Here is a 144,179-nt window from a genome sequence, read left to right on the forward strand (position 1 = left end):
GCGTGTTCCTGCCTTCTTCCCAGCAGCATACCTGCCAGGACTCGACCCCCAAGGCCCCGCCCAGATCCCCACACGGGGCCGGCCACCCCCAAACCCCGAGCCCCCAGGCCCCCAACCAGACCCGCCTAGGGGCATTGCAGCCGCCAGGAAGTGACCCATGGCCGCCGCCAATATCCCCAAGGGGCCCCACTCACAACCGCCAGCAGTCCACCCCCGAGGCAACCCAAGCACCTCCAGAGGGGGGCAACGGCCCCCCAGTCCCAGACACCCCCAGTGAACCCACCTCCAGGGAACATCCGGATACTCCAAACTCAGACCCCACACCCCCCCACCCATACCATCCCGCAGGACAACATCAACGGCCCCCCACCTTCGCTATGTGATGGAACCGATCAAAGGACCCCAGAGAGATTCATCTGAAGTGGAAGCAGAGGCTATATCAAGTGCAATATGATCTAAGAAAAGATTTCTATACTGGTTAATGCAGAGAGTTTCTTTATTTTTCCAATTCAAGAGGATAGTTTTCTTAGCGATGCATATGGCAGTCAGAACCATGTGAACCAAAGATGTTTCAATCGGGACATCGTCCAGGTTTCCCAGTAAACAAAGAGAGGGGGAAGTTGGGATATGACATTTCAGACATTTTGACAGATCCTCACATACTCTACCCCAAAATTCCTGGACAGGTGGGCAGGACCACAGTGCATGAATGTAATTGTCAGGAATGTTGTTTGTGCAGTGTGTACAAGTGTCAGACGACACATTCTGTGTTGGGTGTTTTTACGGATCCGCCAGTCAGCTCGTGACAAAAACGGCAAAAAATCGCCATTTCAACCCAAAATGGCTGACTTTCTGTTTGATATTGACCATGGTTGCAAGAGACTTTTCTGTGCGGACTGTTGAGTACTACAAGAGTACCAAATTTCATAACTGTACGGTAAACTAAGCTTTATTGGGAGGGGTATTTTTCACCTTCTGGGGGTGCTGTTCAGCCATTTTCTTAGAGGTTTTTTTGGGACCTTTAAAATATCAAATTTTTCAAAAGGCCTGACAAGTTTGCAAAATATTGTGAGTTTTGGGGTATGTTAAGGTCCTCAAAAAGCCATTCAAAACAGGGCACGGAATAATAAATAATAATTAAAGCTGCAAGCTGCGTCGTTCGGCCCTCGCAGCTCCGCGCCGCTCCGGCCTGGCCGGCAGCCCGGGGCACCAGGGCACGTCTGGCAGAACAGAAACGTCAACCGCCCCGACACCAGAAACCGCAAATGGCCTCCTAGTCCGCACCTCACCCTGACTCAGCATCCCCTTTGAGCTCACCATTAAATTGAATTGTAAGGTCACGGCGTCACGCAAGAATTTGCCATGGCATCAAAGCCCCTCCCTATCTGGAAAAATATCAGATCTGAATGGTCATTGCATCATCATTAAGACAGTGCTTGACCTTAGTGTCATGTTCATTAAATTAGAGGGGACAAATTTGGGCATTTCACCATAAAACAATAGACTTCCTGTTGTCAGGGGGCGGGGCTTAGGTGATGTCTGCTGTCAACATTGTCATTGTTTTCACATGTGGTCAGTGATCACACAGACAACATTTGATATAGATCTGATCATGCACATGGGAGTTATTAAGTCAAGTAAAGTAATGTCAAAAGGTCAAAGTTTGAGGCTTAGCCACACCCACACCTTTCAACTTTTGAAAAATCCGACGGTTGAATTTTTTCCCCTACGTCTTAAGAATATATTGCAGAAGTTTGAAGGTGATTGGTGAAAAGGGCGACGGAGCATCACTCTCCAAACAATGTGTGCGAAAACCACTAAATCACGTACTTGCACCAAAATGGCCGACTTCCTGTGCGACTTTACGCATGGCTCCAAGAGACTTTTTTGTAGGTCCTGAGACCCCACATTAGTGTACCAAATTTCGTAATCCTCAGTCAAAGCATGGCTTGGGGCTATTAGTTTAAATGGTACTAGGGGGCGCTATTTAAAAAATTAGGCGACGCCCACAAATTTCAGCTGTGTATATCTCTTGGGGGTCAGACTAGGATCACTCACAAGAAGTTTCGTAGCGATATCACAATAATTAAAGAAATGAGAGGCAAACGTATTTCCATGGCGTGATGGTGATTTTCGCCATGCTGCCAAAGCCCCGCCTTTACTCTAAACCTGCCAGTACTGGATACCAAGTGACCTTCTGTTGTCTACTGCTATTTGCCATAGATTATTGGTGATTGGGTAAAAGGAGTTCAATAGGAAGCTGTGAAAAAAAGAGTGGTGTGGCGAAAGGTCAAAGTTTGAGGCTTAGCCACGCCCACACCTTTCAACTTTTGAAAAATCCGACGGTTGAATTTTTCCCCCTATGTCTTAAGAGTATATAGCAGAAGTTTGAAGGTGATTAGTGAAAAGGGCGACGGAGCATCACTCTCCAAACAACGTGTGCGAAAACCACTAATTTGAGTACTTGGACCAAAATGGCCGACTTCCTGTGCGACTTTGTGCTTGGCTCCAAGAGACTTTTTTGTAGGTCCTGAGACACCACATTAGTGTACCAAATTTCGTAATCCTCAGTCAAAGCATGGCTTGGGGCTGACAGTTTTAATGGCTCTAGGGGGCGCTATTTCAGAAAATAAGCCACGCCCACAAACTTCAGCCTTCTATTTCTCTTGGGGGTCGGACTAGGATTACTCACCAGACGTTTCGTAGCGATATCACGATAACTGAAGAAATGAGAGGCAAACGTATTTCTATGGCGTGATGGGGATTTTCGCCATGCTCCCGAAGCCCCGCCTTCTTTCGAAACCTGCCAGTACTGGAGACCAAGTAACCTTAACTTGTCTACTGCTGTTTGCCACAGAATCCTGGTGATTGGGTAAAAGGAGTCCAGTAGGGAGCTGTGAAAAAAAGAGTGGTGTGGCAACAGGTCAAAGTTTGAGGCTTAGCCACGCCCACACCTTTCAACTTTTGAAAAATCCGACAGTTGAATTTTTTCCCCTATGTCTTAAGAGTATATAGCAGAAGTTTGAAGGAGATTGGTGAAAAGGACGATGGAGCATCACTCTCCAAACAACGTGTGCGAAAACCACTAAATCGAGTACTTGGACCAAAATGGCCGACTTCCTGTGCGACTTTGTGCTTGGCTCCAAGAGACTTTTTTGTAGGTCCTGAGACACCACATTAGTGTACCAAATTTCGTAATCCTCAGTCAAAGCATGGCTTGGGGCTGACAGTTTTAATGGCTCTAGGGGGCGCTATTTCAGAAAATAAGCCACGCCCACAAACTTCAGCCTTCTATTTCTCTTGGGGGTCGGACTAGGATTACTCACCAGACGTTTCGTAGCGATATCACGATAACTGAAGAAATGAGAGGCAAACGTATTTCTATGGCGTGATGGGGATTTTCGCCATGCTCCCGAAGCCCCGCCTTCTTTCGAAACCTGCCAGTACTGGAGACCAAGTAACCTCAACTTGTCTACTGCTGTTTGCCACAGAATCCTGGTGATTGGGTAAAAGGAGTCCAGTAGGGAGCTGTGAAAAAAAGAGTGGTGTGGCAACAGGTCAAAGTTTGAGGCTTAGCCACGCCCACACCTTTCAACTTTTGAAAAATCCGACAGTTGAATTTTTTCCCCTATGTCTTAAGAGTATATAGCAGAAGTTTGAAGGAGATTGGTGAAAAGGACGATGGAGCATCACTCTCCAAACAACGTGTGCGAAAACCACTAAATCGAGTACTTGGACCAAAATGGCCGACTTCCTGTGCGACTTTGCACTTGGGTCCAAGAGACTTTTTTGTAGGTCCTGAGACAGCACATTAGTGTACCAAATTTTGTAATCCTCTGTCAAAGCATGGCTTGGGGCTGCCAGTTTTAATGGTCCTAGGGGGCGCTATTTCAGACAATAGGCCACGCCCACTGGATGTTCACATTAGATTGTTTGAGGGGCCGGACTGGGATCACTCACAAGAAGTTTTGTGATGATATCTTTAGAAATGACGAAATGGGAGGCAAACGTAAGGCCACGGCGGTACACCTGACTTCGCCGCGCCGCCACAGCCCCGCCCTCTGCCGAAAACTCCCTTAAATTGACACCAAGCAACCCCAACTTGTCTTGAGTTAACAGCTACAAATTTGTGGTGATTAAGTGAAATGGGGCAATTTGGGACCTTTCACAGTAAAACTTGACCTTTTTTGTCCTGAGGGGGTGGGGCTTCAGTGATGTCATCATCCGACTATTCATTTTACTTTGTGGGTGGATGACAAAAGACCACAGATAGTTTGGTAACTCTATTCCATTCAGGCATGAAGTTATAGCAATTTAAATTTTTTTGGCGAGTCGTCAAACTTCGAGGCCTGGCCCCGCCCCTTCAACATATACGAAAAGTCAGAATCCTTGTCTGATTTTTTTCGCCCATCCCTTCTGAGCAATTTTACACAATTTGTGAGTCGATCGTGCGAAAAATGATCGAGCAATCCAATCAGAAACGGACCCTAAAAACGGCAAAAACGGCTAAAAATCGCCAAATCAACCCAAAATGGCCGACTTCCTGTTTGATATTGACCATGCTTGCAAGAGACTTTTCTGTGCGGACTGTTGAGTACTACGAGTGTACCAAATGTCATAACTGTAGGATAAACTAAGCTTTATGGAGAGGGTTTTTTTTTTCACTTTGTAGGGGGCGCTGTTCAGCCATTTTCTTTGCGATTTTTTTGGGACCTTTAAAATATCAAATTTTTCACCAGGCCTGACAAGTGTGCAAAATATTGTGAGTTTTGGGGTATGTTAAGGTCCCCAAAAAGCCATTCAAAGCGGACACGGATTAATATAAAATAATAATAATTAAAGCTGCAAGCAGCGTCGTTCGGCCCTCGCAGCTCTGCGCCGCTCCGGCCTGGCCAGCAGCCCGGGGCACCAGGGCACGTCTGGCAGAACAGAATCGTCAACCACCCCGACGCCAGAATCCGCAAATGGCCTCCTAGTCCGCACCTCACCCTGACTCAGCATCCCCTCTGAGCTCACCATTAAATTGAATTGTAAGGTTACGGCGTTACGCCAGAATTCGCCATGGCATAAAAGCCCCTCCCTTTCTGGAAAGCTATCAGATCTGAATGGTCATTACAACATCATGAAGACAGTGTATGACCTTAGTGTCATGTTCACTAAATTAGAGGGGACAAATATGGGTATTTCAGCATAAAAATAGACTTCCTGTAGTCAGGGGGCGGGGCTTAGGTGATGTCAGCTGTCCACATTGTCATTTTTTACAGATATGGTCAATGATCACACAGACAAAGTTTGAAAAAGATCTGATCATGCACATGGGAGTTATTAAGTCAAGTAAAGTAATGGCGAAAGGTCAAAGTTTGAGGCTTAGCCACGCCCACACCTTTCAACTTTTGAAAAATCCGACGGTTGAATTTTTTCCCCTACGTCGTAGGAGTATACAGCAGAAGTTTGAAAGTGATTGGTGAAAAGGGCGACGGAGCATCACTCTCCAAACAACGTGTGCGAAAACCACTAAATCGCGTACTTGGACCAAAATGGCCGACTTCCTGTGCGACTTTGTCCTTGGCTCCAAGAGACTTTTTTGTAGGTCCTGAGACACCACATTAGTGTACCAAATTTCGTAATCCTCAGTCAAAGCTTGGCTTGGGGCTATTAGTTTAAATGGTCCTAGGGGGCGCTATTTAAGAGAATAGGCCACGCCCACAAACTTCAGCTGTCTATTTCTCTTGGGGGTCAGACTAGGATCACTCACCAGAAGTTTCGTAGCGATATCACGATAACTGAAGAAATGAGAGGCAAACGTATTTCCATGGCGTGATGGCGATTTTCGCCATGCTCCCAAAGCCCCGCCTTTTTTCAAAACCTGCCAGTACTGGAGACTAAGTAACCTCAAGTTGTCTACTGCTGTTTCCCACAGAATCCTGGTGATTGGGTAAAAGGAGTCCAGTAGGGAGCTGTGAAAAAAAGAGTGGCGTGGCGACAGGTCAAAGTTTGAGGCTTAGCCACGCCCACACCTTTCAACTTTTGAAAAATCCGACGGTTGAATTTTTTCCCCTATGTCTTAAGAGTATATAGCAGAAGTTTGAAGGAGATTGGTGAAAAGGGCGACGGAGCATCACTCTCCAAACAACGTGTGCGAAAACCACTAAATCGCGTACTTGGACCAAAATGGCCGACTTCCTGTGCGACTTTGCACTTGGCTCCAAGAGACTTTTTTGTAGGTCCTGAGACACCACATTAGTGTACCAAATTTCGCAATCCTCAGTCAAAGCTTGGCTTGGGGCTATTAGTTTAAATGGTCCTAGGGGGCGCTATTTAAGAGAATAGGCCACGCCCACAAACTTCAGCTGTCTATTTCTCTTGGGGGTCAGACTAGGATCACTCACCAGAAGTGTCGGAGCGATATCACGATAACTGAAGAAATGAGAGGCAAACGTATTTCCATGGCGTGATGGCGATTTTCGCCATGCTCCCAAAGCCCCGCCTTTTTTCAAAACCTGCCAGTACTGGAGACCAAGTAACCTCAAGTTGTCTACTGCTGTTTCCCACAGAATCCTGGTGATTGGGTAAAAGGAGTCCAGTAGGGAGCTGTGAAAAAAAGAGTGGCGTGGCGGCAGGTCAAAGTTTGAGGCTTAGCCACGCCCACACCTTTCAACTTTTGAAAAATCCGACGGTTGAATTTTTTTCCCTATGTCTTACGAGTACATAGCAGAAGTTTGAAGGAGAATGGTGAAAAGGGCGACGGAGCATCACTCTCCAAACAACGTGTGCGAAAACCACTAAATCGCGTACTTGGACCAAAATGGCCGACTTCCTGTGCGACTTTGCACTAGGCTCCAAAAGACTTTTTTGTAGGTCCTGAGACACCACATTAGTGTACCAAATTTCGTAATCCTCAGTCAAAGCATGGCTTGGGGCTGACAGTTTTAATGGTCCTAGGGGGCGCTATTTCAGAAAATAGGCCACGCCCACCGGATGTTGACATCAGATTGTTTGAGGGGCCAGACTAGGATTACTCACAAAAAGTTTCGTGACGATATCTTAAGAAATGACGAAATGGGAGGCAAACGTAAGGCCACGGCGGTACGTCTGACTTCGCCGCGCCGCCACAGCCCCGCCCTCTGCCGAAAACTCCCATAAAGTGACGCCAAGCAACCCCCACTTGTCTTGAGTTACCAGCTACAAATTTGTGGTGATTAAGTGAAATGGGGCAATTTGGGACCTTTCACAGTAAAACTTGACCTTTTTGGTCCTGAGCGGGCGGGGCTTGTGTGATGTCATCATCCAACCATTCATATTACTTTGTGGGTGGATGATGAATGACCACAGAAAGTTTGGTAACTTTATTCTATTCAGTTATGAAGTTATAGCAATTAAAAAAAAATTGGCGAGTAGTCAAACTTCAAGGCCTGGCCCCGCCCCTTCAACATATACGAAAACTCAGAATCCTCATCTCATTTTGTTTGCCCATCCCTTCTGAGCATTTTTACACAATCTTTGAGACGATCGTGCGAAAAATGATCGAGCAATCCAATCAGAAACGGACCCTAAAAACTGCAAAAACGGCTAAAAATCGCCATTTCAACCCAAAATGGCTGACTTCCTGTTTGATATTGACCATGCTTGCAAGAGACTTTTCTGTGCGGACTGTTGAGTACTACAAGTGTACCAAATTTCATAACTGTACGATAAACTAAGCTTTATGGAGAGGGTTTTTTTTCACATTGTAGGGGGCGCTGTTCAGCCATTTTCTTTGCGATTTTTTTGGGACCTTTAAAATATCAAATTTTTCACCAGGCCTGACAAGTTTGCAAAATATTGTGAGTTTTGGGGTATGTTAAGGTCCCCAAAAAGCCATTCAAAGGGGGCACGGAATAACAAAAAAAGAAAGAATTAAAGCTGCAAGCAGCGTCGTTCGGCCCTCGCAGCTCCGCGCCGCTCCGGCCTGGCCGGCAGCCCGGGGCACCAGGGCACGTCTGGCAGAACAGAAACGTCAACCACCCCGACACCAGAAACCGCAAATGGCCTCCTCGTCCGCACCTCACCCTGACTCAGCATCCCCTCTGAGCTCACCATTAAATTGAATTGTAAGGTTACGGCGTTACGCCAGAATTCGCCATGGCATCAAAGCCCCTCCCTATCTGGAAAGCTATCAGATCTGAATGGTCATTACAGCATCATGAAGACCGTGCATGACCTTAGTGTCATGTTGACTAAATTAGAGGGGACAAATATGGGCATTTCAGCATAAAACAATAGACTTCCTGTATTCAGGGGGCGGGGCTTAGGTGATGTCAGCTGTCCACATTGTCATTGTTTAAAGATATGGTCAATGATCACACAGACAAAGTTCGAAAAAGATCTGATCATGCACATGGGAGTTATTAAGTCAAGTAAAGTAATGGCGAAAGGTCAAAGTTTGAGACTTAGCCACGCCCACACCTTTCAACTTTTGAAAAATCCGACGGTTGAATTTTTTCTCCTATGTCTTAAGAGTAAATAGCAGAAGTTTGAAGGCGATTGGTGAAAAGGGCAACGGAGCATCACTCTCCAAACAACGTGTGCCAAAACAACTAAATCGCGTACTTGGACCAAAATGCCCGACTTCCTGTGCGACTTTGCACTTGGCTCCAAGAGACTTTTTTGTAGGTCCGGAGACACCTCATTAGTGTACCAAATTTCGTAATCCTCAGTCAAAGAATGGCTAGGGGCTGACAGTTTTAATGGTCCTAGGGGGCGCTATTTCAGAAAAATGGCCACGCCCACAAATTTTAGCTGTCCATTTCTATTGGGGGTCAGACTAGGATCACTCACAACAAATTTCGAGGTGATATCTCGATAACTTAAGAAATGAGAGGCAAACGTATTTCCATGGCGTGATGGCGATTTTCGCCATGCTCCCAAAGCCCCGCCTTTTTTCAAAACCTGCCAGTACTGGAGACAAAGTAACCTCAACTTGTCTACTGCTGTTTGCCACAGAATCCTGGTGTTTGGGTAAAAGGAGTCCAGTAAGGAGCTGTGAAAAAAAGAGTGGCGTGGCGACAGGTCAAAGTTTGAGGCTTAGCCACGCCCACATCTTTCAACTTTTGAAAAATCCGACGGTTGAATTTTTTCCCCTATGTCTTAAGAGTATATAGCAGAAGTTTGAAGGAGATTGGTGAAAAGGGCGACGGAGCATCACTCTCCAAACAACGTGTGCGAAAACCACTAAATCGCGCACTTGGACCAAAATGGCCGACTTCCTGTGCGACTTTGCGCTTGGCTCCAAGAGACTTTTTTGTAGGTCCTGAGACACCACATTAGTGTACCAAATTTCGTAATCCTCAGTCAAAGCATAGCTTGGGGCTATTAGTTTAAATGGTCCTAGGGGGCGCTATTTAAGAAAATAGGCCACGCCCACTAAATTCAGATATCTATGTCGCTTGGGGGTCAGACTAGGATCACGCACCAGAAGTTTCGTAGCAATATCACGATAACTGAAGAAATGAGAGGCAAACATACTTCCATGGCGTGATGGCGATTTTCGCCATGCTCCTGAAGCCCCGCCTTTTTTTGAAACCTGCCAGTACTGGATACCAAGTGACCTCAAGTTGTCTACTGCTGTTTGCCAGAGATTCCTGCTGATTGGGTAAAAGGAGTCCAGTAGGGAGCTGTGAAAAAATGAGTGGCGTGGCGACAGGTCAAAGTTTGAGGCTTAGCCACGCCCACACCGTTAAACTTTTGAAAAATCCGACGGTTGAATTTTTTCCTCTTTGTCTTAAGAGTATATAGCAGACGTTTCAAGGAGATTGGTGAAAAGGGTGACGGAGCATCACTCTCCAAACAAGGTGTGCGAAAACCAGTAAATCGCGTACTTGGACCAAAATGGCCGACTTCCTGTGCGACTTTGCACTTGGGTCCAAGAGACTTTTTTGTAGGTCCTGAGACACCACATTAGTGTACCAAATTTCGTAATCTTCAGTCAAAGCATGGCTTGGGGCTGACAGTTTTAATGGTCCTAGGGGGCGCTATTTCAGAAAGTGGGGCGGGGCTTAGGTGATGTCAGCTGTCCACATTGTCATTGTTTAAAGATATGGTCAATGATCACACAGACAAAGTTCGAAAAAGATCTGATCATGCACATGGGAGTTATTAAGTCAAGTAAAGTAATGGCGAAAGGTCAAAGTTTGAGACTTAGCCACGCCCACACCTTTCAACTTTTGAAAAATCCGACGGTTGAATTTTTTCTCCTATGTCTTAAGAGTAAATAGCAGAAGTTTGAAGGCGATTGGTGAAAAGGGCAACGGAGCATCACTCTCCAAACAACGTGTGCCAAAACAACTAAATCGCGTACTTGGACCAAAATGCCCGACTTCCTGTGCGACTTTGCACTTGGCTCCAAGAGACTTTTTTGTAGGTCCGGAGACACCTCATTAGTGTACCAAATTTCGTAATCCTCAGTCAAAGAATGGCTAGGGGCTGACAGTTTTAATGGTCCTAGGGGGCGCTATTTCAGAAAAATGGCCACGCCCACAAATTTTAGCTGTCCATTTCTATTGGGGGTCAGACTAGGATCACTCACAACAAATTTCGAGGTGATATCTCGATAACTTAAGAAATGAGAGGCAAACGTATTTCCATGGCGTGATGGCGATTTTCGCCATGCTCCCAAAGCCCCGCCTTTTTTCAAAACCTGCCAGTACTGGAGACAAAGTAACCTCAACTTGTCTACTGCTGTTTGCCACAGAATCCTGGTGTTTGGGTAAAAGGAGTCCAGTAAGGAGCTGTGAAAAAAAGAGTGGCGTGGCGACAGGTCAAAGTTTGAGGCTTAGCCACGCCCACATCTTTCAACTTTTGAAAAATCCGACGGTTGAATTTTTTCCCCTATGTCTTAAGAGTATATAGCAGAAGTTTGAAGGAGATTGGTGAAAAGGGCGACGGAGCATCACTCTCCAAACAACGTGTGCGAAAACCACTAAATCGCGCACTTGGACCAAAATGGCCGACTTCCTGTGCGACTTTGCGCTTGGCTCCAAGAGACTTTTTTGTAGGTCCTGAGACACCACATTAGTGTACCAAATTTCGTAATCCTCAGTCAAAGCATAGCTTGGGGCTATTAGTTTAAATGGTCCTAGGGGGCGCTATTTAAGAAAATAGGCCACGCCCACTAAATTCAGATATCTATGTCGCTTGGGGGTCAGACTAGGATCACGCACCAGAAGTTTCGTAGCAATATCACGATAACTGAAGAAATGAGAGGCAAACATACTTCCATGGCGTGATGGCGATTTTCGCCATGCTCCTGAAGCCCCGCCTTTTTTTGAAACCTGCCAGTACTGGATACCAAGTGACCTCAAGTTGTCTACTGCTGTTTGCCAGAGATTCCTGCTGATTGGGTAAAAGGAGTCCAGTAGGGAGCTGTGAAAAAATGAGTGGCGTGGCGACAGGTCAAAGTTTGAGGCTTAGCCACGCCCACACCGTTAAACTTTTGAAAAATCCGACGGTTGAATTTTTTCCTCTTTGTCTTAAGAGTATATAGCAGACGTTTCAAGGAGATTGGTGAAAAGGGTGACGGAGCATCACTCTCCAAACAAGGTGTGCGAAAACCAGTAAATCGCGTACTTGGACCAAAATGGCCGACTTCCTGTGCGACTTTGCACTTGGGTCCAAGAGACTTTTTTGTAGGTCCTGAGACACCACATTAGTGTACCAAATTTCGTAATCTTCAGTCAAAGCATGGCTTGGGGCTGACAGTTTTAATGGTCCTAGGGGGCGCTATTTCAGAAAGTAGGCCACGCCCACCGGATGTTCACATCAGATCTTTTGGGGGGCCAGACTAGGATCACTCACAAGAAGTTTCGTGATGATATCTTTAGAAATGACGAAATGGGAGGCAAACGTAAGGCCACGGCGGTACGCCTGACTTCGCCGCGCCGCCACAGCCCCGCCCTCTGCCGAAAACTCACATAATGTGACACCAATTAACCCCCACTTGTCTTGAGTTACCATCTACAAATTTGTGGTGATTTAGTGAAATGGGGCAATTTGGGACCTTTCACAGTAAAACTTAACCTTTTTGGTCCTGAGGGGGCGGGGCTTGTGTGATGTCATCATGCGACCATTCAATTTACTTTGTGAGGTGATGACGAATGACCACAGAAAGTTTGGTAACTCTATTCCATTCAGTTATGAAGTTATAGCAATTTAAAAATTTTTGGCGAGTAGTCAAACTTCGAGGCCTGGCCCCGCCCCTTCAGTATTTACGAAAAGTCAATTTTATTGTCTCATTTTGTTCGCCCATCTCTTCTGAGCAATTTTACAGAATTTTTGAGATGATCGTGCAAAAAATGATCGAGCAATCCAATCAGAAACGGACCCTAAAAACGGCCAAAACGGCAAAAAATCGCCATTTCAACCCAAAATGGCCGACTTCCTGTTTGATATTGACCATGCTTGCAAGAGACTTTTCTGTGCGGACTATTGAGTACTATAAGTGTACCAAATTTCATAACGGTACGATAAACTAAGCTTTATGGAGAGGGTTTTTTTTCATTTTCTAGGGGGCGCTGTTCAGCCAATTTCTTTGCGATTTTTTTGGGACCTTTAAAATATCAAATTTTTCACCAGGCCTGACAAGTATGCAAAATATTGTGAGTTTTGGGGTATGTTAAGGTCCCCAAAAAGCCATTCAAAGCGGCACCGGAATAATAAATAAAAATAATAATAAACAGAGCAAAAACAAGAGGCCTTCGCAGCGCTTTCGCTGCTCGGGCCTAATTAAAGCTGCAAGCAGCGTCGTTCGGCCCTCGCAGCTCCGCGCCGCTCCGGCCTGGCCGGCAGCCCGGGGCACCAGGGCATGTCTGGCAGAACAGAAACGTCAATCATCCCGTCACCGGAAACAGCAAATGGCCTCCTAGTCCGCACCTCACCCTGACTAAGCATCCCCTCTGAGCTCACCATTAAATTGAATTGTAAGGTTACGGCATACGCAAGAATTCGCCATGGCATCAAAGCCCCTCCCTTTCTGGAAAGCTATCAGATTTGAATGGCCATTACAGCATCATGAAGACAGTGCATGACCTAGGTGTCATGTTGACTAAATTAGAGGGGACAAATATGGGCATTTCAGCATAAAATAATAACTTCCTTTAGTCAGGGGGCGGGGCTTAGATGATGTCAGCTGTCCACATTGTCATTGTTTACAGATATGGTCAATGATCACACAGACAAAGTTCGAAAAAGATCTGATCATGCACATGGGAGTTATTAAGTCAAGTAATGGCGAAAGGTCAAAGTTTGAGGCTTAGCCACGCCCACACCTTTCAACTTTTGAAAAATCCGACGGTTGAATTTTTTCCCCTATGCCTTAAGAGTATATAGCAGAAGTTTGAAGGCGATTGGTGAAAAGGGCGACGGAGCATCACTCTCCAAACAACGTGTGCGAAAACCACTAAATCGCGTACTTGGACCAAAATGGCCGACTTCCTGTGCAATTTTGTGCTTGGCTCCAAGAGACTTTTTTGTAGGTCCTGGGACACCACATTAGTGTACCAAATTTCGTAATCCTCAGTGAAAGCATGGCTTGGGGCTATTAGTTTAAATGGTCCTAGGGGGCGCTATTTCAGAAATTAGGCCACGCCCACATATTTCAGCTGTCTATGTCTCTTTGGGGTCAGACTAGGATCACTCACCAGAAGTTTCGTAACGATATCACGATAAATGAAGAAATGAGAGGCAAACGTATTTCCATGGCGTGATGGCGATTTTCGCCATGCTCCCAAAGCCCCGCCTTTTTTTGAAACCTTCCAGTACTGGATACCAAGTGACCTCAAGTTGTCTACTGCTATTTGCCAGAGACTCCTGCTGATTGGGTAAAAGGAGTCCAGTAGGGAGCTGTGAAAAAAAGAGTGGCGCGGCGACAGGTCAAAGTTTGAGGCTTAGCCACGCCCACACCTTTCAACTTTTGAAAAATCCGACGGTTGAATTTTTTCCCCTATGCCTTAAGAGTATATAGCAGAAGTTTGAAGGCGATTGGTGAAAAGGGCGACGGAGCATCACTCTCCAAACAACGTGTGCGAAAACCACTAAATCGCGTACTTGGACCAAAATGGCCGACTTCCTGTGCAATTTTGTGCTTGGCTCCAAGAGACTTTTTTGTAGGCCCTGGGACACCACATTAGTGTACCAAATTTCGTAATCCTCAGTCAAAGCATGGCTTGGGGCTATTAGTTTAAATGGTCCTAGGGGGCGCTATTTCAGAAATTAGGCCACGCCCACATATTTCAGCTGTCTATGTCTCTTTGGGGTCAGACTAGGATCACTCACCAGAAGTTTCGTAATGATATCACGATAAATGAAGAAATGAGAGGCAAACGTATTTCCATGGCGTGATGGCGATTTTCGCCATGCTCCCAAAGCCCTGCCTTTTTTTGAAACCTTCCAGTACTGGAGACCAAGTGACCTCAAGTTGTCTACTGCTATTTGCCAGAGACTCCTGCTGATTGGGTAAAAGGAGTCCAGTAGGGAGCTGTGAAAAAAAGAGTGGCGCGGCGACAGGTCAAAGTTTGAGGCTTAGCCACGCCCACACCTTTCAACTTTTGAAAAATCCGACGGTTGAATTTTTTTCTCTATGTCTTAAGAGCAGATGGCAGAAGTTTGAAGGAGATTGGTGAAAATGGCGACGGAGCATCACTCTCCAAACAACGTGTGCGAAAACCACTAAATTGCGTACTTGGACCAAAATGGCCGACTTCCTGTGCAACTTTGCACTTGGCTCCAAGAGACTTTTTTGTAGGTCCTGAGACACCACATTAGTGTACCAAATTTCGTACTCCTCAGTCAAAGCATGGCTTGGGGCTGACAGTTTTAATGGTCCTAGGGGGCGCTATTTCAGAAAATAGGCCACGCCCACCGGATGTTCACATCAGATCTTTTGAGGGGCCGGACTAGGATCACTCACAACAAGTTTCGTGACGATATCTTTAGAAATGACGAAATGGAAGGCAAACGTAAGGCCATGGCGGTACGCCTGACTTCGCCGCGCCGCCACAGCCCCACCTTCTGCCGAAAACTCCCATAAAGTGACGCCAAGCAACCTCCACTTGTCTTGAGTTAACAGCTACAAGTTTGTGGTGATTAAGTGAAATGGGGCAATTTGGGACCTTTCACAGTAAAACTTGACCTTTTTGGTCCTGAGGGGGCGGGGCTTGTGTGATGTCATCATCCGACCATTCAATTTACTTTGTGGCTGGATGACGAATGACCACAGAAAGTTTGGTAATTCTATTCCTTTCAGTTATGAAGTTATAGCAATTTAAAAATTTTTGGCGAGTAGTCAAACTTTGAGGCCTGGCCCCGCCCCTTCAACATGTACGAAAAGTCAGAATCTTTGTCTCATTTTGTTCGCCCATCCCTTCTGAGCAATTTTACACAATTTTTGAGACGATCGTGCAAAAAATGATCGAGCAATCCAATCAGAAACGGACCCTAAAAAGGGCCAAAACGGCAAAAAATCGCCATTTCAACCCAAAATGGCCGACTTCCTGTTTGATATTGACCATGCATGCAAGAGACTTTTCTGTGCGGACTGTTTAGTACTATAAATGTACCAAATTTCATAACTGTACGATAAACTAAGCTTTATGGAGAGGGGTTTTTTTCACTTTGTAGGGGGCGCTGTTCAGCCATTTTCTTTGCGATTTTTTTGTGACCTTTAAAATATCAAATTTTTCACCAGGCCTGACAAGTTTGCAAAATATTGTGAGTTTTGGGGTATGTTAAGGTCCCCAAAAAGCTGTTCAAAGGGGGCACGGAATAACAAAAAATAATCAGAGCAAAAACAAGAGGCCTTCGCAGCGCTTTCGCTGCTCGGGCCTAATTAAAGCTGCAAGCAGCGTCGTTCGGCCCTCGCAGCTCCGCGCCGCTCCGGCCTGGCCGGCAGCCCGGGGCACCAGGCTACGTCTGCGAAACAGAAACATCGACCACCCCGACACCCGAAACTGCTAACGGCCACCTCGTCCGCACCTCACCCTGACTCAGCATCCCCTTTGAGCCCACCATTATATTTTATGTCTCACCACTAGGGAATCCTCTATCTTAACCACACTGGTGATTTGATGACAGTGACCAACTTTAATGCTATTCTGACCATGTTTTTTAAAGTTATTGAAGGATAACGTTATCTAGGGGGCGCTGTGACCAACTACAGAAAAGTCCCATTGAGGTCAGCTTTGGTGACATTATATAACATTCACCAACTGTTTGTGCCTCATTGGCTAAAGGGCATGATTGTTCATTGCCATGTTCAGTCTCGGGCAAATCGGAGGCCGTTTGTGGAAGTTACAGTCAAATATACGGTCATGGCGTCATGCCAGCATTCACCATGGCATCAAATCCCCTCCCTTTCTGGAAAGCTATCAGATCTGAATGGTCATTACAACATCATGAAGACAGTGTATGACCTTAGTGTCATGTTCACTAAATTAGATGGGACAAATATGGGTATTTCACCATAAAACAATATACTTCCTGTTGTCAGGGGGCGTGGCTTAGGTGATGTCAGCTGTCCACATTGTCGTTGTCTTGAGATGTGGTCAGTGATCGCACAGACAAAGTTTGAAATAGATCTGATCATGCACTTGGGAGTTATTAAGTCATGTAATGTAATGGCGAAAGGTTAAAGTTTGAGGCTTAGCCACGCCCACACCTTTCAACTTTTGAAAAATCCGACGGTTGAATTTTTTCCTCTATGTCTTAAGAGTATATAGCAGAAATTTGAAGGAGATTGGTGAAAAGGACGATGGAGCATCACTGTCCATACAATGTGTGAGAAAACCACTAAATCGAGTATTTGGACCAAAATGGCCGACTTCCTGTGCGACTTTGCGCTTGGCTCCAAGAGACTTTTTTGTAGGTCCTGAGACACCACATTAGTGTACCAAATTTCGTAATCCTCAGTCAAAGCTTGGCTTGGGGCTGACAGTTTTAATGGCTCTAGTGGGCGCTATTTGAGAAAATAGGCCACGCCCACAAATTTCAGCTGTGAATTTCTCTTGGGGGTCAGAATAGGATCACTCACCAGAAGTTTAGTAGCAATATCACGATAACTGAAGAAATGAGAGGCAAACGTATTGCCATGGCGTGATGGCGATTTTCGCCATGCTCCCAAAGCCCCGCCTTTTTTCGAAACCTGCCAGTACTGCATACCAAGTGATCTCAAGTGGTCTACTGCTATTTGCCTGAGATTCCTGGTGATTGGGTAAAAGGAGTCCAATAGGGAGCTGTGAAAATAAGAGTGGCATGGCGAAAGGTCAAAGTTTGAGGCTGAGCCACGCCCACACCTTTCAACTTTTGAAAAATCAGACGGTTGAATTTTTTCCCCTACGTCTTAAGAGTATATAGCAGAAGTTTGAAGGCGATTGGTGAAAAGGGCGACGGAGCATCACTCTCCAAACAACATGTGCAAAAACCACTAAATCACGTACTTGAACCAAAATGGCCGACTTCCTGTGCGACTTTGCACTTGGCTCCAAGAGACTTTTTTGTAGGTCCTGAGACACCACATTAGTGTACCAAATTTCGTAATCCTCAGTCAAAGCATGGCTTGGAGCTATTGGTTTAAATGGTCCTAGGGGGCGCTATTTAAGAGAATAGGCCACGCCCACAAATTTCAGCTGTCTATTTCTCTTGGGGGTCAGACTAGGATCACTCACCAGAAGTTTCAGAGCAATATCACGATAACTGAAGAAATGAGAGGCAAACGTATTTCCATGGCGTGATGGCTATTTTCGCCATGCTCCCAAAGCCCCGCCTTTTTTCAAAACCTGCCAGTACTGGAGACCAAGTAACCTCAAGTTGTCTACTGCTGTTTCCCACAGAATCCTGGTGATTGGTTAAAAGGAGTCCCGTAGGGAGCTGTGAAAAAAAGAGTGGTGTGGCGACAGTTCAAAGTTTGAGGCTTAGCCACGCCCACACCTTTCAACTTTTGAAAAATCCGACGGTTGAATTTTTCCCCCTATGACTTAAGAGTATATAGCAGAAGTTTGAAGGAGATTGGTGAAAAGGGCGACGGAGCATCACTCTCCAAACAACGTGTGCGAAAACCACTAAATCGCGCACTTGGACCAAAATGGCCGACTTCCTGTGCGTTTTTGCCCTTGGCTCCAAGAGACTTTTTTGTAGGTCCTGAGACACCACATTAGTGTACCAAATTTCGTAATCCTCAGTCAAAGCATGGCTTGGGGCTGACAGTTTTAATGGTCCTAGGGGGTGCTATTTCAGAAAATTGGCCACGCCCACAAATTTTAGCTCTCCAATTCTATTGGGGGTCAGACTAGGATCACTCACAACAAATTTCGAGGTGATATCTCGATAACTTAAGAAATGAGAGGCAAACGTATTTCCATGGCGTGATGGCGATTTTCGCCATGCTCCCAAAGCCCCGCCTTTTTTCGAAACCTGCCAGTACTGGAGACCAAGACACCTCAAGTTGTCTACTGCTATTTGCCAGAGATTCCTGCTGATTGGGTAAAATGAGTCTAGTAGGGAGCTGTGAAAAAAAGCGTGGCGTGGCGACAGGTCAAAATTTAAGGCTTAGCCACGCCCACACCTTTCAACTTTTGAAAAATCCGACGGTTGAATTTTTTCCCCTATGTCTTAAGAGTATATAGCAGAAGTTTGAAGGCGATTGGTGAAAAGGGCGACGGAGCATCACTCTCCAAACTACGTGTGCGAAAACCACTAAATCGCTTACTTGGACCAAAATGGCCGACTTCCTGTGCGACTTCGGACTTGGCTCCAAGAGGCTTTTTTGTAGGTCCTGAGACACCACATTAGTTTACCAAGTTTCGTAATCCTCAATCAAAGCGTGGCTTGGGGCTGACAGTTTTAATGGTCCTAGGGGGCGCTATTTCAGAAAATAGGCCACGCCCACCGGATGTTCGCATCAGATATTTTGGGGGGCCGGACTAGGATCACTCACAAGAAGTTTCGTGACGATATCTTTAGAAATGACGAAATGGGAGGCAAACGTAAGGCCATGGCGGTACGCCTGACTTCGCCGCGCCGCCACAGCCCCGCCCTCTGCCGAAAACTCCCATAAAGTGACAACAAGCAACCCCCACTTGTCTTGAGTTACCAGCTACAAATTTGTGGTGATTAAGTGAAATGGGGCAATTTGGGACCTTTCACAGTAAAACTTGACCTTTTTGCTCCTGAGGGGGCGGGGCTTGTGTGATGTCATCATCCGACCACTCAATTTCCTTTGTCGGCCAATGACGAATGACCACAGCACTTTTTGTAACTCTGTTACATTCAGTTATGAAGTTATAACAATTTATATTTTTTTGGCGAGTAGTCAAACTTTGAGGCCTGGCCCCGCCCCTTCAACATATATGAAAAGTCAGAATCCTTGTCTCATTTTGTTTGCCCATCCCTTCTGAGCAATTTTACACAAGTTTTGAGTCGATCGTGCGAAAAATGATCGAGCAATCCAATCAGAAACGGACCCTAAAAACGGCAAAAACGGCTAAAAATCGCCATTTCAACCCAAAATGGCCGACTTCCTGTTTGATATTGACCATGCTTGCAAGAGACTTTTCTGTGCGGACTGTTGAGTACTACAAGTGTACCAAATTTCATAACTGTACGATAAACTAAGCTTTATGGAGAGGGTTTTTTTTCACTTTCTAGGGGGCGCTGTTCAGCCATTTTCTTTGCGATTTTTTTGGAACCTTTAAAATATCAAATTTTTCACCAGGCCTGACAAGTTTGCAAAATATTGTGAGTTTTGGGGTATGATAAGGTCCCCAAAAAGCCGTTCAAAGGGGGCACGGAATAACAAAAAAAGAATTAAAGCTGCAAGCAGCGTCGTTCGGCCCTCGCAGCTCCGCGCCGCTCCGGCCTGGCCGGCAGCCCGGGGCACCAGGCTACATCTGCGAAACAGAAACGTCGACCACCCCGACACCAGAAACTGCTAACGGTCACCTCTGCCTCACCTCACCCTGACTCAGCATCCCCTTTGAGCCCACCATTATATTTTATGTCTCACCACTAGGGAATCCTCTATTTTTACCACATGTGTGGTGTGATGACAGTGACCAACTTTAATGCTATTCTGACCATGTTTTTTAAAGTTATCGGAGGATAACTATCTAGGGGGCGCTGTGACCAACTACAGAAAAGTCCCATTGAGGTCAGCTTTGGTGACATTATATAACATTCACCAACCGTTTGTGCCTCCTTGGCTAAAGGGCATGATTTTCATTGCCATGTTCAGTTTCGGGCAAATCGGAGGCCGTTTCTGGAAGTTACAGTCAAATGAAAGGTCATGGCATCACGCCAGCATTGACCATGGCATCAAAGCCCCTCCCTTTCTGGAAAGCTATCAGATCTGAATGGTCATTACAACATCATGAAGTCAGTGTATGACCTTAGTGTGATGTTCACTAAATTAGAGGGGACGAATATGGGCATTTCAGCATAAAACAATAGACTTCCTGTATTCAGGGGGCGGGGCTTAGGTGATGTCAGCTGTCCACATTATCATTGTGTTGAGATGCGGTCAGTGATCACACAGACAAAGTTAGATGTAGATCTGATAATGCACATGGGAGTTATTAAGTCAAGTAATGTATTGGCGAAAGGTCAAAGTTTGAGGCTTAGCCACGCCCACACCTTTATACTTATTTAAAATCCGACGGTTGAATTTTTTCCCCTTTGTCTTAAGAGTACATAGCAGAAATTTAAGGCAATTGGTGAAAAGGGCGACGGAGCATCACTCTCCAAACAACGTGTGCGAAAACCACTAAATCGAGTACTTGGACCAAAATGGCCGACTTCCTGTGCGACTTTGCACTTGGCTCCAAGAGACTTTTTTGTAGGTCCTGAGACACCACATTAGTGTACCAAATTTCGTAATCCTCAGTCAAAGCATAGCTTGGGGCTGACAGTTTAAAATGTCCTAGGTAGCGCTATTTCAGAATGTAGGCCACGCCCACAAACGTCAGCTATCTATTTCTATCGGTGGTCAGACTAGGATCACTCACAACGAATTTCGAGGTGATATCACGAAAAATGAAGAAATGAGAGGCAAACGTATTTCCATGGCGTGATGGCGAAATTCGCCATGCTACCAAAGCCCCGCCTTTTTTCAAAACCTGCCAGTACTGGAGACCAAGTGACCTCAACTTGTGTGCTGATATTTGCCAGAGATTCCTGGTGATTGGGTAAAAGGAGTCCAATAGGGAGCTGTGAAATTAAGAGTGGCGTGGCGACAGGTCAAAGTTTGAGGCTTAGCCACGCCCACACCTTTATACTTATTTGAAATCCGACGGTTGAATTTTTTCCCCTTTGTCTTAAGAGTACATAGCAGAAGTTTTAAGGCGATTGGTGAAAAGGGCGACAGAGCATCACTCTCCAAACAACGTGTGCGAAAACCACTAAATCGAGTACTTGGACCAAAATGGCCGACTTCCTGTGCGACTTTGCACCTTGCTCCAAGTGACTTTTTTGTAGGTCCTGAGACACCACATTGGTGTACCAAATTACGTAATCCTCAGTCAAAGCATGGCTTGGGGCTGACAGTTTTAATGGTCCTAGGGGGCGCTATTTCAGAAAATAGGCCACGCCCACCTGATGTTCACATCAAATCTTTTGGGGGGCCGGACTAGGATCACTCACAAGAAGTTTCGTGACGATATCTTTAGAAATGACAAAATGGGAGGCAAACGTAAGGCCACGGCGGTACGCCTGACTTCGCCGCGCCGCCACAGCCCCGCCCTCTGCCGAAAACTCCCATAAAGTGACGCCAAGCAACCCCCACTTGTCTTGAGTTAGCAGCTGTACGACCTCGTCTGTAGGAGTTATTACAGTTTTAATGTTGTGTAGGGGGTGCTGTGGTGTTATTATACGAATTTCACCAACCATTTGTGTCTCATTGGCTAAAGGGCATGATTGTTGATTGCCATGTTCAGTCTCGTGCAGATGGGAGGCTGTTTGTGGAAGTTACGATCACACGTAAGGTCATGGCGTCATGCCAGAAATCGCCATGGCATCAAAGCCCCTCCCTATCTGGAAAGCTATCAGATCTGAATGGTCATTGCAACATCATGAAGACAGTGCCTGACCTTAGTGTCATGTTGACTAAATTAGAGAGGACAAATATGGGCATTTCACCATAAAACAATAGACTTCCTGTTGTCAGGGGGCGGGGCTTAGGTGATGTCACCTGTCCACAATGACATTGTCTTGAGATGTGGTCATTGATCACACGGACAAAGTTTGATATAGATCTGATCATGCACATTGGAGTTGTTAAGTCAAGTAATGTAATGGCGAAAGGTCAAAGTTTGAGGCTTAGCCACGCCCACACCATTATACTTATTTAAAATCCGACGGTTGAATTTTTTCCCCTTTGTCTTAAGAAAATATAACAGAAGTTTGAAGGTGATCGGTGAAAAGGGCGACGGGGTATCATTGTCCAAACAACGTGTGCGAAAACCACTAAATCGAGAACTTGGACCAAAATGGCCGACTTCCTGTGCGACTTTGCACTTGGCTCCCAGAGACTTTTTTGTAGGTCCTGAGACACCACATTAGTGTACCAAATTTTGCAACCCTCAGTCAAAGCATGGCTTGGGGCTGACAGTTTTAATGGTCATAGGGGGCGCTATTTCAGAAAATAGGCCACGCTCACAAACTTCAGCCATCCATTTCTATTGGGGGTCAGACTAGGATCACTCACAACAAGTTTCGAGGTGATATCACGATAAATGAAGAAATGAGAGGCAAACGTATTTCCATGGCGTGATGGCGAATTTCGCCATGCTCCCAAAGCCCCGCCTTTTCTCAAAACCTTCCAGTACTGGAGACCAAGTGACCTCAACTTGTCTGCTGCTATTTACCAGAGATTACTGGTGATTGGGTAAAATGGGTCCAATAGGGAGCTGTGAAAAAAAGAGTGGCGTGGCGAAAGGTCAAAGTTTGAGGCTTAGCCACGCCCACACCTTTATACTTATTTAAAATCCGACGGTTGAATTTTTTCCTCTATGTCTTAAAAGTATATAGCAGAAGTTTGAGGGCGATTGGTGGAAAGGGCGACGGAGCATCACTCTCCAAACAACGTGTGTGAAAACCACTAAATCGCGCACTTGGACCAAAATGGCCGACTTCCTGTGCGACTTTGCACTTGGCTCCAAGAGACTTTTTTGTAGGTCCTTAGACACCACATTAGTGTACCAAATTTCGTAATCCTCAGTCAAAGCATGGCTTGGGGCTGACAGTTTTAATCGTCCTAGGGGGCGCTATTTCAGAAAATAGGCCACGCCCACCAGATTTGCACATCAGATCTTTTGGGGGGCCGGACTAGGATCACTCACAAGAAGTTTCGTGACAATATCTTTAGAAATGACGAAATGGGAGGCAAACGTAAGGCCACGGCGGTACGCCTGACTTCGCCGCGCCGCCACAGCCCCGCCCTCTACCGAAAACTCCCATAAAGTGACGCCAAGCAACCCCCACTTGTCTTGAGTTACCAGCTACAAATTCGTGGTGATTAAGTGAAATGGGGCAATTTGGGACCTTTCACAGTAAAACTTGATCTTTTTGGTCCTGAGGGGGCGGGGCTTGTGTGATGTCATCATCCGACCATTCAATTTACTTTGTGGGTGGATGACGAATGACCACAGAAAGTTTGGTAACTCTATTCCATTCGGTTATGAAGTTATAGCAATTTAAATTTTTTTGGCGAGTAGTCAAATTTTGAGGTCTGGCCCCGCCCCTTCAACATATACGAAAACTCAGAATCCTCATCTCATTTTGTTCGCCCATCCCTTCTGAGCAATTTGACACAATTTTTGAGATGATGGTGCGAAAATTTGTCGAGCAATCCAATCAGAAACGGACCCTAAAAACGGCAAAAACGGCTAAAAATCGCGATTTCAACCCAAAATGGCCGACTTCCTGTTTGATATTGACCATGCTTGCCAGAGACTTTTCTGTGCGGACTGGTGAGTACTACAAGTGTACCAAATTTCATAACTGTACGATAAACTAAGCTTTATGGAGAGGGGTTTTTTTCACTTTCTAGGGGGCGCTGTTCAGCCATTTTCTTTGCAATTTTTTTGGGACCATTAAAATATCAAATTTTTCACCAGGCCTGACATCTTTGCAAAATATTGTGAGTTTTGGGGTATGATAAGGTCCCCAAAAAGCCATTCAAAGCGGGCTAAGAATAATAAATAAAAATTAAAGCTGCAAGCAGCGTCGTTCGGCCCTCGCAGCTCCGCGCCGCTCCGGCCTGGCCGGCAGCCCGGGGCACCAGGGCACGTCTGGCAGAACAGAAACGTCAACCACCCCGACACCAGAAACCGCAAATGGCCTCCTCGTCCGCACCTCACCCTGACTCAGCATCCCCTCTGAGCTCACCATTAAATTGAATTGTAAGGTTACGGCGTTACGCCAGAATTCGCCATGGCATCAAAGCCCCTCCCTATCTGGAAAGCTATCAGATCTGAATGGTCATTACAGCATCATGAAGACCGTGCATGACCTTAGTGTCATGTTGACTAAATTAGAGGGGACAAATATGGGCATTTCAGCATAAAACAATAGACTTCCTGTATTCAGGGGGCGGGGCTTAGGTGATGTCAGCTGTCCACATTGTCATTGTTTAAAGATATGGTCAATGATCACACAGACAAAGTTCGAAAAAGATCTGATCATGCACATGGGAGTTATTAAGTCAAGTAAAGTAATGGCGAAAGGTCAAAGTTTGAGACTTAGCCACGCCCACACCTTTCAACTTTTGAAAAATCCGACGGTTGAATTTTTTCTCCTATGTCTTAAGAGTAAATAGCAGAAGTTTGAAGGTGATTGGTGAAAAGGGCAACGGAGCATCACTCTCCAAACAACGTGTGCCAAAACAACTAAATCGCGTACTTGGACCAAAATGCCCGACTTCCTGTGCGACTTTGCACTTGGCTCCAAGAGACTTTTTTGTAGGTCCGGAGACACCTCATTAGTGTACCAAATTTCGTAATCCTCAGTCAAAGAATGGCTAGGGGCTGACAGTTTTAATGGTCCTAGGGGGCGCTATTTCAGAAAAATGGCCACGCCCACAAATTTTAGCTGTCCATTTCTATTGGGGGTCAGACTAGGATCACTCACAACAAATTTCGAGGTGATATCTCGATAACTTAAGAAATGAGAGGCAAACGTATTTCCATGGCGTGATGGCGATTTTCGCCATGCTCCCAAAGCCCCGCCTTTTTTCAAAACCTTCCAGTACTGAAGACAAAGTAACCTCAACTTGTCTACTGCTGTTTGCCACAGAATCCTGGTGTTTGGGTAAAAGGAGTCCAGTAGGGAGCTGTGAAAAAAAGAGTGGCGTGGCGACAGGTCAAAGTTTGAGGCTTAGCCACGCCCACATCTTTCAACTTTTGAAAAATCCGACGGTTGAATTTTTTCCCCTATGTCTTAAGAGTATATAGCAGAAGTTTGAAGGAGATTGGTGAAAAGGGCGACGGAGCATCACTCTCCAAACAACGTGTGCGAAAACCACTAAATCGCGCACTTGGACCAAAATGGCCGACTTCCTGTGCGACTTTGCGCTTGGCTCCAAGAGACTTTTTTGTAGGTCCTGAGACACCACATTAGTGTACCAAATTTCGTAATCCTCAGTCAAAGCATAGCTTGGGGCTATTAGTTTAAATGGTCCTAGGGGGCGCTATTTAAGAAAATAGGCCACGCCCACTAAATTCAGATATCTATGTCGCTTGGGGGTCAGACTAGGATCACGCACCAGAAGTTTCGTAGCAATATCACGATAACTGAAGAAATGAGAGGCAAACATACTTCCACGGCGTGATGGCGATTTTCGCCATGCTCCTGAAGCCCCGCCTTTTTTTGAAACCTGCCAGTACTGGATACCAAGTGACCTCAAGTTGTCTACTGCTGTTTGCCAGAGATTCCTGCTGATTGGGTAAAAGGAGTCCAGTAGGGAGCTGTGAAAAAATGAGTGGCGTGGCGACAGGTCAAAGTTTGAGGCTTAGCCACGCCCACACCGTTAAACTTTTGAAAAATCCGACGGTTGAATTTTTTCCTCTTTGTCTTAAGAGTATATAGCAGACGTTTCAAGGAGATTGGTGAAAAGGGCGACGGAGCATCACTCTCCAAACAAGGTGTGCGAAAACCAGTAAATCGCGTACTTGGACCAAAATGGCCGACTTCCTGTGCGACTTTGCACTTGGGTCCAAGAGACTTTTTTGTAGGTCCTGAGACACCACATTAGTGTACCAAATTTCGTAATCTTCAGTCAAAGCATGGCTTGGGGCTGACAGTTTTAATGGTCCTAGGGGGCGCTATTTCAGAAAATAGGCCACGCCCACCGGATGTTCACATCAGATCTTTTGGGGGGCCAGACTAGGATCACTCACAAGAAGTTTCGTGATGATATCTTTAGAAATGACGAAATGGGAGGCAAACGTAAGGCCACGGCGGTACGCCTGACTTCGCCGCGCCGCCACAGCCCCGCCCTCTGCCGAAAACTCACATAATGTGACACCAAGCAACCCCCACTTGTCTTGAGTTACCAGCTACAAATTTGTGGTGATTTAGTGAAATGGGGCAATTTGGGACCTTTCACAGTAAAACTTAACCTTTTTGGTCCTGAGGGGGCGGGGCTTGTGTGATGTCATCATGCGACCATTCAATTTACTTTGTGAGGTGATGACGAATGACCACAGAAAGTTTGGTAACTCTATTCCATTCAGTTATGAAGTTATAGCAATTTAAACATTTTTGGCGAGTAGTCAAACTTCGAGGCCTGGCCCCGCCCCTTCAGTATTTACGAAAAGTCAATTTTATTGTCTCATTTTGTTCGCCCATCTCTTCTGAGCAATTTTACAGAATTTTTGAGATGATCGTGCAAAAAATGATCGAGCAATCCAATCAGAAACGGACCCTAAAAACGGCCAAAACGGCAAAAAATCGCCATTTCAACCCAAAATGGCCAACTTCCTGTTTGATATTGACCATGCTTGCAAGAGACTTTTCTGTGCGGACTATTGAGTACTATAAGTGTACCAAATTTCATAACGGTACGATAAACTAAGCTTTATGGAGAGGGTTTTTTTTTCATTTTCTAGGGGGCGCTGTTCAGCCAATTTCTTTGCGATTTTTTTGGGACCTTTAAAATATCAAATTTTTCACCAGGCCTGACAAGTATGCAAAATATTGTGAGTTTTGGGGTATGTTAAGGTCCCCAAAAAGCCATTCAAAGCGGCACCGGAATAATAAATAAAAATAATAATAAACAGAGCAAAAACAAGAGGCCTTCGCAGCGCTTTCGCTGCTCGGGCCTAATTAAAGCTGCAAGCAGCGTCGTTCGGCCCTCGCAGCTCCGCGCCGCTCCGGCCTGGCCGGCAGCCCGGGGCACCAGGGCACGTCTGGCAGAACAGAAACGTCAACCACCCCGACACCAGAAACCGCAAATGGCCTCCTCGTCCGCACCTCACCCTGACTCAGCATCCCCTCTGAGCTCACCATTAAATTGAATTGTAAGGTTACGGCGTTACGCCAGAATTCGCCATGGCATCAAAGCCCCTCCCTATCTGGAAAGCTATCAGATCTGAATGGTCATTACAGCATCATGAAGACCGTGCATGACCTTAGTGTCATGTTGACTAAATTAGAGGGGACAAATATGGGCATTTCAGCATAAAACAATAGACTTCCTGTATTCAGGGGGCGGGGCTTAGGTGATGTCAGCTGTCCACATTGTCATTGTTTAAAGATATGGTCAATGATCACACAGACAAAGTTCGAAAAAGATCTGATCATGCACATGGGAGTTATTAAGTCAAGTAAAGTAATGGCGAAAGGTCAAAGTTTGAGACTTAGCCACGCCCACACCTTTCAACTTTTGAAAAATCCGACGGTTGAATTTTTTCTCCTATGTCTTAAGAGTAAATAGCAGAAGTTTGAAGGCGATTGGTGAAAAGGGCAACGGAGCATCACTCTCCAAACAACGTGTGCCAAAACAACTAAATCGCGTACTTGGACCAAAATGCCCGACTTCCTGTGCGACTTTGCACTTGGCTCCAAGAGACTTTTTTGTAGGTCCGGAGACACCTCATTAGTGTACCAAATTTCGTAATCCTCAGTCAAAGAATGGCTAGGGGCTGACAGTTTTAATGGTCCTAGGGGGCGCTATTTCAGAAAAATGGCCACGCCCACAAATTTTAGCTGTCCATTTCTATTGGGGGTCAGACTAGGATCACTCACAACAAATTTCGAGGTGATATCTCGATAACTTAAGAAATGAGAGGCAAACGTATTTCCATGGCGTGATGGCGATTTTCGCCATGCTCCCAAAGCCCCGCCTTTTTTCAAAACCTGCCAGTACTGGAGACAAAGTAACCTCAACTTGTCTACTGCTGTTTGCCACAGAATCCTGGTGTTTGGGTAAAAGGAGTCCAGTAGGGAGCTGTGAAAAAAAGAGTGGCGTGGCGACAGGTCAAAGTTTGAGGCTTAGCCACGCCCACATCTTTCAACTTTTGAAAAATCCGACGGTTGAATTTTTTCCCCTATGTCTTAAGAGTATATAGCAGAAGTTTGAAGGAGATTGGTGAAAAGGGCGACGGAGCATCACTCTCCAAACAACGTGTGCGAAAACCACTAAATCGCGCACTTGGACCAAAATGGCCGACTTCCTGTGCGACATTGCGCTTGGCTCCAAAAGACTTTTTTGTAGGTCCTGAGACACCACATTAGTGTACCAAATTTCGTAATCCTCAGTCAAAGCATAGCTTGGGGCTATTAGTTTAAATGGTCCTAGGGGGCGCTATTTAAGAAAATAGGCCACGCCCACTAAATTCAGATATCTATGTCGCTTGGGGGTCAGACTAGGATCACGCACCAGAAGTTTCGTAGCAATATCACGATAACTGAAGAAATGAGAGGCAAACATACTTCCATGGCGTGATGGCGATTTTCGCCATGCTCCTGAAGCCCCGCCTTTTTTTGAAACCTGCCAGTACTGGATACCAAGTGACCTCAAGTTGTCTACTGCTGTTTGCCAGAGATTCCTGCTGATTGGGTAAAAGGAGTCCAGTAGGGAGCTGTGAAAAAATGAGTGGCGTGGCGACAGGTCAAAGTTTGAGGCTTAGCCACGCCCACACCGTTAAACTTTTGAAAAATCCGACGGTTGAATTTTTTCCTCTTTGTCTTAAGAGTATATAGCAGACGTTTCAAGGAGATTGGTGAAAAGGGTGACGGAGCATCACTCTCCAAACAAGGTGTGCGAAAACCAGTAAATCGCGTACTTGGACCAAAATGGCCGACTTCCTGTGCGACTTTGCACTTGGGTCCAAGAGACTTTTTTGTAGGTCCTGAGACACCACATTAGTGTACCAAATTTCGTAATCTTCAGTCAAAGCATGGCTTGGGGCTGACAGTTTTAATGGTCCTAGGGGGCGCTATTTCAGAAAATAGGCCACGCCCACCGGATGTTCACATCAGATCTTTTGGGGGGCCAGACTAGGATCACTCACAAGAAGTTTCGTGATGATATCTTTAGAAATGACGAAATGGGAGGCAAACGTAAGGCCACGGCGGTACGCCTGACTTCGCCGCGCCGCCACAGCCCCGCCCTCTGCCGAAAACTCACATAATGTGACACCAAGCAACCCCCACTTGTCTTGAGTTACCAGCTACAAATTTGTGGTGATTTAGTGAAATGGGGCAATTTGGGACCTTTCACAGTAAAACTTAACCTTTTTGGTCCTGAGGGGGCGGGGCTTGTGTGATGTCATCATGCGACCATTCAATTTACTTTGTGAGGTGATGACGAATGACCACAGAAAGTTTGGTAACTCTATTCCATTCAGTTATGAAGTTATAGCAATTTAAAAATTTTTGGCGAGTAGTCAAACTTCGAGGCCTGGCCCCGCCCCTTCATTATTTACGAAAAGTCAATTTTATTGTCTCATTTTGTTCGCCCATCTCTTCTGAGCAATTTTACAGAATTTTTGAGATGATCGTGCAAAAAATGATCGAGCAATCCAATCAGAAACGGACCCTAAAAACGGCCAAAACGGCAAAAAATCGCCATTTCAACCCAAAATGGCCGACTTCCTGTTTGATATTGACCATGCTTGCAAGAGACTTTTCTGTGCGGACTATTGAGTACTATAAGTGTACCAAATTTCATAACGGTACGATAAACTAAGCTTTATGGAGAGGGTTTTTTTTTTCATTTTCTAGGGGGCGCTGTTCAGCCAATTTCTTTGCGATTTTTTTGGGACCTTTAAAATATCAAATTTTTCACCAGGCCTGACAAGTATGCAAAATATTGTGAGTTTTGGGGTATGTTAAGGTCCCCAAAAAGCCATTCAAAGCGGCACCGGAATAATAAATAAAAAAAAAAAAAATAAACAGAGCAAAAACAAGAGGCCTTCGCAGCGCTTTCGCTGCTCGGGCCTAATTAAAGCTGCAAGCAGCGTCGTTCGGCCCTCGCAGCTCCGCGCCGCTCCGGCCTGGCCGGCAGCCAGGGGCACCAGGGCACGTCCCCGGAACAGAAACGTCGACCACCCCGACACATGAAACCGCTAACGGTCACCTCGTCTGCACCTCACCCTGACTCAGCATCCCCTCTGAGCCCACCATTATATTACACGTCTCACCACTAGGGCATACCCCATCTTTGCCACACTGGTGGTGTGATGACAGTGACCAACTTTAATGCTATTTTGACCATGTTTTTTAAAGTTACCGAAGGTTAAAGTTAACTAGGCGGCGCTGTGACCAACTACAGAAAAGTCCCATTGAGGTCAGCTTTGGTGACATTATATAACATTCACCAACCGTTTGTGCCTCACTGGCTAAAGGGCATGATTGTTCATTGCCATGTTCAGTCTCGGGCAAATTGGAGGCTGTTTGTGGAAGTTACAGTCAAACGTAAGGTCATGGCGTCATGGCAGCATTCGCCATTGCATCAAAGCCCCTCCCTTTCTGGAAATCTTTCAAGTCTGAATGGTAATTACAACATTATGAAGACAGTGTATGACCTTAGTGTCATGTTCACTAAGTTACAGGTGACAAATATGGGCATTTCACCATAAAACAATAGACTTCCTGTTGTCAGGGGGCGGGGCTTAGGTGATGTCAGCTGTCCACAATAATGTTGCCTTGAGATGTGGTCAGTGATCACACAGACAAAGTTTGAAATAGATCTGATTGTGCACATGGGAGTTATTAAGTCAAGTAATGTAATGGCGAAAGGTCAAACTTTGAGGCTTAGCCACGCCCACATCTTTCAACTTTTGAAAAATCCGACGGTTGAAATTTTTCCCCTATGTCTTAAGAGTATATAGAAGTTTGAAGGCGATTGGTGAAAAGGGCGACGGAGCATCACTCTCCAAACAACGTGTGCGAAAACCACTAAATCGCGTACTTGGACCAAAATGGCCGACTTCCTGTGCAATGTTGTGCTTGGCTCCAAGAGACTTTTTTGTAGGTCCTGAGACACCACATTAGTGTACCAAATTTCGTAATCCTCAGTCAAAGCATGGCTTGGGGCTGATAGTTTAAATGGTCCTAGAGGCGCTATTTAAGACAATAGGCCACGCCCACAAACTTCAGCTATGGATATCTCTTGGGGGTCAGGCTAGGATCACTTACAAGAAGTTTCGTAGCGCTATCACAATAACTGAAGAAATGAGAGGCAAACGTATTTCCATGGCGTGATGGCGATTTTCGCCATGCTGCCAAAGCCCCGCCTTTACTCGAAACCTGCCAGTACTGGATACCAAGTGACCTCAAGTTGTCTACTGCTATTTGCCAGAGATTATGGGTGATTGGGTAAAAGGAGTCCAATAGGAAGCTGTGGAAAAAAAGAGTGGCGTGGCGAAAGGTCAAAGTTTGAGGCTTAGCCACGCCCACACCTTTCAACTTTTGAAAAATCCGATGGTTGAATTTTTTCCCCTACGTCTTAAGAGTACATGGCAGAAGTTTGAAGGCGATTGGTGAAAAGGGCGACGGAGCATCACTCTCCAAACAACGTGTGCGAAAACCACTAATTCGAGTACTTGGACAAAAATGGCCGACTTCCTGTGCGACTTTGTTCTTGGCTCCAAGAGACTTTTTTGTAGGTCCTGAGACACCACATTAGTGTACCAAATTTCGTAATCCTCAGTCAAAGCATGGCTTGGGGCTGACAGTTTTAATGGCTCTAGGGGGCGCTATTTAAGAAAATAGGCCACGCCCACAAACTTCAGCTGTCTATTTCTCTTGGGGCTCAGACTAGGATCACTCACCAGAAGTTTCGTAGCGATATCACGAAAACTGAAGAAATGAGAGGCAAACGTATTTCCTTGGTGTGATGGCGATTTTCGCCATGCTCCCAAAGCCCCGCCTTTTTTCGAAACCTAACTGTACTGGATACCAAGTGACCGCAACTTGTCTACTGCTATTTGCCAGAGATTCCCATTGATTGGGTAAAAGGAGTCCAATAGGGAGATGTGAAAAAAAGAGTGGCGTGGCGAAAGGTCAAAGTTTGAGGCTTAGCCACGCCCACACCTTTCAACTTTTGAAAAATCCGACGGTTGAATTTTTTCCCCTTCGTCTTAAGAGTATATAGCAGAAGTGTGAAAGTGATTGGTGAAAAGAGCAACGGAGCATCACTCTCCAAACAACGTGTGCGAAAACCACTAAATTGCGTACTTGGACCAAAATGGCCGACTTCCTGTGCGACTTTGCGCTTGGCTCCAAGAGACTTTTTTGTAGGTCCTGAGACACCACATTAGTGTACCAAATTTCGTAATCCTCAGTCAAAGCATAGCTTGGGGCTATTAGTTTAAATGGTCCTAGGGGGCGCTATTTAAGAAAATAGGCCACGCCCACAAATTTCAGATGTCTATGTCGCTTGGGGGTCAGACTAGGATCACGCACCAGAAGTTTCGTAGCGATATCACGATAACTGAAGAAATGAGAGGCAAACATACTTCCATGGCGTGATGGCGATTTTCGCCATGCTCCTGAAGCCCCGCCTTTTTTTGAAACCTGCCAGTACTGGATACCAAGTGACCTCAAGTTGTCTACTGCTGTTTGCTAGAGATTCCTGCTGATTGGGTAAAAGGAGTCCAGTAGGGAGCTGTGAAAAAATGAGTGGCGTGGCGACAGGTCAAAGTTTGAGGCTTAGCCACGCCCACACCGTTAGACTTTTGAAAAATCCGACGGTTGAATTTTTTCCTCTTTGTCTTAAGAGTATATAGCAGACGTTTCAAGGAGATTGGTGAAAAGGGCGACGGAGCATCACTCTCCAAACAAGGTGTGCGAAAACCAGTAAATCGCGTACTTGGACCAAAATGGCCGACTTCCTGTGCGACTTTGCACTTGGGTCCAAGAGACTTTTGTGTAGGTCCTGAGACACCACATTAGTGTACCAAATTTCGTAATCCTCAGTCAAAGCATGGCTTGGGGCTGACAGTTTTAATGGTCCTAGGGGGCGCTATTTCAGAAAATAGGCCACGCCCACCGGATGTTCACATCAGATCTTTTGGGGAGCCAGACTAGGATCACTCACAAGAAGTTTCGTGATGATATCTTTAGAAATGACGAAATGGGAGGCAAACGTAAGGCCACGGCGGTACGCCTGACTTCGCCGCGCCGCCACAGCCCCGCCCTCTGCCGAAAACTCACATAATGTGACGCCAAGCAACCCCCACTTGTCTTGAGTTACCAGCTACAAATTTGTGGTGATTTAGTGAAATGGGGCAATTTGGGACCTTTCACAGTAAAACTTAACCTTTTTGGTCCTTAGGGGGCGGGGCTTGTGTGATGTCATCATGCAACCATTCAATTTACTTTGGGAGGTGATGCCGAATGACCACAGAAAGTTTGGTATTTCTATTCCATTCAGTTATGAAGTTATAGCAATTTAAAAAATTTTGGCGAGTAGTCAAACTTCGAGGCCTGGCCCCGCCCCTTCAGTATTTACGAAAAGTCAATTTTATTGTCTCATTTTTTTCGCCCATCTCTTCTGAGCAATTTTACACAATTTTTGAGATGATCGTGCAAAAAATGATCGAGCAATCCAATCAGAAACGGACCCTAAAAACGGCCAAAACTGCAAAAAATCGCCATTTCAACCCAAAATGGCCGACTTCCTGTTTGATATTGACCATGCTTGCAAGAGACTTTTCTGTGCGGACTATTGAGTACTATAAGTGTACCAAATTTCATAACGGTACGATAAACTAAGCTTTATGGAGAGGGTTTTTTTTTCATTTTCTAGGGGGCGCTGTTCAGCCATTTTCTTTGCGATTTTTTTGGGACCTTTAAAATATCAAATTTTTCACCAGGCCTGACAAGTGTGCAAAATATTGTGAGTTTTGGGGTATGTTAAGATCCCCAAAAAGCCATTCAAAGCGGCACCGGAATAATAAATAAAAAAAAATAATAATAAACGGAGCAAAAACAAGAGGCCTTCGCAGCGCTTTCGCTGCTCGGGCCTAATTAAAGCTGCAAGCAGCGTCGTTCGGCCCTCGCAGCTCCGCGCCGCTCCGGCCTGGCCGGCAGCCCGGGGCACCAGGGCACGTCCGCAGAACACAAACGTCGACCACCCCAACACCAGAAACTGCTAACGGCCACCTTGTCCGCAACTCACCCTGACTCAGCATCCCCTTTGAGCCCACCATTATATTTTATGTCTCAACACTAGAGAATCCTCTATCTTTACCACACTGGTGGTGTGATGACAGTGACCAACTTTAATGCTATTCTGACCATGTTTTTTAAAGTTATCGAAGGATAACGTTATCTAGGTGGCGCTGTGACCAACTACAGAAAAGTCCCATTGAGGTCAGCTTTGGTGACATTATATAACATTCACCAACCGCTTGTGCCTCATTGGCTAAAGGGCATGATTGTTCATTGCCATATTCAGTTTCGGGCAAATCGGAGGCCGTTTGTGGAAGTTACAGTCAAATGTAAGGTCATGGCGTCACGCCAGCATTCACCATGGCATCAAAGCCCCTCCCTTTCTGGAAAGCTATCAGATCTGAATGGTCTTTAAAACATCATGAAGACACTGTATGACCTGAGTGTCATTTTCACTAAATTAGAGGGGACAAATATGGGCATTTCACCATAAAACAATAGACTTCCTGTTGTCAGGGGCGGGGCTTAGGTGATGTCAGCTGTCCACATTGTTGTTGTCTTGAGATGTGGTCAGTGATCACACAGACAAAGTTTGAATTAGATCTGATCATGCACATGGGAGTTAAGTCAAGTAATGTCATGGCGAAAGGTCAAAGTTTGAGGCTTAGCCACGCCCACACCTTTATACTTATTTAAAATCCGACGGTTGAATTTTTTCCCCTTTGACTTAAAAGTACATAGCATAAGTTTGAAGGTGATCGGTGTAAAGGGCAACGGGCCATCAATGTCCAAACAACGTGTGCGAAAACCACTAAATCGAGTACTTGGACCAAAATGGCCGACCTCCTGTGCGAAATTGCGCTTGGCTCCAGGAGACTTTTTTGTAGGTCCAGAGACCCTACATGAGTGTACCAATTTTCGTAATCCTCAGTCAAACCTTGTCTTGGGGCTGACAGTTTTAATGGTCCTAGGGGGCGCTATTTCAGAATATAGGCCACGCCCACAAATCTCAGATGCCCATTTCTATTGGGGTTCAGACTAGGATCACTCACCAGACATTTTGTGGCGATGTCACGATAATTGAAGAAATGAGAGGCAAACGTATTGCCATGGCGTGATGGCGAATTTCGCCATGCTCCCAAAGCCCCGCCTTTTTTCAAAACCTGCCAGTACTGTAGACCAAGTGACCTCAACTTGTCAGCTGCTATTTACCAGAGATTCCAGGTGATTGGGTAAAAGGAGTCCAATAGGGAGCTGTGAAAAAAAGAGTGGCGTGGCGAAAGGTCAAAGTTTGAGGCTTAGCCACGCCCACACCTTTATACTTATTTAAAATCCGACGGTTGAATTTTTTCCTCTATGTCTTAAGAGGATATAGCAGAAGTTTGAAGGTGATTGGTGAAAAGGGCGATGGAGCATCACTCTCCAAACAACGTGTGCGAAAACCACTAAATCGAGTACTTGGACCAAAATGGCCGACTTCCTGTGCGACTTTGCACTTGGCTCCAAGAGACTTTTTTGTAGGTCCTGAGACACCACATTAGTGGACCAAATTTCGTAATCCTCAGTCAAAGCATGGCTTGGGGCTGACAGTTTTAATGGTCCTAGGGGGCGCTAATTCAGAAAATAGGCCACGCCCACAAACTTAAACTGACCATTTCTATTGGGGGTCAGACTAGGATCACTCACAACAAATTTTGAGGTGATATCACGATAAATGAAGAAATGAGAGGCAAACGTATTTCCATGGCGTGATGGCGAATTTCGCTATGCTCCCAAAGCCCCGCCTTTTTTCAAAACCTTCCAGTACTGGAGTCCAAGTGACCTCAACTTGCCTGCTGCTATTTACCAGAGATTCCTGGTGATTGGGTAAAAGGAGTCCAATAGGGAGCTGTGAAAAAAAGAGTGGCGTGGCGAAAGGTCAAAGTTTGAGGCTTAGCCACACCCACACCTTTATACTTATTTAAAATCCGACGGTTGAATTTTTTCCTCTATGTCTTAAGAGTAAATAGCAGAAGCTCGAAGGCGATTGGTGAAAAGGGCGACGGAGCATCACTCTCCAAACAACGTGTGTGAAAACCACTAAATCGCGCACTTGGACCAAAATGGCCGACTTCCTGTGCGACTTTGCACTTGGCTCCAAGAGACTTTTTTGTAGGTCCTGAGACACCACATTATTGTACCAAATTTCGTAATCCTCAGTCAAAGCATGGCTTGGGGCTGACAGTTTTAATGGTCCTAGGGGGCGCTAATACAGAAAATAGGCCACGCCCACAAACTTAAGCTGACCTTTTCTATTGGGGGTCAGACTAGGATCACTCACAACAATGGTCGAGGTGATATCACGATAAATGAAGAAATGAGAGGCAAACGTATATCCATGGCGTGATGGCGAATTTCGCCATGCTCCCAAAGCCCCGCCTTTTTTCAAAACCTTCCAGTACTGGAGACCAAGTGACCTCAACTTGCCTGCTGCTATTTACCAGAGATTCCTGGTGATTGGGTAAAAGGAGTCCAATAAGGAGCTGTGAAAAAAAGAGTGGCGTGGCGAAAGGTCAAAGTTTGAGGCTTAGCCACGCCCACACCTTTATACTTATTTAAAATCCGACGGTTGAATTTTTTCCTCTATGTCTTAAGACTATATAGCAGAAGTTTGAAAGTGATTGGTGAAAAGGGCGACGGAGTATCACTCTCCAAACAACGTGTGTGAAAACCACTAAATCGCGCACTTGGACCAAAATGGCCGACTTCCTGTGCGACTTTGCACTTGGCTCCAAGAGACTTTTTTGTAGGTCCTGAGACACCACATTAGTGTACCAAATTTCGTAATCCTCAGTCAAAGCATGGCTTGGGGCTGACAGTTTTAATGGTCCTAGGGGGCGCTATTTCAGAAAATTGGCCACGCCCACCGGATGTTCACGTCAGATTTTTTGGGGGGCCAGACTAGGATCACTCACAAGAAGTTTCGTGACGACATCTTTAGAAATAAAGAAATGGGAGGCAAACGTAAGGCCACGGCGGTACGCCTTACTTCGCCGCGCCGCCACAGCCCCGCCCTCTGCCGAAAACTCCCATAAAGTGACGCCAAGCAACCCCCACTTGCCTTGAATTACCAGCTCCAAATTTGTGGTGATTAAGTGAAATGGGGCAATTTGGGATCTTTCACAGTAAAACTTGACCTTTTTGGTCCTGAGGGGGCGGGGCTTGTGTGATGTCATCAACCGACCATTCAATTTACTTTGTGGGTCGATGACAAATGACCACAGAAAGTTTGGTAACTCTATTCCATTCAATTATGAAGTTATAGCAATTTAAATTTTTTTGGCGAGTAGTCAAACTTTGAGGCCTGGCTCCGCCCCTTCAACATATACGAAAACTCAGAATCCTTATCTCATTTTGTTCGCCCATCCCTTCTGAGCAATTTTACACAATTTTTGAGACGATCGTGCGAAAAATGATCGAGCAATCCAATCAGAGACGGACCCTAAAAACGGCAAAAACGGCAAAAAATTGCCATTTCAACCCAAAATGGCCGACTTCCTGTTTGATATTGACCATGGTTGCAAGAGACTTTTCTGTGCGGACTGTTGAGTACTACAAGTGTACCAAATTTCATAACTGTACGATAAACTAAGCTTTATGGAGAGGGTTTTTTTTCACTTTGTAGGGGGCGCTGTTCAGCCATTTTCTTTGCGATTTTTTTGGGAACTTTAAAATATCAAATTTTTCACCAGGCCTGACAAGTGTGCAAAATATTGTGAGTTTTGGGGTATGTTAAGGTCCCCAAAAAGCTGTTCAAAGGGGGCACGGAATAACAAAAAATAATAATAATTAAAGCTGCAAGCAGCGTCGTTCGGCCCTCGCAGCTCCGCGCCGCTCCGGCCTGGCCGGCAGCCCGGGGCAATAGGGCACGTCCACGGAACAGAAACGTCGACCACCCCGACACCAGAAACCGCAAACGATCACCTCGTCCGCACCTCACCCTGACTCAGCATCCCCTCTGAGGACACCATTATATTACACGTCTCACAACTAGGGCATACTCTACCTTTACGACTCTCGTGGATCTGATGACACAGACCAACTGTAATGCTTTTCTGACCACGTTGTTTGAAGTTATTGTAGGTTAAACTTATCTAGGGCCGCTGGAAAGCTTTCAGATCATGACAAATATGGGCATTTCACCATAAAACAATAGACTTCCTGTAGTAGAGGGCGGGACTTAGGGGATGTCAGCTGTCCACATTGGCATTGTCTTCAGATGTGGTCAGTGATCACACAGACAAAGTTTGATATAGATTAGATCATGCACATGGGAGTTATTAAGCCAAGAAATGTAATGGCGAAAGGTCAAAGTTTGAGGGTTAGCCACGCCCACACCTTTCAACTTTTGAAAAATCCGACGGTTGAATTTTTTCCCCTATGTCTTAAGAGGATATAGCAGGAGTTTGAAGGCAATTGGTGAAAAGGACGATGGGGCATAATACTCCAAACAATGTCTGCGAAAACCACTAAATTGAGTACTTGGACCAAAATGGCCGACTTCCTGTACGATTTTGCACTTGGCTCCAAGAGACTTTTTTTCCTGAGACAACACATTAGTGTACCAAATTTCGTAATCCTCAGTCAAAGCATGGCTTGGGGCTATTAGTTTAAAAGGTCCTAGGGGGCGCTATTTAAGGAAATAGGCCACGCCCACAAACTTCAGCTGTCTATTTCTCTTGGGGTCAGACTAGGATCACTCACCAGAAGTTTCGTAGTGATATCACGATAACTGAAGAAATGAGAGGCAAACGTATTTCCATGGCGTGATGGCGATTTTCGCCATGCTCCCAAAGCCCCGCCTTTTTTTGAAACCTGCCAGTACTGGAGACCAAGTGACCTCACGTTGTCTACTGCTATTTGCCAGAGATTCCTGCTGATTGGGTAAAAGGAGTCCAGTAGGGAGCTGTGAAAAAAGAGTGGCGTGGCGACAGGTCAAAGTTTGAGGCTTAGCCACGCCCACACCTTTCAACTTTTGAAAAATCCGACGGTTGAATTTTTTCCCCTACGTCTTAAGAGTATATAGCAGAAGTGTGAAAGCGATTGGTGAAAAAAGCAACGGAGCATCACTCTCCAAACAACGTGTACCAAAACAACTAAATCGCGTACTTGTACCAAAATGGCCGACTTCCTGTGCGACTTTGGACTTGGCTCCAAGAGACTTTTTTGTAGGTCCTGAGACTCCACATTAGTTTACCAAATTTCGTAATCCTCAGTCAAAGCATGGCTAGGGGCTGGCAGTTTTAATGGTCCTAGAGGGCGCTACTTCAGAAAATTGGCCACGCCCACAAATTTTAGCTGTCCATTTCTATTGGGGGTCAGACTAGGATCACTCACAACAAATTTCGAGGTGATATCTCGATAACTTAAGGAATGAGAGGCAAACGTATTTCCATGGCGTGATGGTGATTTTCGCCATGCTCCCAAAGCCCCGCCTTTTTTCAAAACCTGCCAGTACTGGAGACCAAGTAACCTCAAGTTGTCTACTGCTGTTTGCCACAGAATCCTGGTGTTTGGGTAAAAGGAGTCCAGTAGGGAGCTGTGAAAAAAAGAGTGGCGTGGCGACAGTTCAAAGTTTGAGGCTTAGCCACGCCCACACCTTTCAACTTTTGAAAAATCCGACGGTTGAATTTTTTCCTCTATGTCTTAAGAGTATATAGCAGAAGTTTGAAGGAGATTGGTGAAAAGGGCGACGGAGCATCACTCTCCAAACAACGTGTGCGAAAACAACTAAATCGCGCACTTGGACCAAAATGGCCGACTTCCTGTGCGACTTTGCACTTGGCTCCAAGAGACTTTTTTGTAGGTCCTGAGACACCACATTAGTGTACCAAATTTCGTAATCCTCAGTCAAAGCATGGCTTGGGGCTGACAGTTTTAATGGTCCTAGGGGGCGCTATTTCAGAAAATTGGCCACGCCCACCGGATTTTCACGTCAGATTTTTTGGGGGGCCAGACTAGGATCACTCACAAGAAGTTTCGTGACGACATCTTTAGAAATAAAGAAATGGGAGGCAAACGTAAGGCCACGGCGGTACGCCTTACTTCGCCGCGCCGCCACAGCCCCGCCCTCTGCCGAAAACTCCCATAAAGTGACGCCAAGCAACCCCCACTTGTCTTGAGTTACCAGCTCCAAATTTGTGGTGATTAAGTGAAATGGGGCAATTTGGGACCTTTCACAGTAAAACTTGACCTTTTTGGTCCTGAGGGGGCGGGGCTTGTGTGATGTCATCAACCGACCATTCAATTTACTTTGTGGGTCGATGACAAATGACCACAGAAAGTTTGGTAACGCTATTCCATTCAATTATGAAGTTATAGCAATTTAAATTTTTTTGGCGAGTAGTCAAACTTTGAGGCCTGGCTCCGCCCCTTCAACATATACGAAAACTCAGAATCCTTATCTCATTTTGTTCGCCCATCCCTTCTGAGCAATTTTACACAATTTTTGAGACGATCGTGCGAAAAATGATCGAGCAATCCAATCAGAGACGGACCCTAAAAACGGCAAAAACGGCAAAAAATCGCCATTTCAACCCAAAATGGCCGACTTCCTGTTTGATATTGACCATGGTTGCAAGAGACTTTTCTGTGCGGACTGTTGAGTACTACAAGTGTACCAAATTTCATAACTGTACGATAAACTAAGCTTTATGGAGAGGGTTTTTTTTCACTTTGTAGGGGGCGCTGTTCAGCCATTTTCTTTGCGATTTTTTTGGGACCTTTAAAATATCAAATTTTTCACCAGGCCTGACAAGTGTGCAAAATATTGTGAGTTTTGGGGTATGTTAAGGTCCCCAAAAAGCTGTTCAAAGGGGGCACGGAATAACAAAAAATAATAATAATCAGAGCAAAAACAAGAGGCCTTCGCAGCGCTTTCGCTGCTCGGGCCTAATTAAAGCTGCAAGCAGCGTCGTTCGGCCCTCGCAGCTCTGCGCCGCTCCGGCCTGGCCAGCAGCCCGGGGCACCAGGGCACGTCTGGCAGAACAGAATCGTCAACCACCCCGACGCCAGAATCTGCAAATGGCTTCCTAGTCCGCACCTCACCCTGACTCAGCATCCCCTCTGAGCTCACCATTAAATTGAATTGTAAGGTTACGGCGTTACGCCAGAATTCGCCATGGCATAAAAGCCCCTCCCTTTCTGGAAAGCAATCAGATCTGAATGGTCATTACAACATCATGAAGACAGTGTATGACCTTAGTGTCATGTTCACTAAATTAGAGGGGACAAATATGGGTATTTCAGAATAAAAAATAGACTTCCTGTAGTCAGGGGGCGGGGCTTAGGTGATGTCAGCTGTCCACATTGTCATTTTTTACAGATATGGTCAATGATCACACAGACAAAGTTTGAAAAAGATCTGATCATGCACATGGGAGTTATTAAGTCAAGTAAAGTAATGGCGAAAGGTCAAAGTTTGAGGCTTAGCCACGCCCACACCTTTCAACTTTTGAAAAATCCGACGGTTGAATTTTTTCCCCTACGTCGTATGAGTATACAGCAGAAGTTTGAAAGTGATTGGTGAAAAGGGCGACAGAGCATCACTCTCCAAACAACGTGTGCGAAAACCACTAAATCGCGTACTTGGACCAAAATGGCCGACTTCCTGTGCGACTTTGTCCTGGCTCCAAGAGACTTTTTTGTAGGTCCTGAGACACCACATTAGTGTACCAAATTTCGTAATCCTCAGTCAAAGCATGGCTTGGGGCTATTAGTTTAAATGGTCCTAGGGGGCGCTATTTAAGAGAATAGGCCACGCCCACAAACTTCAGCTGTCTATTTCTCTTGGGGGTCAGACTAGGATCACTCACCAGAAGTTTCGTAGCGATATCACGATAACTGAAGAAATGAGAGGCAAACGTATTTCCATGGCGTGATGGCGATTTTCGCCATGCTCCCAAAGCCCCGCCTTTTTTCAAAACCTGCCAGTACTGGAGACTAAGTAACCTCAAGTTGTCTACTGCTGTTTCCCACAGAATCCTGGTGATTGGGTAAAAGGAGTCCAGTAGGGAGCTGTGAAAAAAAGAGTGGCGTGGCGACAGGTCAAAGTTTGAGGCTTAGCCACGCCCACACCTTTCAACTTTTGAAAAATCCGACGGTTGAATTTTTTCCCCTATGTCTTAAGAGTATATAGCAGAAGTTTGAAGGAGATTGGTGAAAAGGGCGACGGAGCATCACTCTCCAAACAACGTGTGCGAAAACCACTAAATCGCGTACTTGGACCAAAATGGCCGACTTCCTGTGCGACTTTGCACTTGGCTCCAAGAGACTTTTTTGTAGGTCCTGAGACACCACATTAGTGTACCAAATTTCGCAATCCTCAGTCAAAGCTTGGCTTGGGGCTATTAGTTTAAATGGACCTAGGGGGCGCTATTTAAGAGAATAGGCCACGCCCACAAACTTCAGCTGTCTACTTCTCTTGGGGGTCAGACTAGGATCACTCACCAGAAGTGTCGGAGCGATATCACGATAACTGAAGAAATGAGAGGCAAACGTATTTCCATGGCGTGATGGCGATTTTCGCCATGCTCCCAAAGCCCCGCCTTTTTTCAAAACCTGCCAGTACTGGAGACCAAGTAACCTCAAGTTGTCTACTGCTGTTTCCCACAGAATCCTGGTGATTGGGTAAAAGGAGTCCAGTAGGGAGCTGTGAAAAAAAGAGTGGCGTGGCGGCAGGTCAAAGTTTGAGGCTTAGCCACGCCCACACCTTTCAACTTTTGAAAAATCCGACGGTTGAATTTTTTTCCCTATGTCTTACGAGTACATAGCAGAAGTTTGAAGGAGAATGGTGAAAAGGGCGACGGAGCATCACTCTCCAAACAACGTGTGCGAAAACCACTAAATCGCGTACTTGGACCAAAATGGCCGACTTCCTGTGCGACTTTGCACTTGGCTCCAAGAGACTTTTTTGTAGGTCCTGAGACAGCACATTAGTGTACCATATTTCGTAATCCTCAGTCAAAGCATGGCTTGGGGCTGACAGTTTTAATGGTCCTAGGGGGCGCTATTTCAGAAAATAGGCCACGCCCACCGGATGTTCACATCAGATCTTTTGATGGGCCGGACTAGGATCACTCACAAGAAGTTTCGTGACGATATCTTTGGAAATGACGAAATGGGAGGCAAACGTAAGGCCAAGGCGGTACGCCTGAATTCGCCGCGCCGCCACAGCCCCGCCCTCTGCCGAAAACTCCCATAAAGTGACGCCAAGCAACCCCCACTTGTCTTGAGTTACCAGCTACAAATTTGTGGTGATTAAGTGAAATGGGGCAATTTGGGACCTTTCACAGTAAAACTTGATCTTTTTGGTCCTGAGGGGGCGGGGCTTGTGTGATGTCATCATCCGACCATTCAATTTACTTTGTGGGTGGATGACGAATGACCACAGAAAGTTTGGTAACTCTATTCCATTCAGTTATGAAGTTATAGCAATTTAAATATTTTTGGCGAGTAGTCAAACTTCGAGGCCTGGCTCCGCCCCTTCAACATATACGAAAACTCAGAATCCTTATCTCATTTTGTTCGCCCATCCCTTCTGAGCAATTTTACACAATTTTTGAGACGATCGTGCGAAAAATGATCGAGCAATCCAATCAGAAACGGACCCTAAAAACGGCAAAAACGGCAAAAAATCGCCATTTCAACCCAAAATGGCCGACTTCCTGTTTGATATTGACCATGGTTGCAAGAGACTTTTCTGTGCGGACTGTTGAGTACTACAAGTGTACCAAATTTCATAACTGTACGATAAACTAAGCTTTATGGAGAGGGTTTTTTTTCACTTTGTAGGGGGCGCTGTTCAGCCATTTTCTTTGCGATTTTTTCGGGACCTTTAAAATATCAAATTTTTCACCAGGCCTGACAAGTGTGCAAAATATTGTGAGTTTTGGGGTATGTTAAGGTCCCCAAAAAGCTGTTCAAAGGGGGCACGGAATAACAAAAAATAATAATAATCAGAGCAAAAACAAGAGGCCTTCGCAGCGCTTTCGCTGCTCGGGCCTAATCAGAGCAAAAACAAGAGGCCTTCTTAGCGCTTTCGCTGCTCGGGCCTAATTAAAGCTGCAAGCAGCGTCGTTCGGCCCTCGCAGCTCCGCGCCGCTCCGGCCTGGCCGGCAGCCCGAGGCACCAGGTTACGTCCGTGGAACAAAAATTTTGACCACCCCGACACCAGAAACAGCTAACGGTCACCTCGTCCGCACCTCACCCTGACTGAGCATCCCCTCTGAGCACATCAAGTTTGGTGCAGTTACGACCTCGTCTGTAGGAGTTATCACAGTTTTAATGTTGTGTAGGGGGTGCTGTGGTGTTATTATACGAATTTCACCAACCATTTGTGTCTCATTGGCTAAAGGGCATGATTGTTTATTGCCATGTTCAGTCTCGTGCAGATGGGAGGCTGTTTGTGGAAGTTACGATCAAACGTAAGGTCATGGCGTCATGCCAGAAATCGCCATGGCATCAAAGCCCCTCCCTATCTGGAAAGCTATCAGATCTGAATGGTCATTGCAACATCATGAAGACAGTGCCTGACCTTAGTGTCATGTTGACTAAATTAGAGAGGACAAATATGGGCATTTCACCATAAAACAATAGACTTCCTGTTGTCAGGGGGCGGGGCTTAGGTGATGTCACCTGTCCACAATGACGTTGTCTTGAGATTTGGTCATTGATCACACGGACAAAGTTTGATATAGATCTGATCATGCACATTGGAGTTGTTAAGTCAAGTAATGTAATGGCGAAAGGTCAAAGTTTGAGGCTTAGCCACGCCCACACCATTATACTTATTTAAAATCCGACGGTTGAATTTTTTCCCCTTTGTCTTAAGAAAATATAACAGAAGTTTGAAGGTGATCGGTGAAAAGGGCGACGGGGTATCATTGTCCAAACAACGTGTGCGAAAACCACTAAATCGAGAACTTGGACCAAAATGGCCGACTTCCTGTGTGACTTTGCACTTGGCTCCCAGAGACTTTTTTGTAGGTCCTGAGACACCACATTAGTGTACCAAATTTTGCAATCCTCAGTCAAAGCATGGCTTGGGGCTGACAGTTTTAATGGTCATAGGGGGCGCTATTTCAGAAAATAGGCCACGCCCACAAACTTCAGCCATCCATTTCTATTGGGGGTCAGACTAGGATCACTCACAACAAGTTTCGAGGTGATATCACGATAAATGAAGAAATGAGAGGCAAACGTATTTCCATGGCGTGATGGCGAATTTCGCCATGCTCCCAAAGCCCCGCCTTTTCTCAAAACCTTCCAGTACTGGAGACCAAGTGACCTCAACTTGTCTGCTGCTATTTACCAGAGATTACTGGTGATTGGGTAAAATGGGTCCAATAGGGAGCTGTGAAAAAAAGAGTGGCGTGGCGAAAGGTCAAAGTTTGAGGCTTAGCCACGCCCACACCTTTATACTTATTTAAAATCCGACGGTTGAATTTTTTCCTCTATGTCTTAAGAGTATATAGCAGAAGTTTGAAGGCGATTGGTGAAAAGGGCGACGGAGCATCACTTTCCAAACAACGTGTGTGAAAACCACTAAATCGCACACTTGGACCAAAATGGCCGACTTCCTGTGCGACTTTGCACTTGGCTCCAAGAGACTTTTTTGTAGGTCCTTAGACACCACATTAGTGTACCAAATTTCGTAATCCTCAGTCAAAGCATGGCTTGGGGCTGACAGTTTTAATCGTCCTAGGGGGCGCTATTTCAGAAAATAGGCCACGCCCACCGGATGTTCACATCAGATCTTTTGGGGGGCCGGACTAGGATCACTCACAAGAAGTTTCGTGACGATATCTTTAGAAATGACGAAATGGGAGGCAAACGTAAGGCCACGGCGGTACGCTTGACTTCGCCGCGCCGCCACAGCCCCGCCCTCTGCCGAAAACTCCCATAAAGTGACGCCAAGCAACCCCCACTTGTCTTGAGTTACCAGCTACAAATTCGTGGTGATTAAGTGAAATGGGGCAATTTGGGACCTTTCACAGTAAAACTTGATCTTTTTGGTCCTGAGGGGGCGGGGCTTGTGTGATGTCATCATCCGACCATTCAATTTACTTTGTGGGTGGATGACGAATGACCACAGAAAGTTTGGTAACTCTATTCCATTCAGTTATGAAGTTATAGCAATTTAAATTTTTTTGGCGAGTAGTCAAATTTTGAGGCCTGGCCCCGCCCCTTCAACATATACGAAAACTCAGAATCCTCATCTCATTTTGTTCGCCCATCCCTTCTGAGCAATTTGACACAATTTTTGAGATGATGGTGCGAGAATTTATCGAGCAATCCAATCAGAAACGGACCCTAAAAACGGCAAAAACGGCTAAAAATTGCCATTTCAACCCAAAATGGCCGACTTCCTGTTTGATATTGACCATGCTTGCAAGAGACTTTTCTGTGCGGACTGGTGAGTACTACAAGTGTACCAAATTTCATAATTGTACGATAAACTAAGCTTTATGGAGAGGGTTTTTTTTCACTTTCTAGGGGGCGCTGTTCAGCCATTTTCTTTGCAATTTTTTTGGGACCATTAAAATATCAAATTTTTCACCAGGCCTGACATCTTCGCAAAATATTGTGAGTTTTGGGGTATGATAAGGTCCCCAAAAAGCCATTCAATGCGGGCTAAGAATAATAAATAAAAATTAAAGCTGCAAGCAGCGTCGTTCGGCCCTCGCAGCGAAGCTGCTCGCCCTCCTTCCGCACCCCCTCCGCTCCATCCCCGACGCTGTCCAAACCCAGCTCCGCGCTTCTCCATCCTGGCAGGCAGCCGGGGGCACCAGGGCAAGTCTGGCGGAACAGAAAGTCAACCACCCCGACACCAGAAACCGTGAACGGTCTCCTCGTCCACACCTCACCCTGACTCAGCATCCCATCTGAGCCCACCATTACATGTCTCACCACTAGGAGATACTCTATCTTTACCACACTGGTGATGTGATGTTCAGTCTCGGGCAAATCGGAGGCTGTTTGTGGAAGGTACAGTCAAACGTAAGGTCACAGCGTCACGCCAGAAATTGCCATGGCATCAAAGCCCCTCCCTTTCTGAAAAGCTATCAGATCTGAATGGTCATTACAACATCATGAAGACAGTGCATGACCTTAGTGTCATCTTGACTAAATTAGAGGGGACAAATATGGGCATTTCACCATAAAACAGTAGACTTCCTGTAGTCAGGGGGCGGGGCTTAGGTGATGTCAGCTGTCCACATTGTCACTGTCTTCAGATGTGGTCAGTGATCACACAGACAAAGTTTGAAATTGATCTGATCATGCACATGGGAGTATTTAAGTCAAGTAACGTAATGGCGACTGGTCAAAGTTTGAGGCTTAGCCACGCCCACACCTTTATACTTATGTAAAATCCGACGGTTGATGTTTTTCCTCTATGTCTTAAGAGTATATAGCAGGAGTTTGAAGGTGATCAGTGGGAAGGACGACGAGACATCATTCTCCTAATAATGTGTGCGAAAACCACTAAATTGCGTACTTGGACCAAAATGGCCGACCTCCTGTGCGATATTGCACTTGGCTCCAAGAGACTTTTTTGTAGGTCCTGAGACACCACATTAGTGTGCCAAATTTCGTGATCCTCAGTCAAAGCAAGGCTTGGGGCTGACAGTTTTAATGGTCCTAAGGGGCGCTATTTCAGAAAATAGGCCACGCCCACAAACTTCAGCTGTCCATTTCTATTAGGGGTCAGAGTAAGATCACTCATCAGAAATTGTGTGGTGATGTCACAATGACTGAAGAAATGAGAGACAAACGTATTTCCATGGCGTGATGGCGAATTTTGCCATGCTCCCAAAGCCCCGCCTTTATTCGAAACCTGCCAGTACTATAGATCAAGTGACCTGAACTTGTCTGCTGCTATTTGCCAGTGATAGCTGGTGATTGGTTAAAAGGACTCCAATAGGGAGCTATGAAAAAAAGAGTGGCGTGGCAACAGGTCAAAGTTTGAGGCTTAGCCACGCCCACACCTTTATACTTATTTAAAATCCGACGGTTGAATTTTTTCATCTATGTCTTAAGAGTGTATAGCAGAAGTTAGAAGGTGATTGGTGAAAAGGGCGATGGTGCAACACTCTCCAAACAACGTGTGCAAAAACCACTAAATCGAGTACTTGGACCAAAATGGCCGACTTCCTGTGCAACTTTGCACTTGGCTCCAAGAGACTTTTTTGTAGGTCCTGAGATACCACATTGGTGTACCAAATTTCGTAATCCTCAGTCAAAGCATGGCTTGGGGCTGACAGTTGTTATGGTCCTAGGGGGCGCTATTTCAGAAAATAGGCCACGCCCACCCGATGTTCACATCAAATTTTTTGGGGGGCCGGACTAGGATCACTCACAAGAAGTTTCGTGGCGATATCTTTAGAATTGACGAAATGGGAGGTAAACGTAAGGCCATGTCAGTACGCCTGACTTCGCCGCGCCGCCACAGCCCCGCCTTCTGCAGAAAACTCCCATAAAGTGACGCCAAGCAACCCCAACTTGTCTTCAGTTACCTGCTACAAATTTGGGAAGATTATTTGAAAGGGCGAATTTTTGAAAATTTCCCAGTAAAACTTGAACTTTTAAGTACTGAGGGGGCGGGGCTTATGTGACATCATCAAACGACGATTCATTTGTCTTCGGGGGGCGATGACGATTGTCCATAGAAAGTTAAGTTACCTGTGATTCTTTCATTTATGAAATTATAGCAATTTGAATTTTTTTGGCGAGTGCCGAACTTTGAGGCCTGGTCCCGCCCCTTCAGTACTTACGAAAAGTCAATTTTATTGTCTCATTTTAATCGACCATCGCTTCTGTTCGATCGCACACTATATTTGAGATGATCGTGCGAAAAATAACCAAACTGTTCAACCAAATATAGACCCTAGAAATGGCCAAAACGGGGTCAAAATGGCCACTTTAGTCCAAAATGGCCGACTTCCTGTTTGATATTGACCATGGGTGCAAGAGGCTTTTCTGTGCGTATTGTTGAGTTCTACAAGTGTACCAAATTTCATAACTCTACTATGAAAAAAGGTCAAAGCGGAGGGGTATTTTTAATTTTCCAGGGGGCGCTGTCGAAACATTTTTTTACCAAATTTCACGTTGCCAGTGAAATACGTAAATTTCACGCACTTTCTATATTGGGCCAGAATTTGGTGAGTTTTTGGATATGCTAAGACCCCCTAAAGGCCACCCAAAGACGCGGAAGAAAAAGAAAAAATAATAAACGGAGCAGATACAATAGGCCTTCGCAGCTTCACTGCTCGGGCCTAATTAAAGCTGCAAGCAGCGTCGTTCGGCCCTCGCAGCGAAGCTGCTCGCCCTCCTTCCGCACCCCCTCCGCTCCATCCCCTACGCTCTCCAAACCCAGCTCCGCGCTTCTCCGTCCTGGCCGGCAGCCGGGGGCACCAGGGCACGTCTGGCAGAACAGAAAGTCAACCACCCCGACACCAGAAACCGTGAACGGCCTCCTCGTCCACACCTCACCCTGACTCAGCATCCCCTCTGAGCCCACCATTACACGTCTCACCACTAGGAGATACTCTATCTTTACCACACTGGTGATGTGATGTTCAGTCTCGGGCAAATCGGAGGCTGTTTGTGGAAGTTACAGTCAAACGTAAGGTCACAGCGTCACGCCAGAAATCGCCATGGCATCAAAGCCCCTCCCTTTCTGAAAAGCTATCAGATCTGAATGGTCATTACAACATCATGAAGACAGTGCATGACCTTAGTGTCATGTTGACTTAATTAGAGGGGACAAATATGGGCATTTCACCATAAAACAGTAGACTTCCTGTAGTCAGGGGGCGGGGCTTAGGTGATGTCAGCTGTCCACATTGTCACTGTCTTCACATGTGGTCAGTGATCACACAGACAAAGTTTGACATTGATCTGATCATGCACATGGGAGTTATTAAGTCATGTAACGTAATGGCGACTGGTCAAAGTTTGAGGCTTAGCCACGCCCACACCTTTATACTTATTTAAAATCCGACGGTTGAATTTTTTCCTCTATGTCTTAAGAGTATATAGAAGGAGTTTGAAGGTGATCGGTGGAAAGGACGACGAGACATCATTCTCCTAATAACGTGTGCAAAAACCACTAAATCGAGTACTTGGACCAAAATGGCCGACCTCCTGTGCGACATTGTACTTGGCTCCAAGAGACTTTTTTGTAGGTCCTGAGACACTACATTAGTGTGCCAAATTTCGTGATCCTCAGTCAAAGCATGGCTTGGGGCTGATAGTTTTAATGGTCCTAGGGGGCGCTATTTCAGAAAATAGTCCACGCCCACAAACTTCAGCTGTCCAATTCTATTAGGGGTCAGAGTAAGATCACTCATCAGAAATTGTGTGGTGATGTCACAATGATTGAAGAAATGAGACACAAACGTATTTCCATGGCGTGATGGTGAATTTCGCCATGATCCCAAAGCCCCGCCTTTATTCGAAACCTGCCAGTACTATAGACCAAGTGACCTCAACTTGTCTGCTGCTATTTGCCAGTGAATGGTGGTGATTGGTTAAAAGGAGTCCAATAGGGAGCGGTGAAAAAAAAGAGTGGCGTGGCGACAGGTCAAAGTTTGAGGCTTAGCCACGCCCACACCTTTATACTTATTTAAAATCCGTAGGTTGAATTTTTTCCCCTTTGTCTTAAGAGTCTATAGCAGAAGTTTGAAGGTGATTGGTGAAAAGGGCGATGGTGCAACACTCTCCAAACAACGTGTGCGAAAACCACTAAATCGAGTACTTGGACCAAAATGGCCGACTTCCTGTGCGACTTGGTTCTTGGCTCCAAGAGACTTTTTTGTAGGTCCTGAGACACCACATTAGTGTACCAAATTTCGTAATCCTCAGTCAAAGCATGGCTTGGGGCTGACAGTTTTAATGCTCCTAGGGGGCGCTATTTCAGAAAATAGGCCACGCCCACCGGATTTTCACATCACATTTTTTGGGGGGCAGGACTAGGATCACTCCCAAGAAGTTTCGTGGCGATATCTTTAGAAATGACGAAATGGGAGGCAAACGTAAGGCCTAAGTGGTACGCCTGACTTCGCCGTGCCGCCACAGCCCCGCCTTCTGCAGAAAACTCCCATAAAGTGACGCCAAGCAACCCCAACTTGTCTTCAGTTAACTGGTACAAATTTGGGATGATTATTTGAAAGGGCGAATTTTAGAAAATTTCCCAGTAAAACTTGACCTTTTAAGTCCTGAGGGGGCGGGGCTTATGTGACATCATCAATCGACCATTCATTTGTCTTCGGGGGGCGATGACGATTGTCCACAGAAAGTGACTTTAACTGTAATTCTTTCATTTATGAAATTATAGCAATTTGAATTTTTTTGGCGAGTGCTCGAACTTTGAGGCCTGGCCCCGCCCCTTCAGTATTTACGAAAAGTCAATTTTATTTTCTCATTTGAATCGTCCATCGCTTCTGTTCGATTGCACACTATTTTTGAGACGATCGTGCGAAAAATGACCAAACTGTTCAACCAAATATAGACCCTAGAAATGGCCAAAATGGCTAAAATTCGCCATTTCAACCCAAAATGGCCGACTTCCTGTTTGATATTGACCATGGTTGCAAGAGACTTTTCTGTGCGGACTGTGGAGTACTACAAGTATACCAAATTTCATAACCGTACGATAAACTAAGCTTTATGGAGAGGGGTATTTTTCACTTTCTAGGGGGCGCTGTCCAGCCACTTTTTTACGAACTTTCACATCGCCAGTGAAATACGTAAATTTCACGCACTTTCTATATTGAGCCAGAATTTGGTGACTTTTTGAATATGCTAAGACCCCCTAAAGGCCATTCAAAGACGCGGAAGAAAAAAGAAAGAAAGAAAGAAAGAAAGAAAGAATAAACGGAGCAGATACAATAGGCCTTCGCAGCTTCACTGCTCGGGCCTAATTAAAGCTGCAAGCAGCGTCGTTCGGCCCTCGCAGCTCCGCGCCGCTCCGGCCTGGCCGGCAGCCCGGGGCACCAGGGCACGTCCGCAGAACACAAACGTCGACCACCCCAACACCAGAAACTGCTAACGGCCACCTTGTCCGCAACTCACCCTGACTCAGCATCCCCTTTGAGCCCACCATTATATTTTATGTCTCACCACTAGGGAATCCTCTATCTTTACCACACTGGTGGTGTGATGACAGTGACCAACTTTAATGCTATTCTGACCATGTTTTTTAAAGTTATCGAAGGATAACGTTATCTAGGTGGCGCTGTGACCAACTACAGAAAAGTCCCATTGAGGTCAGCTTTGGTGACATTATATAACATTCACCAACCGTTTGTGCCTCATTGGCTAAAGGGCATGATTGTTCATTGCCATATTCAGTTTTGGGCAAATCGGAGGCCGTTTGTGGAAGTTACAGTCAAATGTAAGGTCATGGCGTCACGCCAGCATTCACCATGGCATCAAAGCCCCTCCCTTTCTGGAAAGCTATCAGATCTGAATGGTCTTTAAAACATCATGAAGACACTGTATGACCTGAGTGTCATTTTCATTAAATTAGAGGGGACAAATATGGGCATTTCACCATAAAACAATAGACTTCCTGTTGTCAGGGGGCGGGGCTTAGGTGATGTCAGCTGTCCACATTGTCGTTGTCTTGAGATGTGGTCAGTGATCACACAGACAAAGTTTGAATTAGATCTGATCATGCACATGGGAGTTATTAAGTCAAGTAATGTCATGGCGAAAGGTCAAAGTTTGAGGCTTAGCCACGCCCACACCTTTATACTTATTTAAAATCCGACGGTTGAATTTTTTCCCCTTTGACTTAAAAGTATATAGCATAAGTTTGAAGGTGATCGGTGTAAAGGGCAACGGGCCATCAATGTCCAAACAACGTGTGCGAAAACCACTAAATCGAGTACTTGGACCAAAATGGCCGACCTCCTGTGCGAAATTGCGCTTGGCTCCAAGAGACTTTTTTGTAGGGCCAGAGACCCTACATGAGTGTACCAATTTTCGTAATCCTCAGTCAAACCTTGTCTTGGGGCTGACAGTTTTAATGGTCCTAGGGGGCGCTATTTCAGAATATAGGCCACGCCCACAAATCTCAGATGCCCATTTCTATTGGGGGTCAGACTAGGATCACTCACCAGACATTTTGTGGCGATGTCACGATAATTGAAGAAATGAGAGGCAAACGTATTGCCATGGCGTGATGGCGAATTTCGCCATGCTCCCAAAGCCCCGCCTTTTTTCAAAACCTGCCAGTACTGTAGACCAAGTGACCTCAACTTGTCAGCTGCTATTTACCAGAGATTCCAGGTGATTGGGTAAAAGGAGTCCAATAGGGAGCTGTGAAAAAAAGAGTGGCGTGGCGAAAGGTCAAAGTTTGAGGCTTAGCCACGCCCACACCTTTATACTTATTTAAAATCCGACGGTTGAATTTTTTCCTCTATGTCTTAAGAGTATATAGCAGAAGCTTGAAGGCGATTGGTGAAAAGGGCGACGGAGCATCACTCTCCAAACAACGTGTGTGAAAACCACTAAATCGAGTACTTGGACCAAAATGGCCGACTTCCTGTGCGACTTTGCACTTGGCTCCAAGAGACTTTTTTGTAGGTCCTGAGACACCACATTAGTGTACCAAATTTCGTAATCCTCAGTCAAAGCATGGCTTGGGGCTGACAGTTTTAATGGTCCTAGGGGGCGCTAATACAGAAAATAGGCCACGCCCACAAACTTAAGCTGACCTTTTCTATTGGGGGTCAGACTAGGATCACTCACAACAATGGTCGAGGTGATATCACGATAAATGAAGAAATGAGAGGCAAACGTATTTCCATGGCGTGATGGCGAATTTCGCCATGCTCCCAAAGCCCCGCCTTTTTTCAAAACCTTCCAGTACTGGAGACCAAGTGACCTCAACTTGCCTGCTGCTATTTACCAGAGATTCCTGGTGATTGGGTAAAAGGAGTCCAATAAGGAGCTGTGAAAAAAAGAGTGGCGTGGCGAAAGGTCAAAGTTTGAGGCTTAGCCACGCCCACACCTTTATACTTATTTAAAATCCGACGGTTGAATTTTTTCCTCTATGTCTTAAGACTATATAGCAGAAGTTTGAAAGTGATTGGTGAAAAGGGCGACGGAGTATCACTCTCCAAACAACGTGTGTGAAAACCACTAAATCGCGCACTTGGACCAAAATGGCCGACTTCCTGTGCGACTTTGCACTTGGCTTCAAGAGACTTTTTTGTAGGTCCTGAGACACCACATTAGTGTACCAAATTTCGTAATCCTCAGTCAAAGCATGGCTTGGGGCTGACAGTTTTAATGGTCCTAGGGGGCGCTATTTCAGAAAATAGGCCACGCCCACCAGATGTTCACATCAGATCTTTTGGGGGGCCGGACTAAGATCACTCACAAGAAGTTTCGTGACGATATCTTTGGAAATGACGAAATGGGAGGCAAACGTAAGGCCAAGGCGGTACGCCTGAATTCGCCGCGCCGCCACAGCCCCGCCCTCTGCCGAAAACTCCCATAAAGTGACGCCAAGCAACCCCCACTTGTCTTGAGTTACCAGCTATAAATTTGTGGTGATTAAGTGAAATGGGGCAATTTGGGACCTTTCACAGTAAAACTTGATCTTTTTGGTCCTGAGGGGGCGGGGCTTGTGTGATGTCATCATCCGACCATTCAATTTACTTTGTGGGTGGATGACGAATGACCACAGAAAGTTTGGTAACTCTATTCCATTCAGTTATGAAGTTATAGCAATTTAAATATTTTTGGCGAGTAGTCAAACTTCGAGGCCTGGCTCCGCCCCTTCAACATATACGAAAACTCAGAATCCTTATCTCATTTTGTTCGCCCATCCCTTCTGAGCAATTTTACACAATTTTTGAGACGATCGTGCGAAAAATGATCGAGCAATCCAATCAGAAACGGACCCTAAAAACGGCAAAAACGGCAAAAAATCGCCATTTCAACCCAAAATGGCCGACTTCCTGTTTGATATTGACCATGGTTGCAAGAGACTTTTCTGTGCGGACTGTTGAGTACTACAAGTGTACCAAATTTCATAACTGTACGATAAACTAAGCTTTATGGAGAGGGTTTTTTTTCACTTTGTAGGGGGCGCTGTTCAGCCATTTTCTTTGCGATTTTTTTGGGACCTTTAAAATATCAAATTTTTCACCAGGCCTGACAAGTGTGCAAAATATTGTGAGTTTTGGGGTATGTTAAGGTCCCCAAAAAGCCGTTCAAAGGGGCACGAGAATAATAAAAAATTAAAGCTGCAAGCAGCGTCGTTCGGCCCTCGCAGCTCCGCGCCGCTCCGGCCTGGCCGGCAGCCCGGGGCACCAGGCTACGTCTGCGAAACAGAAACGTCAACCACCCCGACACCAGAAACTGTTAACGGTCACCTCATCCGCACCTCACCCTGACACAGCATCCCCTTTGAGCCCACCATTATATTACACGTCTCACCACTAGGGCATACTCTATCTTTACCACACTGGTGGTGTGATGACAGAGACAAACTTTAATGCTTTTCTGACCAGGTTTTTTAAGTTATTGTAGGTTAAATTTATCTAGAGGGTGTTGTGACCAACCACAGAAAAATCCCGTTTAGGTCAGCTTTGGTTGACAAAGATGGTTTTCTGTTATTTTGACATCAATCAGACACTGTGTGTTCTTTCTAGAACCAGTGAGCTGAAAGGGGCAGAGCTACAGGGATTAAAACCAACAACCACATCAATGTGTTTGGTGCAGTCACGTGATATCACAAGCCAAGTATATTGCCATTCTGACTTTGTCTTTAGAAGTTAATAAAGTTTGAACCTATCTTGGGGTGCTGTGACCATTTACAACTAAATCCCATAGAGGTATCTTTGCTCATCAAAGATGGTTTGGCATCAATCAATTGTTGCATGTGTCATCTAGAGACAAAAGGCTGTAAGTGGGCAGAGTTAAAGTGATTTGAACAAGTGAGCACATACATGTGTTGATTGCAGTTGTGTGATGACTCCCATCAAGTTTAATATAGTTTGGAGCTTTTTTACAGAAGTAACAAAGGTTTTATCGTATCTAGGGGGTGCTGTTCCAAATTTAGGAAATATTCCATGAAGAAGTTTGTAGGTTGATAACAGTCATTTGTGTGCCGTTTGGTGTGAATTGCATCATGCATGTGTTATTAAGGGCCTAATATCTGTCAAGGGGCGGAGCTAAAGCTATATCCACCAATTACCACATGATTGTGTTGGGTTCCTTTGTGTGATGACATATGGCAAGTTTGATGCAATTACGACCTCTTCTGTAGGAGTTGTTACAGTTTTAAAGGTATGTAGGGGGCGCTGTGGTGATATTACACAACATTCTCCAACTGTTTGTGCCTCGTTGGCTAAAGGGCATGATTGTTCATTGCCATGTTCAGTCTCGGGCAGATCGGAGGCTGTTTGTGGAAGTTACAGTCAAACGTAAGGTCATGGCGTCACGCCAGAATTCGCCATGGCATCAAAGTCCCTCCCTATCTAGAAAGCTATCAGATCTGAATGGTCATTACAACATCATGAAGACAGTGCATGACCTTAGTGTCATGTTGACTAAATTAAAGGGGACAAATATGGGCATTTCACCATAAACCAATAGACTTCCAATAGTCAGGGGGCGGGGCTTAGGTGATGTCAGCTGTCCACATTATCATTGTCTTCAGATGTGGTCAGTGATCACACAGACAACGTTTGATATACGATCTGATCATGCACATGGGAGTTAAGTCAGGTAATGTAATGGCGAAAGGTCAAAGTTTGAGGCTTAGCCACGCCCACACCTTGATACTTATTTAAAATCCGACGGTTGAATTTTTTCCCCTTTGTCTTAAGAGTACATAGCAGATGTTTGAAGGTGATCGGTGAAAAGGGCGACGGGGCATCAAGGTCCAAACAACATGTGCGAAAACCAACTAAATCAAGTACTTGGACCAAAATGGCCGACCTCCTGAACGACTTTGCACTTGGCTCCAAGAGACTTTTTTGTAGGTCCTGAGACACTACATTAGTGTACCAAATTTCGTGATCCTCAGTTAAAGCTTGGCTTGGGGCTGACAGTTTTAATGGTCCCAGGGGGCGCTATTTCAGAAAATAGGCCACGCCCACAAACTTCAACTGTCCAGTTCTATTGGGGGTCAGACTCGGATCACTCACCAGACATTTTGTGGCGATGTCACGATAATTGAAGAAATGAGAGGCAAACGTATAGCCATGGCGTGATGGCGAATTTCGCCATGCTCCCAAAGCCCCGCCTTTTCTCAAAACCTTCCAGTACTGGAGACCAAGTGACCTCAACTTGTCTGCTGCTATTTACCAGAGATTCCTGGTGATTGGGTAAAATGGGTCCAATAGGGAGCTGTGAAAAAAAGAGTGGCGTTGCGAAAGGTCAAAATTTGAGGCTTAGCCACGCCCACACCTTTATACTTATTTAAAATCCGACGGTTGAATTTTTTCCTCTATGTCTTAAGAGTATATAGCAGACGTCTGAAGGCGATTGGTGAAAAGGGCGACGGAGCATCACTCTCCAAACAACGTGTGTGAAAACCACTAAATCGAGTACTTGGACCAAAATGGCCGACTTCCTGTGCGACTTTGCACTTGGCTCCAAGAGACTTTTTTGTAGGTCCTGAGACACCACATTAGTGTACCAAATTTCGTAATCCTCAGTCAAAGCATGGCTTGGGTCTGACAGTTTTAATGGTCCTAGGGGGCGCTAATACAGAAAATAGGCCACGCCCACAAACTTAAGCTGACCTTTTCTATTGGGGGTCAGACTAGGATCACTCACAACAATGGTCGAGGTGATATCACGATAAATGAAGAAATGAGAGGCAAACGTATTTCCATGGCGTGATGGCGAATTTCGCCATGCTCCCAAAGCCCCGCCTTTTTTCAAAACCTTCCAGTACTGGAGACCAAGTGACCTCAACTTGCCTGCTGCTATTTACCAGAGATTCCTGGTGATTGGGTAAAAGGAGTCCAATAAGGAGCTGTGAAAAAAAGAGTGGCGTGGCGAAAGGTCAAAGTTTGAGGCTTAGCCACGCCCACACCTTTATACTTATTTAAAATCCGACGGTTGAATTTTTTCCTCTATGTCTTAAGACTATATAGCAGAAGTTTGAAAGTGATTGGTGAAAAGGGCGACGGAGTATCACTCTCCAAACAACGTGTGTGAAAACCACTAAATCGCGCACTTGGACCAAAATGGCCGACTTCCTGTGCGACTTTGCACTTGGCTCCAAGAGACTTTTTTGTAGGTCCTGAGACACCACATTAGTGTACCAAATTTCGTAATCCTCAGTCAAAGCATGGCTTGGGGCTGACAGTTTTAATGGTCCTAGGGGGCGCTATTTCAGAAAATAGGCCACGCCCACCAGATGTTCACATCAGATCTTTTGGGGGGCCGGACTAGGATCACTCACAAGAAGTTTCGTGACGATATCTTTGGAAATGACGAAATGGGAGGCAAACGTAAGGCCACGGCGGTACGCCTGAATTCGCCGCGCCGCCACAGCCCCGCCCTCTGCCGAAAACTCCCATAAAGTGACGCCAAGCAACCCCCACTTGTCTTGAGTTACCAGCTACAAATTTGTGGTGATTAAGTGAAATGGGGCAATTTGGGACCTTTCACAGTAAAACTTGATCTTTTTGGTCCTGAGGGGGCGGGGCTTGTGTGATGTCATCATCCGACCATTCAATTTACTTTGTGGGTGGATGCCGAATGACCACAGAAAGTTTGGTAACTCTATTCCATTCAGTTATGAAGTTATAGCAATTTAAATATTTTTGGCGAGCAGTCAAACTTCGAGGCCTGGCCCCGCCCCTTCAACATATACGAAAACTCAGAATTCTCATCTCATTTTGTTCGCCCATCCCTTCTTAGCAATTTTACACAATTTTTGAGACGATCGTGCGAAAAATGATCGAGCAATCCAATCAGGAACGGACCCTAAAAACGGCAAAAACTGCAAAAAATCGCCATTTCAACCCAAAATGGCCGACTTCCTGTTTGATATTGACCATGGTTGCAAGAGACTTTTCTGTGCGGACTGTTGAGTACTACAAGTGTACCAAATTTCATAACTGTACGATAAACTAAGCTTTAAGGAGAGGGGTTTTTTTCACTTTCTAGGGGGCGCTGTTCAGCCGTTTTCTTTGCGATTTTTTTGGGACCTTTAAAATATCAAATTTTTCACCAGGCTTGACAAGTGTGCAAAATATTGTGAGTTTTGGGGTATGTTAAGGTCCCCAAAAAGCCGTTCAAAGCGGACACGGAATAATAAAAAATAATAAACAGAGCAAAAACAAGAGGCCTTCGCAGCGCTTTCGCTGCTCGGGCCTAATTAAAGCTGCAAGCAGCGTCGTTCGGCCCTCGCAGCTCCGCGCCGCTCCGGCCTGGCCGGCAGCCCGGGGCACCAGGGCACGTCTGGCAGAACAGAAACGTCAACCACCCCGACACCAGAAACCGCAAATGGCCTCCTCGTCCGCACCTCACCCTGACTCAGCATCCCCTCTGAGCTCACCATTAAATTGAATTGTAAGGTTACGGCGTTACGCCAGAATTCGCCATGGCATCAAAGCCCCTCCCTATCTGGAAAGCTATCAGATCTGAATGGTCATTACAGCATCATGAAGACCGTGCATGACCTTAGTGTCATGTTGACTAAATTAGAGGGGACAAATATGGGCATTTCAGCATAAAACAATAGACTTCCTGTATTCAGGGGGCGGGGCTTAGGTGATGTCAGCTGTCCACATTGTCATTGTTTAAAGATATGGTCAATGATCACACAGACAAAGTTCGAAAAAGATCTGATCATGCACATGGGAGTTATTAAGTCAAGTAAAGTAATGGCGAAAGGTCAAAGTTTGAGACTTAGCCACGCCCACACCTTTCAACTTTTGAAAAATCCGACGGTTGAATTTTTTCTCCTATGTCTTAAGAGTAAATAGCAGAAGTTTGAAGGCGATTGGTGAAAAGGGCAACGGAGCATCACTCTCCAAACAACGTGTGCCAAAACAACTAAATCGCGTACTTGGACCAAAATGGCCGACTTCCTGTGCGACTTTGCACTTGGCTCCAAGAGACTTTTTTGTAGGTCCGGAGACACCTCATTAGTGTACCAAATTTCGTAATCCTCAGTCAAAGAATGGCTAGGGGCTGACAGTTTTAATGGTCCTAGGGGGCGCTATTTCAGAAAAATGGCCACGCCCACAAATTTTAGCTGTCCATTTCTATTGGGGGTCAGACTAGGATCACTCACAACAAATTTCGAGGTGATATCTCGATAACTTAAGAAATGAGAGGCAAACGTATTTCCATGGCGTGATGGCGATTTTCGCCATGCTCCCAAAGCCCCGCCTTTTTTCAAAACCTGCCAGTACTGGAGACAAAGTAACCTCAACTTGTCTACTGCTGTTTGCCACAGAATCCTGGTGTTTGGGTAAAAGGAGTCCAGTAGGGAGCTGTGAAAAAAAGAGTGGCGTGGCGACAGGTCAAAGTTTGAGGCTTAGCCACGCCCACATCTTTCAACTTTTGAAAAATCCGACGGTTGAATTTTTTCCCCTATGTCTTAAGAGTATATAGCAGAAGTTTGAAGGAGATTGGTGAAAAGGGCGACGGAGCATCACTCTCCAAACAACGTGTGCGAAAACCACTAAATCGCGCACTTGGACCAAAATGGCCGACTTCCTGTGCGACTTTGCGCTTGGCTCCAAGAGACTTTTTTGTAGGTCCTGAGACACCACATTAGTGTACCAAATTTCGTAATCCTCAGTCAAAGCATAGCTTGGGGCTATTAGTTTAAATGGTCCTAGGGGGCGCTATTTAAGAAAATAGGCCACGCCCACTAAATTCAGATATCTATGTCGCTTGGGGGTCAGACTAGGATCACGCACCAGAAGTTTCGTAGCAATATCACGATAACTGAAGAAATGAGAGGCAAACATACTTCCATGGCGTGATGGCGATTTTCGCCATGCTCCTGAAGCCCCGCCTTTTTTTGAAACCTGCCAGTACTGGATACCAAGTGACCTCAAGTTGTCTACTGCTGTTTGCCAGAGATTCCTGCTGATTGGGTAAAAGGAGTCCAGTAGGGAGCTGTGAAAAAATGAGTGGCGTGGCGACAGGTCAAAGTTTGAGGCTTAGCCACGCCCACACCGTTAAACTTTTGAAAAATCCGACGGTTGAATTTTTTCCTCTTTGTCTTAAGAGTATATAGCAGACGTTTCAAGGAGATTGGTGAAAAGGGCGACGGAGCATCACTCTCCAAACAAGGTGTGCGAAAACCAGTAAATCGCGTACTTGGACCAAAATGGCCGACTTCCTGTGCGACTTTGCACTTGGGTCCAAGAGACTTTTTTGTAGGTCCTGAGACACCACATTAGTGTACCAAATTTCGTAATCCTCAGTCAAAGCATGGCTTGGGGCTGACAGTTTTAATGGTCCTAGGGGGCGCTATTTCAGAAAATAGGCCACGCCCACCGGATGTTCACATCAGATCTTTTGGGGGGCCAGACTAGGATCACTCACAAGAAGTTTCGTGATGATATCTTTAGAAATGACGAAATGGGAGGCAAACGTAAGGCCACGGCGGTACGCCTGACTTCGCCGCGCCGCCACAGCCCCGCCCTCTGCCGAAAACTCACATAATGTGACACCAAGCAACCCCCACTTGTCTTGAGTTACCAGCTACAAATTTGTGGTGATTTAGTGAAATGGGGCAATTTGGGACCTTTCACAGTAAAACTTAACCTTTTTGGTCCTGAGGGGGCGGGGCTTGTGTGATGTCATCATGCGACCATTCAATTTACTTTGTGAGGTGATGACGAATGACCACAGAACGTTTGGTAACTCTATTCCATTCAGTTATGAAGTTATAGCAATTTAAAAATTTTTGGCGAGTAGTCAAACTTCGAGGCCTGGCCCCGCCCCTTCAGTATTTACGAAAAGTCAATTTTATTGTCTCATTTTGTTCGCCCATCTCTTCTGAGCAATTTTACAGAATTTTTGAGATGATCGTGCAAAAAATGATCGAGCAATCCAATCAGAAACGGACCCTAAAAACGGCCAAAACGGCAAAAAATCGCCATTTCAACCCAAAATGGCCGACTTCCTGTTTGATATTGACCATGCTTGCAAGAGACTTTTCTGTGCGGACTATTGAGTACTATAAGTGTACCAAATTTCATAACGGTACGATAAACTAAGCTTTATGGAGAGGGTTTTTTTTCATTTTCTAGGGGGCGCTGTTCAGCCAATTTCTTTGCGATTTTTTTGGGACCTTTAAAATATCAAATTTTTCACCAGGCCTGACAAGTATGCAAAATATTGTGAGTTTTGGGGTATGTTAAGGTCCCCAAAAAGCCATTCAAAGCGGCACCGGAATAATAAATAAAAAAAATAATAATAAACAGAGCAAAAACAAGAGGCCTTCGCAGCGCTTTCGCTGCTCGGGCCTAATTAAAGCTGCAAGCAGCGTCGTTCGGCCCTCGCAGCTCCGCGCCGCTCCGGCCTGGCCGGCAGCCCGGGGCACCAGGGCACGTCCGCAGAACACAAACGTCGACCACCCCAACACCAGAAACTGCTAACGGCCACCTTGTCCGCAACTCACCCTGACTCAGCATCCCCTTTGAGCCCACCATTATATTTTATGTCTCACCACTAGGGAATCCTCTATCTTTACCACACTGGTGGTGTGATGACAGTGACCAACTTTAATGCTATTCTGACCATGTTTTTTAAAGTTATCGAAGGATAACGTTATCTAGGTGGCGCTGTGACCAACTACAGAAAAGTCCCATTGAGGTCAGCTTTGGTGACATTATATAACATTCACCAACCGTTTGTGCCTCATTGGCTAAAGGGCATGATTGTTCATTGCCATATTCAGTTTCGGGCAAATCGGAGGCCGTTTGTGGAAGTTACAGTCAAATGTAAGGTCATGGCGTCACGCCAGCATTCACCATGGCATCAAAGCCCCTCCCTTTCTGGAAAGCTATCAGATCTGAATGGTCTTTAAAACATCATGAAGACACTGTATGACCTGAGTGTCATTTTCATTAAATTAGAGGGGACAAATATGGGCATTTCACCATAAAACAATAGACTTCCTGTTGTCAGGGGGCGGGGCTTAGGTGATGTCAGCTGTCCACATTGTCGTTGTCTTGAGATGTGGTCAGTGATCACACAGACAAACTTTGAATTAGATCTGATCATGCACATGGGAGTTATTAAGTCAAGTAATGACATGGCGAAAGGTCAAAGTTTGAGGCTTAGCCACGCCCACACCTTTATACTTATTTAAAATCCGACGGTTGAATTTTTTCCCCTTTGACTTAAAAGTACATAGCATAAGTTTGAAGGTGATCGGTGTAAAGGGCAACGGGCCATCAATGTCCAAACAACGTGTGCGAAAACCACTAAATCGAGTACTTGGACCAAAATGGCCGACCTCCTGTGCGAAATTGCGCTTGGCTCCAAGAGACTTTTTTGTAGGGCCAGAGACCCTACATGAGTGTACCAATTTTCGTAATCCTCAGTCAAACCTTGTCTTGGGGCTGACAGTTTTAATGGTCCTAGGGGGCGCTATTTCAGAATATAGGCCACGCCCACAAATCTCAGATGCCCATTTCTATTGGGGGTCAGACTAGGATCACTCACCAGACATTTTGTGGCGATGTCACGATAATTGAAGAAATGAGAGGCAAACGTATTGCCATGGCGTGATGGCGAATTTCGCCATGCTCCCAAAGCCCCGCCTTTTTTCAAAACCTGCCAGTACTGTAGACCAAGTGACCTCAACTTGTCAGCTGCTATTTACCAGAGATTCCAGGTGATTGGGTAAAAGGAGTCCAATAGGGAGCTGTGAAAAAAAGAGTGGCGTGGCGAAAGGTCAAAGTTTGAGGCTTAGCCACGCCCACACCTTTATACTTATTTAAAATCCGACGGTTGAATTTTTTCCTCTATGTCTTAAGAGTATATAGCAGAAGCTCGAAGGCGATTGGTGAAAAGGGCGACGGAGCATCACTCTCCAAACAACGTGTGTGAAAACCACTAAATCGAGTACTTGGACCAAAATGGCCGACTTCCTGTGCGACTTTGCACTTGGCTCCAAGAGACTTTTTTGTAGGTCCTGAGACACCACATTAGTGTACCAAATTTCGTAATCCTCAGTCAAAGCATGGCTTGGGGCTGACAGTTTTAATGGTCCTAGGGGGCGCTAATACAGAAAATAGGCCACGCCCACAAACTTAAGCTGACCTTTTCTATTGGGGGTCAGACTAGGATCACTCACAACAATGGTCGAGGTGATATCACGATAAATGAAGAAATGAGAGGCAAACGTATTTCCATGGCGTGATGGCGAATTTCGCCATGCTCCCAAAGCCCCGCCTTTTTTCAAAACCTTCCAGTACTGGAGACCAAGTGACCTCAACTTGCCTGCTGCTATTTACCAGAGATTCCTGGTGATTGGGTAAAAGGAGTCCAATAAGGAGCTGTGAAAAAAAGAGTGGCGTGGCGAAAGGTCAAAGTTTGAGGCTTAGCCACGCCCACACCTTTATACTTATTTAAAATCCGACGGTTGAATTTTTTCCTCTATGTCTTAAGACTATATAGCAGAAGTTTGAAAGTGATTGGTGAAAAGGGCGACGGAGTATCACTCTCCAAACAACGTGTGTGAAAACCACTAAATCGCGCACTTGGACCAAAATGGCCGACTTCCTGTGTGACTTTGCGCTTGGCTTCAAGAGACTTTTTTGTAGGTCCTGAGACACCACATTAGTGTACCAAATTTCGTAATCCTCAGTCAAAGCATGGCTTGGGGCTGACAGTTTTAATGGTCCTAGGGGGCGCTATTTCATAAAATAGGCCACGCCCACCAGATGTTCACATCAGATCTTTTGGGGGGCCGGACTAGGATCACTCACAAGAAGTTTCGTGACGATATCTTTGGAAATGACGAAATGGGAGGCAAACGTAAGGCCAAGGCGGTACGCCTGAATTCGCCGCGCCGCCACAGCCCCGCCCTCTGCCGAAAACTCCCATAAAGTGACGCCAAGCAACCCCCACTTGTCTTGAGTTACCAGCTATAAATTTGTGGTGATTAAGTGAAATGGGGCAATTTGGGACCTTTCACAGTAAAACTTGATCTTTTTGGTCCTGAGGGGGCGGGGCTTGTGTGATGTCATCATCCGACCATTCAATTTACTTTGTGGGTGGATGACGAATGACCACAGAAAGTTTGGTAACTCTATTCCATTCAGTTATGAAGTTATAGCAATTTAAATATTTTTGGCGAGTAGTCAAACTTCGAGGCCTGGCTCCGCCCCTTCAACATATACGAAAACTCAGAATCCTTATCTCATTTTGTTCGCCCATCCCTTCTGAGCAATTTTACACAATTTTTGAGACGATCGTGCGAAAAATGATCGAGCAATCCAATCAGAAACGGACCCTAAAAACGGCAAAAACGGCAAAAAATCGCCATTTCAACCCAAAATGGCCGACTTCCTGTTTGATATTGACCATGGTTGCAAGAGACTTTTCTGTGCGGACTGTTGAGTACTACAAGTGTACCAAATTTCATAACTGTACGATAAACTAAGCTTTATGGAGAGGGGTTTTTTTCACTTTGTAGGGGGCGCTGTTCAGCCATTTTCTTTGCGATTTTTTTGGGACCTTTAAAATATCAAATTTTTCACCAGGCCTGACAAGTGTGCAAAATATTGTGAGTTTTGGGGTATGTTAAGGTCCCCAAAAAGCCGTTCAAAGGGGCACGAGAATAATAAAAAAAAAGAAAGAATAATTAAAGCTGCAAGCAGCGTCGTTCGGCCCTCGCAGCGAAGCTGCTCGCCCTCCTTCCGCACCCCCTCCGCTCAATCCCCGACACTTTCCAAACCCAGCTCCGCGCCGCTCCGTCCTGGCCGGCAGCCGTGGGCACCAGGGCACGTCTGGCAGAACAGAAAGTCAACCACTCCGACACCAGAAACCTTGAACGGCCTCCTCGTCCACACCTCACCCTGACTCAGCATGCCCTCTGAGCCCAGCATTACACGTCTCACCACTAGGAGATACTCTATCTGTACCACACTAATGATGTGATGTTCAGTCTCGGGCAAATCGGAGGCTGTTTGTGGAAGTTACATTCAAACGTAAGGTCACAGCGTCACGCCAGAAATCGCCATGGCATCAAAGCCCCTCCCTTTCTGAAAAGCTATCAGATCTGAATGGTCATTACAACATCATGAAGACAGTGCATGACCTTAGTGTCATGTTCACTAATTTAGAGGGGACAAATATGGGCATTTCACCATAAAACAGTAGACTTCCTGTAGTCAGGGGGCGGGGCTTAGGTGATGTCAGCTGTCCACATAGTCACTGTCTTCAGATGTGGTCAGTGATCACACAGACAATGTTTGAAATTGATCTGATCATGCACATGGGAGTTATTAAGTCAAGTAACGTAATGGCGACTGGTCAAAGTTTGAGGCTTAGCCACGCCCACACCTTTATACTTATTTAAAATCCGACGGTTGAATTTTTTCCTCTATGTCTTAAGAGTACATAGCAGGAGTTTGAAGGTGATCGGTGGAAAGGACGACGAGACATCATTCTCCTAATAACGTGTGCGAAAACCACTAAATCGAGTACTTGGACCAAAATGGCCGACCTCCTGTGCGACATTGTGCTTGGCTCCAAGAGACTTTTTTGTAGGTCCTGAGACACTACATTAGTGTGCCAAACTTTGTGATCCTCAGTCAAAGCATTGCTTGGGGCTCATAGTTTTAATGGTCCTAGGGGGCGCTATTTCAGAAAATAGGCCACGCCCACAAACTTCAGCTGTCCAATTCTATTAGGGGTCAGAGTAAGATCACTCATCAGAAATTGTGTGGCGATGTCACAATGATTGAAGAAATGAGAGACAAATGTATTTCCATGGCGTGATGGCGAATTTCGCCATGCTCCCAATGCCCCGCCTTTATTCGAAACCTGCCAGTATTATAGACCAAGTGACCTCAACTTGTCTGCTGCTATTTGCCAGTGATTGCTGGTGATTGGTTAAAAGGAGTCCAATAGGGAGCTGTGAAAAAAAAAGTGGCGTGGCGACAGGTCAAAGTTTGAGGCTTAGCCACGCCCACACCTTTATACTTATTTAAAATCCGACGGTTGAATTTTTTCATCTATGTCTTAAGAGTGTATAGCAGATGTTTGAAGGAGATTGTTGAAAAGGGTGATGGAGAATACTTCTCCAAACAACGTGTGCGAAAACCACTAAATGGAGTACTTGGACCAAAATGGCCGACTTCCTGTGCGACTTTGCGCTTGGCTCCAAGAGACTTTTTTGTAGGTCCTGAGACACCACATTAGTGCACCAAATTTCGTACTCCTCAGTCAAAGCATGGCTTGGGGCTGACAGTTTTAATGGTCCTAGGGGGCGCTATTTCAGAAAATAGGCCACGCCCACCGGATGTTCAATCACATTTTTGGGGGGGCCGGACTAGGATCACCCCCAAGAAGTTTCGTGGCGATATCTCTAGAAATGATGAAATGGGAGGCAAACGTATGGCCACGTCGGTACGCCTGACTTCGCCGCGCCGCCACAGCCCCGCCTTCTGCAGAAAATTCCCATAAAGTGACGCCAAGAAAACCCAACTTGTCTTCAATTACCTGCTACAAATTTGGGGTGATTATTTGAAAGGGCGAATTTTGAAAAATTTCCCAGTAAAACTTGACCTTTTAAGTCCTGAGGGGGCGGGGCTTATGTGACATCATCAATCAACCATTCATTTTTCTTCAGGGGGCGATGTCGATTGTCCATAGATTGTTACTTTAACTGTAGTTCTTTCATTTATGAAATTATAGCAATTTGAATTTTCTTGGCGAGTGCTCGAACTTTGAGGCCTGGCCCCGCCCCTCCAGTATTTACGAAAAGTCAATTTTATTGTCTCATTTGAATCGTCCATCGCTTCTGTTCGATCGCACACTATTTTTGAGACGATCGTGCGACAAATGACCAAACTGTTCAACCAAATGTAGACCCTAGAAATGGCCAAAATGATTAAAAATCGCCATTTCAACCCAAAATGGCTGACTTCCTGTTTGATATTGACCAGGGTTGCAAGAGACTTTTCTGTGCGGACTGTTGAGTACTACAAGTATACCAAATTTCATCACTGTACGATAAACTAAGCTTTATGGAGAGGGGTATTTTTCACTTTCTAGGGGGCGCTGTTCAGCCACTTTTTTACGAACTTTCACATCGCCAGTGAAATACGTAAATTTCACGCACTTTCTATATTGAGCCAGAATTTGGTGACTTTTTGGATATGCTAAGACCCCCTAAAGGCCATTCAAAGACGCGGAAGAAAAAAGAAAGAAAGCGTAATAATAATTAAAGCTGCAAGCAGCGTCGTTCGGCCCTCGCAGCTCCGCGCCGCTCCGGCCTGGCCGGCAGCCCGGGGCACCAGGGCACGTCCGCAGAACACAAACGTCGACCACCCCAACACCAGAAACTGCTAACGGCCACCTTGTCCGCAACTCACCCTGACTCAGCATCCCCTTTGAGCCCACCATTATATTTTATGTCTCACCACTAGGGAATCCTCTATCTTTACCACACTGGTGGTGTGATGACAGTGACCAACTTTAATGCTATTCTGACCATGTTTTTTAAAGTTATCGAAGGATAACGTTATCTAGGTGGCGCTGTGACCAACTACAGAAAAGTCCCATTGAGGTCAGCTTTGGTGACATTATATAACATTCACCAACCGTTTGTGCCTCATTGGCTAAAGGGCATGATTGTTCATTGCCATATTCAGTTTCGGGCAAATCGGAGGCCGTTTGTGGAAGTTACAGTCAAATGTAAGGTCATGGCGTCACGCCAGCATTCACCATGGCATCAAAGCCCCTCCCTTTCTGGAAAGCTATCAGATCTGAATGGTCTTTAAAACATCATGAAGACACTGTATGACCTGAGTGTCATTTTCATTAAATTAGAGGGGACAAATATGGGCATTTCACCATAAAACAATAGACTTCCTGTTGTCAGGGGGCGGGGCTTAGGTGATGTCAGCTGTCCACATTGTCGTTGTCTTGAGATGTGGTCAGTGATCACACAGACAAACTTTGAATTAGATCTGATCATGCACATGGGAGTTATTAAGTCAAGTAATGTCATGGCGAAAGGTCAAAGTTTGAGGCTTAGCCACGCCCACACCTTTATACTTATTTAAAATCCGACGGTTGAATTTTTTCCCCTTTGACTTAAAAGTACATAGCATAAGTTTGAAGGTGATCGGTGTAAAGGTCAACGGGCCATCAATGTCCAAACAACGTGTGCGAAAACCACTAAATCGAGTACTTGGACCAAAATGGCCGACCTCCTGTGCGAAATTGCGCTTGGCTCCAAGAGACTTTTTTGTAGGGCCAGAGACCCTACATGAGTGTACCAATTTTCGTAATCCTCAGTCAAACCTTGTCTTGGGGCTGACAGTTTTAATGGTCCTAGGGGGCGCTATTTCAGAATATAGGCCACGCCCACAAATCTCAGATGCCCATTTCTATTGGGGGTCAGACTAGGATCACTCACCAGACATTTTGTGGCGATGTCACGATAATTGAAGAAATGAGAGGCAAACGTATTGCCATGGCGTGATGGCGAATTTCGCCATGCTCCCAAAGCCCCGCCTTTTTTCAAAACCTGCCAGTACTGTAGACCAAGTGACCTCAACTTGTCAGCTGCTATTTACCAGAGATTCCAGGTGATTGGGTAAAAGGAGTCCAATAGGGATCTGTGAAAAAAAGAGTGGCGTGGCGAAAGGTCAAAGTTTGAGGCTAAGCCACGCCCACACCTTTATACTTATTTAAAATCCGACGGTTGAATTTTTTCCTCTATGTCTTAAGAGTATATAGCAGAAGCTCGAAGGCGATTGGTGAAAAGGGCGACGGAGCATCACTCTCCAAACAACGTGTGTGAAAACCACTAAATCGCGCACTTGGACCAAAATGGCCGACTTCCTGTGCGACTTTGCACTTGGCTCCAAGAGACTTTTTTGTAGGTCCTGAGACACCACATTAGTGTACCAAATTTCGTAATCCTCAGTCAAAGCATGGCTTGGGGCTGACAGTTTTAATGGTCCTAGGGGGCGCTAATACAGAAAATAGGCCACGCCCACAAACTTAAGCTGACCTTTTCTATTGGGGGTCAGACTAGGATCACTCACAACAATGGTCGAGGTGATATCACGATAAATGAAGAAATGAGAGGCAAACGTATTTCCATGGCGTGATGGCGAATTTCGCCATGCTCCCAAAGCCCCGCCTTTTTGCAAAACCTTCCAGTACTGGAGACCAAGTGACCTCAACTTGCCTGCTGCTATTTACCAGAGATTCCTGGTGATTGGGTAAAAGGAGTCCAATAAGGAGCTGTGAAAAAAAGAGTGGCGTGGCGAAAGGTCAAAGTTTGAGGCTTAGCCACGCCCACACCTTTATACTTATTTAAAATCCGACGGTTGAATTTTTTCCTCTATGTCTTAAGACTATATAGCAGAAGTTTGAAAGTGATTGGTGAAAAGGGCGACGGAGTATCACTCTCCAAACAACGTGTGTGAAAACCACTAAATCGCGCACTTGGACCAAAATGGCCGACTTCCTGTGCAACTTTGCACTTGGCTTCAAGAGACTTTTTTGTAGGTCCTGAGACACCACATTAGTGTACCAAATTTCGTAATCCTCAGTCAAAGCATGGCTTGGGGCTGACAGTTTTAATGGTCCTAGGGGGCGCTATTTCAGAAAATAGGCCACGCCCACCAGATGTTCACATCAGATCTTTTGGGGGGCCGGACTAGGATCACTCACAAGAAGTTTCGTGACGATATCTTTGGAAATGACGAAATGGGAGGCAAACGTAAGGCCAAGGCGGTACGCCTGAATTCGCCGCGCCGCCACAGCCCCGCCCTCTGCCGAAAACTCCCATAAAGTGACGCCAAGCAACCCCCACTTGTCTTGAGTTACCAGCTACAAATTTGTGGTGATTAAGTGAAATGGGGCAATTTGGGACCTTTCACAGTAAAACTTGATCTTTTTGGTCCTGAGGGGGCGGGGCTTGTGTGATGTCATCATCCGACCATTCAATTTACTTTGTGGGTGGATGACGAATGACCACAGAAAGTTTGGTAACTCTATTCCATTCAGTTATGAAGTTATAGCATTTTAAATATTTTTGGCGAGTAGTCAAACTTCGAGGCCTGGCTCCGCCCCTTCAACATATACGAAAACTCAGAATCCTTATCTCATTTTGTTCGCCCATCCCTTCTGAGCAATTTTACACAATTTTTGAGACGATCGTGCGAAAAATGATCGAGCAATCCAATCAGAAACGGACCCTAAAAACGGCAAAAACGGCAAAAAATCGCCATTTCAACCCAAAATGGCCGACTTCCTGTTTGATATTGACCATGGTTGCAAGAGACTTTTCTGTGCGGACTGTTGAGTACTACAAGTGTACCAAATTTCATAACTGTACGATAAACTAAGCTTTATGGAGAGGGGTTTTTTTCACTTTGTAGGGGGCGCTGTTCAGCCATTTTCTTTGCGATTTTTTTGGGACCTTTAAAATATCAAATTTTTCACCAGGCCTGACAAGTGTGCAAAATATTGTGAGTTTTGGGGTATGTTAAGGTCCCCAAAAAGCTGTTCAAAGGGTGCACGGAATAACAAAAAATAATAATAATCAGAGCAAAAACAAGAGGCCTTCGCAGCGCTTTCGCTGCTCGGGCCTAATAAGAAACGGAGCAGATACAATAGGCCTTCGCAGCTTCACTGCTCGGGCCTAATTAAAGCTGCAAGCAGCGTCGTTCGGCCCTCGCAGCTCCGCGCCGCTCCGCGCCGCTCCGGCCTGGCCGGCAGCCCTGGGCACCAGGGCACGTCCGCAGAACACAAACGTCGACCACCCCAACACCAGAAACGGCTAACGGCCACCTTGTCCGCACCTCACCCTGACTCAGCATCCCCTTTGAGCTCACCATTACATTTTATGTCTCACCACTAGGGAATCCTCTATCTTTACCACACTGGTGGTGTGATGACAGTGACCAACTTTAATGCTATTCTGACCATGTTTTTTAAAGTTATCGAAGGATAACGTTATCTAGGTGGCGCTGTGACCAACTACAGAAAAGTCCCATTGAGGTCAGCTTTGGTGACATTATATAACATTCACCAACCGTTTGTGCCTCATTGGCTAAAGGGCATGATTGTTCATTGCCATATTCAGTTTCGGGCAAATCGGAGGCCGTTTGTGGAAGTTACAGTCAAATGTAAGGTCATGGCGTCACGCCAGCATTCACCATGGCATCAAAGCCCCTCCCTTTCTGGAAAGCTATCAGATCTGAATGGTCATTAAAACATCATGAAGACAATGTATGACCTGAGTGTCATTTTCACTAAATTAGAGGGGACAAATATGGCCATTTCACCATAAAACAATAGACTTCCTGTTGTCAGGGGGCGGGGCTTAGGTGATGTCAGCTGTCCACATTGTCGTTGTCTTGAGATGTGGTCAGTGATCACACAGACAAAGTTTGAATTAGATCTGATCATGCACATGGGAGTTATTAAGTCAAGTAATGTCATGGCGAAAGGTCAAAGTTTGAGGCTTAGCCACGCCCACACCTTTATACTTATTTAAAATCCGACGGTTGAATTTTTTCCCCTTTGACTTAAAAGTACATAGCATAAGTTTGAAGGTGATCTGTGTAAAGGGCGACGGGCCATCAATGTCCAAACAACGTGTGCGAAAACCACTAAATCGAGTACTTGGACCAAAATGGCCGACCTCCTGTGCGAAATTTCGCTTGGCTCCAAGAGACTTTTTTGTAGGTCCAGAGACCCTACATGAGTGTACCAATTTTCGTAATCCTCAGTCAAACCTTGTCTTGGGGCTGACAGTTTTAAAGGTCCTAGGGGGCGATATTTCAGAATATAGGCCACGCCCACAAATCTCAGCTGCCCAATTCTATTGGGGGTCAGACTAGGATCACTCACCAGACATTTTGTGGCGATGTCACGATAATTGAAGAAATGAGAGGCAAACGTATTGCCATGGCGTGATGGCGAATTTCGCCATGCTCCCAAAGCCCCGCCTTTTTTCAAAACCTGCCAGTACTGTAGACCAAGTGACCTCAACTTGTCAGCTTTTATTTGCCAGAGATTGCTGGTGATTGCGTAAAAGGAGTCCAATAGGGAGCTGTGAAAAAAAGAGTGGCGTGGCGACAGGTCAAAGTTTGAGGCTTAGCCACGCCCACACCTTTATACTTATTTAAAATCCGACGGTTGAATTTTTTACTTTATGTCTTAAGAGTATATAGCAGATGTTTGAAGGCGATTGGTGAAAAGGGCGATGGAGCATCACTCTCCAAACAACGTGTGCGAAAACCAGTAAATCACGTACTTGGACCAAAATGGCTGACTTCCTGTGCAACTTAGCACTTGGCTCCAAGAGACTTTTTTGTTGGTCCTGAGACACCACATTAGTGTACCAAATTTCGAAATCCTCAGTCAAAGCATGGCTTGGGGCTGACAGTTTTAATGGTCCTAGGGGGAGCTATTTCATAAAATAGGCCACGCCCACCGGATGTTCACATCAAATTTTTTGGGGGGCTGGACTAGGATCACTCACAAGAGGTTTTGTGGCGATATCTTTAGAAATGACGAAATGGGAGGCAAACGTAAGGCCACGTCGGTACGCCTGACTTCGCCGCGCCGCCACAGCCCCGCCTTCTGGAGAAAACTCCCATAAAGTGACGCCAAGCAATCCCAACTTGTCTACAGTTACCTGCTACAAATATGGGGTGATTAGTTGAAAGGGCGAATTTTGGACAATTTCCCAGTAAAACTTGACCTTTTAAGGCCTGAGGGGGCGGGGCTTATGTGACATCATCAATCAACCATTCATTTGTCTTCGGGGGGCGATGACGATTGTCCATAGAAAATTACTTTAAATGTAATTCTTTTATTTATGAAATTAAAGATATTTGAATTTTTTTGGCGAGTGCTCGAACTTTGAGGCCTGGTCCCGCCCCTTCAGTATTTACGAAAAGTCAGTTTTATTTTCTCATTTTAATCGTCCATCGCTTCTGTTCGATCGCACACTATTTTTGAGACAATCGTGCGAAAAATGACCAAACTGTTCAACCAAATATAGAGCCTAGAAATGGCCAAAACGGGGTAAAAATGGCCACTTTAGTCCAAAATGGCCGACTTCCTGTTTGATATTGACCATGGGTGCAAGAGGCTTTTCTGTGCGTATTGTTGAGTTCTACAGGTGTACCAAATTTCATCACTCTACTATGAAAAAAGGTCAATGCGGAGGGGTATTTTTAATTTTCCAGGGGGCGCTGTTGAAACATTTTTATACCAACTTTCATGTTGACAGTGAAATACGTAAATTTCACGCACTTTCTATATTGGGCCAGAATTTGGTGACTTTTTGGATATGCTAAGACCCCCTAAAGGCCACCCAAAGACGCGGAAGAAAAAAAAAGAAAAAAAAAGAAAAATAAACGGAGCAGATACAATAGGCCTTCGCAGCGCTTCGCTGCTCGGGCCTAATAAACAGAGCAAAAACAAGAGGCCTTCGCAGCGCTTTCGCTGCTCGGGCCTAATTAAAGCTGCAAGCAGCGTCGTTCGGCCCTCGCAGCTCCGCGCCGCTCCGGCCTGGCCGGCAGCCCGGGGCACCAGGGCACGTCCGCAGAACACAAACGTCGACCACCCCAACACCAGAAACTGCTAACGGCCACCTTGTCCGCAACTCACCCTGACTCAGCATCCCCTTTGAGCCCACCATTATATTTTATGTCTCACCACTAGCGAATCCTCTATCTTTACCACACTGGTGGTGTGATGACAGTGACCAACTTTAATGCTATTCTGACCATGTTTTTTAAAGTTATCGAAGGATAACGTTATCTAGGTGGCGCTGTGACCAACTACAGAAAAGTCCCATTGAGGTCAGCTTTGGTGACATTATATAACATTCACCAACCGTTTGTGCCTCATTGGCTAAAGGGCATGATTGTTCATTGCCATATTCAGTTTCGGGCAAATCGGAGGCCGTTTGTGGAAGTTACAGTCAAATGTAAGGTCATGGCGTCACGCCAGCATTCACCATGGCATCAAAGCCCCTCCCTTTCTGGAAAGCTATCAGATCTGAATGGTCTTTAAAACATCATGAAGACACTGTATGACCTGAGTGTCATTTTCACTAAATTAGAGGGGACAAATATGGGCATTTCACCATAAAACAATAGACTTCCTGTTGTCAGGGGGCGGGGCTTAGGTGATGTCAGCTGTCCACATTGTCGTTGTCTTGAGATGTGGTCAGTGATCACACAGACAAAGTTTGAATTAGATCTGATCATGCACATGGGAGTTATTAAGTCAAGTAATGTCATGGCGAAAGGTCAAAGTTTGAGGCTTAGCCAAGCCCACACCTTTATACTTATTTAAAATCCGACGGTTGAATTTTTTCCCCTTTGACTTAAAAGTACATAGCATAAGTTTGAAGGTGATCGGTGTAAAGGGCAACGGGCCATCAATGTCCAAACAACGTGTGCGAAAACCACTAAATCGAGTACTTGGACCAAAATGGCCGACCTCCTGTGCGAAATTGCGCTTGGCTCCAAGAGACTTTTTTGTAGGTCCAGAGACCCTACATGAGTGTACCAATTTTCGTAATCCTCAGTCAAACCTTGTCTTGGGGCTGACAGTTTTAATGGTCCTAGGGGGCGCTATTTCAGAATATAGGCCACGCCCACAAATCTCAGATGCCCATTTCTATTGGGGGTCAGACTAGGATCACTCACCAGACATTTTGTGGCGATGTCACGATAATTGAAGAAATGAGAGGCAAACGTATTGCCATGGCGTGATGGCGAATTTCGCCATGCTCCCAAAGCCCCGCCTTTTTTCAAAACCTGCCAGTACTGTAGACCAAGTGACCTCAACTTGTCAGCTAATATTTACCAGAGATTCCAGGTGATTGGGTAAAAGGAGTCCAATAGGGAGCTGTGAAAAAAAGAGTGGCGTGGCGAAAGGTCAAAGTTTGAGGCTTAGCCATGCCCACACCTTTATACTTATTTAAAATCCGACGGTTGAATTTTTTCCTCTATGTCTTAAGAGGATATAGCAGAAGTTTGAAGGTGATTGGTGAAAAGGGCGATGGAGCATCACTCTCCAAACAACGTGTGCGAAAACCACTAAATCGAGTACTTGGACCAAAATGGCCGACTTCCTGTGCGACTTTGCACTTGGCTCCAAGAGACTTTTTTGTAGGTCCTGAGACACCACATTAGTGGACCAAATTTCGTAATCCTCAGTCAAAGCATGGCTTGGGGCTGACAGTTTTAATGGTCCTAGGGGGCGCTAATTCAGAAAATAGGCCACGCCCACAAACTTAAACTGACCATTTCTATTGGGGGTCAGACTAGGATCACTCACAACAAATTTTGAGGTGATATCACGATAAATGAAGAAATGAGAGGCAAACGTATTTCCATGGCGTGATGGCGAATTTCGCCATGCTCCCAAAGCCCCGCCTTTTTTCAAAACCTTCCAGTACTGGAGACCAAGTGACCTCAACTTGTCTGCTGCTATTTACCAGAGATTCCTGGTGATTGGGTAAAAGGAGTCCAATAGGGAGCTGTGAAAAAAAGAGTGGCGTGGCGAAAGGTCAAAGTTTGAGGCTTAGCCACGCCCACACCTTTAAACTTATTTAAAATCCGACGGTTGAATCTTTTCCTCTTTGTCTTAAGAGTATATAGCAGAAGATTGAAGGCGATTGGTGAAAAGGGCGACGGAGCATCACTCTCCAAACAACGTGTGTAAAAACCACTAAATCGCGCACTTGGACCAAAATGGCCGACTTCCTGTGCACCTTTGCACTTGGCTCCAAGAGACTTTTTTGTAGGTCCTGAGACACCACATTAGTGTACCAAATTTCGTAATTCTCAGTCAAAGCATGGCTTGGGGCTGACAGTTTTAATGGTCCTAGGGGGCGCTATTTCAGAAAATAGGCCACGCCCACAAACTTCAGCCATCCATTTCTATTGGGGGTCAGACTAGGATCACTTACAACAAATTTCGAGGTGATATCACGATAAATGAAGAAATGAGAGGCAAACGTATTTCCATGACGTGATGGCGAATTTCGCCATGCTCCCAAAGCCCCGCCTTTTCTCAAAACCTTCCAGTACTGGACACCAAGTGACCTCAACTTGTCTGCTGCTATTTACCAGAGATTCCTGGTGATTGGGTAAAATAGGTCCATTAGGGAGCTGTGAAAATAAGAGTGGCGTGGCGAAAGGTTAAAGTTTGAGGCTTAGCCACGCCCACACCTTTATACTTATTTAAAATCCGACGGTTGAAGTTTTTCCTCTATGTCTTAAGAGTATATAGCAGAAGTTTGAAGGCGATTGGTGAAAAGGGCGACGGAGCATCACTCTCCAAACAACGTGTGTGAAAACCACTAAATAGCGTACTTAGACCAAAATGGCCGACTTCCTGTGCGACTTTGCACTTGGCTCCAAGAGACTTTTTTGTAGGTCCTGTGACACCACATTAGTGTACCAAATTTCGTAATCCTCAGTCAAAGCATGGCTTGGGGCTGTCAGTTTTAATGGTCCTAGGGGGCGCTATTTCAGAAAATAGGCCACGCCCACCGCATGTTCACATCAGATCTTTTGAGGGGCCGGACTAGGATCACTCACAAGAAGTTTCGTGACGATATATTTAGAAATGACGAAATGGGAGGCAAACGTAAGGCCACGGCGGTACGCCTGACTTCGCCGCGCCGCCACAGCCCCGCCCTCTGCCAAAAACTCCCATAAAGTGACGCCAAGCAACCCCCACTTGTCTTGAGTTACCAGCTACAAATTTGTGGTGATTAAGTGAAATGGGGCAATTTGGGACCTTTCACAGTAAAACTTGATCTTTTTGGTTCTGAGGGGGCGGGGCTTGTGTGATGTCATCATCCGACCATTCATTTTACTTTGTGGGTGGTTGTCAAATCAGCACAGAAAGTTTGGTAACTCTATTCCATTCAGTTATGAAGTTATAGCAATTTAAATATTTTTGGCGAGTAGTCAAACTTTGAGGCCTGGCCCCTCCCCTTCAACATATACGAAAACTCAGAATCCTCGTCTCATTTTTTTCGTCCATCCCTTCTGAGCAATTTTACACAATTTTTGAGACGATAGTGCGAAAAATGATCGAGCAATCCACTCAGAAACGGACCCTAAAAACGGCAAAAACGGCTAAAAATCGCCATTTCAACCCAAAATGGCCGACTTCCTGTTTGATATTGACCATGCTTGCAAGAGACTTTTCTGTGCGGACTGTTGTGTACTACAAGTGTACCAAATTTCATAACTGTATGATAAACTAAGCTTTATGGAGAGGGTTTTTTTTCACTTTCTAGGGGGCGCTGTTCAGCCATTTTCTTTGCGATTTTTTTGGGACCTTTAAAATATGAAATTTTTCACCAGGCCTGACAAGTATGCAAAATATTGTGAGTTTTGGGGTATGATAAGGTCCCCAAAAAGCCGTTCAAAGGGGCACCGGAATAATAAATAATAATTAAAGCTGCAAGCAGCGTCGTTCGGCCCTCGCAGCTCTGCGCCGCTCCGGCCTCGCTGGCAGCCCGGGGCACCAGGGCACGTCCACGGAACAGAAACGTCGACCACCCCAAAACCAGAAACCGCAAGCGATCACCTCATCCGCATCTCACCCTGACTCAGCATCCCCTCTGAGCACACCATTATATTACACGTCTCACAACTAGGGCATACTCTACCTTTACGACTCTGGTGGTGTGATGACACAGACCAACTGTAATGCTTTTCTGACCACGCTGTTTGAAGTTATTGTAGGTTAAACTTATCTTGGTGCACTGGAAAGCTTTCAGATCTTGACAAATATGGGCATTTCACCATAAAACAATAGACTTCCTGTAGTAGGGGGCGGGACTTAGGGGATGTCAGCTGTCCACATTGTCATTATCTTTAGATGTGGTCAGTGATCACACAGACAAAGTTTGATATAGATCTGATCATGCACATGGGAGTTATTGTCAAGAAATATAATGGCGAAAGGTCAAAGTTTGAGGCTTAGCCACGCCCACACCTTTCAACTTTTGAAAAATCAGACGGTTGAATTTTTTTCCCTATGTCTTAAGAGGATATAGCAGAAGTTTGAAGGCAATTGGTGAAAAGGACGATGGGGCATAATACTCCAAACAATGCCTGCGAAAACCACTAAATCGAGTACTTGGACCAAAACGGCCGACTTCCTGTACGACTTTGCACTTGGCTCCAAGAGACTTTTTTGTAGGTCCTGAGACACCACATTAGTGTACCAAATTTCGTAATCCTCAGTCAAAGCATAGCTTGGGGCTATTAGTTTAAATGGTCCTAGGGGGCGCTATTTCAGAAGTTAGGCCACGCCCACAAATTTCAGATGTCTATGTCGCTTGGGGGTCAGACTAGGATCACGCACCAGAAGTTTCGTAGCAATATCACGATAACTGAAGAAATGAGAGGCAAACATACTTCCATGGCGTGATGGCGATTTTCGCCATGCTCCTGAAGCCCCGCCTTTTTTTGAAACCTGCCAGTACTGGATACCAAGTGACCTCAAGTTGTCTACTGCTGTTTGCCAGAGATTCCTGCTGATTGGGTAAAAGGAGTCCAGTAGGGAGCTGTGAAAAAAAGAGTGGCGTGGCGACAGGTCAAAGTTTGAGGCTTAGCCACGCCCACACCGTTAAACTTTTGAAAAATCCGACGGTTGAATTTTTTCCTCTTTGTCTTAAGAGTATATAGCAGACGATTCAAGGAGATTGGTGAAAAGGGCGACGGAGCATCACTCTCCAAACAACGTGTGCGAAAACCACTAATTCGAGTACTTGGACCAAAATGGCCGACTTCCTGTGCGACTTTGTGCTTGGCTCCAAGAGACTTTTTTGTAGGTCCTGAGACACCACATTAGTGTACCAAATTTCGTAATCCTCAGTCAAAGCATGGCTTGGGGCTGACAGTTTTAATGGCTCTAGGGGGCGCTATTTAAGAAAATAGGCCACGCCCACAAACTTCAGCTGTCTATTTCTCTTGGGGCTCAGACTAGGATCTCTCACCAGAAGTTTCGTAGCGATATCACCAAAACTGAAGAAATGAGAGGCAAACGTATTTCCTTGGCGTGATGGCGATTTTCGCCATGCTCCCAAAGCCCCGCCTTTTTTCGAAACCTAACTGTACTGGATACCAAGTGACCTCAACTTGTCTACTGCTATTTGCCAGAGATTCCTATTGATTGGGTAAAAGGAGTCCAATAGGGAGATGTGAAAAAAAAGAGTGGCGTGGCGAAAGGTCAAAGTTTGAGGCTTAGCCACGCCCACACCTTTCAACTTTTGAAAAATCCGACGGTTGAATTTTTTCCCCTTCGTCTTAAGAGTATATAGCAGAAGTGTGAAAGTGATTGGTGAAAAAAGCAACGGAGCATCACTCTCCAAACAACGTGTGCGAAAACCACTAAATTGCGTACTTGGACCAAAATGGCCGACTTCCTGTGCGACTTTGCGCTTGGCTCCAAGAGACTTTTTTGTAGGTCCTGAGACACCACATTAGTGTACCAAATTTCGTAATCCTCAGTCAAAGCATAGCTTGGGGCTATTAGTTTAAATGGTCCTAGGGGGCGCTATTTAAGAAAATAGGCCACGCCCACAAATTTCAGATATCTATGTCGCTTGGGGGTCAGACTAGGATCACGCACCAGAAGTTTCGTAGCAATATCACGATAACTGAAGAAATGAGAGGCAAACATACTTCCATGGCGTGATGGCGATTTTCGCCATGCTCCTGAAGCCCCGCCTTTTTTTGAAACCTGCCAGTACTGGATACCAAGTGACCTCAAGTTGTCTACTGCTGTTTACCAGAGATCCCTGCTGATTGGGTAAAAGGAGTCCAGTAGGGAGCTGTGAAAAAATGAGTGGCGTGGCGACAGGTCAAAGTTTGAGGCTTAGCCACGCCCACACCGTTAAACTTTTGAAAAATCCGACGGTTGAATTTTTTCCTCTTTGTCTTAAGAGTATATAGCAGACGTTTCAAGGAGATTGGTGAAAAGGGCGACGGAGCATCACTCTCCAAACAAGGTGTGCGAAAACCAGTAAATCGCGTACTTGGACCAAAATGGCCGACTTCCTGTGCGACTTTGCACTTGGGTCCAAGAGACTTTTTTGTAGGTCCTGAGACACCACATTAGTGTACCAAATTTCGTAATCCTCAGTCAAAGCATGGCTTGGGGCTGACAGTTTTAATCGTCCTAGGGGGCGCTATTTCAGAAAATAGGCCACGCCCACCGGATGTTCACATCAGATCTTTTAGGGGGCCAGACTAGGATCACTCACAAGAAGTTTCGTGATGATATCTTTAGAAATGACGAAATGGGAGGCAAACGTAAGGCCACGGCGGTACGCCTGACTTCGCCGCGCCGCCACAGCCCCGCCCTCTGCCGAAAACTCACATAATGTGACACCAAGCAACCCCCACTTGTCTTGAGTTACCAGCTACAAATTTGTGGTGATTTAGTGAAATGGGGCAATTTGGGACCTTTCACAGTAAAACTTAACCTTTTTGGTCCTGAGGGGGCGGGGCTTGTGTGATGTCATCATGTGACCATTCAATTTACTTTGTGAGGTGATGACGAATGACCACAGAAAGTTTGGTAACTCTATTCCATTCAGTTATGAAGTTATAGCAATTTAAAAATTTTTGGCGAGTAGTCAAACTTCGAGGCCTGGCCCCGCCCCTTCAGTATTTACGAAAAGTCAATTTTATTGTCTCATTTTGTTCGCCCATCTCTTCTGAGCAATTTTACAGAATTTTTGAGATGATCGTGCAAAAAATGATCGAGCAATCCAATCAGAAACGGACCCTAAAAACGGCCAAAACGGCAAAAAATCGCCATTTCAACCCAAAATGGCCGACTTCCTGTTTGATATTGACCATGCTTGCAAGAGACTTTTCTGTGCGGACTATTGAGTACTATAAGTGTACCAAATTTCATAACGGTACGATAAACTAAGCTTTATGGAGAGGGTTTTTTTTCATTTTCTAGGGGGCGCTGTTCAGCCATTTTCTTTGCGATTTTTTTGGGACCTTTAAAATATCAAATTTTTCACCAGGCCTGACAAGTATGCAAAATATTGTGAGTTTTGGGGTATGTTAAGGTCCCCAAAAAGCCAGTCAAAGCGGCACCGGAATAATAAATAAAAAAAATAATAATAAACAGAGCAAAAACAAGAGGCCTTCGCAGCGCTTTCGCTGCTCGGGCCTAATTAAAGCTGCAAGCAGCGTCGTTCGGCCCTCGCAGCGAAGCTGCTCGCCCTCCTTCCGCACCCCCTCCGCTCCATCCCCGACGCTCTTCAAACCCAGCTCCGCGCTTGTCCATCCTGGCCGGCAGCCGGGGGCACCAGGGCACGTCTGGCAGAACAGAAAGTCAACCACCCCGACACCAGAAACCGTGAACGGCCTCCTCGTCCACACCTCAACCTGATTCAGCATCCCCTCTGAGCCCAGCATTACACGTCTCACCACTAGGAGATACTCTATCTTTACCACACTGGTGATGTGATGTTCAGTCTCTGGCAAATCGGAGGCTGTTTGTGGAAGTTACAGTAAAACGTAAGGTCACAGCGTCACGCCAGAAATCGCCATGGCATCAAAGCTCCTCCCTTTCTGAAAAGCTATCAGATCTGAATAGTCATTACAACATCATGAAGACAGTGCATGACCTTAGTGTTATGTTGACTAAATTAGAGGGGACAAATATGGGCATTTCACCATAAAACAGAAGACTTCCTGTAGTCAGGGGGCGGGGCTTAGATGATGCCAGCTGTCCACATTGTCACTGTCTTCAGATGTGGTCAGTGATCACACGGACAAAGTTTGAAATTGATCTGATCATGCACAAGGGAGTTATTGAGTCAAGTAACGTAATGGCGACTGGTCAAAGTTTGAGGCTTAGCCACGCCCACACCTTTATACTTATTTAAAATCCGACGGTTGAATCTTTTCCTCTATGTCTTAAGAGTATATAGCAAGAGTTTGAAGGTGATCGGTGGAAAGGGCGACGAGACATCATTCTCCTAATAACGTGTGCGAAAACCACTAAATCGAGTACTTGGACCAAAATGGCCGACCTCCTGTGCAACATTGCGCTTGGCTCCAAGAGACTTTTTTGTAGGTCCTGAGACACTACATTATTGTGCCAAATTTCGTGATCCTCAGTCAAAGCACGGCTTGGGGCTGACAGTTTTAATGGTCCTAGGGGGCGCTATTTCAGAAAATAGGCCACGCCCACAAACTTCAGCTGTCCAATTCTATTAGGGGTCAGAGTAGGATCACTCATTAGAAATTGTGTGGCGATGTCACAATGATTGAAGAAATGAGAGACAAACGTATTTCCATGGCGTGATGGCGAATTTCGCCATGCTCCCAAAGCCCCGCCTTTATTCGAAACCTGCCAGTACAATAGACCAAGTGACCTCAACTTGTCTGCTGCTATTTGCCAGTGATTGCTGGTGATTGGTTAAAAGGAGTCCAATAGGGAGCTGTGAAAAAAAGAGTGGCGTGGCGACAGGTCAAAGTTTGAGGCTTAGCCACGCCCACACCTTTATACTTATTTAAAATCCGTAGGTTGAATTTTTTCCCCTTTGTCTTAAGAGTCTATAGCAGAAGTTTGAAGGTGATTGGTGAAAAGGGCAATGGTGTAACACTCTCCAAACAACGTGTGCGAAAACCATTAAATCGAGTACTTGGACCAAAATGGCCGACTTCCTGTGCGACTTTGCACTTGGCTCCAAGACACTTTTTTGTAGGTCCTGAGACACCACATTAGTGTACCAGATTTCGTACTCCTCAGTCAAAGCATGGCTAGGGGCTGACAGTTTTAATGGACCTAGAGGGCGCCATTTGAGAAAATAGGCCACGCCCACAAACTACAGCTGTCCAAATCTATTGGGGGTCAGACTAGGATCACTCACCAGACATTTTGTGGCGATGGCACGATAATTGAAGAAATGAGAGGCAAACGTATTGCAATGGCGTGATGGTGAATTTTGCCATGCTCCCAAAGCCCCGCCTTTTTTCAAAACCTGCCAGTACTGGAGACTAAGTGACCTCAACTTGTCAGCTGCTATTCGCCAGAGATTGCTGGCGATTGGGTAAAAGAAGTCCAATAGGTAGCTGTGAAAAAAAGAGTGGCGTGGTGACAGGTCAAAGTTTGAGGCTTAGCCACGCCCACACCTTTATACTTATTTAAAATCCGACGGTTGAATTTTTTCCTTTATGTCTTAAGAGTCTATAGCAGAAGTTTGAAGGCGATTGGTGAAAAGGGCGATGGAGCATCACTCTCCAAACAACGTGTGCGAAAACCACTAAATCGAGTACTTGGACCAAAATGGCCGACTTCCTGTACGACTTTGCAGTTGGCTCCAAGAGACTTTTTTGTAGGTCCTGAGACACCACATTAGTGTGCCAAATTTCATAATCCTCAGTCAAAGCATGACTTGGGGCTGACAGTTGTAATGGTCCTAGGGGGCGCTATTTCAGAAAATAGGCCACGCCCACCGGATGTTCACATCACATTTTGTGGGGGGCTGAACTAGGATCACTCCCAAGAGGTTTTGTGGCGATATCTCTAGAAATGACGAAATGGGAGGCAAACGTAAGGCCTAAGCGGTACGCCTGACTTCGCCGCGCCGCCACAGCCCCGCTTTCTGGAGAAAACTCCCATAAAGTGACGCCAAGCAACCCCAACTTGTCTTCAGTTACCCGCTACAAATTTGGGGTGATTATTGGAAAGGGCGAATTTTGGAAAATTTCCCAGTAAATCTTGACCTTTTAAGTCCTGAGGGGGCGGGGCTTATGTGACATCATCAATCGACCATTCATTTGTCTTCTAAGGGCGACGACGATTGTCCTTAGAACATTTCTTTAACTGTAATTCTTTCATTTATGAATCTATAGCAATTTGAATTTTTTTGGCGAGTGCTCGAACTTTGAGGCCTGGTCCCGCCCCTTCAGTATTTACGAAAAGTCAATTTTATTGTCTCATTTTAATCGTCCATCGCTTCTGTTCGATCGCACACTATTTTTGAGACGATCGTGCGAAAAATGACCAAACTGTTCAACCAAATATAGACCCTAGAAATGGCCAAAACGGGGTCAAAATGGCCAATTTAGTCCAAAATGGCCGACTTCCTGTTTGATATTGACCATGGGTGCAAGAGGCTTTTCTGTGCGTATTGTTGAGTTCTACAAGTGTACCAAATTTCATCACTCTACTATGAAAAAAGGTCAAAGCGGAGGGGTATTTTTAATTTTCCAGGGGGCGCTGTTGAAACATTTTTTTACCAACTTTCACGTTGCCAGTGAAATACGTAAATTTCACGAACTTTCTATATTGGGCCAGAATTTGGTGACTTTTTGGATATGCTAAGACCCCCTAAAGGCCATCCAAAGACGCGGAAGAAAAAAAAAGAAAGAAAGAAAGAAAGAAAAAAAAAAAAAATTAAAGCTGCAAGCAGCGTCGTTCGGCCCTCGCAGCGAAGCTGCTCGCCCTCCTTCTGCACCCCCTCCACTCCATCCCCGACGCTCTCCAAACCCAGCTCCACGCTTCTCCATCCTGGCCGGCAGCCGGGGGCACCAGGGCACGTCTGGCAGAACAGAAAGTCAACCACCCCGACACCAGAAACCGTGAACGGCCTTCTCGTCCACACCTCACCCTGACTCAGCATCCCCTCTTAGCCCACCATTACACGTCTCGCCACTAGGATACACTCTATCTTTACCACACTGGTGATGTGATGTTCAGTCTCGGGCAAATCGGAGGCTGTTTGTGGAAGTTACAGGCAAACGTAAGGTCACAGCGTCACGCCAGAAATCGCCATGGCATCAAAGCCCCTCCCTTTCTGAAAAGCTATCAGATCGGAATGGTCATTACAACATCATGAAGACAGTGCATGACCTTAGTGTCATGTTGACTAAATTAGAGGGGACAAATATGGGCATTTCACCATAAAACAGTAGACTTCCTGTAGTCAGGGGGCGGGGCTTAGGTGATGTCAGCTGTCCACATTGTCACTGTCTTCAGATGTGGTCAGTGATCACACAGACAAAGTTTGAAATTGATCTGATCATGCACATGGGAGTTATTAAGTCAAGTAACGTAATGGCGACTGGTCAAAGTTTGAGGCTTAGCCACGCCCACACCTTTATACTTATTTAAAATCCGACGGTTGAATTTTTTCCTCTATGTCTTAAGAGTATATAGCAGGAGTTTGAAGGTGATCGGTGGAAAGGACGACGAGACATCATTCTCCTAATAACGTGTGCGAAAACCACTAAATCGAGTACTTGGACCAAAATGGCCGACCTCCTGTGCGACATTGTACTTGGCTCCAAGAGACTTTTTTGTAGGTCCTGAGACACTACATTAGTGTGCCAAATTTCGTGATCCTCAGTCAAAGCATGGCTTGGGGCTGATAGTTTTAATGGTCCTAGGGGGCGCTATTTCAGAAAATAGGCCACGCCCACAAACTTCAGCTGTCCAATTCTATTAGGGGTCAGAGTAAGATCACTCGTCAGAAATTGTGTGGTGATGTCACAATGATTGAAGAAATGAGAGACAAACGTATTTCCATGGCTTGATGGTGAATTTCGCCATGCTCCCAAAGCCCCGCCTTTATTCGAAATCTGCCAGTACTATAAACCAAGTGACCTCAACTTGTCTGCTGCTATTTGCCAGTGATTGCTGGTGATTGGTTAAAAGGAGTCCAATAGGGAGCTGTGAAAAAAAGAGTGGCGTGGCGGCAAGTCAAAGTTTGAGGCTTAGCCACGCCCACACCTTTATACTTATTTAAAATCCGTAGGTTGAATTTTTTCCCCTTTGTCTTAAGAGTCTATAGCAGAAGTTTGAAGGTGATTGGTGAAAAGAGCGATGGTGCAACACTCTCCAAACAACGTGTGCGAAAACCACTAAATCGAGTACTTGGACCAAAATGGCCGACTTCCTGTGCGACTTGGTGCTTGGCTCCAAGAGACTTTTTTGTAGGTCCTGAGACACCACATTAGTGTACCAAATTTCGTAATCCTCAGTCAAAGCATGGCTTGGGGCTGACAGTTTTAATGGTCCTAGGGGGCGCTATTTCAGAAAATAGGCCACGCCCACCGGATTTTCACATCATATTTTTTGGGGGGCAGGACTAGGATCACTCCCAAGAAGTTTCGTGGCGAAATCTTTAGAAATGATGAAATGGGAGGCAAACGTAAGGCCTAAGCGGTACGCCTGACTTCGCCGCGCCGCCACAGCCCCGCCTTCTGCAGAAAACTCCCATAAAGTGACGCCAAGCAACTCCAACTTGTCTTCAGTTACCTGCTACAAATTTGGGGTGATTATTTGAAAGGGCGAATTTTGGAAAATTTCCCAGTAAAACTTGACCTTTTAAGTCCTGAGGGGGCGGGGCTTATGTGACATCATCAATCGACCATTCATTTGTCTTCGGAGGTTGATGACGATTGTCCATAGAACATTTCTTTAACTGTAGTTCTTTCATTTATGAAATTATAGCTATTTGAATTTTTTTGGCGAGTGCTCGAACTTTGAGGCCTGGTCCCGCCCCTTCAGTATTTACGAAAAGTCAATTTTATTGTCTCATTTGATTCGTCCATCGCTTCTGTTCGATCGCACACTATTTTTGAGACGATCGTGCGAAAAATGGCCAAACTGTTGAACCAAATATAGACCCTAGAAATGGTCAAAACGGGGTCAAAATGGCCACTTTAGTCCAAAATGGCCGACTTCCTGTTTGATATTGACCATGGGTGCAAGAGACTTTTCTGTGCGGACTGCTGAGTACTACAAGTGTACCAAATTTCATAACTGTACGATAAACTAAGCTTTATGGAGAGGGGTATTTTTCACTTTTTAGGGGGCGCTGTCGAGCCACTTTCTTATCAACTTTCACATCGCCAAGGAAATACGTAAATTTCACGCACTTTCTATATTGGGCCAGATTTTGGTGACTTTTTGGATATGCTAAGACCCCCTAAGGGCCAGTCAAAGACGCGGAAGAAAAAAAAAAAAATAATAATAATTAAAGCTGCAAGCAGCGTCGTTCGGCCCTCGCAGCTCCGCGCCGCTCCGGCCTGGCCGGCAGCCCGGGGCACCAGGGCACGTCTGGCAGAAAAGAAACGTCAACCACCCCGACACCAGAAACCGCAAATGGCCTCCTAGTCCGCACCTCACCCTGACTCAGCATCCCCTCTGAACTCACCATTAAATTGAATTGTAAGGTCACGGCGTCATGCCAGAACTCGTCATGGCATCAAAGCCCCTGCCTATCTGGAAAGCTATCAGATCTGAATGGTCATTACAACATCATGAAGACAGTGCATGACCTTAGTGTCATGTTGACTAAATTAGAGGGGACAAATATGGGCATTTCACCATAAAACAATAGACTTCCTGTGTTCAGGGGGCGCGGCTTAGGTGATGTCAGCTGTCCACAATGACGTTGCCTTGAGATGTGGTCAGTGATCACACATACAAAGTTTGATATAGATCTGATCGTGCACATGGGAGTTAATAAGTCAAGTAATGTAATGGCGACAGGTCAAAGTTTGAGGCTTAGCCACGCCCACACCTTTATACTTATTTAAAATCCGACGGTTGAATTTTTTCACCTATGTCTTAAGAAGATATAACAGAAGTTTGAAGGTGATCGGTGAAAAGGGCGACGGAGCATCACTCTCCAAACAACGTGTGCGAAAACCACTAAATCGAGTACTTGGACCAAAATGGCCGACTTCCTGTGCGACTTTACGCTTGGCTCCAAGAGACTTTTTTGTAGGTCCTGAGACCCCACATTAGTGTACCAAATTTCGTAATCCTCAGTCAAAGCATGGCTTGGGGCTATTAGTTTAAATGGTCCTAGGGGGCGCTATTTAAGAAAATAGGCAACGCCCACAAATTTAAGCTATGGATATCTCTTGGGGCTCAGGCTAGGATCACTTACAAGAAGTTTCGTAGCGCTATCACAATAACTGAAGAAATGAGAGGCAAACGTATTTCTATGGCGTGATGGCGATTTTCGCCATGGTCCCAAAGCCCCGCAGTTTTTCGAAACCTGCCAGTACTGGAGACCAAGTAACCTCAACTTGTCTACTGCTGTTTGCCACAGAATCCTGGTGATTGGGTAAAAGGAGTCCAGTAGGGAGCTGTGAAAAAAAGAGTGGCGTGGCGACAGGTCAAAGTTTGAGGCTTAGCCACGCCCACACCTTTCAACTTTTGAAAAATCCGACGGTTGAATTTTTTCCGCTATGTCTTAAGAGAATATAGCAGAAGTTTGAAGGCGATTGGTGAAAAGGGCGACGGAGCATCACTCTCCAAACAACGTGTGCGAAAACCACTAAATCTCGTACTTGGACCAAAATGGCCAACTTCCTGTGCGACTTTGTGCTTGGGTCCAAGAGACTTTTTTGTAGGTCCTGAGACCCCACATTAGTGTACCAAATTTCGTAATCTTCAGTCAAAGCATGGCTTGGGGCTATTAGTTTAAATGGTCCTAGGGGGCGCTATTTAAGAAAATAGGCCACGCCCACAAATTTCAGCTATGTTTGTCTCTTGGGGGTCAGACAAGGATCACTTACAAGAAGTTTCGTAGCGCTATCACAATAACTGAAGAAATGAGAGGCAAACGTATTTCCATGGCGTGATGGTGATTTTCGCCATGCTGCCAAAGCCCCGCCTTTACTCGAAACCTGCCAGTACTGGATACCAAGTGACCTCAAGTTGTCTACTGCTATTTGCCAGAGATTATTGGTGATTGGGTAAAAGGAGTCCAATAGGAAGCTGTGAAAAAAAGAGTGGCGTGGCGAAAGGTCAAAGTTTGAGGCTTAGCCACGCCCACACCTTTCAACTTTTGAAAAATCCGACGGTTGAATTTTTTCCCCGATGACTTAAGAGCATATGGCAGAAGTTTGAAGGAGATTGGTGAAAAGGACGACGGAGCATCACTCTCCAAACAACGTGTGCGAAAACCACTAAATCGCGTACTTGGACCAAAATGGCCGACTTCCTGTACGACTTTGCACTTGGGTCCAAGAGACTTTTTTGTAGGTCCTGAGACACCACATTAGTGTACCAAATTTCGTAATCCTCAGTCAAAGGATGGCTTGGGGCTGACAGTTTTAATGGTCCTAGGGGGCGCTATTTCAGAAAATAGGCCACGCCCACCGGATGTTCACATCAGTTCTTTTGAGGGGCCGGACTAGGATCACTCACAAGAAGTTTCGTGACGATATTTTTAGAAATGACGAAATGGGAGGCAAACGTAAGGCCACGGCGGTACGCCTGACTTCGCCGCGCCGCCACAGCCCCGCCCTCTGTCGAAAACTCCCATAAAGTGACGCCAAGCAACCCCCACTTGTCTTGAGTTAACAGTTACAAATTTGTGGGGATTGAGTGAAATGGGGCCATTTGGGACCTTTCATAGTAAAACTTGACCTTTTTGGTCCTGAGGGGGCGGGGCTTGTGTGATGTCATCATCCGACCATTCATTTTACTTTGTGGGAGGATGACAAATGACCACAGAAAGTTTGGTAACTCTATTCCATTCAATTATGAAGTTATAGCAGTTTTAATTTTTTTGGCGAGTAGTCAAACTTCGAGGCCTGGCCCCGCCCCTTCAGCATATACGAAAACTCAGAATCCTTGTCTCATTTTGTTCGGCCATTTCTTCTGAGCAATTTTATACCATTTTTGAGACGATCGTGCGAAAATTGATCGAGCAATCCAATCAGAGACTGACCCTAAAAACGGCAAAAACGGCCAAAAATCGCCATTTCATCCCAAAATGGCCAACTTCCTGTTTGATATTGACCATGCTTGCAAGAGACTTTTCTGTGCGGACTGTTGAGTACTACAAGTGTACCAAATTTCATAACTGTACGATAAACTAAGCTTTATGGAGAGGGTTTTTTTTCACTTTGTAGGGGGCGCTGTTCAGCCATTTTCTTTGCGATTTTTTTGGGACCTTTAAAATATCAAATTTTTCACCAGGCCTGACAATTGTGCAAAATATTGTGAGTTTTGGGGTATGTTAAGGTCCCCAAAAAGCCATTCATTTCGCGCACGGAATAATAAATAATAATAATAATTAAAGCTGCAAGCAGCGTCGTTCGGCCCTCGCAGCTCCGCGCCGCTCCGGCCTGGCCGGCAGCCCGGGGCACCAGGGCATGTGTGGCAGAACAGAAACGTCAATCATCCCGTCACCGGAAACAGCAAATGGCCTCCTAGTCCGCACCTCACCCTGACTAAGCATCCCCTCTGAGCTCACCATTAAATTGAATTGTAAGGTTACGGCGTTACGCCAGAATTCGCCATGGCATCAAAGCCCCTCCCTTTCTGGAAAGCTATCAGATTTGAATGGCCATTACAGCATCATGAAGACAGTGCATGACCTAGGTGTCATGTTGACTAAATTAGAGGGGACAAATATGGGCATTTCAGCATAAAATAATAACTTCCTTTAGTCAGGGGGCGGGGCTTAGATGATGTCAGCTGTCCACATTGTCATTGTTTACAGATATGGTCAATGATCACACAGACAAAGTTCGAAAAAGATCTGATCATGCACATGGGAGTTATTAAGTCAAGTAATGGCGAAAGGTCAAAGTTTGAGGCTTAGCCACGCCCACACCTTTCAACTTTACAAAAATCCGACGGTTGACTTTTTTCCCCTATGCCTTAAGAGTATATAGCAGAAGTTTGAAGGCGATTGGTGAAAAGGGCGAAGGAGCATCACTCTTCAAACAACGTGTGCGAAAACCACTAAATCGCGTACTTGGACCAAAATGGCCGACTTCCTGTGCAATTTTGTGCTTGGCTCCAAGAGACTTTTTTGTAGGTCCTGGGACACCACATTAGTGTACCAAATTTCGTAATCCTCAATGAAAGCATGGCTTGGGGCTAATAGTTTAAATGGTCCTAGGGGGCGCTATTTCAGAAATTAGGCCACGCCCACATATTTCAGCTGTCTATGTCTCTTTGGGGTCAGACTAGGATCACTCACCAGAAGTTTCGTAACAATATCACGATAAATGAAGAAATGAGAGGCAAACGTATTTCCATGGCGTGCTGGCGATTTTCGCCATGCTCCCAAAGCCCCGCCTTTTTTTGAAACCTTCCAGTACTGGATACCAAGTGACCTCAAGTTGTCTACTGCTATTTGCCAGAGACTCCTGCTGATTGGGTAAAAGGAGTCCAGTAGGGAGCTGTGAAAAAAAGAGTGGCGCGGCGACAGGTCAAAGTTTGAGGCTTAGCCACGCCCACACCTTTCAACTTTTGAAAAATCCGACGGTTGAATTTTTTCCCCTATGCCTTAAGAGTATATAGCAGAAGTTTGAAGGCGATTGGTGAAAAGGGCGACGGAGCATCACTCTCCAAACAACGTGTGCGAAAACCACTAAATCGCGTACTTGGACCAAAATGGCCGACTTCCTGTGCAATTTTGTGATTGGCTCCAAGAGACTTTTTTGTAGGTCCTGGGACACCACATTAGTGTACCAAATTTCGTAATCCTCAGTCAAAGCATGGCTTGGGGCTATTAGTTTAAATGGTCCTAGGGGGCGCTATTTCAGAAATTAGGCCACGCCCACATATTTCAGCTGTCTATGTCTCTTTGTGGTCAGACTAGGATCACTCACCAGAAGTTTCGTAACGATATCACGATAAATGAAGAAATGAGAGGCAAACGTATTTCCATGGCGTGATGGCGATTTTCGCCATGCTCCCAAAGCCCTGCCTTTTTTTGAAACCTTCCAGTACTGGATACCAAGTGACCTCAAGTTGTCTACTGCTATTTGCCAGAGACTCCTGCTGATTGGGTAAAAGGAGTCCAGTAGGGAGCTGTGAAAAAAAGAGTGGTGCGGCGACAGGTCAAAGTTTGAGGCTTAGCCACGCCCACACCTTTCAACTTTTGAAAAATCCGACGGTTGAATTTTTTCCTCTATGTCTTAAGACTATATAGCAGAAGTTTGAAAGTGATTGGTGAAAAGGGCGACGGAGTATCACTCTCCAAACAACGTGTGTGAAAACCACTAAATCGCGCACTTGGACCAAAATGGCCGACTTCCTGTGCGACTTTGCACTTGGCTTCAAGAGACTTTTTTGTAGGTCCTGAGACACCACATTAGTGTACCAAATTTCGTAATCCTCAGTCAAAGCATGGCTTGGGGCTGACAGTTTTAATGGTCCTAGGGGGCGCTATTTCAGAAAATAGGCCACGCCCACCAGATGTTCACATCAGATCTTTTGGGGGGCCGGACTAGGATCACTCACAAGAAGTTTCGTGACGATATCTTTGGAAATGACGAAATGGGAGGCAAACGTAAGGCCAAGGCGGTACGCCTGAATTCGCCGCGCCGCCACAGCCCCGCCCTCTGCCGAAAACTCCCATAAAGTGACGCCAAGCAACCCCCACTTGTCTTGAGTTACCAGCTACAAATTTGTGGTGATTAAGTGAAATGGGGCAATTTGGGACCTTTCACAGTAAAACTTGATCTTTTTGGTCCTGAGGGGGCGGGGCTTGTGTGATGTCATCATCCGACCTTTCAGTTTACTTTGTGGGTGGATGACGAATGACCACAGAAAGTTTGGTAACTCTATTCCATTCAGTTATGAAGTTATAGCAATTTAAATATTTTTGGCGAGTAGTCAAACTTCGAGGCCTGGCTCCGCCCCTTCAACATATACGAAAACTCAGAATCCTTATCTCATTTTGTTCGCCCATCCCTTCTGAGCAATTTTACACAATTTTTGAGACGATCGTGCGAAAAATGATCGAGCAATCCAATCAGAAACGGACCCTAAAAACGGCAAAAACGGCAAAAAATCGCCATTTCAACCCAAAATGGCCGACTTCCTGTTTGATATTGACCATGGTTGCAAGAGACTTTTCTGTGCGGACTGTTGAGTACTACAAGTGTACCAAATTTCATAACTGTACGATAAACTAAGCTTTATGGAGAGGGTTTTTTTTCACTTTGTAGGGGGCGCTGTTCAGCCATTTTCTTTGCGATTTTTTTGGGACCTTTAAAATATCAAATTTTTCACCAGGCCTGACAAGTGTGCAAAATATTGTGAGTTTTGGGGTATGTTAAGGTCCCCAAAAAGCTGTTCAAAGGGGGCACGGAATAACAAAAAATAATAATAATCAGAGCAAAAACAAGAGGCCTTCGCAGCGCTTTCGCTGCTCGGGCCTAATTAAAGCTGCAAGCAGCGTCGTTCGGCCCTCGCAGCGAAGCTGCTCGCCCTCCTTCCGCACCCCCTCCGCTCCATCCCCGACGCTCTCCAAACCCAGCTCCGCGCTTGTCCATCCTGGCCGGCAGCCGGGGGCACCAGGGCACGTCTGGCAGAACAGAAAGTCAACCACCCCGACACCAGAAACCGTGAACGGCCTCCTCGTCCACACCTCACCCTGATTCAGCATCCCCTCTGAGCCCAGCATTACACGTCTCACCACTAGGAGATACTCTATCTTTACCACACTGGTGATGTGATGTTCAGTCTCTGGCAAATCGGAGGCTGTTTGTGGAAGTTACAGTCAAACGTAAGGTCACAGCGTCACGCCAGAAATCGCCATGGCATCAAAGCTCCTCCCTTTCTGAAAAGCTATCAGATCTGAATAGTCATTACAACATCATGAAGACAGTGCATGACCTTAGTGTCATGTTGACTAAATTAGAGGGGACAAATATGGGCATTTCACCATAAAACAGAAGACTTCCTGTAGTCAGGGGGCGGGGCTTAGGTGATGCCAGCTGTCCACATTGTCAATGTCTTCAGATGTGGTCAGTGATCACACGGACAAAGTTTGAAATTGATCTGATCATGCACAAGGGAGTTATTGAGTCAAGTAACGTAATGGCGACTGGTCAAAGTTTGAGGCTTAGCCACGCCCACACCTTTATACTTATTTAAAATCCGACGGTTGAATCTTTTCCTCTATGTCTTAAGAGTATATAGCAAGAGTTTGAAGGTGATCGGTGGAAAGGGCGACGAGACATCATTCTCCTAATAACGTGTGCGAAAACCACTAAATCGAGTACTTGGACCAAAATGGCCGACCTCCTGTGCGACATTGCGCTTGGCTCCAAGAGACTTTTTTGTAGGTCCTGAGACACTACATTAGTGTGCCAAATTTCGTGATCCTCAGTCAAAGCACGGCTTGGGGCTGACAGTTTTAATGGTCCTAGGGGGCGCTATTTCAGAAAATAGGCCACGCCCACAAACTTCAGCTGTCCAATTCTATTAGGGGTCAGAGTAGGATCACTCATCAGAAATTGTGTGGCGATGTCACAATGATTGAAGAAATGAGAGACAAACGTATTTCCATGGCGTGATGGCGAATTTCGCCATGCTCCCAAAGCCCCGCCTTTATTCGAAAGCTGCCAGTACTATAGACCAAGTGACCTCAACTTGTCTGCTGCTATTTGCCAGTGATTGCTGGTGATTGGTTAAAAGGAGTCCAATAGGGAGCTGTAAAAAAAAGAGTGGCGTGGCGACAGGTCAAAGTTTGAGGCTTAGCCACGCCCACACCTTTATACTTATTTAAAATCCGTAGGTTGAATTTTTTCCCCTTTGTCTTAAGAGTCTATAGCAGAAGTTTGAAGGTGATTGGTGAAAAGGGCAATGGTGTAACACTCTCCAAACAACGTGTGCGAAAACCACTAAATCGACTACTTGGACCAAAATGGCCGACTTCCTGTGCGACTTTGCACTTGGCTCCAAGAGACTTTTTTGTAGGACCGGAGACACCACATTAGTGTACCAGATTTCGTACTCCTCAGTCAAAGCATGGCTAGGGGCTGACAGTTTTAATGGTCCTAGAGGGCGCCATTTCAGAAAATAGGCCACGCCCACAAACTACAGCTGTCCAAATCTATTGGGGGTCAGACTAGGATCACTCACCAGACATTTTGTGGTGATGGCACGATAATTGAAGAAATGAGAGGCAAACGTATTGCCATGGCGTGATGGTGAATTTTGCCATGCTCCCAAAGCCCCGCCTTTTTTCAAAACCTGCCAGTACTGGAGACTAAGTGACCTCAACTTGTCAGCTGCTATTCGCCAGAGATTGCTGGCGATTGGGTAAAAGGAGTCCAATAGGTAGCTGTGAAAAAAAGAGTGGCGTGGTGACAGGTCAAAGTTTGAGGCTTAGCCACGCCCACACCTTTATACTTATTTAAAATCCGACGGTTGAATTTTTTCCTTTATGTCTTAAGAGTCTATAGCAGAAGTTTGAAGGCGATTGGTGAAAAGGGCGATGGAGCATCACTCTCCAAACAACGTGTGCGAAAACCACTAAATCGAGTACTTGGACCAAAATGGCCGACTTCCTGTGCGACTTTGCACTTGGCTCCAAGAGACTTTTTTGTAGGTCCTGAGACACCACATTAGTGTGCCAAATTTCATAATCCTCAGTCAAAGCATGACTTGGGGCTGACAGTTTTAATGGTCCTAGGGGGCGCTATTTCAGAAAATAGGCCACGCCCACCGGATGTTCACATCACATTTTGTGGGGGGCTGAACTAGGATCACTCCCAAGAGGTTTTGTGGCGATATCTCTAGAAATGACGAAATGGGAGGCAAACGTAAGGCCTAAGCGGTACGCCTGACTTCGCCGCGCCGCCACAGCCCCGCCTTCTGGAGAAAACTCCCATAAAGTGACGCCAAGCAACCCCAACTTGTCTTCAGTTACCCGCTACAAATTTGGGGTGGTTATTGGAAAGGGCGAATTTTGGAAAATTTCCCAGTAAATCTTGACCTTTTAAGTCCTGAGGGGGCGGGGCTTATGTGACATCATCAATCGACCATTCATTTGTCTTCGGAGGTCGACGACGATTGTCCTTAGAACATTTCTTTAACTGTAATTCTTTCATTTATGAATCTATAGCAATTTGAATTTTTTTGGCGAGTGCTCGAACTTTGAGGCCTGGTCCCGCCCCTTCAGTATTTACGAAAAGTCAATTTTATTGTCTCATTTTAATCGTCCATCGCTTCTGTTCGATCGCACACTATTTTTGAGACGATCGTGCGAAAAATGACCAAACTGTTAAACCAAATATAGACCCTAGAAATGGCCAAAACGGGGTCAAAATGGCCACTTTAGTCCAAAATGGCCGACTTCCTGTTTGATATTGACCATGGGTGCAAGAGGCTTTTCTGTGCGTATTGTTGAGTTCTACAAGTGTACCAAATTTCATCACTCTACTATGAAAAAAGGTCAAAGCGGAGGGGTATTTTTAATTTTCCAGGGGGCGCTGTTGAAACATTTTTTTACCAACTTTCACGTTGCCAGTGAAATACGTAAATTTCACGCACTTTCTATATTGGGCCAGAATTTGGTGACTTTTTGGATATGCTAAGACCCCCTAAAGGCCATCCAAAGACGCGGAAGAAAAAAAAAGAAAGAAAAAAAAAAATAAATAAATAAACGGAGCAGATACAATAGGCCTTCGCAGCTTCACTGCTCGGGCCTAATTAAAGCTGCAAGCAGCGTCGTTCGGCCCTCGCAGCTCCGCGCCGCTCCGGCCTGGCCGACAGCCCGGGGCACCAGGGCACGTCTGGCAGAACAGAAACGTCAACCGCCCCGACACTAGAAACCGCAAATGGCCTCCTAGTCCGCACCTCACCCTTACTCAGCATCCCCTCTGAGCTCACCATTAAATTGAATTGTAAGGGTGCGGCGTTACGCCAGAATTCGCCATGGCATCAAAGCCCTTCCCTTTCTGGAAAGCTATCAGATCTGAATGGTCAATACAGCATCATGAAGACAGTGCATGACCTTGGTGTCTTGTTGACTAAATTAGAGGGGACAAATATGGGCATTTCAGCATAAAAAAATAGACTTCCTGTGGTCAGGGGGCGGGGCTTAGGTGATGTCAGCTGTCCACATTGTCATTTTTTACAGATATGGTCAATGATCACACAGACAAAGTTTGAAAAAGATCTGATCTTGCACATGGGAGTTATTAAGTCAAGTAAAGTAATGGCGAAAGGTCAAAGTTTGAGACTTAGCCACGCCCACACCTTTCAACTTTTGAAAAATGCGACGGTTGAATTTTTTCCCCTACGTCTTAAGAGTATATAGTAGAAGTTTGAAAGTGATTGGTGAAAAGGGCGACGGAGCATCACTCTCCAAACAACGTGTGCGAAAACCACTAAATCGCGTACTTGGACCAAAATGGCTGACTTCCTGTGCGACTTTACGCTTGGCTCCAAGAGACTTTTTTGTAGGTCCTGAGACCCCACATTAGTGTACCAAATTTCGTAATCTTCAGTCAAAGCATGGCTTGGGGCTATTAGTTTAAATGGTCCTAGGGGGCGCTATTTAAGAAAATAGGCCACGCCCACAAATTTCAGCTATGTTTGTCTCTTGGGGGTCAGACAAGGATCACTTACAAGAAGTTTCGTAGCGCTATCACAATAACTGAAGAAATGAGAGGCAAACGTATTTCCATGGCGTGATGGTGATTTTCGCCATGCTGCCAAAGCCCCGCCTTTACTCGAAACCTGCCAGTACTGGATACCAAGTGACCTCAAGTTGTCTACTGCTATTTGCCAGAGATTATTGGTGATTGGGTAAAAGGAGTCCAATAGGAAGCTGTGAAAAAAAGAGTGGCGTGGCGAAAGGTCAAAGTTTGAGGCTTAGCCACGCCCACACCTTTCAACTTTTGAAAAATCCGACGGTTGAATTTTTTCCCCGATGACTTAAGAGCATATGGCAGAAGTTTGAAGGAGATTGGTGAAAAGGACGACGGAGCATCACTCTCCAAACAACGTGTGCGAAAACCACTAAATCGCGTACTTGGACCAAAATGGCCGACTTCCTGTACGACTTTGCACTTGGGTCCAAGAGACTTTTTTGTAGGTCCTGAGACACCACATTAGTGTACCAAATTTCGTAATCCTCAGTCAAAGCATGGCTTGGGGCTGACAGTTTTAATGGTCCTAGGGGGCGCTATTTCAGAAAATAGGCCACGCCCACCGGATGTTCACATCAGTTCTTTTGAGGGGCCGGACTAGGATCACTCACAAGAAGTTTCGTCACGATATTTTTAGAAATGACGAAATGGGAGGCAAACGTAAGTCCACGGCGGTACGCCTGACTTCGCCGCGCCGCCACAGCCCCGCCCTCTGTCGAAAACTCCCATAAAGTGACGCCAAGCAACCCCCACTTGTCTTGAGTTAACTGTTACAAATTTGTGGGGATTGAGTGAAATGGGGCCATTTGGGACCTTTCATAGTAAAACTTGACCTTTTTGGTCCTGAGGGGGCGGGGCTTGTGTGATGTCATCATCCGACCATTCATTTTACTTTGTGGGAGGATGACAAATGACCACAGAAAGTTTGGTAACTCTATTCCATTCAATTATGAAGTTATAGCAGTTTTAATTTTTTTGGCGAGTAGTCAAACTTCGAGGCCTGGCCCCGCCCCTTCAGCATATACGAAAACTCAGAATCCTTGTCTCATTTTGTTCGGCCATTTCTTCTGAGCAATTTTATACCATTTTTGAGACGATCGTGCGAAAATTGATCGAGCAATCCAATCAGAGACTGACCCTAAAAACGGCAAAAACGGCCAAAAATCGCCATTTCATCCCAAAATGGCCGACTTCCTGTTTGATATTGACCATGCTTGCAAGAGACTTTTCTGTGCGGACTGTTGAGTACTACAAGTGTACCAAATTTCATAACTGTACGATAAACTAAGCTTTATGGAGAGGGGTTTTTTTCACTTTGTAGGGGGCGCTGTTCAGCCATTTTCTTTGCGATTTTTTTGGGACCTTTAAAATATCAAATTTTTCACCAGGCCTGACAATTGTGCAAAATATTGTGAGTTTTGGGGTATGTTAAGGTCCCCAAAAAGCCATTCATTTCGCGCACGGAATAATAAATAATAATTAAAGCTGCAAGCAGCGTCGTTCGGCCCTCGCAGCTCCGCGCCGCTCCGGCCTGGCCGGCAGCCCGGGGCACCAGGGCACGTCTGGCAGAACAGAAACGTCAACCACCCCGACACCAGAAACCGCAAATGGCCTCCTCGTCCGCACCTCACCCTGACTCAGCATCCCCTCTGAGCTCACCATTAAATTGAATTGTAAGGTTACGGCGTTACGCCAGAATTCGCCATGGCATCAAAGCCCCTCCCTATCTGGAAAGCTATCAGATCTGAATGGTCATTACAGCATCATGAAGACCGTGCATGACCTTAGTGTCATGTTGACTAAATTAGAGGGGACAAATATGGGCATTTCAGCATAAAACAATAGACTTCCTGTATTCAGGGGGCGGGGCTTAGGTGATGTCAGCTGTCCACATTGTCATTGTTTAAAGATATGGTCAATGATCACACAGACAAAGTTCGAAAAAGATCTGATCATGCACATGGGAGTTATTAAGTCAAGTAAAGTAATGGCGAAAGGTCAAAGTTTGAGACTTAGCCACGCCCACACCTTTCAACTTTTGAAAAATCCGACGGTTGAATTTTTTCTCCTATGTCTTAAGAGTAAATAGCAGAAGTTTGAAGGCGATTGGTGAAAAGGGCAACGGAGCATCACTCTCCAAACAACGTGTGCCAAAACAACTAAATCGCGTACTTGGACCAAAATGGCCGACTTCCTGTGCGACTTTGCACTTGGCTCCAAGAGACTTTTTTGTAGGTCCGGAGACACCTCATTAGTGTACCAAATTTCGTAATCCTCAGTCAAAGAATGGCTAGGGGCTGACAGTTTTAATGGTCCTAGGGGGCGCTATTTCAGAAAAATGGCCACGCCCACAAATTTTAGCTGTCCATTTCTATTGGGGGTCAGACTAGGATCACTCACAACAAATTTCGAGGTGATATCTCGATAACTTAAGAAATGAGAGGCAAACGTATTTCCATGGCGTGATGGCGATTTTCGCCATGCTCCCAAAGCCCCGCCTTTTTTCAAAACCTGCCAGTACTGGAGACAAAGTAACCTCAACTTGTCTACTGCTGTTTGCCACAGAATCCTGGTGTTTGGGTAAAAGGAGTCCAGTAGGGAGCTGTGAAAAAAAGAGTGGCGTGGCGACAGGTCAAAGTTTGAGGCTTAGCCACGCCCACATCTTTCAACTTTTGAAAAATCCGACGGTTGAATTTTTTCCCCTATGTCTTAAGAGTATATAGCAGAAGTTTGAAGGAGATTGGTGAAAAGGGCGACGGAGCATCACTCTCCAAACAACGTGTGCGAAAACCACTAAATCGCGCACTTGGACCAAAATGGCCGACTTCCTGTGCGACTTTGCGCTTGGCTCCAAGAGACTTTTTTGTAGGTCCTGAGACACCACATTAGTGTACCAAATTTCGTAATCCTCAGTCAAAGCATAGCTTGGGGCTATTAGTTTAAATGGTCCTAGGGGGCGCTATTTAAGAAAATAGGCCACGCCCACTAAATTCAGATATCTATGTCGCTTGGGGGTCAGACTAGGATCACGCACCAGAAGTTTCGTAGCAATATCACGATAACTGAAGAAATGAGAGGCAAACATACTTCCACGGCGTGATGGCGATTTTCGCCATGCTCCTGAAGCCCCGCCTTTTTTTGAAACCTGCCAGTACTGGATACCAAGTGACCTCAAGTTGTCTACTGCTGTTTGCCAGAGATTCCTGCTGATTGGGTAAAAGGAGTCCAGTAGGGAGCTGTGAAAAAATGAGTGGCGTGGCGACAGGTCAAAGTTTGAGGCTTAGCCACGCCCACACCGTTAAACTTTTGAAAAATCCGACGGTTGAATTTTTTCCTCTTTGTCTTAAGAGTATATAGCAGACGTTTCAAGGAGATTGGTGAAAAGGGCGACGGAGCATCACTCTCCAAACAAGGTGTGCGAAAACCAGTAAATCGCGTACTTGGACCAAAATGGCCGACTTCCTGTGCGACTTTGCACTTGGGTCCAAGAGACTTTTTTGTAGGTCCTGAGACACCACATTAGTGTACCAAATTTCGTAATCTTCAGTCAAAGCATGGCTTGGGGCTGACAGTTTTAATGGTCCTAGGGGGCGCTATTTCAGAAAATAGGCCACGCCCACCGGATGTTCACATCAGATCTTTTGGGGGGCCAGACTAGGATCACTCACAAGAAGTTTCGTGATGATATCTTTAGAAATGACGAAATGGGAGGCAAACGTAAGGCCACGGCGGTACGCCTGACTTCGCCGCGCCGCCACAGCCCCGCCCTCTGCCGAAAACTCACATAATGTGACACCAAGCAACCCCCACTTGTCTTGAGTTACCAGCTACAAATTTGTGGTGATTTAGTGAAATGGGGCAATTTGGGACCTTTCACAGTAAAACTTAACCTTTTTGGTCCTGAGGGGGCGGGGCTTGTGTGATGTCATCATGCGACCATTCAATTTACTTTGTGAGGTGATGACGAATGACCACAGAAAGTTTGGTAACTCTATTCCATTCAGTTATGAAGTTATAGCAATTTAAAAATTTTTGGCGAGTAGTCAAACTTCGAGGCCTGGCCCCGCCCCTTCAGTATTTACGAAAAGTCAATTTTATTGTCTCATTTTGTTCGCCCATCTCTTCTGAGCAATTTTACAGAATTTTTGAGATGATCGTGCAAAAAATGATCGAGCAATCCAATCAGAAACGGACCCTAAAAACGGCCAAAACGGCAAAAAATCGCCATTTCAACCCAAAATGGCCGACTTCCTGTTTGATATTGACCATGCTTGCAAGAGACTTTTCTGTGCGGACTATTGAGTACTATAAGTGTACCAAATTTCATAACGGTACGATAAACTAAGCTTTATGGAGAGGGTTTTTTTTCATTTTCTAGGGGGCGCTGTTCAGCCAATTTCTTTGCGATTTTTTTGGGACCTTTAAAATATCAAATTTTTCACCAGGCCTGACAAGTATGCAAAATATTGTGAGTTTTGGGGTATGTTAAGGTCCCCAAAAAGCCATTCAAAGCGGCACCGGAATAATAAATAAAAATTAAAGCTGCAAGCAGCGTCGTTCGGCCCTCGCAGCTCCGCGCCGCTCCGGCCTGGCCGGCAGCCCGGGGCACCAGGGCACGTCTGGCAGAACAGAAACGTCAACCACCCCGACACCAGAAACCGCAAATGGCCTCCTCGTCCGCACCTCACCCTGACTCAGCATCCCCTCTGAGCTCACCATTAAATTGAATTGTAAGGTTACGGCGTTACGCCAGAATTCGCCATGGCATCAAAGCCCCTCCCTATCTGGAAAGCTATCAGATCTGAATGGTCATTACAGCATCATGAAGACCGTGCATGACCTTAGTGTCATGTTGACTAAATTAGAGGGGACAAATATGGGCATTTCAGCATAAAACAATAGACTTCCTGTATTCAGGGGGCGGGGCTTAGGTGATGTCAGCTGTCCACATTGTCATTGTTTAAAGATATGGTCAATGATCACACAGACAAAGTTCGAAAAAGATCTGATCATGCACATGGGAGTTATTAAGTCAAGTAAAGTAATGGCGAAAGGTCAAAGTTTGAGACTTAGCCACGCCCACACCTTTCAACTTTTGAAAAATCCGACGGTTGAATTTTTTCTCCTATGTCTTAAGAGTAAATAGCAGAAGTTTGAAGGCGATTGGTGAAAAGGGCAACGGAGCATCACTCTCCAAACAACGTGTGCCAAAACAACTAAATCGCGTACTTGGACCAAAATGCCCGACTTCCTGTGCGACTTTGCACTTGGCTCCAAGAGACTTTTTTGTAGGTCCGGAGACACCTCATTAGTGTACCAAATTTCGTAATCCTCAGTCAAAGAATGGCTAGGGGCTGACAGTTTTAATGGTCCTAGGGGGCGCTATTTCAGAAAAATGGCCACGCCCACAAATTTTAGCTGTCCATTTCTATTGGGGGTCAGACTAGGATCACTCACAACAAATTTCGAGGTGATATCTCGATAACTTAAGAAATGAGAGGCAAACGTATTTCCATGGCGTGATGGCGATTTTCGCCATGCTCCCAAAGCCCCGCCTTTTTTCAAAACCTTCCAGTACTGAAGACAAAGTAACCTCAACTTGTCTACTGCTGTTTGCCACAGAATCCTGGTGTTTGGGTAAAAGGAGTCCAGTAGGGAGCTGTGAAAAAAAGAGTGGCGTGGCGACAGGTCAAAGTTTGAGGCTTAGCCACGCCCACATCTTTCAACTTTTGAAAAATCCGACGGTTGAATTTTTTCCCCTATGTCTTAAGAGTATATAGCAGAAGTTTGAAGGAGATTGGTGAAAAGGGCGACGGAGCATCACTCTCCAAACAACGTGTGCGAAAACCACTAAATCGCGCACTTGGACCAAAATGGCCGACTTCCTGTGCGACTTTGCGCTTGGCTCCAAGAGACTTTTTTGTAGGTCCTGAGACACCACATTAGTGTACCAAATTTCGTAATCCTCAGTCAAAGCATAGCTTGGGGCTATTAGTTTAAATGGTCCTAGGGGGCGCTATTTAAGAAAATAGGCCACGCCCACTAAATTCAGATATCTATGTCGCTTGGGGGTCAGACTAGGATCACGCACCAGAAGTTTCGTAGCAATATCACGATAACTGAAGAAATGAGAGGCAAACATACTTCCACGGCGTGATGGCGATTTTCGCCATGCTCCTGAAGCCCCGCCTTTTTTTGAAACCTTCCAGTACTGGATACCAAGTGACCTCAAGTTGTCTACTGCTGTTTGCCAGAGATTCCTGCTGATTGGGTAAAAGGAGTCCAGTAGGGAGCTGTGAAAAAATGAGTGGCGTGGCGACAGGTCAAAGTTTGAGGCTTAGCCACGCCCACACCGTTAAACTTTTGAAAAATCCGACGGTTGAATTTTTTCCTCTTTGTCTTAAGAGTATATAGCAGACGTTTCAAGGAGATTGGTGAAAAGGGCGACGGAGCATCACTCTCCAAACAAGGTGTGCGAAAACCAGTAAATCGCGTACTTGGACCAAAATGGCCGACTTCCTGTGCGACTTTGCACTTGGGTCCAAGAGACTTTTTTGTAGGTCCTGAGACACCACATTAGTGTACCAAATTTCGTAATCTTCAGTCAAAGCATGGCTTGGGGCTGACAGTTTTAATGGTCCTAGGGGGCGCTATTTCAAAAAATAGGCCACGCCCACCGGATGTTCACATCAGATCTTTTGGGGGGCCAGACTAGGATCACTCACAAGAAGTTTCGTGATGATATCTTTAGAAATGACGAAATGGGAGGCAAACGTAAGGCCACGGCGGTACGCCTGACTTCGCCGCGCCGCCACAGCCCCGCCCTCTGCCGAAAACTCACATAATGTGACACCAAGCAACCCCCACTTGTCTTGAGTTACCAGCTACAAATTTGTGGTGATTTAGTGAAATGGGGCAATTTGGGACCTTTCACAGTAAAACTTAACCTTTTTGGTCCTGAGGGGGCGGGGCTTGTGTGATGTCATCATGCGACCATTCAATTTACTTTGTGAGGTGATGACGAATGACCACAGAAAGTTTGGTAACTCTATTCCATTCAGTTATGAAGTTATAGCAATTTAAAAATTTTTGGCGAGTAGTCAAACTTCGAGGCCTGGCCCCGCCCCTTCAGTATTTACGAAAAGTCAATTTTATTGTCTCATTTTGTTCGCCCATCTCTTCTGAGCAATTTTACAGAATTTTTGAGATGATCGTGCAAAAAATGATCGAGCAATCCAATCAGAAACGGACCCTAAAAACGGCCAAAACGGCAAAAAATCGCCATTTCAACCCAAAATGGCCGACTTCCTGTTTGATATTGACCATGCTTGCAAGAGACTTTTCTGTGCGGACTATTGAGTACTATAAGTGTACCAAATTTCATAACGGTACGATAAACTAAGCTTTATGGAGAGGGTTTTTTTTCATTTTCTAGGGGGCGCTGTTCAGCCAATTTCTTTGCGATTTTTTTGGGACCTTTAAAATATCAAATTTTTCACCAGGCCTGACAAGTATGCAAAATATTGTGAGTTTTGGGGTATGTTAAGGTCCCCAAAAAGCCATTCAAAGCGGCACCGGAATAATAAATAAAATTAAAGCTGCAAGCAGCGTCGTTCGGCCCTCGCAGCTCCGCGCCGCTCCGGCCTGGCCGGCAGCCCGGGGCACCAGGGCACGTCCGCAGAACACAAACGTCGACCACCCCAACACCAGAAACTGCTAACGGCCACCTTGTCCGCAACTCACCCTGACTCAGCATCCCCTTTGAGCCCACCATTATATTTTATGTCTCACCACTAGGGAATCCTCTATCTTTACCACACTGGTGGTGTGATGACAGTGACCAACTTTAATGCTATTCTGACCATGTTTTTTAAAGTTATCGAAGGATAACGTTATCTAGGTGGCGCTGTGACCAACTACAGAAAAGTCCCATTGAGGTCAGCTTTGGTGACATTATATAACATTCACCAACCGTTTGTGCCTCATTGGCTAAAGGGCATGATTGTTCATTGCCATATTCAGTTTCGGGCAAATCGGAGGCCGTTTGTGGAAGTTACAGTCAAATGTAAGGTCATGGCGTCACGCCAGCATTCACCATGGCATCAAAGCCCCTCCCTTTCTGGAAAGCTATCAGATCTGAATGGTCTTTAAAACATCATGAAGACACTGTATGACCTTAGTGTCATTTTCATTAAATTAGAGGGGACAAATATGGGCATTTCACCATAAAACAATAGACTTCCTGTTGTCAGGGGGCGGGGCTTAGGTGATGTCAGCTGTCCACATTGTCGTTGTCTTGAGATGTGGTCAGTGATCACACAGACAAAGTTTGAATTAGATCTGATCATGCACATGGGAGTTATTAAGTCAAGTAATGTCATGGCGAAAGGTCAAAGTTTGAGGCTTAGCCACGCCCACACCTTTATACTTATTTAAAATCCGACGGTTGAATTTTTTCCCCTTTGACTTAAAAGTACATAGCATAAGTTTGAAGGTGATCGGTGTAAAGGGCAACGGGCCATCAATGTCCAAACAACGTGTGCGAAAACCACTAAATCGAGTACTTGGACCAAAATGGCCGACCTCCTGTGCGAAATTGCGCTTGGCTCCAAGAGACTTTTTTGTAGGGCCAGAGACCCTACATGAGTGTACCAATTTTCGTAATCCTCAGTCAAACCTTGTCTTGGGGCTGACAGTTTTAATGGTCCTAGGGGGCGCTATTTCAGAATATAGGCCACGCCCACAAATCTCAGATGCCCATTTCTATTGGGGTTCAGACTAGGATCACTCACCAGACATTTTGTGGCGATGTCACGATAATTGAAGAAATGAGAGGCAAACGTATTGCCATGGCGTGATGGCGAATTTCGCCATGCTCCCAAAGCCCCGCCTTTTTTCAAAACCTGCCAGTACTGTAGACCAAGTGACCTCAACTTGTCAGCTGCTATTTACCAGAGATTCCAGGTGATTGGGTAAAAGGAGTCCAATAGGGAGCTGTGAAAAAAAGAGTGGCGTGGCGAAAGGTCAAAGTTTGAGGCTTAGCCACGCCCACACCTTTATACTTATTTAAAATCCGACGGTTAAATTTTTTCCTCTATGTCTTAAGAGTATATAGCAGAAGCTCGAAGGCGATTGGTGAAAAGGGCGACGGAGCATCACTCTCCAAACAACGTGTGTGAAAACCACTAAATCGCGCACTTGGACCAAAATGGCCGACTTCCTGTGCGACTTTGCACTTGGCTCCAAGAGACTTTTTTGTAGGTCCTGAGACACCACATTAGTGTACCAAATTTTGTAATCCTCAGTCAAAGCATGGCTTGGGGCTGACAGTTTTAATGGTCCTAGGGGGCGCTAATACAGAAAATAGGCCACGCCCACAAACTTAAGCTGACCTTTTCTATTGGGGGTCAGACTAGGATCACTCACAACAATGGTCGAGGTGATATCACGATAAATGAAGAAATGAGAGGCAAACGTATTTCCATGGCGTGATGGCGAATTTCGCCATGCTCCTAAAGCGCCGCCTTTTTTCAAAACCTTCCAGTACTGGAGACCAAGTGACCTCAACTTGCCTGCTGCTATTTACCAGAGATTCCTGGTGATTGGGTAAAAGGAGTCCAATAATGAGCTGTGAAAAAAAGAGTGGCGTGGCGAAAGGTCAAAGTTTGAGGCTTAGCCACGCCCACACCTTTATACTTATTTAAAATCCGACGGTTGAATTTTTTCCTCTATGACTATATAGCAGAAGTTTGAAAGTGATTGGTGAAAAGGGCGACGGAGTATCACTCTCCAAACAACGTGTGTGAAAACCACTAAATCGCGCACTTGGACCAAAATGGCCGACTTCCTGTGCGACTTTGCACTTGGCTCCAAGAGACTTTTTTGTAGGTCCTGAGACACCACATTAGTGTACCAAATTTCGTAATCCTCAGTCAAAGCATGGCTTGGGGCTGACAGTTTTAATGGTCCTAGGGGGCGCTATTTCAGAAAAAAGGCCACGCCCACCAGATGTTCACATCAGATCTTTTGGGGGGCCGGACTAGGATCACTCACAAGAAGTTTCGTGACGATATCTTTGGAAATGACGAAATGGGAGGCAAACGTAAGGCCACGGCGGTACGCCTGAATTCGCCGCGCCGCCACAGCCCCGCCCTCTGCCGAAAACTCCCATAAAGTGACGCCAAGCAACCCGCACTTGTCTTGAGTTACCAGCTACAAATTTGTGGTGATTAAGTGAAATGGGGCAATTTGGGACCTTTCACAGTAAAACTTGATCTTTTTGGTCCTGAGGGGGCGGGGCTTGTGTGATGTCATCATCCGACCATTCAATTTACTTTGTGGGTGGATGACGAATGACCCCAGAAAGTTTGGTAACTCTATTCCATTCAGTTATGAAGTTATAGCAATTTAAATATTTTTGGCGAGTAGTCAAACTTCGAGGCCTGGCCCCGCCCCTTAAACATATACGAAAACTCAGAATTCTCATCTCATTTTGTTCGCCCATCCCTTCTTAGCAATTTTACACAATTTTTGAGACGATCGTGCGAAAAATGATCGAGCAATCCAATCAGAAACGGACCCTAAAAACGGCAAAAACGGCAAAAAATCGCCATTTCAACCCAAAATGGCCGACTTCCTGTTTGATATTGACCATGCTTGCAAGAGACTTTTCTGTGCGGACTATTGAGTACTACAAGTGTACCAAATTTCATAACTGTACGATAAACTAAGCTTTATGGAGAGGGTTTTTTTTCACTTTCTAGGGGGCGCTGTTCAGTCATTTTCTGTGCGATTTTTTTGGGACCTTTAAAATATCAAATTTTTCACCAGGCCTGACAAGTTTGCAAAATATTGTGAGTTTTGGGGTATGCTAAGGTCCCCAAAAAGCCGTTCAAAGGGGCACGAGAATAACAAAAAATAATAATAAAGAAAAATTAAAGCTGCAAGCAGCGTCGTTCGGCCCTCGCAGCTCCGCGCCGCTCCGGTCTGCCGTCGCACCAGTGCACGTCTGACAGAACAGAAACGTCAACCACCCCGACACCAGAAACCGCGAATGGCCTCCTAGTCTGCACCTCACCCTGACTCAGCATCCCCTCTGAGCTCACCATTAAATTGAATATTAAGATTACGGCGTTACGCCAGAATTCGCCATGGCATCAAAGCCCCTCCCTTTCTGGAAAGCTATCAGATCTGAATGGTCATTACAGCATCATGAAGACAGTGCATGACCTTAGGGTCATGTTGACTAAATTAGAGGGGACAAATATGGGCATTTCAGCATAAAAAATAAATTCCTGTAGTCAGGGGGCGGGGCTTAGGTGATGTCAGCTGTCCACATTGTCATTGTTTACAGATATGGTCAATGATCACACAGACAAAGTTCGAAAAAGATCTGATCATGCACATGGGAGTTATTAAGTCAAGTAAAGTAATGGCGAAAGGTCAACGTTTGAGGCTTAGCCACGCCCACACCTTTCAACTTTTGAAAAATCCGACGGTTGAATTTTTTCCCCTATGTCTTAAGAGTGTATTGCAGAAGTTTGAAGGTGATTGGTGAAAAGGGCGACGGAGCATCACTCTCCAAACAATGTGTGCGAAAACCACTAAATCACGTACTTGCACCAAAATGGCCGACTTCCTGTGCGACTTTACGCTTGGCTCCAAGAGACTTTTTTGTAGGTCCTGAGACCCCACATTAGTGTACCAAATTTCGTAATCCTCAGTCAAAGCATGGCTTGGGGCTGAAAGTTTTAATGGCTCTAGGGGGCGCTATTTAAGAATATAGGCCACGCCCACAAACTTCAGCTGTCTATTTCTCTTGGAGCTCAGACTAGGATCACTCACCAGAAGTTTCGTAGCAATATCACGATAACTGAAGAAATGAGACAAACGTATTTCCATGGCGTGATGGCGATTTTCGCCATGGTCCCAAAGCCCCGCCTTTTTTCAAAACCTGCCAGTACTGGAGACCAAGTAACCTCAACTTGTCTACTGCTGTTTGCCACAGAATCCTGGTGATTGGGTAAAAGGAGTCCAGTAGGGAGCTGTGAAAAAAAGAGTAGCGTGGCGACAGGTCAAAGTTTGAGGCTTAGCCACGCCCACACCTTTCAACTTTTGAAAAATCCGACGGTTAAATTTTTTCCCCTATGTCTTAAGGGTATATAGCAGAAGTTTGAAGGAGATTGGTGAAAAGGGCGACGGAGCATCACTCTCCAAACAACGTGTGCGAAAACCACTAAATCGCGTACTTGATCCAAAATGGCCGACTTCCTGTGCGACTTTGAACTTGACTCCAAGAGACTTTTTTGTAGGTCCTGAGACACCACATTAGTGTACCAAATTTCGTAATCCTCAGTCAAAGCATGGCTTGGGGCTAATAGTTTAAATGGTCCTAGGGGGCGCTATTTCAAAACATAGGCCACGCCCACAAAATTCAGCTGTCTATTTCTCTTGGAGCTCAGACTAGGATCACTCACCAGAAGTTTCGTAGCAATATCACGATAACTGAAGAAATGAGAGACAAACGTATTTCCATGGCGTGATGGCGATTTTCGCCATGGTCCCAAAGCCCCGCCTTTTTTCAAAACCTGCCAGTACTGGAGACCAAGTAACCTCAACTTGTCTACTGCTGTTTGCCACAGAATCCTGGTGATTGGGTAAAAGGAGTCCAGTAGGGAGCTGTGAAAAAAAGAGTAGCGTGGCGACAGGTCAAAGTTTGAGGCTTAGCCACGCCCACACCTTTCAACTTTTGAAAAATCCGACGGTTGAATTTTTTCCCCTATGTCTTAAGGGTATATAGCAGAAGTTTGAAGGAGATTGGTGAAAAGGGCGACGGAGCATCACTCTCCAAACAACGTGTGCGAAAACCACTAAATCGCGTACTTGATCCAAAATGGCCGACTTCCTGTGCGACTTTGAACTTGACTCCAAGAGACTTTTTTGTAGGTCCTGAGACACCACATTAGTGTACCAAATTTCGTAATCCTCAGTCAAAGCATGGCTTGGGGCTAATAGTTTTAATGGTCCTAGGGGGCGCTATTTCAGAAAATAGGCCACGCCCACCAGATGTTCACATCAGATCTTTTGGGGGGCCGGACTAGGATCACTCACAAGAAGTTTCGTGACGATATCTTTGGAAATGACGAAATGGGAGGCAAACGTAAGGCCAAGGCGGTACGCCTGAATTCGCCGCGCCACCACAGCCCCGCCCTCTGCCGAAAACTCCCATAAAGTGACGCCAAGCAACCCCCACTTGTCTTGAGTTACCAGCTACAAATTTGTGGTGATTAAGTGAAATGGGGCAATTTGGGACCTTTCACAGTAAAACTTGATCTTTTTGGTCCTGAGGGGGCGGGGCTTGTGTGATGTCATCATCCGACCTTTCAATTTACTTTGTGGGTGGATGACGAATGACCACAGAAAGTTTGGTAACTCTATTCCATTCAGTTATGAAGTTATAGCAATTTAAATATTTTTGGCGAGTAGTCAAACTTCGAGGCCTGGCTCCGCCCCTTCAACATATACGAAAACTCAGAATCCTTATCTCATTTTGTTCGCCCATCCCTTCTGAGCAATTTTACACAATTTTTGAGACGATCGTGCGAAAAATGATCGAGCAATCCAATCAGAAACGGACCCTAAAAACGGCAAAAACGGCAAAAAATCGCCATTTCAACCCAAAATGGCCGACTTCCTGTTTGATATTGACCATGGTTGCAAGAGACTTTTCTGTGCGGACTGTTGAGTACTACAAGTGTACCAAATTTCATAACTGTACGATAAACTAAGCTTTATGGAGAGGGGTTTTTTTCACTTTGTAGGGGGCGCTGTTCAGCCATTTTCTTTGCGATTTTTTTGGGACCTTTAAAATATCAAATTTTTCACCAGGCCTGACAAGTGTGCAAAATATTGTGAGTTTTGGGGTATGTTAAGGTCCCCAAAAAGCTGTTCAAAGGGGGCACGGAATAACAAAAAATAATAATAATTAAAGCTGCAAGCAGCGTCGTTCGGCCCTCGCAGCTCCGCGCCGCTCCGGTCTGCCGTCGCACCAGTGCACGTCTGACAGAACAGAAACGTCAACCACCCCGACACCAGAAACCGCGAATGGCCTCCTAGTCTGCACCTCACCCTGACTCAGCATCCCCTCTGAGCTCACCATTAAATTGAATATTAAGATTACGGCGTTACGCCAGAATTCGCCATGGCATCAAAGCCCCTCCCTTTCTGGAAAGCTATCAGATCTGAATGGTCATTACAGCATCATGAAGACAGTGCATGACCTTAGGGTCATGTTGACTAAATTAGAGGGGACAAATATGGGCATTTCAGCATAAAAAATAAATTCCTGTAGTCAGGGGGCGGGGCTTAGGTGATGTCAGCTGTCCACATTGTCATTGTTTACAGATATGGTCAATGATCACACAGACAAAGTTCGAAAAAGATCTGATCATGCACATGGGAGTTATTAAGTCAAGTAAAGTAATGGCGAAAGGTCAAGGTTTGAGGCTTAGCCACGCCCACACCTTTCAACTTTTGAAAAATCCGACGGTTGAATTTTTTCCCCTATGTCTTAAGAGTGTATTGCAGAAGTTTGAAGGTGATTGGTGAAAAGGGCGACGGAGCATCACTCTCCAAACAATGTGTGCGAAAACCACTAAATCACGTACTTGCACCAAAATGGCCGACTTCCTGTGCGACTTTACGCTTGGCTCCAAGAGACTTTTTTGTAGGTCCTGAGACCCCACATTAGTGTACCAAATTTCGTAATCCTCAGTCAAAGCATGGCTTGGGGCTGAAAGTTTTAATGGCTCTAGGGGGCGCTATTTAAGAATATAGGCCACGCCCACAAACTTCAGCTGTCTATTTCTCTTGGAGCTCAGACTAGGATCACTCACCAGAAGTTTCGTAGCAATATCACGATAACTGAAGAAATGAGACAAACGTATTTCCATGGCGTGATGGCGATTTTCGCCATGGTCCCAAAGCCCCGCCTTTTTTCAAAACCTGCCAGTACTGGAGACCAAGTAACCTCAACTTGTCTACTGCTGTTTGCCACAGAATCCTGGTGATTGGGTAAAAGGAGTCCAGTAGGGAGCTGTGAAAAAAAGAGTAGCGTGGCGACAGGTCAAAGTTTGAGGCTTAGCCACGCCCACACCTTTCAACTTTTGAAAAATCCGACGGTTAAATTTTTTCCCCTATGTCTTAAGGGTATATAGCAGAAGTTTGAAGGAGATTGGTGAAAAGGGCGACGGAGCATCACTCTCCAAACAACGTGTGCGAAAACCACTAAATCGCGTACTTGATCCAAAATGGCCGACTTCCTGTGCGACTTTGAACTTGACTCCAAGAGACTTTTTTGTAGGTCCTGAGACACCACATTAGTGTACCAAATTTCGTAATCCTCAGTCAAAGCATGGCTTGGGGCTAATAGTTTAAATGGTCCTAGGGGGCGCTATTTCAAAACATAGGCCACGCCCACAAAATTCAGCTGTCTATTTCTCTTGGAGCTCAGACTAGGATCACTCACCAGAAGTTTCGTAGCAATATCACGATAACTGAAGAAATGAGAGACAAACGTATTTCCATGGCGTGATGGCGATTTTCGCCATGGTCCCAAAGCCCCGCCTTTTTTCAAAACCTGCCAGTACTGGAGACCAAGTAACCTCAACTTGTCTACTGCTGTTTGCCACAGAATCCTGGTGATTGGGTAAAAGGAGTCCAGTAGGGAGCTGTGAAAAAAAGAGTAGCGTGGCGACAGGTCAAAGTTTGAGGCTTAGCCACGCCCACACCTTTCAACTTTTGAAAAATCCGACGGTTGAATTTTTTCCCCTATGTCTTAAGGGTATATAGCAGAAGTTTGAAGGAGATTGGTGAAAAGGGCGACGGAGCATCACTCTCCAAACAACGTGTGCGAAAACCACTAAATCGCGTACTTGATCCAAAATGGCCGACTTCCTGTGCGACTTTGAACTTGACTCCAAGAGACTTTTTTGTAGGTCCTGAGACACCACATTAGTGTACCAAATTTCGTAATCCTCAGTCAAAGCATGGCTTGGGGCTAATAGTTTTAATGGTCCTAGGGGGCGCTATTTCAGAAAATAGGCCACGCCCACCAGATGTTCACATCAGATCTTTTGGGGGGCCGGACTAGGATCACTCACAAGAAGTTTCGTGACGATATCTTTGGAAATGACGAAATGGGAGGCAAACGTAAGGCCAAGGCGGTACGCCTGAATTCGCCGCGCCACCACAGCCCCGCCCTCTGCCGAAAACTCCCATAAAGTGACGCCAAGCAACCCCCACTTGTCTTGAGTTACCAGCTACAAATTTGTGGTGATTAAGTGAAATGGGGCAATTTGGGACCTTTCACAGTAAAACTTGATCTTTTTGGTCCTGAGGGGGCGGGGCTTGTGTGATGTCATCATCCGACCTTTCAATTTACTTTGTGGGTGGATGACGAATGACCACAGAAAGTTTGGTAACTCTATTCCATTCAGTTATGAAGTTATAGCAATTTAAATATTTTTGGCGAGTAGTCAAACTTCGAGGCCTGGCTCCGCCCCTTCAACATATACGAAAACTCAGAATCCTTATCTCATTTTGTTCGCCCATCCCTTCTGAGCAATTTTACACAATTTTTGAGACGATCGTGCGAAAAATGATCGAGCAATCCAATCAGAAACGGACCCTAAAAACGGCAAAAACGGCAAAAAATCGCCATTTCAACCCAAAATGGCCGACTTCCTGTTTGATATTGACCATGGTTGCAAGAGACTTTTCTGTGCGGACTGTTGAGTACTACAAGTGTACCAAATTTCATAACTGTACGATAAACTAAGCTTTATGGAGAGGGGTTTTTTTCACTTTGTAGGGGGCGCTGTTCAGCCATTTTCTTTGCGATTTTTTTGGGACCTTTAAAATATCAAATTTTTCACCAGGCCTGACAAGTGTGCAAAATATTGTGAGTTTTGGGGTATGTTAAGGTCCCCAAAAAGCTGTTCAAAGGGGGCACGGAATAACAAAAAATAATAATAATCAGAGCAAAAACAAGAGGCCTTCGCAGCGCTTTCGCTGCTCGGGCCTAATCAGAGCAAAAACAAGAGGCCTTCGCAGCGCTTTCGCTGCTCGGGCCTAAATAATAATAAACAGAGCAAAAACAAGAGGCCTTCGCAGCGCTTTCGCTGCTCGGGCCTAAATAATAATAAACAGAGCAAAAACAAGAGGCCTTCGCAGCGCTTTCGCTGCTCGGGCCTAATAATAATAATCAGAGCAAAAACAAGAGGCCTTCGCAGCGCTTTCGCTGCTCGGGCCTAATTAAAGCTGCAAGCAGCGTCGTTCGGCCCTCGCAGCTCCGCGCCGCTCCGGCCTGGCCGACAGCCCGGGGCACCAGGGCACGTCTGGCAGAACAGAAACGTCAACCGCCCCGACACTAGAAACCGCAAATGGCCTCCTAGTCCGCACCTCACCCTTACTCAGCATCCCCTCTGAGCTCACCATTAAATTGAATTGTAAGGGTGCGGCGTTACGCCAGAATTCGCCATGGCATCAAAGCCCTTCCCTTTCTGGAAAGCTATCAGATCTGAATGGTCAATACAGCATCATGAAGACAGTGCATGACCTTGGTGTCTTGTTGACTAAATTAGAGGGGACAAATATGGGCATTTCAGCATAAAAAAATAGACTTCCTGTGGTCAGGGGGCGGGGCTTAGGTGATGTCAGCTGTCCACATTGTCATTTTTTACAGATATGGTCAATGATCACACAGACAAAGTTTGAAAAAGATCTGATCTTGCACATGGGAGTTATTAAGTCAAGTAAAGTAATGGCGAAAGGTCAAAGTTTGAGACTTAGCCACGCCCACACCTTTCAACTTTTGAAAAATGCGACGGTTGAATTTTTTCCCCTACGTCTTAAGAGTATATAGTAGAAGTTTGAAAGTGATTGGTGAAAAGGGCGACGGAGCATCACTCTCCAAACAACGTGTGCGAAAACCACTAAATCGCGTACTTGGACCAAAATGGCTGACTTCCTGTGCGACTTTACGCTTGGCTCCAAGAGACTTTTTTGTAGGTCCTGAGACCCCACATTAGTGTACCAAATTTCGTAATCTTCAGTCAAAGCATGGCTTGGGGCTATTAGTTTAAATGGTCCTAGGGGGCGCTATTTAAGAAAATAGGCCACGCCCACAAATTTCAGCTATGTTTGTCTCTTGGGGGTCAGACAAGGATCACTTACAAGAAGTTTCGTAGCGCTATCACAATAACTGAAGAAATGAGAGGCAAACGTATTTCCATGGCGTGATGGTGATTTTCGCCATGCTGCCAAAGCCCCGCCTTTACTCGAAACCTGCCAGTACTGGATACCAAGTGACCTCAAGTTGTCTACTGCTATTTGCCAGAGATTATTGGTGATTGGGTAAAAGGAGTCCAATAGGAAGCTGTGAAAAAAAGAGTGGCGTGGCGAAAGGTCAAAGTTTGAGGCTTAGCCACGCCCACACCTTTCAACTTTTGAAAAATCCGACGGTTGAATTTTTTCCCCGATGTCTTAAGAGCATATGGCAGAAGTTTGAAGGAGATTGGTGAAAAGGACGACGGAGCATCACTCTCCAAACAACGTGTGCGAAAACCACTAAATCGCGTACTTGGACCAAAATGGCCGACTTCCTGTACGACTTTGCACTTGGGTCCAAGAGACTTTTTTGTAGGTCCTGAGACACCACATTAGTGTACCAAATTTCGTAATCCTCAGTCAAAGCATGGCTTGGGGCTGACAGTTTTAATGGTCCTAGGGGGCGCTATTTCAGAAAATAGGCCACGCCCACCGGATGTTCACATCAGTTCTTTTGAGGGGCCGGACTAGGATCACTCACAAGAAGTTTCGTGACGATATTTTTAGAAATGACGAAATGGGAGGCAAACGTAAGGCCACGGCGGTACGCCTGACTTCGCCGCGCCGCCACAGCCCCGCCCTCTGTCGAAAACTCCCATAAAGTGACGCCAAGCAACCCCCACTTGTCTTGAGTTAACAGTTACAAATTTGTGGGGATTGAGTGAAATGGGGCCATTTGGGACCTTTCATAGTAAAACTTGACCTTTTTGGTCCTGAGGGGGCGGGGCTTGTGTGATGTCATCATCCGACCATTCATTTTACTTTGTGGGAGGATGACAAATGACCACAGAAAGTTTGGTAACTCTATTCCATTCAATTATGAAGTTATAGCAGTTTTAATTTTTTTGGCGAGTAGTCAAACTTCGAGGCCTGGCCCCGCCCCTTCAGCATATACGAAAACTCAGAATCCTTGTCTCATTTTGTTCGGCCATTTCTTCTGAGCAATTTTATACCATTTTTGAGACGATCGTGCGAAAATTGATCGAGCAATCCAATCAGAGACTGACCCTAAAAACGGCAAAAACGGCCAAAAATCGCCATTTCATCCCAAAATGGCCAACTTCCTGTTTGATATTGACCATGCTTGCAAGAGACTTTTCTGTGCGGACTGTTGAGTACTACAAGTGTACCAAATTTCATAACTGTACGATAAACTAAGCTTTATGGAGAGGGGTTTTTTTCACTTTGTAGGGGGCGCTGTTCAGCCATTTTCTTTGCGATTTTTTTGGGACCTTTAAAATATCAAATTTTTCACCAGGCCTGACAATTGTGCAAAATATTGTGAGTTTTGGGGTATGTTAAGGTCCCCAAAAAGCCATTCATTTCGCGCACGGAATAATAAATAATAATAATAATAATCAGAGCAAAAACAAGAGGCCTTCGCAGCGCTTTCGCTGCTCGGGCCTAATAATCAGAGCAAAAACAAGAGGCCTTCGCAGCGCTTTCGCTGCTCGGGCCTAATAATTAAAGCTGCAAGCAGCGTCGTTCGGCCCTCGCAGCAAAGCTGCTCGCCCTCCTTCCGCACCCCCTCCGCTTCATCCCCGACACTCTCCAAACCCAGCTCCGCGCTTGTCCATCCTGGCCGGCAGCCGGGGGCACCAGGGCACGTCTGGCAGAACAGAAAGTCAACCACCCCGACACCAGAAACCGTGAACGGCCTCCTCATGCACACCTCACCCTGATTCAGCATCCCCTCTGAGCCCAGCATCACACGTCTCACCACTAGGAGATACTCCATCTTTACCACACTGGTGATGTGATGTTCAGTCTTGGGCAAATCGGAGGCTGTTTGTGGAAGTTACAGTCAAACGTAAGGTCACAGCGTCACGCCAGAAATCGCCATGGCATCAAAGCTCCTCCCTTTCTGAAAATCTTTCAGATCTGAATAGTCATTACAACATCATGAAGACAGTGCATGACCTTAGTGTCATGTTGACTAAATTAGAGGGGACAAATATGGGCATTTCACCATAAAACAGTAGACTTCTGTAGTCAGGGGGCGGGGCTTAGGTGATGCCAGCTGTCCACATTGTCACTGTCTTCAGATGTGGTCAGTGATCACACGGACAAAGTTTGAAATTGATCTGATCATGCACAAGGGAGTTATTGAGTCAAGTAACGTAATGGCGACTGGTCAAAGTTTGAGGCTTAGCCACGCCCACACCTTTATACTTATTTAAAATCCGACGGTTGAATTTTTTCCTCTATGTCTTAAGAGTATATAGCAGGAGTTTGAAGGTGATCGGTGGAAAGGGCGACGAGACATCATTCTCCTAATAACGTGTGCGAAAACCACTAAATCGAGTACTTGGACCAAAATGGCCGACCTCCTGTGCGACATTGCGCTTGGCTCCAAGAGACTTTTTTGTAGGTCCTGAGACACTACATTAGTGTGCCAAATTTCGTGATCCTCAGTCAAAGCATGGCTTGGGGCTGACAGTTTTAATGGTCCTAGGGGGCGCTATTTCAGAAAAAAGGCCACGCCCACAAACTTCAGCTGTCCAATTCTATTAGGGGTCAGAGTAGGATCACTCATCAGAAATTGTGTGGCGATGTCACAATGATTGAAGAATTGAGAGACAAACGTATTTCCATGGCGTGATGGCGAATTTCGCCATGCTCCCAAAGCCCCGCCTTTATTCGAAACCTGCCAGTACTATAGACCAAGTGACCTCAACTTGTCTGCTGCTATTTGCCAGTGATTGGTGGTGATTGGTTAAAAGGAGTCCAATAGGGAGCTGTGAAAAAAAGAGTGGCGTGGCGACAGATCAGAGTTTGAGGCTTAGCCACGCCCACACCTTTATACTTATTTAAAATCCGACGGTTGAATTTTTTCATCTATGTCTTAAGAGTATATATCAGGAGTGTGAAGGCGATTGGTGAAAAGGGCGACGGAGCATCACTCTCCAAACAACGTGTGCGAAAACCACTAAATCGCGCACTTGGACCAAAATGGCTGACTTCCTGTGCGACTTTGCACTTGGCTCCAAGAGACTTTTTTGTAGGTCCTGAGACACCACATTAGTGTACCACATTTCGTAATCCTCAGTCAAAGCATGGCTTGGGGCTGTCAGTTTTAATGGTCCTAGGGGGCGCTATTTCAGAAAATAGACCACGCCTACCGGAATTTCACAACAGATTTTTTGGGGGGCCGGACTAGGATCACTCACAAGAAGTTTCGTGGCGATATCTCTAGAAATGACGAAATGGGAGGCAAACGTAAGGCCTAAGCGGTACGCCTGAGTTCGCCGCGCCGCCACAGCCCCGCCTTCTGCAGAAAACTCCCATAATGTGATGCCAAGCAAACCCAACTTGTCTTCAGTTACCTGCTACAAATTTGGGGTGATTATTTGAAAGGGCGAATTTTGAAAAATTTCCCAGTAAAACTTGACCTTTTAAGTCCTGAGGGGGCGGGGCTTATGTGAAATCATCAATCAACCATTCATTTTTCTTCAGGGGGCGATGTCGATTGTCCATAGATTGTTACTTTAACTGTAATTCTTTCATTTATGAAATTATAGCAATTTGAATTTTCTTGGCGAGTGCTCGAACTTTGAGGCCTGGCCCCGCCCCTCCAGTATTTACGAAAAGTCAATTTTATTGTCTCATTTGAAACGTCCATCGCTTCTGTTCGATCGCACACTATTTTTGAGACGATCGTGCGACAAATGACCAAACTGTTCAACCAAATGTAGACCCTAGAAATGGCCAAAATGATTAAAAATCGCCATTTCAACCCAAAATGGCTGACTTCCTGTTTGATATTGACCAGGGTTGCAAGAGACTTTTCTGTGCGGACTGTTGAATACTACAAGTATACCAAATTTCATCACTGTACGATAAACTAAGCTTTATGGAGAGGGGTATTTTTCACTTTCTAGGGGGCGCTGTTCAGCCACTTTTTTACGAACTTTCACATCGCCAGTGAAATACATAAATTTCACGCACTTTCTATATTGAGCCAGAATTTGGTGACTTTTTGGATATGCTAAGACCCCCTAAAGGCCATTCAAAGACGCGGAAGAAAAAAGAAAGAAAGCGTAATAATAATTAAAGCTGCAAGCAGCGTCGTTCGGCCCTCGCAGCTCCGCGCCGCTCCGGCCTGGCCGGCAGCCCAGGGCACCAGGGCATGTCCGCGGAACAGAAACGTCGACCACCCCAACACCAGAAACCGCTAACGGTCACCTCGTCCGCACCTCACCCTGACTCTGCATCCCCTCTGAGCTCACCATTAAATTGAATTGTAAGGTTACGGCGTTACGCCAGAATTCGCCATGGCATCAAAGCCCCTCCCTTTCTGGAAAGCTATCAGATCTGAATGGTCAATACAGCATCATGAAGACAGTGCATGACCTTTGTTTCGTGTTGACTAAATTAGAGGGGACAAATATGGGCAATTCACCATAAAACAATAGGCTTCCTGTAGTCAGGGGGCGGGGCTTAGGTGATGTCAGCTGTCCACATTGTCATTGTTTACAGATGTGGTCAATGATCACACAGACAAAGTTCGAAAAAGATCTGATCATGCACATGGGAGTTATTAAGTCAAGTAAAGTAATGGCGAAAGGTCAAAGTTTGAGGCTTAGCCACGCCCACACCTTTCAACTTTTGAAAAATCCGACGGTTGAATTTTTCCCCCTATGTCTTAAGAGTATATAGCAGAAGTTTGAAGGAGATTGGCGAAAAGGACGATGGAGCATCACTCTCCAAACAACGTGTGCGAAAACCACTAAATCGAGTACTTGGACCAAAATTGCTGACTTTCTGTGCGACTTTGCACTTGGCTCCAAGAGACTTTTTTGTAGGTCCTGAGACACGACATTAGTGTACCAAATTTCGTAATCCTAAGTCAAAGCATGGCTTGGGGCTGACAGTTTTAATTGCTCTAGGGGGCGCTATGTAAAAAAATAGACCACGCCCACAATTTTCAGCTTTCTATTTCTCTTGGGGGTCAGACTAGGATCACTCACCAGAAGTTTCGTAGCAATATCACGATAACTGAAGAAATGAGAGGCAAACGTATTTCCATGGCGTGATGGCGATTTTCACCATGCTCCCGAAGCCCCGCCTTTTTTCGAAACCTACCAGTACTGGATACCAAGTGATCTCAAGTTGTCTACTGCTATTTGCCAGAGATTCCTGGTGATTGGGTAAAAGGAGTCCAATATGGAGCTGTGAAAATAAGAGTGGCATGGCGAAAGGTCAAAGTTTGAGACTTAGCCACGCCCACATATTTCAACTTTTGAAAAATCCGACGGTTGAATTTTTTCCCCTATGTCTTAAGAATATATAGCAGAAGTTTGAAGGAGATTGGTGAAAAGGGCGACGGAGCATCACTCTCCGAACAACGTGTACGAAAACCACTAAATCGCGCACTTGGACCAAAATGGCCGACTTTCTGTAAGACTTTGCGCCTTGCTCCAAGAGACTTTTTTGTAGGTCCTGAGACACCACATTAGTGTACCAAATTTCGTAATCCTCAGTGAAAGCATGGCTTGGGGCTATTAGTTTAAATGGTCCTAGGGGGCGCTATTTCAGAAATTAGGCCACGCCCACATATTTCAGCTGTCTATGTCTCTTGGGGGTCAGACTAGGATCACTCACCAGAAGTTCCGTATCGATATCACGATAACTGAAGAAATGAGAGGCAAACGTATTTCCATGGCGTGATGGCGATTTTCGCCATGCTCCCAAAGCCCCGCCTTTTTTTGAAACCTTCCAGTACTGGAGACCAAGTGACCTCCAGTTGTCTACTGCTATTTGCCAGAGATTCCTGGTGATTGGGTAAAAGGAGTCCAGTAGGGAGCTGTGAAAAAAAGAGTGGTGTGGCGACAGGTCAAAGTTTGAGGCTTAGCCACGCCCACACCTTTCAACTTTTGAAAAATCCGACGGTTGAATTTTTTCCTCTATGTCTTAAGAGTAAATAGCAGAAGTTTGAAGGAGATTGGTGAAAAGGACGATGGAGCATCACTCTCCAAACAACGTGTGCGAAAACCACTAAATTGCGCACTTGGACCAAAATGGCCGACTTCCTGTGCAACTTTGCACTCGGCTCCAAGAGACTTTTTTGTAGGTCCTGAGACACCACATTAGTGTACCAAATTTCGTGATCCTCAGTCAAAGCATGGCTTGGGGCTGACAGTTTTAATGGTCCTAGGGGGCGCTATTTCAGAAAATAGGCCACGCCCACCGGATATTCACATCAGATCTTTTGCGGGGCCAGACTAGGATCACTCACAAGAAGTTTCGTGACGATGTCTTTAGAAATGACGAAATGGGAAGCAAACGTAAGGCCACGGCGGTACGCCTGACTTTGCCGCGCCGCCACAGCCCCGCCCTCTGCCGAAAACTCCCATAAAGTGACGCCAAGCAACCCCCAGTTGTCTTGAGTTACCAGCTGCAAATTCTAGGTGATTAAGTGAAATGTGGCAATTTGGGACCTTTCACAGTAAAACTTGACCTTTTTGGTCCTGAGGGGGCGGGGCTTGTGTGATGTCATCATCCGACCTTTCAATTTACTTTGTGGGGAGATGAAGAATGACCACAGATTGTTTGGTAACTCTATTCCATTCAGTTACGAAGTTATAGCAATTTAAATTTTTTTGGCGAGTAGTCAAATTTCGAGGCCTGGCCCCGCCCCTTCATCATATACGAAAACTCAGAATCCTTGTCTCATTTTGTTCGCCCATGTCGTCTGAGCAATTTTACACCACTTTTGAGATGATCATGCAAAAAATGATCGAGCAATCCAATCAGAAACGGACCCTAAAAACGGCAAAAACGGCAAAAAATCGCCAATTCAACCCAAAATGGCCGACTTCCTGTTTGATATTGACCATGCTTGCAAGAGACTTTTCTGTGCGGACTGTTGAGTACTACAAGTGTACCAAATTTCATAACTGTACAATAAACTAAGCTTTATGGAGAGGGTTTTTTTTCACTTTGTAGGGGGCGCTGTTCAGCCAATTTCTTTGCGATTTTTTTGCGACCTTTATAATATCAAATTTTTCACCAGACCTGACAAGTGTGCAAAATATTGTGAGTTTTGGGGTATGTTAAGGTCCCCAAAAAGCCGTTCAAAGGGGGCACGGAATAACAAAAAAAGAATTAAAGCTGCAAGCAGCGTCGTTCGGCCCTCGCAGCTCCGCGCCGCTCCGGTCTGGACGGCAGCCCGGGGCACCAGTGCACGTCTGACAGAACAGAAACGTCAACCACCCCGACACCAGAAACCGCGAATGGCCTCCTAGTCTGCACCTCACCCTGACTCAGCATCCCCTCTGAGCTCACCATTAAATTGAATATTAAGATTACGGCGTTACGCCAGAATTCGCCATGGCATCAAAGCCCCTCCCTTTCTGGAAAGCTATCAGATCTGAATGGTCATTACAGCATCATGAAGACAGTGCATGACCTTAGGGTCATGTTGACTAAATTAGAGGGGACAAATATGGGCATTTCAGCATAAAAAATAAATTCCTGTAGTCAGGGGGCGGGGCTTAGGTGATGTCAGCTGTCCACATTGTCATTGTTTACAGATATGGTCAATGATCACACAGACAAAGTTCGAAAAAGATCTGATCATGCACATGGGAGTTATTAAGTCAAGTAAAGTAATGGCGAAAGGTCAACGTTTGAGGCTTAGCCACGCCCACACCTTTCAACTTTTGAAAAATCCGACGGTTGAATTGTTTCCCCTATGTCTTAAGAGTGTATTGCAGAAGTTTGAAGGTGATTGGTGAAAAGGGCGACGGAGCATCACTCTCCAAACAATGTGTGCGAAAACCACTAAATCACGTACTTGCACCAAAATGGCCGACTTCCTGTGCGACTTTACGCTTGGCTCCAAGAGACTTTTTTGTAGGTCCTGAGACCCCACATTAGTGTACCAAATTTCGTAATCCTCAGTCAAAGCATGGCTTGGGGCTGAAAGTTTTAATGGCTCTAGGGGGCGCTATTTAAGAAAATAGGCCACGCCCACAAACTTCAGCTGTCTATTTCTCTTGGAGCTCAGACTAGGATCACTCACCAGAAGTTTCGTAGCAATATCACGATAACTGAAGAAATGAGACAAACGTATTTCCATGGCGTGATGGCGATTTTCGCCATGGTCCCAAAGCCCCGCCTTTTTTCAAAACCTGCCAGTACTGGAGACCAAGTAACCTCAACTTGTCTACTGCTGTTTGCCACAGAATCCTGGTGATTGGGTAAAAGGAGTCCAGTAGGGAGCTGTGAAAAAAAGAGTAGCGTGGCGACAGGTCAAAGTTTGAGGCTTAGCCACGCCCACACCTTTCAACTTTTGAAAAATCCGACGGTTAAATTTTTTCCCCTATGTCTTAAGGGTATATAGCAGAAGTTTGAAGGAGATTGGTGAAAAGGGCGACGGAGCATCACTCTCCAAACAACGTGTGCGAAAACCACTAAATCGCGTACTTGATCCAAAATGGCCGACTTCCTGTGCGACTTTGAACTTGACTCCAAGAGACTTTTTTGTAGGTCCTGAGACACCACATTAGTGTACCAAATTTCGTAATCCTCAGTCAAAGCATGGCTTGGGGCTAATAGTTTAAATGGTCCTAGGGGGCGCTATTTCAAAACATAGGCCACGCCCACAAAATTCAGCTGTCTATTTCTCTTGGAGCTCAGACTAGGATCACTCACCAGAAGTTTCGTAGCAATATCACGATAACTGAAGAAATGAGAGACAAACGTATTTCCATGGCGTGATGGCGATTTTCGCCATGGTCCCAAAGCCCCGCCTTTTTTCAAAACCTGCCAGTACTGGAGACCAAGTAACCTCAACTTGTCTACTGCTGTTTGCCACAGAATCCTGGTGATTGGGTAAAAGGAGTCCAGTAGGGAGCTGTGAAAAAAAGAGTAGCGTGGCGACAGGTCAAAGTTTGAGGCTTAGCCACGCCCACACCTTTCAACTTTTGAAAAATCCGACGGTTGAATTTTTTCCCCTATGTCTTAAGGGTATATAGCAGAAGTTTGAAGGAGATTGGTGAAAAGGGCGACGGAGCATCACTCTCCAAACAACGTGTGCGAAAACCACTAAATCGCGTACTTGATCCAAAATGGCCGACTTCCTGTGCGACTTTGAACTTGACTCCAAGAGACTTTTTTGTAGGTCCTGAGACACCACATTAGTGTACCAAATTTCGTAATCCTCAGTCAAAGCATGGCTTGGGGCTAATAGTTTTAATGGTCCTAGGGGGCGCTATTTCAGAAAATAGGCCACGCCCACCAGATGTTCACATCAGATCTTTTGGGGGGCCGGACTAGGATCACTCACAAGAAGTTTCGTGACGATATCTTTGGAAATGACGAAATGGGAGGCAAACGTAAGGCCAAGGCGGTACGCCTGAATTCGCCGCGCCACCACAGCCCCGCCCTCTGCCGAAAACTCCCATAAAGTGACGCCAAGCAACCCCCACTTGTCTTGAGTTACCAGCTACAAATTTGTGGTGATTAAGTGAAATGGGGCAATTTGGGACCTTTCACAGTAAAACTTGATCTTTTTGGTCCTGAGGGGGCGGGGCTTGTGTGATGTCATCATCCGACCTTTCAATTTACTTTGTGGGTGGATGACGAATGACCACAGAAAGTTTGGTAACTCTATTCCATTCAGTTATGAAGTTATAGCAATTTAAATATTTTTGGCGAGTAGTCAAACTTCGAGGCCTGGCTCCGCCCCTTCAACATATACGAAAACTCAGAATCCTTATCTCATTTTGTTCGCCCATCCCTTCTGAGCAATTTTACACAATTTTTGAGACGATCGTGCGAAAAATGATCGAGCAATCCAATCAGAAACGGACCCTAAAAACGGCAAAAACGGCAAAAAATCGCCATTTCAACCCAAAATGGCCGACTTCCTGTTTGATATTGACCATGGTTGCAAGAGACTTTTCTGTGCGGACTGTTGAGTACTACAAGTGTACCAAATTTCATAACTGTACGATAAACTAAGCTTTATGGAGAGGGTTTTTTTTTCACTTTGTAGGGGGCGCTGTTCAGCCATTTTCTTTGCGATTTTTTTGGGACCTTTAAAATATCAAATTTTTCACCAGGCCTGACAAGTGTGCAAAATATTGTGAGTTTTGGGGTATGTTAAGGTCCCCAAAAAGCTGTTCAAAGGGGGCACGGAATAACAAAAAATAATTAAAGCTGCAAGCAGCGTCGTTCGGCCCTCGCAGCGAAGCAGCTCGCCCTCCTTCCGCACCCCCTCCGCTCCATCCCCGACGCTCTCCAAACCCAGCTCTGCGCTTCTCCATCCTGGCCGGCAGCCGGGAGCACCAGGGCACGTCTGGCAGAACAGACAGTCAACCACCCCGACACCAGAAACCGTGAATGGCCTCCTCGTCCACACCTCACCCTGACTCAGCATCCCCTCTGAGCCCACCATTACACGTCTCACCACTAGGAGATACTCTATCTTTACCACACTGGTGATGTGATGTTCAGTCTCGGGCAAATCGGAGGCTGTTTGTGGAAGTTACAGTCAAACGTAAGGTCACAGCTTCACGCCAGAAATCGCCATGGCATCAAAGCCCCTCCCTTTCTGAAAAGCTATCAGATCTGAATGGTCATTACAACATCATGAAGACAGTGCATGACCTTAGTGTCATGTTGACTAAATTAGAGGGGACAAATATGGGCATTTCACCATAAAACAGTAGACTTCCTGTAGTCAGGGGGCGGGGCTTAGGTGATGTCAGCTGTCCACATTGTCACTGTCTTCAGATGTGGTCAGTGATCACACAGACAAAGTTTGAAATTGATCTGATCATGCACATGGGAGTTATTAAGTCAAGTAACGTAATGGCGACTGGTCAAAGTTTGAGGCTTAGCCACGCCCACACCTTTATACTTATTTAAAATCCGACGGTTGAATTTTTTCCTCTATGTCTTAAGAGTATATAGCAGGAGTTTGAAGGTGATCGGTGGAAAGGACGACGAGACATCATTCTCCTAATAACGTGTGGGAAAACCACTAAATCGAGTACTTGGACCAAAATGGCCGACCTCCTGTGCGACATTGGACTTGGCTCCAAGAGACTTTTTTGTAGGTCCTGAGACACTACATTAGTGTGCCAAATTTCGTGATCCTCAGTCAAAGCATGGCTTGGGGCTGATAGTTTTAATGGTCCTAGGGGGCGCTATTTCAGAAAATAGGCCACGCCCACAAACTTCAGCTGTCCAATTCTATTAGGGGTCAGAGTAAGATCACTCATCAGAAATTGTGTGGTGATGTAACAATGATTGAAGAAATGAGAGACAAACGTATTTCCATGGCGTGATGGTGAATTTCGCCATGCTCCCAAAGCCCCGCCTTTATTCGAAACCTGCCAGTACTATAAACCAAGTGACCTCAACTTGTCTGCTGCTATTTGCCAGTGATTGCTGGTGATTGGTTAAAAGGAGTCCAATAGGGAGCTGTGAAAAAAAGAGTGGCGTGGCGACAGGTCAAAGTTTGAGGCTTAGCCACGCCCACACCTTTATACTTATTTAAAATCCGACGGTTGAATTTTTTCATCTATGTCTTAAGAGTGTATAGCAGATGTTTGAAGGTGATTGGTGAAAAGGGCGATGGTGCAACACTCTCCAAACAACGTGTGCGAAAACCACTAAATCGAGTACTTGGACCAAAATGGCCGACTTCCTGTGCGACTTGGTGCTTGGCTCCAAGAGACTTTTTTGTAGGTCCTGAGACACCACATTAGTGTACCAAATTTCGTAATCCTCAGTCAAAGCCTGGCTTGGGGCTGACAGTTTTAATGGTCCTAGGGGGCGCTATTTCAGAAAATAGGCCACGCCCACAGGATTTTCACATCACATTTTTTGGGGGGCAGGACTAGGATCACTCCCAAGAAGTTTTGTGGCGATATCTTTAGAAATGACGAAATGGGAGGCAAACGTAAGGCCTAAGCGGTACGCCTGACTTCGCCGCGCCGCCACAGCCCCGCCTTCTGCAGAAAACTCCCATAAAGTGACGCCAAGCAACCCCAACTTGTCTTCAGTTACCTGCTACAAATTTGGGGTGATTATTTGAAAGGGCGAATTTTGGAAAATTTCCCAGTAAAACTTGACCTTTTAAGTCCTGAGGGGGCGGGGCTTGTGTGACATCATCTATCGACCATTCATTTGTCTTCGGGGGGCGATGGCAATTGTCCTTAGAAATTGTTTTAACTGTAATTCTTTCATTTGTGAAATTATAGCAATTTGAATTTTTTTGGCGAGTGCTCGAACTTTGAGGCCTGGCCCCGCCCCTTCAGTATTTACGAAAAGTCAATTTTATTGTCTCATTTGAATCGTCCATCGCTTCTGTTCGATCTCGCACTATTTTTGAGACGATGGTGCGAAAAATGACCAAACTGTTCAACCAAATATAGACCCTAGAATTGGCCAAAACGGCTAAAAATCCTCATTTCAACCCAAAATGGCCGACTTCCTGTTTTATATTGACCATGGTTGCAAGAGGCTTTTCTGTGCGGACTGTTGAGTATTATCAGTATACCAAATTTCATAACTGTACGATAAACTAAGCTTTATGGAAAGGGGTATTTTTCACTTTCTAGGGGGCACTGTCGAGCCACTTTTTTATGAACTTTCACATCGCCAGTGAAATACGTAAATTTCACGCACTTTCTATATTGAGCCAGAATTTGGTGACTTTTTGGATATGCTAAGACCCCCTAAAGGCCACCCAAAGACGCGGAAGAAAAAAGAATAATAATAATTAAAGCTGCAAGCAGCGTCGTTCGGCCCTCGCAGCTCCGCGCCGCTAAAGCCTGACCGGCAGCCCGGGGCACCAAGGCACGTCTGGCAGAACAGAAACGTCAACCACCCCGACACTAGAATCCGCGAATGGCCTCCTAGTCCGCACCTCACCCTGACTCAGCATCCCCTCTGAGCTCACCATTAAAATGATTTGTAAGGTTACGGCGTTACGCCAGAATTCACCAAGGCATCAAAGCCCCTCCCTTTCTGGAAAGCTATCAGATCTGAATGGTCAATACAGCATCATGAAGACAGTGCATGACCTTGGTGTCTTGTTGACTAAATTAGAGGGGACAAATATGGGCATTTCAGCATAAAAAAATAGAATTCCTGTAGTCAGGGGGCGGGGCTTAGGTGATGTCAGCTGTCCACATTGTCATTTTTTACAGATATGGTCAATTATCACACAGACAAAGTTTGAAAAAGATCTGATCATGCTCATGGGAGTTATTAAGTCAAGTAAAGTAATGGCGAAAGGTCAAAGTTTGAGGCTTAGCCACGCCCACACCTTTCAACTTTTGAAAAATCCGACGGTTGAATTTTTTACCCTACGTCTTAAGAGTATACAGCAGAAGTTTGAAAGTGATTGGTGAAAAGGGCGACGGAGCATCACTCTCCAAACAACGTGTGCGAAAACCACTAAATCGCGTACTTGGACCAAAATGGCCGACTTCCTGTGCGACTTTGCGCTTGGCTCCAAGAGGCTTTTTTGTAGGTCCTGAGACACCACATTAGTGTACCAAATTTCGTAATCCTCAATCAAAGCATGGCTTGGGGCTATTAGTTTAAATGGTCCTAGGGGGCGCTATTTAAGAGAATAGGCCACGCCCACAAACTTCAGCTGTCTATTTCTCTTGGGGGTCAGACTAGGATCACTCACCAGAAGTTTCGTAGCGATATCACGATAACTGAAGAAATGAGAGGCAAACGTATTTCCATGGCGTGATGGCGATTTTCGCCATGCTCTCAAAGCCCCGCCTTTTTTCAAAACCTGCCAGTACTGGAGACTAAGTAACCTCAAGTTGTCTACTGCTGATTCCCACAGAATCCTGGTGATTGGGTAAAAGGAGTCCAGTAGGGAGCTGTGAAAAAAAGAGTGGCGTGGCTACAGGTCAAAGTTTGAGGCTTAGGCACGCCCACACCTTTCAACTTTTGAAAAATCCGACGGTTGAATTTTTTCCCCTATGTCTTAAGAGTATATAGCAGAAGTTTGAAGGAGATTGGTGAAAAGGGCGACGAAGCATCACTCTCCAAACAACGTGTGCGAAAACCACTAAATCGCGTACGTGGACCAAAATGGCCGACTTCCTGTGCGACTTTGCACTTGGCTCCAAGAGACTTTTTTGTAGGTACTGAGACACCACATTAGTGTACCAAATTTCGTAATCCTCAGTCAAAGCTTGGCTTGGGGCTATTAGTTTAAATGGTCCTTGGGGGCGCTATTTAAGAGAATAGGCCACGCCCACAAACTTCAGATGTCTATTTCTCTTGGGGCTCAGACTAGGATCACTCACCAGAAGTGTCGGAGCGATATCACGATAACTGAAGAAATGAGAGGCAAACGTATTTCCATGGCGTGATGGCGATTTTCGCCATGCTCCCAAAGCCCCGCCTTTTTTCAAAACCTGCCAGTACTGGAGACCAAGTAACCTCAAGTTGTCTACTGCTGTTTCCCACAGAATCCTGGTGATTAGGTAAAAGGAGTCCAGTAGGGAGCTGTGAAAAAAAGAGTGGCGTGGCGGCAGGTCAAAGTTTGAGGCTTAGCCACGCCCACACCTTTCAACTTTTGAAAAATCCGACGGTTGAATTTTTTCCCCTATGTCTTAAGAGTGTATTGCAGAAGTTTGAAGGTGATTGGTGAAAAGGGCGACGGAGCATCACTCTCCAAACAATGTGTGCGAAAACCACTAAATCACGTACTTGCACCAAAATGGCCGACTTCCTGTGCGACTTTACGCTTGGCTCCAAGAGACTTTTTTGTAGGTCCTGAGACCCCACATTAGTGTACCAAATTTCGTAATCCTCAGTCAAAGCATGGCTTGGGGCTGAAAGTTTTAATGGCTCTAGGGGGCGCTATTTAAGAATATAGGCCACGCCCACAAACTTCAGCTGTCTATTTCTCTTGGAGCTCAGACTAGGATCACTCACCAGAAGTTTCGTAGCAATATCACGATAACTGAAGAAATGAGACAAACGTATTTCCATGGCGTGATGGCGATTTTCGCCATGGTCCCAAAGCCCCGCCTTTTTTCAAAACCTGCCAGTACTGGAGACCAAGTAACCTCAACTTGTCTACTGCTGTTTGCCACAGAATCCTGGTGATTGGGTAAAAGGAGTCCAGTAGGGAGCTGTGAAAAAAAGAGTACCGTGGCGACAGGTCAAAGTTTGAGGCTTAGCCACGCCCACACCTTTCAACTTTTGAAAAATCCGACGGTTGAATTTTTTCCCCTATGTCTTAAGGGTATATAGCAGAAGTTTGAAGGAGATTGGTGAAAAGGGCGACGGAGCATCACTCTCCAAACAACGTGTGCGAAAACCACTAAATCGCGTACTTGATCCAAAATGGCCGACTTCCTGTGCGACTTTGAACTTGACTCCAAGAGACTTTTTTGTAGGTCCTGAGACACCACATTAGTGTACCAAATTTCGTAATCCTCAGTCAAAGCATGGCTTGGGGCTAATAGTTTAAATGGTCCTAGGGGGCGCTATTTCAAAACATAGGCCACGCCCACAAAATTCAGCTGTCTATTTCTCTTGGAGCTCAGACTAGGATCACTCACCAGAAGTTTCGTAGCAATATCACGATAACTGAAGAAATGAGAGACAAACGTATTTCCATGGCGTGATGGCGATTTTCGCCATGGTCCCAAAGCCCCGCCTTTTTTCAAAACCTGCCAGTACTGGAGACCAAGTAACCTCAACTTGTCTACTGCTGTTTGCCACAGAATCCTGGTGATTGGGTAAAAGGAGTCCAGTAGGGAGCTGTGAAAAAAAGACTAGCGTGGCGACAGGTCAAAGTTTGAGGCTTAGCCACGCCCACACCTTTCAACTTTTGAAAAATCCGACGGTTGAATTTTTTCCCCTATGTCTTAAGGGTATATAGCAGAAGTTTGAAGGAGATTGGTGAAAAGGGCGACGGAGCATCACTCTCCAAACAACGTGTGCGAAAACCACTAAATCGCGTACTTGATCCAAAATGGCCGACTTCCTGTGCGACTTTGAACTTGACTCCAAGAGACTTTTTTGTAGGTCCTGAGACACCACATTAGTGTACCAAATTTCGTAATCCTCAGTCAAAGCATGGCTTGGGGCTAATAGTTTTAATGGTCCTAGGGGGCGCTATTTCAGAAAATAGGCCACGCCCACCAGATGTTCACATCAGATCTTTTGGGGGGCCGGACTAGGATCACTCACAAGAAGTTTCGTGACGATATCTTTGGAAATGACGAAATGGGAGGCAAACGTAAGGCCAAGGCGGTACGCCTGAATTCGCCGCGCCACCACAGCCCCGCCCTCTGCCGAAAACTCCCATAAAGTGACGCCAAGCAACCCCCACTTGTCTTGAGTTACCAGCTACAAATTTGTGGTGATTAAGTGAAATGGGGCAATTTGGGACCTTTCACAGTAAAACTTGATCTTTTTGGTCCTGAGGGGGCGGGGCTTGTGTGATGTCATCATCCGACCTTTCAATTTACTTTGTGGGTGGATGACGAATGACCACAGAAAGTTTGGTAACTCTATTCCATTCAGTTATGAAGTTATAGCAATTTAAATATTTTTGGCGAGTAGTCAAACTTCGAGGCCTGGCTCCGCCCCTTCAACATATACGAAAACTCAGAATCCTTATCTCATTTTGTTCGCCCATCCCTTCTGAGCAATTTTACACAATTTTTGAGACGATCGTGCGAAAAATGATCGAGCAATCCAATCAGAAACGGACCCTAAAAACGGCAAAAACGGCAAAAAATCGCCATTTCAACCCAAAATGGCCGACTTCCTATTTGATATTGACCATGGTTGCAAGAGACTTTTCTGTGCGGACTGTTGAGTACTACAAGTGTACCAAATTTCATAACTGTACGATAAACTAAGCTTTATGGAGAGGGGTTTTTTTCACTTTGTAGGGGGCGCTGTTCAGCCATTTTCTTTGCGATTTTTTTGGGACCTTTAAAATATCAAATTTTTCACCAGGCCTGACAAGTGTGCAAAATATTGTGAGTTTTGGGGTATGTTAAGGTCCCCAAAAAGCTGTTCAAAGGGGGCACGGAATAACAAAAAATAATAATAATCAGAGCAAAAACAAGAGGCCTTCGCAGCGCTTTCGCTGCTCGGGCCTAATAATAATCAGAGCAAAAACAAGAGGCCTTCGCAGCGCTTTCGCTGCTCGGGCCTAATAATCAGAGCAAAAACAAGAGGCCTTCGCAGCGCTTTCGCTGCTCGGGCCTAATTAAAGCTGCAAGCAGCGTCGTTCGGCCCTCGCAGCTCCGCGCCGCTCCGGCCTGGCCGGCAGCCCGGGGCACCAGGCTACGTCTGCGAAACAGAAACGTCAACCACCCCGACACCAGAAACTGCTAACGGTCACCTCATCCGCACCTCACCCTGACTCAGCATCCCCTTTGAGCCCACCATTATATTACACGTCTCACCACTAGGGCATACTCTATATTTACCACACTGGTGGTGTGATAACAGAGACAAACTTTAATGCTTTTCTGACCACGTTTTTTTAAGTTATCGTAGGTCAAATTTATCTAGAGTGCGTTGTGACCCATTGAGGTCAGCTTTGGTTGACAAAGATGGTTTTCTGTTATTTTGACATCAATCAGACACTGTGTGTTCTTTCTAGAACCAGTGAGCTGAAAGGGGCAGAGCTACAGGGATTAAAACCAACAACCACATCAATGTGTTTGGTGCAGTCATGTGATGTCACAAGCCAAGTATATTGCCATTCTGACTTTGTCTTTAGAAGTTAATAAAGTTTGAACCTATCTAGGGGTGCTGTGACCATTTACAACTAAATCCCATAGAGGTATATTTGGTCATCAAAGATGGTTTCCTGTTAATTTGGTACCAATCAATTGTTGCATGTGTCATCTAGAGACAAAAGGCTGCAAGTGGGCAGAGTTAAAGTGATTTGAAAAAGTGAGCACATACATGTGTTGATTGCAGTTGTGTGATGACTCCCATCAAGTTTAATATAGTTTGGAGCTTTTTTGCAGAAGTAACAAAGGTTTTATTGTATCTAGGGGGTGCTGTTCCAAATTTAGGAAATATTCCATGAAGAAGTTTCTAGGTTGATAAGAGTCATTTGTGTGCAGTTTGGTGTGAATTGCATCATGCATGTGTTATTCAGGGCCTAATATCTGTCAAGGGGCGGAGCTAAAGCTATATCTACCAATTACCACATGATTGTGTTGGGTTCCTTTGTGTGATAACATATGGCAAGTTTGATGCAATTACGACCTCTTCTGTAGGAGTTGTTACAGTTTTAAAGGTATGTAGGGGGCGCTGTGGTGATATTACACAACATTCTCCAACCGTTTGTGCCTCGTTGGCTAAAGGGCATGATTGTTCATTGCAATGTTCAGTCTCGGGCAGATTGGAGGCTGTTTGTGGAAGTTACAGTCAAACGTAAGGTCATGGCGTCACGCCAGAATTCGCCATGGCATCAAAGTCCCTCCCTATCTGGAAAGCTATCAGATCTGAATGGTCATTACAACATCATGAAGACAGTGCATGACCTTAGTGTCATGTTGACTAAATTAAAGGGGACAAATATGGGCATTTCACCAAAAATCAATGGACTTCCAATAGTCAGGGGGCGGGGCTTAGGTGATGTCAGCTGTCCACATTATCATTGTCTTCAGATGTGGTCAGTGATCACACAGACAACGTTTGATATACGATCTGATCATGCACATGGGAGTTAAGTCAAGTAATGTAATGGCGAAAGGTCAAAATTTGAGGCTTAGCCACGCCCACACCTTTATACTTATTTAAAATCCGACGGTTGAATTTTTTCCCCTTTGTCTTAAGAGTACATAGCAGATGTTTGAAGGTGATCGGTGAAAAGGGCGACGGGGCATCAAGGTCCAAACAACATGTGCGAAAACCACTAAATCAAGTACTTGGACCAAAATGGCCGACCTCCTGTGCGACTTTGCGCTTGGCTCCAAGAGACTTCTTTGTAGGTCCTGAGACACTACATTAGTGTACCAAATTTCGTGATCCTCAGTCAAAGCATGGCTTGGGGCTGACAGTTTTAATGGTCCTAGGGGGCACTATTTCAGAAAATAGGCCACGCCCACAAACTTCAGCTGTCCAGTTCTATTGGGGGTCAGACTCGGATCACTCACCAGACATTTTGTGGCGATGTCACGATAATTGAAGAAATGAGAGGCAAACGTATAGCCATGGCGTGATGGCGAATTTCGCCATGCTCCCAAAGCCCTGCCTTTTTTCGAAACCTGCCAGTACTGGAGACCAAGTGACCTCAACTTGTCAGCTGCTATTTGCCAGAGATTGCTGGTGATTGGGTAAAAGGAGTCCAATAGGGAGCTGTGAAAAAAAGAGTGGTGTGGCGACAGGTCAAAGTTTGAGGCTTAGCCACGCCCAATCCTTTATACTTATTTAAAATCCGACGGTTGAATTTTTTCATCTATGTCTTAAGAGTATATAGCAGAAGCTTGAAGACAATTGGTGAAAAGGGCGACGGAGCATCACTCTCCAAACAACGTGTGCGAAAACCACTAAATCGAGTACTTGGACCAAAATGGCCGACTTCCTGTGCGACTTTGCACTTGGCCACAAGAGACTTTTTTGTAGGTCCTGAGACACCACATTAGTGTACCAAATTTTGTACTCCTCAGTCAAAGCATGGCTTGGGGCTGGCAGTTTTAATGGTCCTAGGGGGCGCTATTTCAGAAAATAGGCCACGCCCACCGGATGTTCACATCACATTTTTTGGGGGGCTGGACTTGGATCACTCCCAAGAAGTTTTGTGGCGATATCTCTAGAAATGACAAAATGGGAGGCAAACGTAAGGCCACGTCGGTACACCTGACTTCGCCGCGCCGCCACAGCCCCGCCTTCTGGAGAAAACCCCCATAAAGTGACGCCAAGCAACCCCAACTTGTCTTCAGTTACCTGCTACAAATTTGGGTTGATTTTCTGAAAGGGCGAATTTTGGAAAATTTCCCAGTAAAACTTGACCTTTTAAGTCCTGAGGGGGCGGGGCTTATGTGACATCATCAATCGACCATTCATTTGTCTTCGTAGGGCGATGACGATTGTCCAAAGAACATTTCTTTAACTGTAATTCTTTCATTTATGAAATTATAGCAATTTGAATTTTTTTGGCGAGTGCTCGAACTTTGAGGCCTGGTCCCGCCCCTTCAGTATTTACGAAAAGTCAATTTTATTGTCTCATTTTAATCGTCCATCGCTTCTGTTCGATCGCACACTATTTTTGAGACCACCGTGCGAAAAATGACCAAACTGTTCAACCAAATATAGACCCTAGAAATGGCCAAAACGGGGTCAAAATGGCCACTTTAGTCCAAAATGGCTGACTTCCTGTTTGATTTTGACCATGGGTGCGAGAGGCTTTTCTGTGCGTATTGTTGAGTTCTACAAGTGTACCAAATTTCATCACTCTACTATGAAAAAAGGTCAAAGCGGAGGGGTATTTTAAATTTTCCAGGGGGCGCTGTCGAAACATTTTTTTACCAACTTTCACGTTGCCAGTGAAATATGTAAATTTCACGCACTTTCTATATTGGGCCAGAATTTGGTGAGTTTTTGGATATGCTAAGACCCCCTAAAGGCCATCCAAAGACGCGGAAGAAAAAAAAAGAAAAAAAAAGAAAAAGAAACGGAGCAGATACAATAGGCCTTCGCAGCGCTTCGCTGCTCGGGCCTAATAAGAAACGGAGCAGATACAATAGGCCTTCGCAGCTTCACTGCTCGGGCCTAATTAAAGCTGCAAGCAGCGTCGTTCGGCCCTCGCAGCGAAGCTGCTCGCCCTCCTTCCGCACCCCCTCCGCTCCATCCCCGACGCTCTCCAAACCCAGCTCCGCGCTTGTCCATCCTGGCCGGCAGCCGGGGGCACCAGGGCACGTCTGGCAGAACAGAAAGTCAACCGCCCCGACACCAGAAACCGTGAACGGCCTCCTCGTCCACACCTCACCCTGATTCAGCATCCCCTCTGAGCCCAGCATTACACGTCTCACCACTAGGAGATACTCTATCTTTACCACACTGGTGATGTGATGTTCAGTCTCGGGCAAATCGGAGGCTGTTTGTGGAAGTTACAGTCAAACGTAAGGTCACAGCGTCACGCCAGAAATCGCCATGGCATCAAAGCTCCTCCCTTTCTGAAAAGCTATCAGATCTGAATAGTCATTACAACATCATGAAGACAGTGCATGACCTTAGTGTCATGTTGACTAAATTAGAGGGGACAAATATGGGCATTTCACCATAAAACAGTAGACTTCCTGTAGTCAGGGGGCGGGGCTTAGGTGATGCCAGCTGTCCACATTGTCACTGTCTTCAAATGTGGTCAGTGATCACACAGACAAAGTTTGAAATTGATCTGATCATGCACATGGGAGTTATTAAGTCAAGTAACGTAATGGCGACTGGTCAAAGTTTGAGGCTTAGCCACGCCCACACCTTTATACTTATTTAAAATCCGACGGTTGAATTTTTTCCTCTATGTCTTAAGAGTATATAGCAGAGGTTTGAAGGTGATCGGTGGAAAGGGCGAGGAGATATCATTCTCCTAATAACGTGTGCGAAAACCACTAAATTGAGTACTTGGACCAAAATGGCCGACCTCCTGTGCGACATTGTGCTTGGCTCCAAGAGACTTTTTTGTAGGTCCTGGTACACTACATTAGTGTGCCAAATTTTGTGATCCTCAGTCAAAGCATGGCTTGGGGCTGACTGTTTTAATGGTCCTAGGGGGCGCTGTTTCAGAAAATAGGCCACGCCCACAAACTTCAGCTGTCCAATTCTATTAGGGGTCAGAGTAGGATCACTCATCAGAACTTGTATGGCGATGTCACAATGACTGAAGAAATGAGAGACAAACGTATTTCCATGTCGTGATGGCGAATTTCGCCATTCTCCCAAAGCCCCGCCTTTATTCGAAACCTGCCAGTACTATAGACCAAGTGACCTCAACTTGTCTGCTGCTATTCGCCACTGTTTGGTGGTGATTGGTTAAAAGGAGTCCAATAGGGAGCTGTGAAAAAAAAGAGTGGCGTGGCGACAGGTCAAAGTTTGAGGCTTAGCCACGCCCACACCTTTATACTTATTTAAAATCCGACGGTTGAATTTTTTCATCTATGTCTTAAGAGTATGTAGCCGAAGTGTGAAGGCAATTGGTGAAAAGGGCGACGGAGCATCACTCTCCAAACAACGTGTGCGAAAACCACTAAATTGCGCACTTGGACCAAAATGGCCGACTTCCTGTGCGACAATGCACTTGGCTCCAAGAGACTTTTTTGTAGGTCCTGAGACACCACATTAGTGTACCAAATTTCGTAATCCTCAGTCAAAGCATGGCTTGGGGCTGTCAGTTTTAATGGTCCTAGGGGGCGCTATTTCAGATAATAGACCACGCCCACCGGAATTTCACATCAGATCTTTTGGGGGGCCAGACTAGGATCACTCACAAGAAGCTTCGTGGCGATATCTCTAGAAATGACGAAATGGGAGGCAAACGTAAGGCCTAAGCGGTACGCCTGAATTCGCCGCGCCGCCACAGCCCCGCCTTCTGCAGAAAACTCCCATAAAGTGAAGCCAAGCAACCCCAACTTGTCTTCAGTTTCCCGCTACAAATTTGGGGTGATTATTGGAAAGGGCGAATTTTGGAAAATTTCCCAGTAAAACTTGACCTTTTAAGTCCTGAGGGGGCGGGGCTTATGTGACATCATCAATCGACCATTCATTTGTCTTCGGAGGGCGATGACAATTGTCCACAGAACATTTCTTTAACTGTAATTCTTTCATTTATGAAATTATAGCAATTTGAATTTTTTTGGCGAGTGCTCGAACTTTGAGGCCTGGCCCCGCCCCTTCAGTATTTACGAAAAGTCAATTTTATTGTCTCATTTGAATCGTCCATCGCTTCTGTTCGATCTCGCACAATTTTTGAGACGATGGTGCGAAAAATGACCAAACTGTTCAACCAAATATAGACCCTAGAAATGGCCAAAACGGGGTCAAAATGGCCACTTTACTCCAAAATGGCCGACTTCCTGTTTGATATTGACCATGGTTGCAAGAGACTTTTCTGTGCGGACTGTTGAGTACTACAAGTATACCAAATTTCATAACTGTACGATAAACTAAGCTTTATGGAGAGGGGTATTTTTCACTTTCTAGGGGGCGCTGTTCAGTCACTTTTTGACGAACTTTCACATCGCCAGTGAAATACGTAAATTTCACGCACTTTCTATATTGGGCCAGAATTTGGTGACTTTTTGGATATGCTAAGACCCCCTAAAGGCCATTCAAAGACGCGGAAGAAAAAAGAATAATAAGAAGAAACGGAGCAGATACAATAGGCCTTCGCAGCTTCACTGCTCGGGCCTAATAAACATAGCAAAAACAAGAGGCCTTCGCAGCGCTTTCGCTGCTCGGGCCTAATAATAAACAGAGCAAAAACAAGAGGCCTTCGCAGCGCTTTGCTGCTCGGGCCTAATAAACAGAGCAAAAACAAGAGGCCTTCGCAGCGCTTTCGCTGCTCGGGCCTAATTAAAGCTGCAAGCAGCGTCGTTCGGCCCTCGCAGCTCCGCGCCGCTCCGGCCTGGCCGGCAGCCCAGGGCACCAGGGCACGTCTGGCAGAACAGAAACATCAACTACCCCGACACCAGAAACCGCAAATGGCCTCCTAGTGCGCACCTCACCCTGACTCAGCATCCCCTCTGAGCTCACCATTAAATTGAATTGTAAGGTTACGGCGTTACGCCAGGATTCGCCCTGGCATCAAAGCCCCTCCCTTTCTGGAAAGCTATCAGATCTGAATGGTCATTACAGCATTATGAAGACAGTGCATGACCTTAGTGTCATGTTCACTAAATTAGAGGGGACAAATATGGGCTTTTCACCTTAAAATAATAGACTTCCTGTTATCAGGGGGCGGGGCTTAGGTGATGTCAGCTGTCCACATTGTCATTGTCTTCAGATGTGGTCAGTGATCACACAGACAAAGTTTGATATAGATCTGATCATGCACTTTGGAGTTATTAAGTCAAGTAATGTAATAACGACAGGTTAAAGTTTGAGGCTTAGCCACGCCCACACCTTTCAACTTTTGAAAAATCCGACAGTTGAATTTTTTCCTCTATGTCTTAAGAGTATATAGCAGAAGTTTGAAGGAGATTGGTGAAAAGGGCGACGGAGCATCACTCTCCAAACAACGTGTGCGAAAACAACTAAATCGCGCACTTGGACCAAAATGGCCGACTTTCTGTGCGACTTTGCACTTGGCTCCAAGGGACTTTTTTGTAGGTCCTGAGACACCACATTAGTGTACCAAATTTCGTAATCCTCAGTCAAAGCATGGCTTAGGGCTGACAGTTTTAATGGTCCTAGGGGGCGCTAATTCAGAAAATAGGCCACGCCCACAAACTTACGCTGACCATTTCTATTGGGGGTCAGACTAGGATCACTCACAACAAATTTCGAGGTGACATCACGATAAATGAAGAAATGAGAGGCAAACGTATTGCCATGGCGTGATGGCGAATTTCGCCATGCTACCAAAGCCCCGCCTTTTTTCAAAACCTGCCAGTACTGGAGACCAAGTGACCTCAACTTGTCAGCTGCTATTTACCAGAGATTCCAGGTGATTGGGTAAAAGGAGTCCAATAGGGAGCTGTGAAAAAAAGAGTGGCGTGGCGAAAGGTCAAAGTTTGAGGCTTAGCCACGCCCACACCTTTATACTTATTTAAAATCCGACGGTTGAATTTTTTCCTCTATGTCTTAAGACTATATAGCAGAAGCTCGAAGGCGATTGGTGAAAAGGGCGACGGAGCATCACTCTCCAAACAATGTGTGTGAAAACCACTAAATCGCGCACTTGGACCAAAATGGCCGACTTCCTGTGCGACTTTGCACTTGGCTCCAAGAGACTTTTTTGTAGGTCCCGAGACACCACATTAGTGTACCAAATTTCGTAATCCTCAGTCAAAGCATGGCTTGGGGCTGACAGTTTTAATGGTCCTAGGGGGCGCTAATACAGAAAATAGGCCACGCCCACAAACTTAAGCTGACCTTTTCTATTGGGGGTCAGACTAGGATCACTCACAACAATGGTCGAGGTGATATCACGATAAATGAAGAAATGAGAGGCAAACGTATTTCCATGGCGTGATGGCGAATTTCGCCATGCTCCCAAAGCCCCGCCTTTTTTCAAAACCTTCCAGTACTGGAGACCAAGTGACCTCAACTTGCCTGCTGCTATTTACCAGAGATTCCTGGTGATTGGGTAAAAGGAGTCCAATAGGGAGCTGTGAAAAAAAGAGTGGCGTGGCGAAAGGTCAAAGTTTGAGGCTTAGCCACGCCCACACCTTTATACTTATTTAAAATCCGACGGTTGAATATTTTCCTCTATGTCTTAAGACTATATAGCCGAAGTTTGAAAGTGATTGGTGAAAAGGGCGACGGAGTATCACTCTCCAAACAACGTGTATGAAAACCACTAAATCGCGCACTTGGACCAAAATGGCCGACTTCCTGTGCGACTTTGCACTTGGCTCCAAGAGACTTTTTTGTAGGTCCTGAGACACCACATTAGTGTACCAAATTTCGTAATCCTCAGTCAAAGTAAGGCTTGGGGCTGACAGTTTTAATGGTCCTAGGGGGCGCTATTTCAGAAAATAGGCCACGCCCACCAGATGTTCACATCAGATCTTTTGGGGGGCCGGACTAGGATCACTCACAAGAAGTTTCGTGACGATATCTTTGGAAATGACGAAATGGGAGGCAAACGTAAGGCCACGGCGGTACGCCTGAATTCGCCGCGCCGCCACAGCCCCGCCCTCTGCCGAAAACTCCCATAAAGTGACGCCAAGCAACCCCCACTTGTCTTGAGTTACCAGCTACAAATTTGTGGTGATTAAGTGAAATGGGGCAATTTGGGTCCTTTCACAGTAAAACTTGATCTTTTTGGTCCTGAGGGGGCGGGGCTTGTGTGATGTCATCATCCGACCATTCAATTTACTTTGTGGGTGGATGACGAATGACCCCAGAAAGTTTGGTAACTCTATTCCATTCAGTTATGAAGTTATAGCAATTTAAATATTTTTGGCGAGTAGTCAAACTTCGAGGCCTGGCCCCGCCCCTTCAACATATACGAAAACTCAGAATTCTCATCACATTTTGTTCGCCCATCCCTTCTTAGCAATTTTACACAATTTTTGAGACGATCGTGCGAAAAATGATCGAGCAATCCAATCAGAAACGGACCCTAAAAACGGCAAAAACGGCAAAAAATCGCCATTTCAACCCAAAATGGCCGACTTCCTGTTTGATATTGACCATGGTTGCAAGAGACTTTTCTGTGCGGACTGTTGAGGACTACAAGTGTACCAAATTTCATAACTGTACAATAAACTAAGCTTTATGGAGAGGGGTATTTTTCACCTTGTAGGGGGCGCTGTTCAGCCATTTTCTTTGCGATTTTTTTGGGACCTTTAAAAT

The sequence above is a fragment of the Nothobranchius furzeri genome, chromosome 2 (genome assembly GCF_043380555.1).
Source record: "Nothobranchius furzeri strain GRZ-AD chromosome 2, NfurGRZ-RIMD1, whole genome shotgun sequence".
In the NCBI taxonomy this organism is placed as follows: Eukaryota; Metazoa; Chordata; class Actinopteri; order Cyprinodontiformes; family Nothobranchiidae; genus Nothobranchius; species Nothobranchius furzeri.